The sequence below is a fragment of the Bombina bombina genome, chromosome 2 (assembly GCF_027579735.1).
Source record: "Bombina bombina isolate aBomBom1 chromosome 2, aBomBom1.pri, whole genome shotgun sequence".
Lineage (NCBI taxonomy): Eukaryota > Metazoa > Chordata > Amphibia > Anura > Bombinatoridae > Bombina > Bombina bombina.
Genome location: NC_069500.1, coordinates 1,053,393,143 through 1,053,537,321, shown reverse-complemented (window position 1 = coordinate 1,053,537,321; position 144,179 = coordinate 1,053,393,143).

Genomic DNA, 144,179 nt, shown 5'->3' with positions numbered 1-144,179 from the left:
TATATATATATATATATACAAGAGAATAACAGCGCTAAACAATCCTTATCTCTATTAATAAGTGTGGGATAATAAAATGAATCAATTGATATGTTTGATATTTCAATACAAAATAGTGATTAGATGTAATAACCAATCTTATAATTAATATGGAGAATGTCACAAATAGTCCATTTAGATAATCTTAAGTGAGGTGAATCCCCTTACCAGATTTTACCTCAATCTAATGAGGTAAGTTGCAGCACTGGAAGGGGTACTCAGTTGCTGATGTCGGTAGATCCGGAATGACAGAATGTGCTTTTAAGATCTCATCCACCTCTTGGAGTATGTAGAGAATTCCATCTAGTAGATTCCTCCCAGGATATATAGGTATGCCAGCCACCTCTTGGAGTATGTAGTCTTGATTAACACTTTCTCACAGGCAGATGAACCCAGGAAAAGAGAAATCATATATAGTGTAATACTGGTTTTATTGTATGATTAAAAGAAAAACAAGCAATCATTAGACTCACATGAAGTGTCCTCAAACACTATGAGGTATGTATATGGCATATAAATAACTTTGTCCCGTTACAATGCAGAAGATAGTGTGACCAGTAGTCCCAATTTCCACATTTAGATCATCAGAGTAAGCAGCAGTCTGGTACAAGTACCAAATATAGATACACAATAAATCAATACAGTAATGTAGTACAAATCAATTTCAAATAGAACAATAAAATACCCTAACGCGTTTCAAAAGATTGATATTCCTTCTTCCTATATACATATTTATACATATACAATATATGGATGTATCTCTATGTTAATGCCCTTTGCAGTCCTTTTTTTCTAATACTTGAGACCTCATTTCTTTGAGCCCTTATAACTTTTTAATGCAAATTATGTATAATTTTGTATAATTTTTATTAGTCTTAGTACTTTTAAATTGATTTTTTATGTTTTTTTGTGCAACTTTTTATTCAAGTGTAAGAGTTAACCAGAGCTCTAAAGTCGCATGCATTTAATTAAATTGCACTCAAGAAAACACATACACCTAGATTTAGAGTTTTGCATTAGAAGGGGTGTGTTAGCTACGCGTGTTTTTTTTTCCCCGCACCTTCGAAATAACGCTGGTATTCTCTGAAGGGCTGCGTTAGGCTCCAAAAAGGGAGCGTAGAGCATAATTTATCGCCACTTCAACTCTCAATACCAACGTTGCGTACGGACGCAGCCAGCTTTAAAAACGTGCTCGTGCACGATTCCCCCATAGGAAACAATGGGGCAGTTTAAGCTGAAAAAAAACCTAACACCTGCAAAAAAGCAGCGTTCAGCTCCTAACGCAGCCCCATTGTTTCCTATGGGGAAACACTTCCTAAATCTGCACCTAACACCCTAACATGAACCCCGAGTCTAAACACCCCTAATCTTACACTTATTAACCTCTAATCTGCCGCCCCCGCTGTCGCTGACCCCTGCATTACACTTTTAACCCCTAATCTGCTGCTACCGATACCGCTGCAACCTACATTATCCCTATGTACCCCTAATCTGCTGCCCCTAACATCGCCGACACCTATATTATATTTATTAACCCCTAATCTGCCCCCCCAACGTCGCCGCTACCTACCTACACTTATTAACCCCTAATCTGCTGACCGGACCTTGTTGCCACTAAAATAAATGTATTAACCCCTAAACCGCCTCACTCCCGCCTCTAAAACCCTATAATAAATAGTATTAACCCCTAATCTGCCCTCCCTAACATCTCCGACACCTAACTTCAAGTATTAACCCCTAATCTGCCGACCGGACCTCACCGCTACTATAATAAATGTATTAACCCCTAAAGCTAAGTCTAACCCTAACCCTAACACCCCCCTAAGTTAAATATAATTTAAATCTAACGAAATAAAATAAATCTTATTAAATAAATTATTCCTATTTAAAGCTAAATACTTACCTGTAAAATAAACACTAATATAGCTACAATATAAATAATAATTACATTGTAGCTATTTTAGGATTTATATTTATTTTACAGGCATCTTTGTATTTATTTTAACTAGGTACAATAGCTATTAAATAGTTAATAACTATCTAATAGCTACCTAATTAAAATGATTACAAAATTACCTGTAAAATAAATCCTAACCTAAGTTACAATTAAACCTAACACTACACTATCAATAAATTAATTAAATAAACTACCTACAATTACCTACAATTATCTGCAATTAAATCAACTAAACTAAATTACAAAAAAAACAAACACTAAATTACAAAAAATAAAAAAAGATTACAAGAATTTTAAACTAACTACACCTACTCTAAGCCCCCTAAAAAATAATAAAGCCCCCCAAAATAAAAAAATGCCCTACCCTAATCTAAAATAAAAAGTTTACAGCTCTTTTACCTTACCAGCCCTTAAAAGGGCCTTTTGCGGGGCCTTTTGCCTGTAAAAAAACATACAATACCCCCCCAACATTACAACCCACCACCCACATACCCCTAATGTAACCCAAACCCTCCTTAAAAAACCTAACACTAAGCCCCTGAAGATCTCCCTACCTTATCTTCACCACGCCGGGTATCACCGATCCGTCCAGAAGAGGCTCCGAAGTCTTCATCCTATCCGGCAAGAAGAGGTCCAGAAGAGGCTCTGAAGTCTTCATCCTATCCGGCAAGAAGAGGACATCCGGACCGGCAAACATCTTCATCCAAATGGCATCTTCTATCTTCATCCATCCGACGAGCAGCGGCTCCATCTTCAAGACCTCCGGCGCGGAACATCCTCTTCTCCCGAAGACTAGACGATGAATGAAGGATCCTTTAAGGGACGTCATCCAAGATGGCGTCCCTCGAATTTCCGATTGGCTGATAGGATTCTAATCAGATTGAGCTTGCATTTTATTGGCTGTTCTGATCAGCCAATAGAATGCAAGCTCAATCTGATTGGCTGATTGGATCAGCCAATCGGATTGAACTTGAATCTGATTGGCTGATTCAATCAGCCAATCAGATTTTTCCTACCTTAATTCCGATTGGTTGATTGAATCCTATCAGACAATCGGAATTCAAGGGACGCCATCTTGGATGACGTCCCTTAAAGGAACCTTCATTCGTCGTCTAGTTGTCGGGAGAAGAGGATGTTCCGCGCCGGAGGTCTTGAAGATGGAGCCACTCCTCGTCGGATGGATGAAGATAGAAGATGCCGCTTGGATGAAGATGTTTGCCGGTCCAGATGTCCTCTTCTTGTCGGATAGGATGAAGACTTCGGAGCCTCTTCTGGACCTCTTCTTGCCGGATAGGATGAAGACTTCGGAGCCTCTTCTGGACGGATCGGTGATACACGTCGTGGTGAAGATAAGGTAGGGAGATCTTCAGGGGCTTAGTGTTAGGTCTTTTAACGGGCATTTGGGTTAGATTAGGGGTATGTGGGTGGTGGGTTGTAATGTTGGGGGGTATTGTATGTTTTTTTACAGGCAAAAGAGCTGAATTCTTTGGGGCATGCCCCGCAAAAGGCCCTTTTAAGGGCTGGTAAGGTAAAAGAGCTGTAAACTTTTTATTTTAGATTAAGGTAGAGCATTTTTTTAATTTTGGGGGGCTTTGTTATTTTTTTAGGGGGCTTAGAGTAGGTGTAATTAGTTTAAAATTCTTGTAATCTTTTTTTATTTTTTGTAATTTAGTGTTTGTTTTTTTGTAATTTAGTGGAGGTTTTTTTTTGTAATTTAGTTTAGTTGATTTAACTGTAGATAATTGTAGGTAATTGTAGGTAGTTTATTTAATTAATTTTTTGATAGTGTAGTGTTAGGTTTAATTGTAACTTAGGTTAGGATTTATTTTACAGGTAATTTTGTAATTATTTTAACTAGGTATCTATTAAATAGTTATTAACTATTTAATAGCTATTGTACCTAGTTAAAATAAATACAAAGTTGCCCGTAAAATAAATATAAATCCTAAAATAGCTACAATGTAATTATTATTTATATTGTAGCTATATTAGGGTTTATTTTACAGGTAAGTATTTAGCTTTAAATAGGAATAATTTATTTAATAAGATTTATTTTATTTTGTTAGATTTAAATTATATTTAATTTAGGGGGGTGTTAGGGTTAGACTTAGCTTTAGGGGTTAATACATTTATTATAGTAGCGGCGAGGTCCAGTAGGCAGATTAGGGGTTAATACTTGAAGTTAGGTGTCGGCAATGTTAGGGAGGGCAGATTAGGGGTTAATACTATTTATTATAGGGTTTTTGAGGCGGGAGTGAGGCAGTTTAGGGGTTAATACATTTATTATAGTGGCGACGAGGTCCAGTCGGCAGATTAGGGGTTAATAAGTGTAGGTAGGTATCGGTGACGTTGGGGGGGCAGATTAGGGGGTAATAAGTATAATATAGGGGTCGGCGATGTTAGGGGCAGCAGATTAGGGGTACATAGGGATAATGTAGGTTGCGGCGGTGTACGGTCGGCAGATTAGGGGTTAAAAATTTTTATTAGAGTGGCGGCGATGTGGGGGGACCTCTTTTTAGGGGTACATAGGTAGTTTATGGGTGTTAGTGTACTTTAGAGCACAGTAGTTAAGAGCTCTATGAACCGGCGTTAGCCCAGAAAGCTCTTAACCCCTGGCTTTTTTCTGCGGCTGGAGTTTTGTCGTTAGAGTTCTAACGCTCACTTCAGCCAAGACTCTAAATACCGGCATTAGAAAGATCCCATTGAAAAGATAGGATACGCAATTGACGTAAGGGGATCTGTGGTATGGAAAAGTCGCGGCTGGAAAGTGAGCGTTAGACCCTTTCCTGACTGACTCTAAATACCAGTGGGCAGCCAAAACCAGCGTTAGGACCCCCTAACGCTGGTTTGGACGGCTAATGCAGAACTCTAAATCTAGGCGTTTTACTTTAAACCTATAATATGCATGCAGCTTCCGATGTGCGAAGACACCCGCAATAAATCCCTTTCCCATTTGCTCGCAACAGTTAGTGCACCACTCCTAATCTATCCCTATATAAGGGTTAAAAGTTATGTGGTATATTACAAGGTATTTGACTTGAAAGGGCTATAATGTATATATATATATATATATATATATATATATATATATATATACAGTATATATATACAGTATATATATATATATATATATATACTGTATATATATATATATATATATATATGTATATAAATATATAAATATATATACTGTATATATATGTCTAAATATATATATATATATATATATATAGAGAGAGAGAGAGAGAGAGAGAGAGAGAGAGAGAGTAGTATAGAGAGTGTCATATAAATATTTTGAGCATTAAAATAGGTTGTTTAAAAACTTTAACTAACAACTTTTAATATTTGATCGTCTCTTATCATTTTCGTGAGTACAAAATAATTTGCAAGCAAATTATCAATTGCATGTGACTTGTAATCTGGCACTTAAAACAGTGCTAGATTTAACTAGGCATCTGGACGCCATTGCCACCTCTCAAAAATATGCTTAGCACTTACAATTTGGGGTCTCAGACCCATGCACATTGTAAGATACACTCCGCTTAAATCTTATATCTTAGCACTAAATAGATATACTAGTAGCTTAATTGCAGGCTGCAATTTTTTTGCCAACATTCATCTCTCTCTACTTAATCAGTGTGCTGAGAGTGAATGATGCAAAGCTCACCAGCCATCCCTCTCCTCTCATGCAAGATTTTAGCTGCAAAAAATGAGCGGTAAATGGTGACCTGCTGGTGGAAAGTTTAAGGAAGTTGGCAGTTGCCATATAACAGATGTGTTGCTGAGCCTTAGTGCTCATATTTTCCCCTCTTATTGGCTTAGCCTCTATTCCTCCTGTGCTATCCTTAATCCAGAGCCTTGGGTACTGCCCCACATTTTTAGAACAGCCACTATAAGGAAGTATGTATATCAGCAGATAAAATGAGAGGTAAGTGGCTGCATGTGGGAAGGAGAGCTCTGATAACTGCATGACCTTATGTTGTTGGGCTCTTTTTCCATGGTCTCTGCTATACCTGTGTGCTTGAACTCCCAGTGTTGTTGCATAGCTCTGATTTCCAGTCCTTGCGCTCAAGAATAAAAACTAAAAAAATCTATTCAGCTTCTAAGCAGGAGAAAGCAAATCATCAAACCCCTAGAAAATCATCTGGATAAAGATAAGGAGTGGAAGGTTTACATAAGCTACATTTATTTTTGTGGCTAGCAATGTTACAGTTGCCAAAGTAGAGGTGGATGTACTCAGTACCGGTGAATACCCCAAAATCCTGGTTATGTGAGGCTAAATGGATGCATAGGTCATACTTTCTATTCCCTAAGGGTCCAAATAGGAACTATAATCTCTCCATCTATCTCTCTCTCTCTCTCTCTCTCTCTCTATCTCTCTCTCTCTCTCTCTCTCTCTGCATTCCGAAAGTATGCAGACCTCCTAATCATTTCACATTTTGTAATGTTGCAACCCTAGGCTAAAATGGTTTAAATTATTTTGTTTCACATAAATATACACTCCATACCCCATAATGACAAAGCAAAAACAAAACAAATTGATTTTTGCTAACTTTCCAAATTCATAAAAAAGAAAAACGTTGACATAAGTTTTTAGACCATTTGCTATAACACTTTACATTTAGCTCACGTGCATCTCATTTCTCTGGATCATCTTTGAGTTATTTCTACACTTTGACTGAAGTCCAGCTAGACTGAATTTGCCACAGGTGGACTCCAATCCAAGTGTAGAAATATATCAAAGATAATGTCTCACAGCTGTAAATTATTAAAGTGTCTGAATATTTATGTCACTATGACATTTCAGTTATTTCTTTTTAATACATTTCCAAAGTTATCAAAAATCTAATTTTTGCGTTTTCATTATGGGGTATGGTGTCCATAGATTCATCTGATAATTGTTTTAACAATTGTAGTATTTGGAGGTTTATTTGTTGATTTATCTTTTATGGCATGGGGATATATCTAGTGTCTATAGTTAATAATTTGTTGAAATGTGCAGGTTTAATAAAAGTACATAAATGGAAGGTTTATAAATCTAATTAGGTCATTAGGTTTTAGGGGTAAGATTTTTTTACAATTAAAATGAGTGATTTATTGTTTAAAGTACACTGCCTGAGGTTGCTGAGCTTGTTTTACATCAAGGCGTGCTGTCTTTTTTTGTTAATACTTGCATGCTCTTGCACACTTAAATTTAGCAACTCATTGAATTTATTTTTCATGAATTAAAGCTATATTATATATTTTTAAAAATTTTATTATTTTTTTTATTTATCACTAGCTGTTGACGCGGCTTCGCTCACGTGGATTTTGTGATTTGTAAAAAATAGCGCAAAACGTGACCACTCGCAACGATGTGTGCCACCCACTTAAGTAGATTTTTGGGAAATGGTAAAACACATATTTCTTAATTTTTAAAGGAAATCTAAATACCAATTTTCATGTCTGTAATATCTTGTTTTTTGATATATAGATATCCTCTTCACCTCTCAACTGTTTTTTTAAGGAAATGTTAAAACACGTCTTTCTTTATTTTAAATGAGAATGTAAATACCAATTTTCACGTTTGTGACATCTTTGTTTTTTGAGATATAGATATCCTCATAACTCACTACCCCTTTTGACCCCCTTAAGTGGATTTTTGGGAAATGGTAAAAAAAATATTTCTTTATTTCAAAGGAGAATGCAAATACCAATTTTCACATCTGTAACATCTTTGGTTTTTGAGATATAAGTATCCTCATAAATCACCCCCCCCTTTGACTCCCCTTAAGTACACTTTCAGGAAAAGTTAAAACTTGTTTATTTTTAAAGAAGAATCTATATACCAATAGTGATGTCCCAAACTGTTCGCCCGCGAACGGTTCACAGCGAACATAGCTTGTTCGCGTTCGCGTCTGTGGGCGAACACATGGCGATGTTCGATCCGCCCCTATGTGTCATCATTGAGGAAACTTTGACCCTTTATGTCACAGCCGTCTGACACATTAGAGCCAATCAACATCAGACACTCCCTCACAGACCCTCCCAGCTACTCGGAATCCGCCATTTTAGACTCATAACGACCTTGCTTTCTTAATGAGAGGACGTGTTGTGTTTTGCTCCTGACATTAATAGGAAAAACATAGCTAGGCTAGTGTATTTAGTGTCCACTACAGTCCAGAGGGACTCCACTCATCTCTGCTGCAAGCACAGCACCCCAAAAAGCCCTTTTTAGGGCTATATTTCGTGCCGTTTTTTGTTTTTTTTTCGTTTTTTTTTTATTAGCATTTGCCTGGCTTTCAGGCTGTGTGTTTAAGGCTCACAGCATATGCTGTGATTACTGCCACCACTTATATCTCCCTAACAACATTAGTTTAAATTTAACTAACCAAAAAATTTAATTATTTTGCTAGTGTAATTTTTTTTCATTTTCTATCAGGCCTGTGTCACACAGTATATACTCTGGTTCATTGCTCTGTGCCAGCCACCAGTGTTAATATCCGTTTATAACATTATTTTAAATTTAAAAAAAAAATAAAAAAATATTTTGCTAGTGTAATCTAATTACATTTACTATCAGGCCTGTGTCTGTCAGGCTCACTCAGCATTAATATACCTCTTTTTTTTTCAGTCTTTTGGTTAATTGGTCTGTGCCAGGCAGCCACCCAGCACTCATATCTTCTTCACCTTAATTTAAATATAAACATTTTTTTAAAAAAATTTGTTTGATAGTGTAATCTAATATAATTTTCTATCAGGCCTGTGTGTTTTGCTGACATACAGAGCCTACTGTGTTTACTTGCTGCCCTCCCTAGTCTATGAGCCACGACTCAAATGTTTTTAACCTTTTTTTAATTCCCCCCCCCCAAAAATAATTTAAATCATTTTTCTAGTGTAATCCAATAGTATTTTCTATCAGGCGTGTGTGTATCTGACTAACAGAGCCTACTGTTTTTAATAGCTGCCCTTCCAAGGCTATCAGCCACGACTCATATGTACCTTTTTCTTTAAATTCCCCCAAAAAAGTCTTTAAATCATTAGGCTAGTGTAATCTAATTTTATTTTCTATCAGGCCTGTGTCTAACTGTCTATCTGACTTACACAGCATACTGTTGTTAATTGCTGCCCTACGTAGCAGCCAGCCAGTGCGACCACTCATAGAGTCATATGTGCATTGCACTTCTTAACATAATTTTAATATTAAAATCTAAAATTTTAAAATATTTTGCTAGTGTAATCTAACTTAATTTTCTATCAGGCCTGTGTTTTTGTCACTTACACAGCATACTGTGTTAAATTGCTGCCCTACCTACCATCCACGACTCATATCTGCCAGCCTGTGTGCCAGGCCCAACTAGCCAATTAGTGGCACCAATCATAATTCTTGTAACAGTATATAAAAAAATAAAAATCATAATTTTTTTGGACTGCAAATATTCAGTCTCCTAGTGCCATTGAATTGCATTTACCTCCTGCCTGCCACTGCCAGCCTTTTGTGCCAGGCCATCTAGCCAACTATTTACACCAATCATAATTGTTGTCACAGACAGTATAGTTACTAATTAAAATTAAAAAAATTTTGATTGTTGATCTTAATCCTCAGTTTGCTCGTGCCATAGAATTGCACTTTTCTACTGTCTTCCAAGCCTGTGTGCCAGGCCTACTTGAAAAATATTTACACCAATCTTATTTGTTGTCATAGTATTCTTAATAATTAAAAATTAAAATTTTTGGTAATGGTTGTTGTGAATCCTCAGTTTGCTGGTGCCATTGAATTGCACTTTCCTCCTGCCTTGCAGCCTGCTGTGTGCCAGGCCCACCTAGCCAATTATTGCCAGCAATCATATTTTTTTTAACAGTATTGCAAAAATTGTCAATCATCACTGTTTTGACTGTCAGTATTCAGTCTCCTAGTGTCCTTGAATTGCATTTACCTCCTATCAATATCTATCCTAACTATCAATCTTTGTATATTTATCTATCCTATCTATCAATCTATCTTCTGTCCGGGATGTTTTGAGACAGCCACTTGTGTTTGTGACAAATTTGAAGTAGGAGGACAGAACAATCATCTTCTTCCATCTCCCGGTTCCACAAATGAAGGCTATATAGACCTCATCTGATAGGGAGAGTAACAGGTTGTAGTAAAATGTTAAGAATAGTACTACTTAACACACCACGGGTCACAGACCGCATGTCTTATTGTTATACTCTGTCAGAGAAATTATATATATTTCAAATCCATTTATTTATATATCAAATCGATCGAACTATCAAACGTATCGATCAAATGTAGATTGCATCTATTGATCGATGTAATTCGTATCTATAAAATGTATATTACATATTTTGGTTGATGTCATTCGTATCTATAAAATGTATATTGCATCTTTGATTCGATAACATTCTTATCTATCAAATGTATATTGCATCTATTGATCGATGTAATTCGTATTGATCTAATGTATATTGCATCTATTGAGCTATGTACAGTGTATCGATCATATGTATATTGCATAGATTGAGCTATGTTATCTATGTATCGATCTATCAAATCTATCTCGTGGTTGTGCAAGTGGCCTGTTTGCAGTTGATTGCGGTGCGTAACACTTGGAGTTTGCTCTGTCACTGTGATGCGGCCGTAACCCTTACACTACCTGATAGATACGACATCATAACTGATGTTTTAAAGCACGTTATTGCAAACAATTTGGGAATGTTAGTTGATTTAGGCCCATTATGGCTTAAAAGCAGACTCTGCATAAACTATGTAATTTTCCATGGGAGTTTTGCCAGGGATCCCCCTCCAGCATGCGACAGTCCAGGTGTTAGTACCCTTGAAACAACTTTTCCATCACTATTGTGGCCAGAAAGATTCCTTGTAGGTTTTAAAGGTTGCCTGCCTATTGAATTCAGGTTCGCGAACAATACTGGAAGTTCGAGTCCGCCGTTCGCGAACCGAAAATTTTAGGTTCGCGACATCACTATATACCAATTTTCACATCTGTAGCATCTTTGGTTTTTGAGATATAGGTATCCTCATAAATCAGCACCTCCCCCTTTTGACCCCACTTAAGTGAATTTTCAGTAAATGTTAAAGAATATGTTTCTTTATTTTTAAAGGAGAATCTAAAAAATACTAATTTTCACATTTGTAACAACTTTGGTTTAAGAGATATAGGTATCCTCATAAATCAGAAGGCTTTGTCTGCATATCCGCCTTCTAATAAACGTAAAAGGTTTTTTAAAACTTCTCATAAAGTTGATGAAATTTCAAATGACCGACAACATAATGATTTATCCTCCTCTGATGAGGATCTATCTGATTCAGAAGTTTCTTCCTCAGATATTGACACTGACAAATCTACTTATTTATTTAAAATTGAGTATATTCGTTCTTTGTTAAAAGAAGTGTTAATTACTTAGGATATTGAGGAAGCCAGTCCTCTTGACGTTAAGACTAGTAAACATTTAAATGCTGTTTTTAAACCTCCTGTGGTTACTCCAGAGGTTTTTCCTATTCCATCCTGATGCTATTTCTGATATGATTTCTAAGGAATGGAATAAGCCAGGTACTCCTTTTATTCCATCTTCAAGGTTTAACAAATTGTATCCTTTACCAGCAATTTCTATAGAGTTTTGGGAAAAGATCCCCAAAATTGATGGGGCTATTTCTACTCTTGCTAAACGTACCACTATTCCTATGGAAGATAGTACTTCTTTTAAAGACCCTTTAGATAGGAAACTTGAATCTTATCTAAGGAAAGCCTATTTATATTCATGTCATCTTCTTAGGCCTGCAATTTCTTTGGCAGATGTTGCGGCTGCATCCACCTTTTGGTTGGAGAATTTAATGCAACAAGAATTGGATTCTGACATATCTAGCATTGTTCGCTTACTGCAACATGCTAATCATTTTTTTTGTGATGCCATTTTTGATATTATCAAAATTGATGTTAGATCCATGTCTTTAGCTATTTTAGCTAGAAGAGCTTTGTGGCTTAAATCTTGGAATGCTGATATGACATCTAAGTCTAGATTATTATCTCTTTCTTTCCAAGGTAATAATTTATTTGGTTCTCAGTTGGATTCTATTATTTCAACTGTTACTAGGGGAAAGGGAGTTTTTCTGCCTCAGGATGAAAAACCTAAGGGTAAATCTAAGGCTTCAAACCATTTTTGTTCCTTTCATCAAAATAAGGAACAAAAATCTAATCCTTCCCCCAAATAATCTGTTTCCAATTGGAAGCCTTCCTCAAATTGGAATAAATCCAAGCCTTTTAAAAAACCCAAGTCAGCCCCTAAGTCCGCATGATGGTGCGGCCCTCATTCCAGCTCAGATGGTAGGGGGCAGATTAGGGTTTTTTAAGGATATTTGGATAAATTCTGTCCAAAATCAATGGATTCAGAGCATTGTCTCTCAAGGGTATCGAATAGGATTCAGAATAAGACCTCCTGTGAGAAGATTTTTTCTCTCACGTATCCCAGCAAATCCAGTAAAAGCTCAGGCTTTCCTGAAGTGTGTTTCAGACCTGAAGTCTTCAGGGGTAATCATGCCAGTTCCTTTTCAGAAACAAGGTCTGGGGTTTTATTCAAATCTATTCATTGTCACAAAGAAGGGAAATTCATTCATACCAGTTCTGGATCTGAAAATTTTGAATCGTTATGTAAGAGTACCAACTTTCAAGATGGTGACTATAAGGACTATTCTGCCTTTTGTTCAGCAAGGACATTATATGTCTACAATACACTTGCATGATGCATACCTTCATATTTAGATTCATCCAGAACATTATCAGTTCCTGAGATTCTCTTTTCTAGACAAGCATTACCAATTTGATTCTCTTCCATTTGGCCTAGCAACAGCTCCAAGAATATTTTCAAAGGTTCTAGGTGCCATACTCTCTGTAATCAGAGATTAGGGTATTGCGATGTTTCCTTATTTGGACGATATCTTGGTACTAGTTCAGTCTTTACATTCTGCAGAATCTCACACAAATCAACTAGTGTTGTTTCTTCAAAGACATGGTTGGAGGATCAATTTACCAAAAAGTTTCTTGTTTCCTCAGACAAAGGTCACCTTTTTAGGTTTCCAGATAGATTCAGTGTCCATCACTCTGTCTCTAACAGACAAGAGACGTTTGAAATTGGTTGCAGCCTGTCGGCACCTTCAGTCTCAGTCATTCCCTTCAGTGGCTATGTGCATGAAAATTTTAGGCCTCATGACTGCAGCATCAGACGCGATTCCTTTTGCTCATTTTCACACGAGACCTCTCCAGCTTTGTATGCTGAATCAATGGTGCAGGGATTATACAAATATATCACAATTAATATCCTTAAATCCCAATGTTCGACACTCTCTGACGTGGTGGTTAAATCACCGGCGTTTAGTTCAAGGGGCTTCCTTTGTTCGGCCAACCTGGACTGTGATCACTACAAATTGAAGTCTTTCAGGTTGGGGAGCTGTTTGGGGATCTCTGACAGCGCAAGGGGTTTGGAAATCTCAAGAGGCGAGATTACCCATCAATATTTTGGAACTCCGTGCAATTCTCAAAACTCTTCAGGTTTGGCCTCTGTTGAAGAGAGAACCATTCATTTGCTTTCAGACAGACAATATCACAACTGTGGCATATGTCAATCATCAGGGTGGGACTCACAGTCCCCATGCTATGAAAGAAGTATCTCGGATACTTGCTTGGGAAGAATCCAGCTCTTGTCTAATCTGTGCGGTGCATATCCCAGGTGTAGACAATTGGGAGGCGGATTATCTCAGCCGTCAGACTTTACATTCAGGGGAGTGGCCCCTCCATCCAGATGTGTTTTATCAGATTGTTCAGATGTGGGGTCTTCCAGAGATAGATCTGATGGCCTCTCATCTAAACAAGAAACTTCCCAGATACCTGTCCAGGTCCAGGGATGTTCAGGCAGAAGCAGTGGATGCACTGACACTTCCTTGGTGTTATCATCCTGCTTATATTTTCCCGCCTCTAGTTCTTCTTCCAAGAGTGATCTCCAAAATCATCATGGAACAATCGTTTGTGTTGCTGGTGGCCCCAGCATAGCCACACAGGTTTTGGTATGTGGATCTTGTTCGGATGTCCAGTTGCCAACCTTGGCCACTTCCGTTAAGGCCGGACCTACTGTCTCAAAGTCCGTTTTTTCCATCAGGATCTCAAATCATTAAATTTGAAGGTATGGAAATTGAACGCTTAGTGCTAAGTCATAGAGGTTTCTCTGACTCGGTGATTAATACTATGTTACAAGCTCATAAATCTGTCTCTAGGAAGATTTATTATCAAGTTTGGAAGACCTACATTTCATGGTGTTCTCATAAATTCTCTTTGCATTCTTTTAGAATTCCTAGAATTTTACAGTTTCTTCAGGATGGTTTGGATAAGGGTTTGTCTGCAAGTTCCTTGAAGGGACAAATCTCTGCTCTTTCTGTTTTATTTCACAGAAAGATTGCTAAACTTCCTAATATTCACTGTTTTGTACAGGCTTTAGTTTGTATTAAGCCTGTCATTAAATCAATTTCTCCTCCTTGGAGTCTTACCGCTAGATTTGGAGTTTTGTCGGTAACGACCCGAAAAACTAACGCCGGCTTTTTTCTGGCCGCACCATAAAAATAACTCTGGTATTGAGAGTCCACATAAAGGCTGCGTTAGGCTCCAAAATCGGAGCGTAGAGCATTTTTAACGCAACTTCAACTCTCGATACCTTACGGTTGCTTACGGACGCGGCCAGCCTCAAAAACGTGCTCGTGCACGATTCACCCATAGGAAACAATGGGGCTGTTTGAGCTGAAAAAAAACCTAACACCTGCAAAAAAGCAGCGTTCAGCTCTTAATGCAGCCCCATTGTTTGCTATGCGGTAACCCTTCCTACGTCTGCACTTAACACTCTAACATGTACCCCGAGTCTAAACACCCCTAACCTTACACTTATTAACCCCTATTCTGCTGCCCCCGCTATCGCTGACCCCTGCATATTATTATTAACCCCTAATCTGCCGCTCCGTAAACCACTGCTACTTACATTATCCCTATGTACCCCTAATCTGCTGCCCTAACATCTGCCGACCGGACCTGAGCGCTACTATAATAAAGTTATTAACCCCTAATCTGCCTCACTAACCCTATCATAAATAGTATTAACCCTAATCTGCCCTCCCTAACATCGCCGACACCTAACTTCAAACATTAACCCCTAATCTGCCGACTGGAGCTCACCGCTATTCTAATAAATGTATTAACCCCTAAAGCTAAGTCTAACCCTAACACTAACACCCCCCTAAGTTAAATATAATTTAAATCTAACGAAATTAATTAACTCTTATTAAATAAATTATTCCTATTTAAAGCTAAATACTTACCTGTAAAATAAATCCTAATATAGCTACAATATAAATTATAATTATATTATAGCTATTTTAGGATTTATATTTATTTTACAGGTAACTTTGTATTTATTTTAACCAGGTACAATAGCTATTAAATAGTTAAGAACTATTTAATAGCTAAAATAGTTAAAATAATTACAAATTTACCTGTAAAAGAAATCCTAACCTAAGTTACAAATAAACCTAACACTAGACTATCAATAAATACATTAAATAAACTACCTACAATTACCTACAATTAACCTAACACTACACTATCAATAAATTAATTAAATACAATTGCTACAAATAAATACAATTAAATAAACTAGCTAAAGTACAAAAAATAAAAAAGAACTAAGTTACAAAAAATAAAAAAATATTTACAAACATAAGAAAAATATTACAACAATTTTAAACTAATTACACCTACTCTAAGCCCCCTAATAAAATAACAAAGCACCCCAAAATAAAAAAATGCCCTACCCTATTCTAAATTACTAAAGTTCAAAGCTCTTTTACCTTACCAGCCCTGAACAGGGCCCTTTGCGGGGCATGCCCCAAGAAATACAGCTCTTTTGCCTGTAAAAAAAAACATACAATACCCAAGCCCCCCAACATTACAACCCACCACCCACATACCCCTAATCTAACCCAAACCCCCCTTAAATAAACCTAACACTAAGCCCCTGAAGATCATCCTACCTTGTCTTCACCATACCAGGTTCACCGATCGGTCCAGAAGAGCTCCTCCGATGTCCTGATCCAAGCCCAAGCGGGGGGCTGAAGAGGTCCATGATCCGGCTGAAGTCTTCATCCAAGCGGGGCAGAAGAGGTCTTCCATCCGATTGAAGTCTTCATCCAAGCGGCATCCATCCGGAGCGAAGCGGCAGCATCCTGAAGACCTCCACCGCGGAACATCCATCCTGGCCGACGACTGAACGACGAATGACGGTTCCTTTAAATGACGTCATCCAAGATGGCGTCCCTCGAATTCCGATTGGCTGATAGGATTCTATCAGCCAATCAGAATTAAGGTAGGAATATTCTGATTGGCTGATGGAATCAGCCAATCAGAATCAAATTCAATACGATTGGCTGATCCGATCAGCCAATCAGATTGAGCTCGCATTCTATTGGCTGTTCCGATCAGCCAATAGAATGCAAGCTCAATCTGATTGGCTGATTAGGGGTTAATACTATTTATGATAGGGTTAGTGAGGCGGATTAGGGGTTAATAACTTTATTATAGTAGCGCTCAGGTCCGGTCGGCAGATTAGGGGTTAATAAGTGTAGGCAGGTGGAGGCGACTTTGAGGGGGCAGATTAGGGGTTAATAAATATAATATAGGGGTCGGCGGTGTTAGGGGCAGCAGATTAGGGGTACATAAGTATAACGTAGGTGGCGGTCGGCAGATTAGGGGTTAAAAAATTTTTTTAGAGTGTCGGCGATGTGGGGGGACCTCGGTTTAGGGGTACATAGGTAGTTTATGGGTGTTAGTGTACTTTAGAGTACAGTAGTTAAGAGCTTTATAAACCGGCGTTAGCCCAGAAAGCTCTTAACTACTGACTTTTTTCCTGCGGCTGGAGTTTTGTCGTTAGATGTCTAACGCTCACTTCAGAAACGACTCTAAATACCGGAGTTAGAAAAATCCCATTGAAAAGATAGGATACGCAATTTATGTAAGGGGATCTGCGGTATGGAAAAGTCGCGGCTGAAAAGTGAGCGTTAGACCCTATTTTGAGTGACTCCAAATACCGGCGGTAGCCTAAAACCAGCGTTAGGAGCCTCTAACGCTGGTTTTCACGGCTACCGCCAAACTCTAAATCTAGGCCTTAGTTTGGTTTTGAAGGTGTTACAGGCTCCTCCATTTGAACCTATGCATACTTTGGACATTAAACTTCTTTCTTGGAAAGTGTTGTTCCTTTTGGCTATCTCTTCTGCTAGAAGAGTTTCTGAGCTATCTGCTCTTTCTTGTGAATCACCTTTTCTGATTTTTCATTAGGATAAGGTGGTTTTGCGGACTTCATTTAAATTTTTACCTAAGGTTGTGAATTCTAACAACATTAGTAGAGAAATTGTTGTCCCTTCCTTGTGTCCTAATCCTAAGAATTATTTGGAAAGATCCTTACATTCTTTGGATGTGGTGAGAGCTTTGAAATATTATGTTGAATCTACTAAAGATTTCATGAAGACTTCTAGTCTATTTGTTATATTTTCTGGTCCTAGGAAAGGTCAGAAGGCTTCTGCTATTTCCTTGGCTTCTTGGTTAAAGCTTTTGATTCTTCAAGCTTATTTGGAGTCGGGTCAGACCCCACCTCAGAGAATTACAGCTCATTCTACTAGATCAGTCTCCACTTGGTGGGCTTTTAAGAATGAAGCTTCAGTTGATCAGATTTGCAAAGTGGCAACTTGGTCCTCTTTGCATACATTTACTAACTTCTACCATTTTGATGTATTTGCTTCTTCAGAAGCAGTCTTTGGTAGAAAAGTTCTTCAGGCAGCTGTTTCAGTTTGACTCTTCTGCTGATGTTTTAAGTTTTTCTTGTCATTAAAGAATAAATTTATAATTTGGGTTGTGGATTATTTTTGTGGATTATTTTTTCAGCGGAAAATGGCTGTTTTTTATTTTATCCCTCCCTCTCTAGTGACTCTTGCGTGGAGTTCCACATCTTGGGTATTGATATCCCATACGTCACTAGCTCATGGACTCTTGCCAATTACATGAAAGAAAACATAATTTATGTAAGAATTTACCTGATAAATTAATTTCTTTCATATTGGCAAGAGTCCATGAGGCCCACCCTTTGTTGATGCTTTTTACTCTTTTTCTTTATCACCCCACTACGTGGCTATTCGTTAAACTGAATTGTGGGTGTGGTGAGGGGTGTATTTATAGGCATTTTGAGGTTTGGGAAACTTTGCCCCTCCTGGTAGGATTGTATATCCCATACGTCACTAGCTCATGGACTCTTGCCAATATGAAAGAAATGAATTTATCAGGTAAATTCTTACATAAATTATGTTTTTCACGTCTGTAACATCTTTGGTTTTTGAGATATAGGTATCCTCATAAAGCAGCCTCCCCTTTTGACCCCCTTAAGTGGATTTTGGGGGAAATGGTAAAAAATGTGTTTATTTTTTAAGGAGAATCTAAATACCAATTTTCACGTCTGTAACATCTTTGATTTTTGAGATATAGGTATCCTTATAAATCAGCCCCCACCCCTTTTGATCCCCCTTAAGTGGATTTTGGAGAAATGAAAAAAAATATTTGTTTCTTTATGTATCCTCATAAATCACCTCCCCTTCTTTTGACCCTCCTTAAGTGGATTTTCAGTAAATTTTAAAACACGTATTTCTTTATTTTTAAAGGGGAATCTAAATACCACTTTTCATGTCTGTAACATCTTTGGTTTTTGAGATATAGGTATCCTCATAAATCAGCCCCCCTCAGCCTTAAGTGGATTTCCAGTAAATGTTAAAACAAGTATTTCTTTATTTTTAACAGAGAATCTAAATACCACTTTTCATGTTTGTAACATCTTTAGTTTTTGAGATATAGGTATCCTCATAACTCCCCCCCCCCCTTTTGACCCCCCTAAAGTAGATTTTTGGGGAAATGGTAAAACACGTTTCTTTATTTTTCAACGATAATCTAAACACCAATTTTCACATCTGTAATATCTTTGTTTTTTGAGATATAGGAATCCTCATGAATCAGCCCCCCTCTTTTGACCCCACTTAAGTGGATTGTTGGGAAATGTGAATACACATATTTCTTTATATTTAAAGGAGAATCTAAATACCAATTTTGACATCTGTAACATCTTTGTTTTTTGAGATATAGGTATCCTTATAAATCATCTCCCCTTTTGACACCCATAAAGTAGATTTTCTGGAAATGGTAAAAAATGTGTTTCTTTATTTTTTGAGGGGGTCATAAATCACCCCCCTCAGCCTTAAGTGGATTTTCAGTAAATGTTAAAACACATACGGCTAGATTAGGAGTTTTGCAGTAACAGCGGTGCGTTGATAACGAGCCTTTTTTTTCTAATGCTACATTAAGACAACGCTGGTATTACAGGTTTTTTAAACCTGGCATTAGCCGCAAAAAGTTGAGTGTAGAGCAAAATTTAGCTCCACATCTCACCTCAATACCAGCGCTGCTTACGGTAGCGGTAAGCTGGCAAAACATACTCGTGCATGATTTCCCCATAGGAAACAATGGGGATGAGCTGGCTGAAAAAAAACCTAACACCCTAATTAACAATATAGAGAAACCCATTACTATTAAAGAAACTATAAGATGCACTAATAAAAATATAATCTACGTTCTAAAGTGCTCTTGTAACCTCTTTTATTTTGGGGAAACAAAAAGAATGGTAAGGGATCGGGTAAGAGAACATATTGGGAACATAAAAAATGGCAGAGATGATACTCATCTATACAAACATTTCAAATCAGTCCATAAAGGTAAAACGAAGGTTCTAAAGTATTGGGGTATACAGAAAGTACATAAACATTGGAGAGGTGGGAATATAGAGAAAAAACTATTAATAAAAGAGGCTGAGTTAATCTATAAATATGATACTCTATACCCAAAAGGTCTAAACTCCGAACTAGACCTCTCACCTTTTCTTTTTGATTAATTAGAAATAAGATCAACTCCATAAGGGTAGAGACCATTTACATTTAACTGACAAACTGCTTCATATGTTATGATTTAAACTCTATGGCCATCTAACTAAGAAAAATTCCAAAAAAACTTTTTCTGTAATTTTTAAATGTCTGTTGTATATATTTTTATTACCATACTATCATTACCAATCTTATGAATAGTATAAATTTTAATAATATCACTAATAAATCACAGGAGTGAATATAAGAAGTATTATCCTTTAAGAAAATACCTGAATTAGTATAATAGTAAGACATAAGCCGGAATGAAGAAAGGTATTCCTCTTTTAAGCTGAAAAAGAAAAAATATTCCACCTTAACAAGTCAGAACACATACAGAGAAAACACTGATATGAAGCATCTCTGAAATTCCACCTTAAAAAACATCAATCAAGGAACTTCCAATCAGAACTATCTGATACCTTTATAAGGATACACCTGACCAGTCACCTCTATCTTGAAAAAGCTCCCTGGTGAGCGAAACACGTTGATCTGAGTGGCTGTGTTATTTGCTAAAATACCACTTGAATGAGGACATTTCATTTCTGAAGTTTCTCCAGAGCATTTCATTATAACCCGGGTTATCCACATATCTAACAACCTCTTATACCTTCTTTTTTTCCTGCGTGCATTAAGCACTAAGTGCAGGGAATCATATCTGGCTACAATAGAAGAGGTAACTATCTCTATAACATCTAAAGATTTGAACATCCAGAAAGCCGATAACCAGCATTGAAAGCTGTCAAGTATACCGATGACGTCAGACGCCAAGACACACGCGGCGCACTGATTCGGTTTGGAATTTGGATCCTAACAGACGACATCGGTCTTACACGAGAGGTGAAGTGAGTAAAAAGAACCTTAAAATACTAAGATTAATAAGGTACACTGACTAAATTTACTACTATTAAATAAATTATTTCTATTTAAAACTAAATACTTACCTATAAAATAAACCATAAGCTAGCTACAATATAATTAATTATTACATTAATTAATTTATTAACCCCTAAACCGCTGCACTCCTGCCTCGCAAACACTAGTTAAATTTTATTAACCCCTAATCTGCCGTCCCTAACATCGCCGACACCTACCTACATTTATTAACCCCTAATCCCTAATCTGCCGCCCACAACGTCACCACTACTATATTAAATTCATTAACCCCTAAACCTAAGTCTAATCCTATGTCTAACCCCCCTAACTTAAATATAATTTAAAAAAAACGAAATAAATTTACTACTATTAAATAAATTATTTTTCCTATTATTATTCCTATTTAAAACGAAATACTTACATATAAAATAAACCATAAGATAGCTACAATATAATTATTACATTGCAGCCATTTTAGGATTTATTGTTATTTTACAGGTTTCTATTTATTTTAAGTTACAATTTTTTTATATTTTTTTTACAGGTGAAAGAGCTGATTACTTTTGGTCAATGCCCCGCAAAAATCCCTTTTAAGGGCTATTTGTAATTTAGTATAGGGTATGGAATTTTATTATTTTTTTTTTATTTTTTTTATTAGGGGGATTAGAGTAGGTGTAATTTGTTTAAAATTCTTGTAATTCTTTTTTTATTTTCTGTAATTTAGTGTTTGTTTTTTTGTAATTTAGTTTACTTAATTTAATTGTAATTAATTGTAGGTAGTTTAGGTAATTAGTTTAAGGATAGTGTAGTGTTAGGTATAATTGTAACTTAGGTTAGGGTTTATTTTACAGGTACTTTTGTACGTATTTTAGCTAGGTAGTTATTAAATAGTTACTAACTATTAAATAACTATTGTACCTAGTTAAAATAAATACAAAGTTGCCTGTAAAATAAAAATAAACCCTAAGATGGCTACAATGTAATAATTAATTATATTGTAGCTATCTTATGGTTTATTTTATAGGTAAGTATTTAGTTTAAATAGGAATAATTTATTTAATAGTAGTACATTTATTTAGTTTTATTTAAATTATATTTAACTTAGGGGGTTAGACTTAGGGTTAGACTTAGGTTTAGGGGTTAATAAATTTAATATAGTAGTGGTGACGTTGTGGGCGGCAGATTAGGGGTTAATAAATGTTGGTAGGTGTCGGCAATGTTAGGGACGGCAGATTAGGGGTTAATAAAATTTAACTAGTGTTTGCGAGGTGGAACTGCGGCAGTTTAGGGGTTAATAAATTTATTAAAGTGGTGGCGATGTCCGGTTGGCAGATTAGGGGTTAAATAATTGTATTATAGTGTTTGCGATGTGGGGGGGGGCTCGGTTTAGGGGTTAACAGGTCATTTATGGGTGTTAGTATACTTTTTAGCACTTTAGTTAAGAGCTTTATGTTCCGGCGTTAGCCCATAAAACTCTTAACTACTGACTTTTAAATGCGGTAGGAGTCTTGCCAGGAGAGGGTCTACCGCTCACATTTTCAAGCGATCGTAATACCGGCATTAGGCAAATCCCATTAAAAAAATAGGATACGCAAGTGATGTAATAGTATGCTAAAATCGCGGAAAAAAAGTGAGCGGTAGACCCTTTCCTGCCTGACTCGTAATACCAGCGGGTGTTAAAAAGCAGCATTGGGACCCCTCAACCCTGCTTTTTAAGGCTAACGCAAGACTTGTAATCTAGCCGATATTTCTTTATTTTTAAAGGAGAATCTAAATACCACTTTTCATGTCTGTAACATCTTTAGTTTTTGAGATATACAGGGAGTGCAGAATTATTAGGCAAATGAGTATTTTGACCACATCATCCTCTTTATGCATGTTGTCTTACTCCAAGCTGTATAGGCTCGAAAGCCTACTACCAATTAAGCATATTAGGTGATGTGCATCTCTGTAATGAGAATGGGTGTGGTCTAATGACATCAACACCCTATATCAGGTGTGCATAATTATTAGGCAACTTCCTTTCCTTTGGCAAAATGGGTCAAAGGACTTGACAGGCTCAGAAAAGTAAAAAATAGTGAGATATCTTGCAGAGGGATGCAGCACTCTTAAAATTGCAAAGCTTCTGAAGCGTGATCATTGAACAATCAAGCGTTTCATTCAAAATAGTCAACAGGGTCGCAAGAAGCGTGTGGAAAAACCAAGGCACAAAATAACTGCCCATGAACTGAGAAAAGTCAAGCGTGCAGCTGCCAAGATTCCACTTGCCACCAGTTTGGCCATATTTCAGAGCTGCAACATCACTGGAGTGCCCAAAAGCACAAGGTGTGCAATACTCAGAGACATGGCCAAGGTAAGAAAGGCTGAAAGACGACCACCACTGAACAAGACACACAAGCTGAAACGTCAAGACTGGGCCAAGAAATATCTCAAGACTGATTTTTCTAAGGTTTTATGGACTGATGAAATGAGAGTGAGTCTTGATGGGCCAGATGGATGGGCCCGTGGCTGAATTGGTAAAGGGCAGAGAGCTCCAGTCCGACTCAGATGCCAGCAAGGTGGAGGTGGAGTACTGGTTTGGGCTGGTATCATAAAAGATGAGCTTGTGGGGCCTTTTCGGGTTGAGGATGGAGTCAAGCTCAACTCCCAGTCCTACTGCCAGTTTCTAGAAGACACCTTCATCAAGCAGTGGTACAGGAAGAAGTCTGCATCCTTCAAGAAAAACATGATTTTCATGCAGGACAATGCTCCATCACACGCGTCCAAGTACTCCACAGCGTGGCTGGCAAGAAAGGGTATAAAAGAAGAAAATCTAATGACATGGCCTCCTTGTTCACCTGATCTGAACCCCATTAAGAACCTGTGGTCCATCATCAAATGTGAGATTTACAAGGAAGAAAAACAGTACACCTCTCAGAACAGTGTCTGGGAGGCTGTGGTTGCTGCTGCACGCAATGTTGATGGTGAACAGATCAAAACACTGACAGAATCCATGGATGGCAGGCTTTTGAGTGTCCTTGCAAAGAAAGGTGGCTATATTGGTCACTGATTTGTTTTTGTTTTGTTTTTGAATGTCAGAAATGTATATTTGTGAATGTTGAGATGTTATATTGGTTTCACTGGTAAAAATAAATAATTGAAATGGGTATATATTTGTTTTCTGTTAAGTTGCCTAATAATTATGCACAGTAATAGTCACCTGCATACACAGATATCCCCCTAAAATAGCTATAACTAAAAACAAACTAAAAACTAATGTTTCTTTTTTTCCCAAGGAGAATCTAAATACCGATTTTCATGTCTGTAACATCTTTGGTTTTTGAGATATAGGAATCCTCATAAACCAGCCCCCCTCTTTTGACCCCACGTATTTCTTTATATTTAAAAGAGAATCTAAATACCAATTTTCACATGTGTAACATCTTTGGTTTTTGAGATATATGTATCCTTATAAATCACCTCCCCTTTTGACACCTGTAAAATTTGATTTTCGGTAAATGTTAAAACACGTATTTCTTTAGTTTTACAGGAGAATCTAAATACCAATTTTCATGTCTGTAACATCTTTGGTTTTTGAGATATAGGTATCCTCATAACTCACCCCCCCCCCTTTTGACCCACCATAAAGTAGATTTTTGGGAAATGGTAAAACACGTTTCTTTATTTTTAAAGGAGAATCTAAATACTAATTTTCACGTCTGTAACATCTTTGGTTTTTTAAATATAGGTATCCTCATAAATCAGCCACCCCTTTTGACCCCCCTTAAGTTGATTTTGGGGGAAATGGTAAAAAATGTGTTTATTTTTTAAGGAGAATCTAAATACCAATTTTCACATCTGTAACATCTTTGTTTTTGAGATATAGGTATCCTCATAAATCAGCCCCCCCCTTTTGACCCCCCTTAAGTGGATTTTGGGGAAATGGTAGAACACATGTTTCGTTTTTTCGTTTTTTTTCAAGGAGAATCTATATACCAATTTTCGTTTCTGTAACATCTTTGGTTTTGGAGATATAGGTATCTTTATAAATCAGCCCCTACCCCTTTTGACCCCCCCTTAAGTGGATTTCAGAGAAATGGTAAAATACTTGTTTCTTTATTTTTCAAGGAGACTCTAAATACCAATGTTCACACCTGTAACATCATATATATAGATTAGTGCCTTAGGTGAAGCAAATATGTTTATTTTAGATGCTGCTCTTACTACATAGATGTTGTTCAGTTTTTGCAAATGTAAATTTTGTTTAATTGAACTATATATTTTTAGTAGATTATTACATTATTGTGTAAGTATGAAAATGTACTGTGTTTTATTATTCTATTATAAACTCAGGGCAAAATTACAAGTTGTGGGGTACGGCTATACCGCTAAAAAATTGAACTTTGCGTGCAGAATAGCAGGTCTCCCGTATTACAAGTCACGGCGATAAGGCTATACTGTTAGCATTTTAAGCCTGTACTGCAACTCTCCATTTCACACTCAAAAAATGGCTTTTGAGTGTGGAATTTTCAGCTTACCCGTATTCAGGGGCGGACTGACAAGTCGGGCAAATCGGCCCTTTCCTGATGGCCCTGCATCTTAAAGGGCCTGTAACTACAGGCATGCAGCAGCAGAATCAATTAAGTTTTTTTTTATTATATATATTAAAAACAATTATTTTTATATTTGGCTTGCTTGCTGGAGAGTGAGTAAGGATGTGGCCCTTTCATGTTTGTGCGGTAGAGAGCTGGGACCAGTTACGTGAGCGCTGTGTCGGCTCATGATCTCATCAGTACACAGAGACACTCCGTAGATGCAGGCTGCAGATTTGCGCTGATGTGCATGTGTGTGCTGCTTCTTTGGGCAGTGCGCACCAGCAAGTGTGAATAGGTAGGAGTCAGGAGGGACTGGAGACCGGAGCACAACTAGGCAAAGAGTCTGCTGCTGGGGTAGAGAGGCATAGACTGAGTTTTCACTTGTCCCTCTGTGGGCTGGCTAGTTACCGCTAAACACCGGGCCCGGCCGGCGGCCCCTGACCTACTACTACCAGTACCTGGCTTGAAGGCTTCTTCTCGGTTCCTGTTCCTTTTGCCTGCGTGGTCTTTTCAAGTTCTTACCCTCTATCTCACTAAGAGAGAGAGCTCAGGCCAGGGTGAGTAGGGACCACGCCAGCAGAGGGAGTAGGAAGCTGCAGCAGTTAATAACTGATCATTTTCTAGTTAAAAAAAAATTAGTCAAAGATTCAAGATTCATAGGACTGCTTACAGTTTAGATAAAAATATTATGATGCTTTAAAATAATATTTTATTCAGTGTTTTCGAGCTTTGCTTCCCAGCAGTGTGATGTAGGTGTGTGTCAGATCACTGGATCATTTAATCCTTTGGATTATATTTTACCATACCTTTTTACAGGATGGCTAGTTAGGGAACAGAACAGATGTACAGATGAGAAACAGAATGAGTGATTAGGCAGGCACCCCAATTCAGTTAGTGTTTATTGATAATAATTTGCTTGTGTGATAGTTTAACAACTTATACAACAGCAGATAAGAATAACAATTGTCAGTAGAACTCTAGGTCAACACAGATATTTCTGGCTAGTGACAATAGACCCTGGTATGAAGTTCTGGTAGGCACAATGATTATGTAAATGAGTATATGTTCTGTATCCTGCCATCAGTAAAAGGTCACTTTTTGTTTCCCCCCGTCCTCTCTCTGAATCCCCCCTTCTTTCTCTCTCTGAATCATCATAGATATCTAGATAATTAAGCAAATTAGATAATAGAACATAATGGGGGCATTGATGGATGGTTTAGTAAGGGGCCCAAACATTTTTGGATGACTTTGGTCCATATAATTATGATAACTAGACTCTAGTCAGCTCCACCCACCCAGATGTCGCACTGCATACGTTTTGCACTGCAAAATGCACAGTTACTAAAATCAGAGGCAGCAGCAAGGCAGCAGGGTATAGCAGCATGGACACCTGTGGTGGTAGCGTAGTGAGGCGAGGCGAGGCAAGGGAAGGAGGCAAAGGCACTAGGCAGCCATCATCTGCATCTCCCAGACAACTCCCAAATTACTGGTAAGTACTGCTTGCTTAGTTGCTTGTTGTTCCTCTATTTGTTTATCTATCTATTTTATATATCATCTATCCTCAATAGTTGTATGGTGATAACGAATTGTTGCTCCAGCACATTATGCCATGATACACAATCAGTAACTAGTTTCATAAAATAATTGAATATGCAGGTTGATTACAATTCTACAATTTATTCAGTCAGAGATGTTTTCTTTGATAGCTTTTCATGAAATAAACACTACACCAAAGCACGGCAGATTTAGATGATAGATCATGAGGTTCTAAAAGTTTATTTATAAATGAGTGTGTCAGTATAGTAATGATGCCCATAGCAGCACTGATTGGCTAAAATGCAATTCTGTCAAAAGAACTGAAATAAGGGGTCAGTCTGCAGAGGTTTAGATACAAGGTAATCCCAGAGGTAAAAAGTTTATTAATATAACAGTGTTGCTTATGCAAAACTGAGGAATAGGTAATAGAGGGATTATCTATCTTTTTAAACAACAACAATTCTGGTGTTGACTGTTCCTTTAAGGGAATTGCAAAGTCAGTGCCTGCCTAATACACTGTTGAAAATAGCACAGATGATTGGAGCATCTAAAGCTGTTTATACCTTCAAGCCGGATCTCTCACCTAAGATGGTGAGAGATCTGCCTTTGAGGTATGTGACAGCTTAGAAGCTTCAGCAGGGGTCATCAGTTTTTTTCCAATGTTGGATCATATGAAGTGGGAGGCCTATGAGATGGGAGGGGCACAGGAGATGGGAGGGGCAATAGGGTGGAGGAGGGGCAGAGGAGGTAGGTAGATGGAGCAAAAAGGGGGCGGGGGACCCTGTCACATTTTTTCCTAGGGGCCCTGGTTGGTCTCAGTCCACCCCTGCCCGTATTACAAGCTGTTCGGTCAGGCTATTACGCTAGCGTTATAGCTTATACCGCAACGGTCCATTCTGCGATTAAAGACCAGTAGTTATGGATTTTGCAAAACAAAAAAAATTGTAAGAAAACTCAAACACCCATTAGCTACCTATTAACCACTAAACCACCATCCCCCCACATTGCAAATACTATAATAACACTATTAACCCCTATTCCACCACCCACCCACATCACCAACACTAAATTAAAGTATTAACCGCTAAACTTCAGACCCCCCACATCGCCAACACATAATAACCATATTACCCTTAAACCGCCGGCCCCCTACATCGCAAATACTAAACTAAATATATTAACCCCTAAAATGCCACCCCCCCACATGGCAAACACACTAAATGTAACTATTAAACCCTAAACCTAACACCCCCTAACTTTAAATTAACTTTAAATTAAATGTATAATGTAACTATCTTTAAATAAAAAAAAACTTACCTGTGAAATTAAAAAAAAACTAAGCTTAAACTATAAATGAACCTAATATAACTATTTTAAAAAACAAAAGTAAACGTAAAAAACCTGTTACAAAATAAAAAATCCTAACACTACGAATAAATTAAAAAAAACTAACATTACAAAAAAACACTAAAATTACGAAAAACAAAATTATCCAAAATAATAAAAATTAAACCTAATCTAATTTTAATTTTGTAACTTAGTTTTTTTATTTTTATTTTAGTTTTTTTTTAAATAGTTATATTAGATTTATTTATAGTTTAAGCAAAGTTTTTTTTTAATTTCACAGGTAAGTTTATATTGTAACTTTAATTTAAAGTTAGGTATTGTAACTTTAATTTAAAGTTAGGGGGTGTTAGGTTTAGGGGTTAATAGTTTAATTTAGTGTGGTATGATGTGGGGGCCTGGCGATTTAAGGGTTAATAGGTTTAGTTTAGTATTTGCGATGTGGTGGATGGTGGTTTAGGGGTTAATAGTTTAATTTAGTGTGTTGCAATGTGGGGGAGGCAGTTTAGGGGTTAATAGGTTTAGTTTAGTAATTTCGATGTTGGGGGTTGGTGGTTTAGGGGTTATTATTATTAATATTATCAGGTATATGAAGAGCGCCAACAGGTTCCGCAGTTCTATGAACATAGGTGGTATATAAAAACGATTACAGGGATCAAATGGGGAGCAAGAGGGTCCTTTCGAGAGTTTCACTGTTGTAGTCGGCTCTTATGAAGGTGAGCTACAAACAGCAGAGCTCATAGGCTTACATGCTATGGGGTTGTAGGGGATAGCAGTGGAGATAGGAAAGTTAGTGTATGTTGTAAACGTCCCTGAATAGGTTAATAGGTTTATTGTAGTGTTGGCGATGTGGGGGTCAGCGGTTAAGGGGTTAATAACTTTATTTAGGTGTTAGCGATACAGGTGGATGGCGGATTAGGGTTAATAATTTTAATTAGTGTCAGCTATGTCAGGGGGCGGCGGATTAGGAGTATTTAGACTAGGGGTTTATGTTAGGGTGTTAGGTTTTTACATAACTTTCTTGTCCCAATAGACATCAATCGGGATTGCGTTACAGCGAAATGCCATTCTGCAATCGCAGATGTTAGTTTTTTTCTAGCACTTTTTCTCCATTGATGTCTATGGGGGAAAATGTGCATGAGCACGTCAAGTCAGTCCTTGGGTTTTGTGCGGGGTGGAGTTTAACGCACCATTTCCCACAGCAAAAGAAGGTTTTTCTGTAAGTTGTAATAGCAGCGCTATGGAAAGTGCGATACAGCTAAATATTTAGCGTTATTTGCACACCGGGTTTAGCGCACAACTTGTAATCTTGGTTTAAGTTTTTGTAGGTTTTAGAATTGTTAAGATTATTTCAGTCTGCTCACATTTGAACATAACTGAATAAATAGTGATATTTACTTGTATTGAACAATACTGTTACATCTATTAATGTTTTGTATTGCCATTGAAAGGAAAAATAAAGTATATTGGTTTTCTACATATATGATGAATAAGAAAGGATTTCTTTTTAAAAGGCCCTGAATTGTAGCCATTAGAAGAAACATTCTTTTTTTATTATTATTATTATCAAGAATCAGAATTTTTTATTTTATTTAGCAACCCTTAAGTAGATTTATTATTGTTGATGAATTCTTATTTAGCTTACATATATACTGTATGTATGTATGTATGTATGTATGTATATACATACAGTATATATATATATATATATATATATATATATATATATATATATATATATATATATATATATATATATATATATATATATATATATATATATATATATATACTATATGCATATTTGTATGTATACCATTTTAGATGTAAATCCTATGCCCAATTGCATCTGCATCTTTTTCAAAGCATTACATTATAAATAATTCAGGAATCATAATAATGTAATCACCTGTGACTCAATATTTCCCATTATATAGTTTATTTATATTATTATTTTTTTTTAATTTTTGATCTATCATCATTTTTATCACTTGCATCCTGAATAGTATTTAAAAAAGAATGTGTGTGTGTAAAATTTAAGCTTGCTTTCTTTCTTATTTTTTTTTTGTTTGAACAACCTGCATTCGATAACTTTTCATTCAGAGATTATAGAAACACTTTTGCAGTCTACATTTGTTTCTATACTAATTTATAAAACCAGTACATCTTCGTCAGCAGGTGAATTAGTTTGCTAGGTTAGGTTGAGGAAGAGAGAGGAAAAATATCTCCATTATAATGTCTTCATTAGGGTTCAGAAATTTGGGGCCCTCCTTTGCTTTCAAAGGGAAAGTCTACTTGAATATTTTTATTGTTTAAAAAGATAGATTACCCCTTTATTACCCATTCCACAGTTTTGCATAACCAACACTTTTATATTAATACACTTTTTACCCCTGTGATTACCTTGTATCTAAGTCTCTTTTGACAGAATTGCATTTTAGCCAATCAGTGCTGACTAATAAATGACTCCATGGGAGTAAGCACAATTTTATCTATATGGCACACATGAACTAGCACTGTCTAATTGTTAAAAAAAACCTGTCAAAATGCACTGAGATAAGAGGCAGTTTAATGGCTTAGAAATCAGTTTATGAGCCTACCTAGGTTTAGCTTTCAACAAAGAATACCAAAAAACAACAGATTTGATGATACAAGTAAATTGGAAAGTTGTTTAAAATTGCATGCCCTATCTGAATCATGAAAGTTTCATTTTGACTTGACTCTTCCTTTAAGAAAATTTATAAATAACTAACAAAAGTTTCTATAGGACACATATGGTTAACGTCTTGACATCCCAGAAACCTCTTAAGAAGCTATGGTAGATTGTTTATTGAGCATAATTTCTTATTGCAAGTTTGAATCTCAATAGTTAAGATTCTTGAAGACCCTTTGAGAAATTATAAATTAGAGAATTTATTACATTTTACCATGCTATTTAGGGCTAGATTACAAGCTAATTTATTGTGCACCCACAAATGGACAGATTTTGGGGGCGTTCAATAAAAAAAACAGCCATTACAAGAGCTCATAGTAGCAATTGGCACTCAGAAAAATGTGCCCCATCAAATGCAAATATCGCGCTCACAAAAGCGCAGTTTTGCACTCCACTCGTAATCTTTCCCTTAATAGGTAATGCATATGGTGGATGTGAGTTATAAGTATTTTCATTATTTATCTGCACTTTACTAATTCCATTGACATTTTTTGAATTTTCAGCAGATTTAGGGCCAGATTATAAGTGGAGCGCAAAATGTTGCTTTCACAAAAGCGATATTTGCACTCCACTTTGTAATACCAGCTCTCACAAATCTGTGCTGGAATTATGAGTTAGGTGCAATGCGAACGTGACCTCGTATAAGAGGGTGCTTCCAAAGGCTCCAATGGGAGCCTCGTTCTGATGCCATCATACATGGCACAGAACCTTAACATAGCGAATTGGGTAAGTCGCTCAGCGATGGGCAGCAATTTTAAATAAATATGTATATGCTTATATACATATATATTTATGTGTTAATATATGTTTATACACATATTAACACTCCTGATTTTTAAATAAAGATAGCAAGAGAACGAAGAAAAGGAGTAAAATTAGAAAGTTGCTTAAAATTGCATGCTCAATCTGAATAGGTGAAGAAATAAATTGGGTTTAGTATCCCTTTAACTAGATCTCTGACGTTGATTTCATAATCATTCACTCGTAAATCGCGATTGTGCTCAAGTGATCGCATTTACTTTCAACTTACAATATCAGTGGTAAGCCAGATGACCTTGCGTACAAACGTTTGCGCTCCACTCATAATCTGGCCCAATGTGTTTAACTGTGTTTGTCTTGTAAATATTTGACATTCCAATATTCTTCACTTATAAGAAAACATTATTTTTATTTTTAACTATTTATTTCTATATATATCTGTAATTCTATACCTTTAAATTCATATAGATATAAAAATATTTTTTTTTTGTATACTAGGTTTATGGGTATTGATAGTGGTAGGGGAATCTGGGTGTGGATCATGGTGGGGATTTGATTGCCAGTAGTTTAATTTCTCCCCTGTGTTTTGTACTGGTACCTGGCATGGGGAAAGACTCTTGCATTGTAGAGTGTGCACTTTTAAATGTTTAACCAGCTCGTAGCACCACTGAACATGTAATGATAAATATCAATATATGAATTGCAGATGTCTCAGAAAAAGAGAAAGTTTGACTAAAATAATTTGAAAGATTGCCTTTGCTTCAATATTGTGAATGGTTCAAACTATAAAATAACCAAACAAATGGGATTTGTTAGACATTAAGTTGGATATGTCCAGTAGTGGTACTCCACACTAGAATGTCGTTTTTTTTGTAAATTCAACTATTCTGTCTTTAATAAAGAAAGAAAAAAGTACTAATGGCACTGCTGAAAGTAAGAGATTGGGGTAGCCTATGAATCTCTGGAATTAGAGATAGAATATATATAGATTTGTATCTGTAAACCTGGCTTGATTGCAATGTGGCTGAGGTGCTGTGCACTTGTATACTGAAACACTCAAAATCAATCCTTGGATTGATAAATTGTGCACCTGGATAGCACTCTTTCCCCAATCTAGGGTGGCAAGATTTGGGCACAGACTGAATAACTATGGAGTGGGAGTGCTGGAGGGTATTTAAAATATAACCTTTATTAGGAAATTTAAAATAAAAAAACAAAAACATACACACATAAATCTACATATATACAATGTTAAAAAACACAGGGTTTGGTCGGATTTATTTCAATCCAATGTTTTCTATTTAAATAAAGTAGTGATATCTTGGGTTTTAAATTAATTATTTTTGAGTCGGTTTTTTCAATTAAGGTTAGTGTAGATCTGATTTAGCGTATGTAATACGTGGTATTTATTAACCTTATACCACTGTATTGATGACTCTATTATTCCTTGTCTATTGATCTTAAGTTACAGTCGGTCTTGTCTTCCTAAGTTCTTTGTTGAACATAGATGTAGTAGTGCAATTTTGTAGAAACTAATTTAAAGTGATGTGCAGCAGAATCTAGTTTGTCTTGTTATAGATATTGACGTTTTGGACTTTGCAAATTAAATATCACTGTTGTTGCCAGAATGATTTTTCAAATGTGGAATAAGTGATGTTCTGGATTTAAAGCTTTGCTTGAAGCAGTCAGCTAATTCTTTTACTGACAGCTACTATCTGGATATGTTATAAGTTATGCCTGATATATTCCCAGGCTGTTAGATTGAACTGTGGTAGCTGCTATCTAAGTATGCTAGTAACGGATGCTTGATATGTTATCAGATTATCATACTACGTTCTCAAACGCTTAAAAAAGCATATATATATAAGATCTCTTGAACTCTTACTATTGGTTTTGCTTAATACCGAGTGCTTGTCTAAAGTCTCTCACCATATATTTAGTAAGAATGTTCTTTTATGCTTGAAGGTATATATAGAGAAGTCTGAGTAGATTGCTGAAGCTTAGCTTGATAGGATTGACTATTTATGTCAAACAAAATATTTTTATCTTTCTTGTGATTTTGCTGGTTCACAATAGTAATGTGCTTAGACAAAGTTTTTGTTATTGGTTCATCAATGTGAATAATGTTGTGTGGCAAACTGTTCTTCAACTGCTTGTATAGATGTACTGGTAATATCACTTTAATTGTTCAACACTACATAAATTAACTTTGCTGATACATTGTAATCAACATTGAATTTACTTAAAAATGGATATTCTCAATATCAAATGATCCAGAATGGATCCGGTATTACTGCTGATTTTAGCGTTTTTTCTAATAAATTCTAATATCCCATATATTGGCTGTGATAAATATTTCTCTATTCTCTATATATACCTTCAAGCATAAAAGAACATTCTTACTAAATATATGGTGAGAGACTTTAGACAAGCACTCGGTATTAAGCAAAACCAATAGTAAGAGTTCAAGAGATCTTATATATATATGCTTTTTTAAGCGTTTGAGAATATAGTATGATAATCTGATAACATATCAAGCATCCGTTACTAGCATACTTAGATAGCAGCTACCACAGTTCAATCTAACAGCCTGGGAATATATCAGGCATAACTTATAACATATCCAGATAGTAGCTGTCAGTAAAAGAATTAGCTGACTGCTTCAAGCAAAGCTTTAAATCCAGAACATCACTTATTCCACATTTGAAAAATCATTCTGGCAACAACAGTGATATTTAATTTGCAAAGTCCAAAACGTCAATATCTATAACAAGACAAACTAGATTCTGCTGCACATCACTTTAAATTAGTTTCTACAAAATTGCACTACTACATGTATGTTCAACAAAGAACTTAGGAAGACAAGACCGACTGTAACTTAAGATCAATAGACAAGGAATAATAGAGTCATCAATACAGTGGTATAAGGTTAATAAATACCACGTATTACATACGCTAAATCAGATCTACACTAACCTTAATTGAAAAAACTGACTCAAAAATAATTAATTTAAAACCCAAGATATCACTACTTTATTTAAATAGAAAACATTGGATTGAAATAAATCCGACCAAACCCTGTGTTTTTTAACATTGTATATATGTAGATTTATGTGTGTATGTTTTTGTTTTTTTATTTTAAATTTCCTAATAAAGGTTATATTTTAAATACCCTCCAGCACTCCCACTCCATAGTTATTCAGTCTGTGCCCAAATCTTGCCACCCTAGATTGGGGAAAGAGTGCTATCCAGGTGCACAATTTATCAATCCAAGGATTGATTTTGAGTGTATTCTGTCTTTAATACCTAAGACAGTATCAATAATCAGTGACAAAAGCATCCCTCTTTTGTGAGATTTTACGGTATACTGTTAAGAAAGGTAAAAAGGTAGCCATGTGAGTGAATTGAAAGCGTCAACATATTTCCATACATCCAAGGTCCTTAATGTGAATTGTGAGGGTTTGTAGTTGCCCTCAATATATCAGTTACTGTTGAAAGCATTCACTTAGGGTCTTGGTTGTGGGGTTTTTTTGTTTCTTTTTTCAAGAAAACTACAGATTCTTCTTATACTGGCCACTCTTTATAGTATCTTTCATTAAATACAAACAAATTTGAGTAAAATTGTAGGAAATGGGGACTTCTTCCTATCAATACATAACTATACAAAAGAATTGGGATTTAAAGGGACAGTCCACACCAAAATTGTTATTGTTTAAAAAAGATAATGGCCTCCAGTTATCAAGCCGTCAACCGCAAATACGCTGGAATTCCGCAGCGTATTTGTGGCGAGGCTGATTCGCCTTAGTTATCACCCCTACTGCCCGGCAAAAGTAGAATATAGTGACGTAACCTATGATCCGCCGGACTCAGTCCGACACAGATCGATGGTTACGTCACTACAGATGTTCCAAAAGCAAGTTCGGCACAATCTGACTACTTTTGGTAGTTATCAAACTACTACCAGGTACGCTCGCCACTATTCCGGGCCAGCGTACCTGGATTTCAATCTGCCGCCCTGGAGGCGGCGGATCCCATAGGAATCAACGGGAGTCTGACCATAGCGAAAGCTCATGTTCGCTGCTGCCCGATATCCCATTGATTCCTATGGGAAACGTCTGCACCTTACACCCTAACATGTACCCCGAGTCTAAACACCCCAAATCTGCCCCCCCTACACCGCCGCAACTAAATAAATTTATTACCCCCTAAACCGCCGCTCCCGGACCCCGCTGCAACTATAATAAACATGTTAACCCCTAAACCGCCACTCCCTGACCCCGCCTCCACCTACATTATACATATTAACCCTAATCTGCCGCCCCCTATACCGCCACCACTTACATAAACTTATTAACCCCTATCCTGCAGATCCTGGACCCCGCCGCCACTAAATAAATTGTTTAACCCCTAAACCGCCACTCCCGGGCCTCGCTGCCACCTATATTAAAGTTATTAACCCCTATCCTGCCCCCCTATACCACCGCCACCTATATTAAAATTATTAACCCCTAAACCTAAGTCTAACACTAACCCTAACCCCCTAACTTAAATATTATTTTAATAAATTTAAATAATATTACTCGTATTAACTAAATTAATCCTATTTAAAACTAAATACCTGTAAAATAAACCCTAAGACAGCTACAATATAACTAATAATTATATTGTAGCTATTTTAGGATTTATTTTTATTTTACAGGCAACTTTGTATTTATTTTAACTAGGTACAATAGTTATTAAATAGGTATTAACTATTTAATAACTACCTAGCTAAAATAAGTACAAAATTACCTGTAAAATAAATCCTAACCTAAGTTACAATTAAACCTAACACTACACTATCATTAAATAAATTAAATAAATTAACTACAATTACCTAAAATTAAATTAAATAAACTAAACTATAGTGCAAAAACAAACAAACACTAAATTACAGAAAATAAAAAAGAATTACAAGAAGTTTAAACTAATTACACCTAATCTAAGCCCCCTAATAAAATAATAAAGCCCACCAAAATAAAAAAATGCTCTACCCTATTCTAAATTACCAAGTAACCAGCTCTTTTACCAGTCCTAAAAAGGGCTTTTTGCGGGGCATTGCCCCAAAGTAATCAGCTCTTTTACCTGTAAAAAAAAATACAACCCCCCCAACATTAAAACCCACCACCCACATACCCCTACTCTAACCCACCCAAACCCTCCTTAAAAAAACTTAACTCTAACCCCCTGAAGATCATCCTACCTTGAGCCGTCTTCACCCAACCAGGCCGAAATCTTCATCCAAGTGGCACAGAAGAGGTCCTTCATCCAGCAGAAGTCTTCATCCAGGTGGCGTCTTCAATCTTCATCCATCCGGAGCGGAGCCATCTTCAAAGGAGCCAACGCGGAGCCATCCTCTTCAACCGACGAATGAATGACGAATAAAGGATCCTTTAACCCCTTAAGGACCAGCGACGTACCCTGTATGTCACAGGCATTTTTTTGGGACTTGATTGTTTTATAGCGTGGTCTTGCAACCAGCGTTGTGACTGCTCTATTCCACAAAGCCTGCTGGAGGGAGGGCATTAATAGCGTGTTCTTGCTAGACTTGTGCTATTATGTCCGGAAAAAACCCTTAACGACCAGTAACATACAGGGTACATTGTGGTCATTAAGGGGTTAAGGGACGTCATCCAAGATGGCCTCCCTCGAATTCTGATTGGCTGATAGGAATCTATCAGCCAATTTGGAATTAAGGTAGGAAAAATCTGATTGGCTGATTCAATCAGCCAATCAGATTGAAGTTCAATCCGATTGGCTGATCCAATCAGCCAATCGGATTGAGCTTGCATTCTATTGGCTGTTCACCAAAAATGGGCCGTCATCTAAACTTACATTCTCGCATTTCAAATAAAGATACCAAGAGAATAAAGAAAATTTGATAATAGGAGTAAATTAGAAAGTTGCTTAAAATGTCATGCTCTATCTGAATCTTGAAAGAAAAAAATTGGGTTCAGTGTCCCTTTAAATATGTAATTTTATGGGCTTTTTAAGTTTATCTTGTTTCTTTGTAAGTATACTATGTTTCATTTCAAATTTAATTTAAAAGAAAACACAAACATTTTGGACATTTATTGTTTACTATCAAAATACTATGTATATTTTACTTTAAAAAAAAATACACTGATTCAAAATGAAAAAAATAAATTATTGCAGACATGATTGACTGTCATTTATCAATATTTGGTGCTTCACGAATCAGTGACTCTATTGATTTGAAACAAAAAAGCATATTGCATTTCTGGATAGTTATATGCCAGCTCTGAGTCACACTACATCAAACTGACACTGCTGGCTGAGATTGTACTTGTCAGTAATGTCTTGATTTGGACTGTGATTTATTTCTCCTATTTAATGGTAGAATTATGACTGTGTATCTACACATTACATGGTGTGTAGTGAACAGCATAGTAAGATGGATTCTTTCTAAGATACAGTTTTAAACTATATCACAGAATATGTGAAATAAAATGAAGAAAAGCTAAATATATGCTTATTCTAAAAATATTTGAAATGTTACAACTTAAATGTAAATGTTATAGAAGATATAGAAATTCAGAAAACCAAAATATATAAGGCACATATCTTATATTTGATAGCAGATACAATCACTAATGGCTGCAGTAATACAGCCCCTAAAACAGTGTTTTTTAAACCGCGGTCCTCAAGTACCCTCAACAGGCCAGGTTTTCATTATAGCTGAACCAGAGCACAGGTGATATAATAAGCTGATGGATGAGGGCAGGTTATTAACCATGGTTACTGATTAGCTGATTATTTCACCTGTGCTTTTATTAAGCTATAAAGAAAACCTGGCCTGTTGGGAGTACATGAGGACTGAGGTTGAGAAAAACTGCTCTTACAATAGATCTGGAATTAGGCCATATTTCCCTCTTTTATATAGAGTCAAGATTGCATAAGACATGCCAGCATTTGCTGTGAGTTAAGGTCATATTCAGAGTTAATAGAAGTAGAGGGATCAAGCTAATAGACACTAAGGTTTTCATCAGTAGGGAAATCGGGTCATGAATGGTTAGGGTTATTTGTTTGTCAAATGATTTCTGAATATGGCAGCATTTGGCTTTTTTCAGTGCTGTATATATTATAGTTAAAATGCAACACACAAAGGTCTGGAGAGTGGGACAAGGGCCATTTGTTACTATGATACAGGTGACCTCTTTATACAAACCTATCCCCTCCACATTAATTGAGTTACAGGTGAAAGAGACACCTCATTTGAATTAGGGTCACATGTACCTCTAAAGGAGGTAATTAATGAGCGTTGGCTCTTTTACAGCCCATATGACCTTCTTAATTTCTGAATATTTGGCAGCTGTGCTATTTTGTATTCATTTAGTTTTACTCTGCGAAGAAGTGTTGGGATTAACACAATTCTCCAGAGTGCTATAGGAGACTATGATTAAGCGCCACTAGAGGGCGTAAAACGCATCAGACATTTTCTCTTAGATAGAACCCCATGTCTGTATGTATTTTAACCCCTTAGTGACCAGACCGTTTATAAATGTTCTTACCGTTAAGGACCAGGGCTGTTTTTACATTTCTGTGGTGTTTGTGTTTAGATGTAATTTTCCACTTATTCATTTACTGTACAAACACATATTATATATTGTTTTTCTTGTCATTAAAAGAACTAATGATAAAATATGATAAAAAACATTTTTTTTCTAACTTTGATCCCAAAATCTTACACATCTACAACCACCAAAAACACCCATGCTTAATAGTTTCTAAATTTTGTCCTGAGTTTATAAATACTCAATGTCAAACATGCGAAGGTCACCCCATCCACAAAAGCCCTCCCTCGACCCTAACTCCCCTGCAAACTACTGCCCCATATCACTGCTCCCACTAGCTTCAAAACTCATTGAAAAACTAATTTTCAATTGCCTAACCCACTTCCTGTCCTCCAACTCATTGCTCCTGCAATCTGGCTTCCGTCCCTAACACTCAACTGAGACTGCCCTCACCAAGGTTACTAACGATCTCCTTTCTGCTAAAAATAAAGGCTACTACTCTATACTCATCTTACTTGACCTATCTGCTGCCTTTGACCTTGTTGACCATCCCCTTCTCCTACGGTCTCTCAGTTCTCTTGGTCTCTGTGACACTGCCCTCTCCTGGATTCACACATCTATCTAAAAGATCCTTCTCTGTCTCTTTTGCTGGTGACTCCTCCTCTCTATTGCCCCTGTTTGAGTACCTCAAGGCTCTGTTCTGGGTCCTCTACTCTTCTCTATTTACACTTCTTCACTGGGTAAACTTATCAACAGCTATGGCTTCAGCTATCACCTCTATGATGATGATACCCAGATCTACCTTTCCACCCCTGCACTTTCTCCTTCTGTCAACTCTCACATCAGCGACTGCTTATCTGGCATTTCCTCCTGGATGGCCTCTAACCACCTAAAAATAAATATGTCCAAGACCGAACTACTTCTAATTCCCCCCTCTAGCTCCACTCCAGTCTCTAATTTTTCTATCACTGATGGCGGCACCACTATCTCCCCATCACCCCAAGTCCGCTGCCTCAGAGTCACGCTTGACATAAATCTGTCCTTCATTCCCCACATCCAACTGCTCTCTGCATCCTGCGCAATATCTCCAAAATTCATCCGTTTCTGAGTGCTGAAACTACCAAAAAGCTCATCCAGTCCCTGGTAATTTCCCGACTTGACTACTGTAACAACTTACTAACTGGCCTCCCTCTCTCCCACCTCTCTCCCCTCCAATCCATCCTAAATGCATCTGCCAGGCTAATCCACCTCTCTCTACGCTCTGTTTCTGCAGCACTTCTCTGTGAGTCCCTTCACTGGCTCCCCATTCACAACAGAGTTAAATTCAAAATTGTCACCCTGACCTACAAAGCCCTCACCAATGCTGCCCCACCCTACCTGTCCTCACTCATCAACAAATATACTCCTGCCTGTCCCCTAAGATCCAACAACGACCTGCTTCTTGTGTCCTCTACCATCACCTCCTCTCATTCTAGACTACAGGATTTCTCTTGAGCGGCACCAACCCTCTGGAACGCACTTCCTTGAGATGTCAGACTTGCCCCTAACCTCTCCTCCTTTAAACGTTCCCTAAAGACCTTTCTGTTCAGGGAAGCTTATAACCCGACTTATCAACAAACTAACTTCACTTAACTAACAGTTCCCCTCTATCTCCTTACGGATATCATTCTCACCTCTGCAATACCCATCTCCTGTTTCCCATCCTCCTACCCATCTAGATTGTAAGTTCCCACGGGAATAGGACCCTCAATTCCCCCTATATTTGTCTGTAAAATATTGTGTCTTATCGTATTTTTTCTCTACTGTACTGTTATCCTTGTACCCATGGGCAGCGCTGCGGAATCTGTCTGCACTTTATAAATAAAGAATAATAATAATAAATAATAATGTTTACCCACTTAACAGACCGGGAATTTCATACTAAAACTTCCCGAAAAGACCAGAGTATTTTTAGCATTTTTACTATCACTCCATTTCAACAGAAATAGAGCCTTTTTTATATTTACCTATCAAAACTATATATATATATATATTAGTTAACAACCCAAAGTATTGATCTAGGCCCATTTTTCATATAATAATATATTTCATGCCACCATTTCACAGCCAAATGCAATCAAATATAAGAAAATTGTTAACTTTTTCACAAACTTTAGATTTTTCACTAAAATTATTTACAAACCGCTTGTGCAATCATGGCACAAATGGTTGTGCCATGGTTGGTTGTCTGGGATCCCCTTTGTTAAGAAATAGCAGACATATTTTTGGTAATAAGAAGGCCGCTAATTGTAGCTTCGCACCACATTTGTATTATGCCCAGCAGTGAAGGGGTTAATTAGGTAGCTTGTAGGGTTAATTTTAGCTTTAGTGTATATATTACCCTCCCACCTGACACATCCCACCCCCTGATCCTTCTCAAACAGCTTTCTTACCTCCCCCTAAAGGTCATCCCCATCTTATGTACTGGCAGTGGCAGAAAGTTTGCCAGTATGAAAATAAAAGGCTTTTTTTTAATATATTTTCTACAGTGTAGGATCCCCCTCACCCCCAAGTGAGAGCTGCAGTGTTTACTACATTTAACATTTCTTGTTATTGTTGCAAAAATGTTGCTTTTCCCACACTCCCTAGAGAAGCTTAAAAGTAGATTGATAGATTGATGTAGGGCATTGATGAAAAAATCGGTTCTGCCGAATCTTTCAGGCCAAATATTCTGAATTGGACTTAGTAATATTCGGCAGCCGTGCTAGCCAGTGTTTATTTAGTTTTGCTCTGTGAAGAAGTGTTGGGATTAGCATGACTCTCCAGAGTGCTAAAGGTTTTTTAACCCCTATATTAATTTAAAGGAAACAAATGAATACTGATGAATTGCATAATTATTTGTCCTTTTCAAATTTTGTGGTGCATTTGTTCAGATATTTGTTTAATTAAAACAAAACGAATATCTGTGTTTCGTGAATGAATTGGTATTTGTACCAAAATGAATGCACATGTCTACTAAAAAGCAAATTCTGTAATTAAGGTTTTCTTAACAGTAGTGCAAACTGACAGCTATTTGATTTACACCATTTTTAAGAATTTGCTTTTTGGTGTCTCTTTATTGGCCTGTGTGATAAAAATATGATATGGCAGGCTATATAGAGTGTGATGAATGTGAGCCAGTCTTCTTGGCCTATATGAATCTATATAGACAGAGAAATCTTGAGTTGCTTACATGGCATAAACTTGAAGCTTATATATAACTTGTTTTGATTGAAAAAAATGCTGAACAAAACAATATGTATTCTGAAAGAACAAATGACTCACCCTTGGTTGAGACATTTGTTGGACCGGGATACATCTTGACAGGAACAAGAGACACATAGACAGTTTCATAACCTCTTTTGCAAAAACTAATGTAAGAACTATTATTAAAAGTGTATATAAAGTATCTGGGACTTTCTCTCCCCAGACTTCTCAATCCAAGGGCAAACATGTCATTCGGATATAAACCTGAAACTCACAGATCTTCTATATTGTTCGGGCTGAAGTGGAACATATATGATGCACTATCTGATGATGTAGTGATTCATTTTACTTTTATATAAACAAGTTTTTATTATACATTATTGTTTATGTTTGTTCTTTTCTTTTGTGAATAAACTATTATACCTATTAAGAATAGTAAAGAGTTCAATTAATGCTTTTAGTATATGTATTAAGGTATACATTTTATTAGGCAATACATAATTTGGTGACAAGGATCGGGTATTTAAGTATTTGACTGTTGAAATACTTGTGTTGGTAGCGGGTGTTATGCTATCAAATCATAAATAAATAACAAACTTATTCACAAAATAAATTTTATTTCGTAGTAATGATGTTTAAATAGAGAGTTAACGTTGTCAAGGACGTTACTATTCCCGGGTGGGATGATTCACCTTATAATGATGTGGCACATGAGGTAGCTAAAGGAGAGGGGTGGTGTGAACAATGGGACTTGACTATTAAAGAAGCTAATCCCGTTGATGTAATTAAAACATTAGAGGAAGTGCCTGTTAAGAGAGGAAAAGAACAGCCCACTTTAGCATGGAGGCTATGTATAATGTGTACAGCACACAACATAAGAAAGCAGAAGATTGGCATAAGCGTAATTTAAAATTAGAAAAACACATTGATGAATTAGAGGGTAATATTATGGTAGCACAATGCAACAATAGGTTGCTTTCAGATAAGTTAAGTACTTATCAACATGTAGCAGAAGTAGCTGCAATGAAAGTAGCAGCTAAAAAATATAAAAAATTAAAAGTTAAAGTTAGTAAAGTTAAAATCAGGAAATATATAGCATCAGCAGGAGTAAATTTGTATCCTGATAAATGGAATGAAGATGTATGGGACAGTGACACTTCAGATTATTGGGATAATTGTCCGGGAAGCCCCCGTTGTCTGGATCCAGTCATAGACCCTCCATATCCGAACAAATTAAAACGGGTTAATCCTATATCCAGACGGCAACAAACAACAGAAGAAGGACCGATAGGTCCGTTGTTTGATGACATAATGGAATTGGATGCAAATGGACAGCCCCGTGTAGATGCACAGGGTAATCCTATTTTTTTATTTTTTTTGTAAAACAATTTTTATTGAAGTTGTGAGGAAAGAAACATACAATTTTCGTCCATAAACAATAATTGCATCAAAACAAGTAAAACATTGAAATAAACAAGTATTGATGAAGACACCTGTTATGTTTAATATGGTGTAAAAAGAGGATTTGGACTAACTAAAATGGAACTTCTGTTTTCATTATATCATGTGACTAATGTTCCCCATGTTAAAATAAGGGGTGCTCTTTAAAGGGACACTGAACCCATATTTTTTTCTTTTGTGATTTAGATAGAACATTCAATTTTAAGCAACTTTCTAATTTACTCCTATTATCAAATTTTCTTCATTCTCTTGGTATGTTTATTTGAAAAGCAAGAATGTAAGTTTAGATGCCAGCCCATTTTTGGTGAACAACCTGGGTTGTCCTTGCTGATTGGACAGCACCAATAAACAAGTGCTGTCCATTGGTCTGAACCAAAAATTTGCTGGCTCCTTAGCTTAGATGCCTTCTTTTTCAAATAAAGATAGCAAGAGAATGAAGAAAAATTGATAATAGGAGTAAATTAGAAAATTGCTGAAAATCGCATGCTCTATCTTATATCATGAAAGAAAAAATGTGGGTTCAGTGTCCCTTTAACCTAGTGATGGTAACATTTGGGGAGTTGACTTTTGTCTTGGCCACTCTTGAGCCAGAGCATGTGGGGGGGGAGTTCAGCGGGCAAGAGCTGCTCAGTATAAAGGGGAAGAATGGAGGGGCAGAGGTTTTTAGGATGGCTATAGAAAAAAACGAAGTGTCATGAAACTTTAGGTTTTAAATAAGTTAACAAGATATGGAAGAAGCCTCTGTAATGTAAATGGTTAATGATGAGGCCAAATATGAGCAATTTAAAGAGGAGCATACCAATCATAGGTAGTTTTACTATAAGTGATAGTCATTATTGCAAAGATCCATTAATGAGCGTTGTCTCCTCAGTAAAGCCCCATTTGCAGAGGTGAATAATCACAAGGAAAATTACCTAGTTTACGTTAGGAACTCTATAAAGGCATATGATAGTAGCTTGCCGAGTATGAAATAGGCTTAAGAAGAGTCGTATGATAGAAGGATACTCTCCAAGAGGAGGATATATTGAACATGAACAGACCAGCTCAATAGCAGATATATGGTGTGGAGAGCTATGGAACCTTGTTATCTATTTGCAGTGAGACATATATGTCAATGTCAGTGGGGGGTTCAATAAAACTAAGGGGGGTTATATATACGTGTGTATATATATATATATATATATATATATATATATATATATATATATGTATTAGGGTCCATGATAGACTACTTGGGTAAACTGATCTAATGTGGTAGGTAGAGCAACTAAATATATCTTAAACTTGTAAATACCAGACAATATAACAAACTCATTGGATTTTAAGATGCAAACATGGAAGGGGTGGTTGTGGGAGGACCTGTATATTCCACCATAAAAATAACAGGTGATAGACCAATTACCTAGCAGAATACATTATCCAAATCTATGTCAACCTAGCTGAATCAGGCACCAAGGTCTCCCTAAAACCCAGCTGTATAATAGGAATTTAGCCTGAACAGGATCATTAGCATGGAATTGAGCATTAAGGAGTATTACTCTGCGTTCAGAACATCATATTAGGGCATATCACCAAGCTTAGACTTTAGTATCTAGCTTACTTATACTCAAAATTCAACAGATGGATTTGGTATACAGCGTGAGATATAGCAGTTTTATGGTTAATAGGATATTCCATCAAAGACCTAATATATCAGACATTATAGTCCTCATAAAGTTGTCATATCATGGGCTTCGAGACCTTATTTGGGTGCATAATGATCAGGTGTGCTCTGTGAGATAACTTGTAGAGGTTCTCATATTACATATAGAGGTATGTCATGAGAGGGTATGACAGTACATTAGAAGATTTGCAAGTTGCCTCACCATCTGAGATAAATATTAATATTATGGGCAAGAGCTATGTTTGCCTTTCATACCTGATCCGTCATTGTAAATAACATCATAGAAGCTTATTATCCCACAACATTTAATAAGAAAACGTAAATTGGCTAGATTATGAGTTTTGCATTAGAGGCTATGCGGTGCTAACGAGCAGTTTTGTCTCACCGCTCACTTACCTGCAGCACTGGTATTACAGGTTTTTACAAACCCGTCGTTAAAAGACAAGAAGTGAGCGTTGAGCAAAATTTTGCTCCTCATCGCACTCCAATACCAGCGCTGCTTAAGTCATTGGTTAGCTGGTGTAACGTGCTCGTGCACGATTTCCCCATAGGAATCAACGGGGAGAGCGAGCTGGAAAAAAGTCTAACACCTGCAAAAAAGCAGCGTCAAACTCCTTAACGCAGCCCCATTGATTCCTATGGGGAAATAAAATTTATGTCTACACCTAACACCCTAACATGAACACTGAGTCTAAACACCCCTAATCTTACACTTATTAACCCCTAATCTGCCGCCCCCAACATCGTAGACACCTACATTATATTATTAACCCCTAATCTGCCACTCCGGACACTGCCGCCACCTACATTATATTTATGAACCCCTAATCTGCTGACCCCAACATCGCCGACACATACATTATATTTATTAACCTCTAATCTGCCGCCCCCAATATCGCCACCACCTACCTACACTTATTAACACCTAATTTGCCACCCCCAACGTCGCCGCCACTTTAATAAACATATTAATCCATAAACCGCCGCACTCCCGCATCTCAAACATTAGTTAAATATTATTAACCCCTAATCTGCCTTCCCTAACATCGCCGCCACCTACCTACATTTATTAACCCCTATTCTGCCGCCCCCAATATCTCTGCCACTATATTAAAGTCTAACCCTAAACCTAACACTTACTAACTTAAATATAATTTAAATAAATCTAAATAAATATTCCTATCATTAACTAAATTATTTCTATTTAAAACTAAATACTTACCTATAAAATAAACCCTAAGCTAGCTACAATATAACTAATATAACACTAACCCCCTGAAGATCGACTTACCGGGAGATGAAGACGTCTCCTGGTAAGTCGATCTTCAGGGGGTTAGTGTTAGGTTTTTTTAAGGGTGTATTGGGTGGGTTTCATTTTTTAGATTAGGGTTTGGGCAGCAAAAGAGCTAACTGCCCTTTTAAGTGCAATGCCCATCTAAATGCCCTTTTCAGGGCAATGTGGAGCTTAGGTTTTTTTTAGATAGTATTTTATTTGGGGGGTTGGTTGTCTGGGTGGTGGGTTTTACTGTTGGGGGTTTGTTTGTATTTCTTTTTACAGGTAAAAGAGCTGATTACTTTGGGGCAATGCCCTGCAAAAGGCCCTTTTAAGGGCTATTGGTAGTTTAGTTTAGGCTAGGGTTTTTTTTTATTTTGGGGGGGCTTTTTTATTTTAATAGGGCTATTAGATTAGGTGTAATTAGTTTACATTTCTGTAATTTGTTTATTATTTTCGGTAATTTAGTGTTTGTTTTTTTGTACTTTAGCTAATTTAATTTAATTTAATTTAGGTAATTGTATGTAATTTAGTTTATATATTTAATTTTAGTGCAGTGTTAGGTGTTGGTATAACTTAGATTATGTTTTATTTTACAGGTAATTTTGTATTTATTTTAGCTAGGTAATTATTAAATAGTTAATAACTATTTAATAACTATTCTACCTAGTTAAAATAAATACAAACTTGCCTGTAAAATAAAAATAAACCCTAACGGCTAGATTTAGAGTTCTGCGGCCAAAGGGGTGCGTTAGCTACGCATGCTTTTTTCCCCCCGCACCTTTTAAATATCGCTGGTATTTAGAGTTCACAGAATGGCTGCATTTTCAGTGCGTTAGGCTCCAAAAAGGGAGCGAAGAAAATAATTTAACGCCACTGCAACTCTAAATTCCAGCGGTGCTTACGGACGCGGCCAGCTTCAAAAACGTGCTGAAAATCAGGAGTCTGAAAATCAGAACAATGTTATTTAAAAATAAGCAAAACTCTACATTTATTTAAAAAAACAACTTTATGGGCTATATAAATAGATCATCTACAAAACATTTATGCAAAGAAAAAATGAGTGTATAATGTCCCTTTAAATAAACCTAACACTAAGCCCCTGAAGATCTCCCTACCTTGTCTTCACCTCACCGGGTTCAGCGATCGGTCCAGAAGAGGGTCCGAAGTCTTGATCCAAGCGGCGGCTGAAGAACTCCATCATAGGGCTGAAGTCGGAAATCCATCATCAGGATGAAGTCTTCTATCAAGCGGCATCTTCAATCTTCTTTCTTCTGGAGCGGAGCGGAGCCATCTTCTTCCCAACCGACGCGGATCCATCCTCTTCAACCGACGCCTACTAGCCGAATGACGGTTCCTTTAAATGATGTCATCCAAGATGGCGTCCCTCGAATTCCGATTGGCTGATAGGATTCTATCAGCCAATCAGAATTAAGGTAGGAAAATTATTCTATTGGCTGTTCCGATCAGCCCAGAAAGCTCTTAACTACTGACTTTTTTCTGCGGCTGGAGTTTTGTCGTTAGATTTCTAACGCTCACTTCAGCCACGACTCTAAATACCAGCGTTAGAAAGATCCCATTGAAAAGATAGGATACACAAATGGCGTAGGGGGATCTGCGGTATGGAAAAGTCACGGCTGAAAAGTGAGCGTTAGACCCTTTCCTGACTGACTCCAAATACCAGAGGGCGGTAAAAACCAGCGTTAGGAGCCTCTAACGCTGGTTTTCACGGCTACCGCCCAACTCTAAATCTAGCCGTAAGATAGCTACAATGTAACTATTAGTTATATTGTAGCTAGATTAGGGTTTATTTTATAGGCAAGTATTTAGTTTTAAATAGGAATAATTTAGTTAATTATAGGAATATTAATTTAGATTTATTTAAATTATATTTAAGTTAGTGGGTGTTAGGTTTAGGGTTAGACTTAGGTTTAGGGGTTAATAACTTTAATATAGTGGCGGAGAAGTTGGGGGCCGCAGATTAGGGGTTAATAAATGTAGATAGGTGGCGGCAATGTTAGGGACGGCAGATTAGGGGTTAATAATATTTAACTAATGTTTGCGAGGCGGGAGTGCAGCGGTTTAGGGGTTAATATGTTTATTATAGTGGCGGCGATGTTGGGGCGGCAGATGAGGGGTTAATAAGTATAGGTAGGTGGCAGCGACATTGGGGACGGCAGATTAGGAGTTAATAAATATAATGTAGGTATCGGCGATGTTGGGGTCAGCAGATTAGGGTTTCATATATATAATGTAGGTGGCGGTGGTGTCCGGAGCGGCAGATTAGGGGTTAATAATTTTATTATAGTATTTGCGATGCGGGAGGGCCTCAGTTTAGGGGTTAATAGGTAGTTTATGGGTGTTAGTGTACTTTTTAGTACTTTAGTTATGAGTTTTATGTTACGGCATTGTACCATAAAACTCATAACTACTGACTTTTAAATGCGTTAGGACTCTTGACAGGGTAGGGTGTACAGCTCACTTTTTGGCCTCCCAGGAGAGATTCGTAATATCAGCGCTATGGAAGTCCCATAGAAAAAAGACTTTATGAAGTTTATGTAAGTCGTTTTACGGTAAGGCCAAAGAAGTGTGCGGTGACCCTAAACCTGCAAGACTCGTAGAAGCAGCGGGCGTGAAAAAGCAGCATTAGGACCTCTTAACGCTGCTTTTTTACCCTAATGCACAACTCATAATCTAGCTGAATGTGTGACCTGGTGTTAGTAGGTACTAAAAGAGGAGGCGCTACATATATACAAATTGTGGAAGTCAAAATAACCAGATGTTCTAGTCAGAGGTACAATGGGTTAAAGTGGGATATATAGTGGGTTAACAAGGTTATACAGACATGAGAGCATTATAAAACAAGCTAACTTATTTCTCAAAAGTATTGGGGGAAAATACAAAGAAACAAAAACAAAGAGTATACATGGAGAGAGGACTGAGTTGCAATGTATAAACCCCTAAGCTATTACACGTTGTGTAAACTGTATTGAACAAATCTGTAATAGTCAGTGTGGGGAACTAAGTACAAGAGAATATGGTTAGGAAATTATTAAAACCAGCAAATAGTGCTTTGCATATATCATAGATCCTTTGGACGTAGATTAACAGACTACTTATGTTACAGAGTAAGAGTAGATAATAAGTTGCACAAATGCCTAGGCTATAATTATAATAATGCGGTCTCTGATACGATACAGTGAGCAAAAATCTAACATTAATCGTCTGACTCCAGATAGGGGGCGCTAAACTGTCAAGTGCGGTATGAGACTATACCAATATACCTAAGTGGGAATATGACAACAATATATCTATATCGACATACCAGTGTATGTGTACCAACTTATGGTTTATAACTACATATATTATTCCTGTACAAACATAGAGAAAATTAAAAAAATGATGAATGCAAATACAGAGATAAAAGGTGAACAAGATAGTCTCTTGGTATAGTTAGCAGATGTGTCCCAAAGTCCACCTGATGAGACTCAGATGAAACTAATATTTGATAGAAGGCTACTCTCACCTCACAAAAATATGTCAGGAATATCTAGATGGATATAAAGAACAAGAGAGGCGCATGTGTGTACCAATAACACTAATGGCAAGAACCAGATATAACCCTAATCAGGGTACTCACTCAGACAGTGCTATTGGATACAGGCTGGATATTTTGCAGCAACACAGCTCACTGTTCAGCCTTGGATAACCAGAAGAAGGGGTCGCAAGAAGTCTAGATAGGCAATAAAACAGAAGGGCCGTCTGTTTGTGCCTGTAGTGTAATATGTTAGTATATAGATAAAATCCCTTATACAGGGTACTCACATTTGAGAGGAGCACTCAGACAGTGCTATTAGGAACAGGCTGGGTAGTTGGCAGCAACCCAGCTTACTTGTCACATCGATAGGCCAAAGCTCTGGAACTCAGGAACAGCAAAACCCTGGTACTGAACTGCAACAATCCAGAAAAAGCAGTCTCTGCAGCTGTAAGCTCCCAGTGGGAGTGATTAGTATAAGGGGCTATATTAAAGGTTCCGAAAAATGTATGATAATGATAAAAACAGGTTTATTAAAAAGGAAATAATAAAATACAATGGAATCCTAATGTGGGATATGCTAGCAGCCCACCTTAGCTTAATGCAACGCATTTCTCAGTGTATCAAAACACTGTTTCATCAGGCATCAAATAGTCTAGTCGTACTCAAATAAATAAAAAAATTATGTCTTATAAACTTAAATAATATGGCATTACATATGCAAAAAGTAGGCAACATTATAACCATAATATATTTAACACAGGCAGGAACTAAAGCCCTATATCATAACCTTATTTATAGTCGGTTTGTCATCTCAACTATATAAGTAGGCTCCGAAGGCAAATTTTACTCATCCAACACCAGATGCTACAAGCAGGGTCTCTGTATTAAATATGTAGGAGACCTCCACTGGGTGATCATTCGGCTAGCATGATCACAACTCCACAGGCCCAGTGAAATAAATGTCTCATGACCTTTAGTCCATTGTGGGCCAAAGTATGGATTGCCATGTTGGGGACCTCGATGTTCTCTCAGTAAAAGTGGTAACTGGCTGTCTACACTCCCGATGTTAATATCATCACCACCATGAATCAGGGGGCCGCCGCATCATCCTGAGTTTCGGGAAGGTAGAGACCAATGCTAGGACTAGATCGTTGCGTGGTAATTCTGTCACTGCTGGCATTGTGGATGTTACTTAGTTCCAACTTAGGTAGAGCCGGTTTCAGTTCCTCTCTGCTTTTCGTAGGCAGTATCTAATAGCACTAATATTCAGTAGCTGTGTGAAAAGCGGTATCTGCAGTGGTTTATGGAGTCTATATCTGCTAAGGATCGTCTCTCCTTTCAGCTATCTTGAATGCAGTGTCGTCATCTAGAGCTGATAATAAGCGTGAGTTCAAGAAAATTATCTCGCATCTGCAGATCAATCCTGGAGAGAAGCGCTCAAATCTCCTTCATGTTCAGTGTAGACAACCCACTATTATTTGCTCTGTCCTATGTAAAAGCAAGCCAACTGCAGTGGAGGCAGGACTAGGTATCTCACCCCCCCAGTGCAAATGTTCCCTCTGTGATAAGTAGAGCTAGCCCCAATGTTCGGCTTGGATAGAGTGCCCTGTAGTTTGGAGCTAGTTGTTGGTAATCAGTATTCTAAATTAGCTTGCTACTTTGCTGCAAATATATATTTTATTTGGCCATAATCCAGGAGCTCGGGAGATATGCATCTGACTGTCTCGGCTGTTGGCTCCACTCCCAAGCGTAATCCTATTTTTAATCAAGCACCACGTCTGGGACTGGATGGGGTACAGGAAATGGGTCCATGCCCACCCGTAATAAGATCTAGGGTTAGGATCGAAGATTTTTCTCAAGCAGAAATAACAGATCTAATTCAAAGATTCCAACAATGTCAAGGGGAATCTGATGCTGCATGGATGGTTAGACTATTTGACCAAGGGGCAGGAGGAGTTATGTTAGATAAAGGGAATGCTTTTAAATTCTCTGTATTATCCAGGGATTCAAATATACAAACTGTGTTTCGTTCCTACTTTGATAATGAAAAGCAAAATGTGCAGTCTACTTTACTGAATTTAGCTGCTAGGGGAATGTATATGAAATATCATGGGAAAGCAGAGTGGACCCCCAATGAGAGACCTTGGTATACTATTAGAGACACCATTCAAGGAGTTAAGGAAGAAGCTATGACATCAGCTGTGTTTAGTAATGAGCAGACTGATTTAATGATACAACCTTTAACATTAGAACTGCCCCACCAGCATATAAAGGGGTGATGATGACATCATTGTTAGCAATGGAAGATGAGCCAATTCAGAATGTTATAGAAAGGTTACAGAATTACAGGATATGGGTGATTGGGATAAAAGTAAAATTACAGAAAGGAGTGAATATAGAGGGCCACAGAATTCTCAGCAGAAAAAATGGATGGGAGGAAAGAATCGAGTATCTAGACGAGAAATGTTCACAGCGTTATTGAAGGCAGGGGTGGCTAAGGATCAGATAGATGGAAAGGAGACTAGTGAATTGTGGAAAGTATATAGGAAACATGTACAAGCCAAACCTGTTATTGCACATATAGCAAAGACTCCTAGTTCTCCTCCTCTTGAAAAAAAGCTGTAAGACCCTGATTGGGGAGATTTAAGAAATTGTATCCTTGGGAAGATATAGCCACAATGGTAGCCAAGATAAATGTAAAAACACAACAACGAGAAGAACCAAAATCACTTCTCGATGTAAGTGATAGTGAGTGGGTAGATAGCCAAACCCCAGTAGACATAAGATATGATAACCGCCCCTATGTAAATTTGCAGATACATTGGAAAGGAGGTAATGTACAACAAGTTCCCACTTTAGTGGATACTGGAACGGAGGCTACTTTAATTTATTGCAATCCCAAAAGATTTAAAGGGGCAAAAGTTAGCATAATTGGACTAGGAGGGAAAGTGGCATCAGCAGTACAAACTCAAGTAGCGTTAAAGATTGGTCAACTTTCAATTTGAAAATATTCTGTCTTGATAGTTCCAATTCCTGAATATATTATACCCCAAGAAGAATCCCTGGTAAGGTGGGGAAAGGTTATAGTGATTTAACTGATGATGAGAAAACACATACATGGTTTACAGATGGATCAGCTAAGTATGTGAGTAAGAAAACGTAAGTGGAGAGCTGTAGCTTTCAATCCCAAAACACTACAGTTAATGGAAATAGAAGGTGAAGGAAAAAGTAGTCAATATGCAGAATTATATGCGGTATATATGGCCATCAGAAAGGAAAATAATGCTCAGTGTCATCTGTACAATATTTCATGGTCTATGGCTAATGGCTTAGCGACCTGGATGATGCAGTGGAAAGGTAGAGAGTTGAAAATTCACTCCAAAGAAGTTTGGGGTAAAGAATTATTGCAGGACATTGTAGATATGGTGATAAATACTAATGTAACAGTATATCATGTAGATGCTCATGTTCCATTGGACTCATTGGAACATTTGTATAATTCCCAAACAGATGCTGCAGCAGCAATAAGAAAATCAGAACAAAAAGAAGATAATGAAGTGGTGAAAGAATGGCTCAAATGTACAGCTCTTTGGGCACACCAAAAAAGTGGACATCTTGGAGAGAAAGCCACTTACAGGTGGGCACAAGAAAGGTGCCTACCCTTAACCATGGATGAAATAAAAACTGTAATTTTACAGTGCCCAATTTGCCAACATGTACAAGGGCAAATAGTACCTCATACAGTAATGGGGCATATAGGGCGGAGTAAACTTACAGGTCAGATTTTATAGAACCCCTTCCAGAAAGTCAAGGTTGTAGATATCTATGTACAGCAGTAGACACCTTTAGTGGATACATGTTAGCACACCCTAGTAAATTTGCTAATCAATGGAGTACTATTAGAACTTTAGATTTAATTTTACAGGACAAAAGATAAAAACGTATGCAGCAGATAAAAATATTGAGTGGGTATATCACATTTCATATTATCCGCAAGCAGCAGGTTTGGTAGAGTGCATGAATAGTTTATTAAAACAGCATTTGAAAAAAAAAAAATAAGGGAGAATATGGACGATGGAGAGATAATCTCTTACAAGCTTTATAGATTATTAATAATCGCCCTATTAGTGATTCTACCACTCCCTTAATGAGAATGTTAACTTCTAATTTACAAATTATGAGTTTGTCAAAAACACAACTAAAATATTCGAAAATGGATCCAAAAGCTACGGAGCCGTATAGGGCTTCACCAGAATCAGCAGGAATAGATATTCACGTTTTTACTAGCAATAAATTGGAACCAGGAGAGGTAGAATTAATTAAAACTGGAATAGGATGCCAGAGACCTCCTGAACACTATGGACAATTAGCCTCAATACCTAGCTTAGCTATGAGGGGTATATCAGTACTACGGGGAGTTATAGATACTGATTTTTAAGGAGAAATTAAAGTAATTTTAGTGAACAATGGAAAACAAATATTACATATTCAAGAAGGGGACAGAATAGCTCAGTTGTTGATAATTCCATTATTCATGGCAACTATGAAAGAGGGTGAACCCCCAACTACATTAACAGTAAGAGGGGATAAGGGCTTTGGTTCATCAAATATTAAAAATGTAGGTGCTAAAATATGGATTCAAAATCTTCAAGGAACGCCAGATGTGGCTGAAGTAATTACTGTAGGCAATGATAACATTTATTAGTATTGAGACCAGGTAAAGAACAATGGGAATATATACTTGAGGAAAAATGCTATCTTCGAGAATAAAATTGTGTTTTACCTTTTACAGATATGGTTTAAATTCAGTATATGGATTCTTATTTTTGGCCTCCATTGAAAACTTTTTGGGGCACAAGACATAACACCAGGAGAAGAGATTGTACAGAAAGAAAGTCAAACTGTTAGGTGGGGATGGGTGAATCAAACACAAATTTAAAAACATGATAATTACACATGTGATGGAAACACCTTTTGTAATATAGCCAATGTGACTATTAATCTAGGATATCTTTGGACACCCCCTTCAGTACAAAAGTATTGACCAAATTACTGTTTATATGATGATACCAGAACTATACATATCCAAAATCGGACTTCAATACACTGTGCTGGAGTCGATTTGGGGCATATATGGACAACTGTTCAAGAAAGAATACAAACTATGCAAACATTAGCACAAGATAGTTCCACATATCTACATTATACGTATACCAAGGGAATACTTGTATATAATATGTCAAACTTGAATGTATTTGTGTGTTATAATGCTTTCAAAATTAGTCATCAAAATTTATGGGCACAATATATTATTTTAATTAATAAGAATAGTACAGTTATTTAACCAGGAAAAATTAAAAGGAAACTTTCAACTTGTAAAAAAGATTGGATTAAATGTACAAAAGATCTTTGTAGTTGTAGAAGTTCAATTTCCACTAACAACAGAGTGTAAAATACGAACCCGAAGGGCATGTTATGATACTTTGTTAGGATCATACAGTACAATTGCAGGAACACTGAATGGATTTGATATAGAAACTTTAGCAAATAGAGTACATAATGTTGGACAAGGCATGAACAAGGCTTTAAGATATCAAGATAGATGGATGCCTAATACTTTTAAGACACAACAAAAACAATTAAATATTAGTTTTGATGTATTGGATTTAGTTAATGCCATAACTTATTGGGGGGAGGATTTATCTCATAATTTATCTTCCTTTATTCATTGGACAGTGTGTAGTATTAAAACATTTAATCAAATCCAACAACAAAATGCTGCTCAAACTAGATTAATGACTGGTAATTAGTGATATCGCAAACCTAAAAATTTCAGTTCGCAAACGGCGGACTCGAACTTCCGCTACTGTTTGCGAACCGGGTGAACCGCCATTGACTTCAATAGGCAGGCGAACTTTAAAACCCACAGGGACTCTTTCTGGCCACAATAGTGATGGAAAAGTTGTTTCAAGGGGACTAACACCTGGACTGTGGCATGCCAGAGGGGGATCCATGGCAAAACTCCCACGGTAAATTACATAGTTGATGCAGAGTCTGGTTTTAAGCCATAAAGGGACTAAATCACCTAACATTCCTAAATTGTTTGGAATAATGTGCTTTAAAACATCAGGTATGATGTTGTATAGATCAGGTAGTGTAAGGGTTACGCCCGCTTCACAGTGACAGACGAAACTCCCCATGTAATGCACCGCAAACAACCGCAAACAGTCCATTTGCACAACCACGAGATAGATTTGATAGATAGATACATAGATTGCATAGATCATTAGATGCAATATACATATGATAGATACAAATTACATAGATCAATAGATGCAATATACATTTGATAGATACGAATTACATAGATCAATAGATGCAATATACATTTGATAGATACGAATTACATAGATCAATAGATGCAATATACATTTGATAGATACGAATTACATAGATCAATAGATGCAATATATATTTGATAGATACGAATTACATAGATCAATAGATGCAATATACATTTGATAGATATGAATTACATAGATCAATAGATGCAATATACATTTGATAGATACGAATTACATAGATCAATAGATGCAATATACATTTGATAGATACGATTTACATAGATCAATAGATGCAATATACATTTGATAGATACGAATTACATAGATCAATAGATGCAATATATATTTGATAGATACGATTGATAGTTAGATAGATTCGATAGATAAACAGATAGATTTGATAGATATATAATTTCCCTGACAGAGAATTACAATAAGACATGCAGTCTGAGACCCATGGTAAGGTTCCCAGAGGCAGTTGCGCCGCCAGGGGATGTGTATATGGCATGGATTTTCGGAACCGGGAGATGGAAAAAGATGCTTGGTCGGTCCTCCTGCTTCAAATTTGGGGCACTGCTCGTGCAATCTATTGTGCCACCAGATATGAGTGGTGTGTTAAGTAGTACTATTCTTAGCAGTTTAATACCTGTTACTCCCCCTATGGGGGGAGGTGTATATGGCATGGAGTTTAGGAACTGGGAGATGGAAAAAGATGCTTGGTCGGTCCTCCTACTTCAAATTTGGCCGAAACACAAGTGGCTGTCACAAAACAGTCCGGCCACGAGATAGATAGATTTGATAGATAGATACATAGATTACATAGATCAATAGATGCAATATACATTGGATAGATACAAATTACATAGATCAATAGATGCAATATACATTTGATAGATACAAATTACATAGATCAATAGATGCAATATACATTTGATAGATACGAATTACATAGATCAAAAGATGCAATATACTATTGATAGATACGAATTACATAGATCGATAGATGCAATATACATTTGATAGATATGAATTACATAGATCAATAGATGCAATATACATTTGATAGATATGAATTACATAGATCAATAGATGCAATATACATTTGATAGATACAAATTACATAGATCAATAGATGCAATATACATTTGATAGATACAATTGATAGATAGATAGATAGATAGATAGATTTGATAGATAAATAGATAGATTTGATAGATATATAATTTCCCAGACAGAGAATTACAAAGATGTGCAGTCTGTGACCCATGGTAAGGTTACTTCCTTTTGCACAAACGAGTACAGGTTGGGGTCCGGGATTGCCTTTTGTGCAAAGAAATTGTGGCCGGGTACCTTCCTCTGCGGTGTCCCCTATCAGGGGACGTGTATATGGCATGGATTTATGGAACCGGGAGATAGAAAAAGATGCTTGGACACCCAGTACAGGTCGTTCTCCTTCAGCCTTTATATACGAGGGTCCCCGACCCTCAACATGCACGACAGCATGAAAGACCCCATATGCCATGACTTCCTTTTGCACAATCGAGTACAGGTATGGCATCGATTTTAGGAACCCGGAGATATTTTTTAGGAACCGGGAGATGGAAAAAGATGCTTGGACACCCAGTACAGGTCGTTCTCCTTCAGCCTTTTTATAAGAGGGTCCCCGACCTTCAAGAGGCACGACAGCATGAAAGAACCCATATGCCATGACTTCCTTTTGCACAATCGAGTACAGGTATGGCATCGATTTTAGGAACCCGGAGATATTTTTTAGGAACCGGGAGATAGAAAAAGATGCTTGGACAACCAGTACAGGTCGTTCTCCTTCAGCCTTTTTATAAGAGGGTCCCCGACCTTCAAGAGGCACGACAGCATGAAAGAACCCATATGCCATGACTTCCTTTTGCACAATCGAGTACAGGTATGGCATCGATTTTAGGAACCCGGAGATATTTTTTAGGAACCGGGAGATGGAAAAAGATGCTTGGACACCCAGTACAGGTCGTTCTCCTTCAGCCTTTTTATAAGAGGGTCCCCAACCTTCAACAGGCACGACAGCATGAAAGACCCCATATGCCTTGACTTCCTTTTGACCAATCGAGTACAGGTATGGTATCGATTTTAGGAACCCGGAGATATTTTTTAGGAACCGGGAGATGGAAAAAAATGCTTGGACACCCAGTACAGGTCGTTCTCCTTCAGCCTTTTTATATGAGGGTCCCCGACCCTTAACATGCACGACAGCATGAAAGACCCCATATGCCATGACTTCCTTTTGCACAATCGAGTACAGGTATGGCATCGATTTTAGGAACCCAGAGATAATTTTTAGGAACCGGGAGATGGAAAAAGATGCTTGGACACCCAGTACAGATCGTTCTCCTTCAGCCTTTTTATAAGAGAGTCCCTGACCTTCAACAGGCATGACAGCATGAAAGACCCCATATGCCATGACTTCCTTTTGCACAATCGAGTACAGGTATGGCATCGCTTTTAGGAACCCGGAGATATTTTTTAGGAACCGTGAGATGGAAAAAGATGCTTGGACACCCAGTACAGGTCGTTCTCCTTCAGCCTTTTTATACGAGGGTCCCCGACCCTCAACAGGCACAACAGCATGAAAGACCTCATATGCCATGACTTCCTTTTGCACAATCAAGTACAGGTATGGCATCGCTTTTAGGAACCCGGAGATAATTTTTAGGAACCCGGAGATGGAAAAAGATGCTTGGTCGTTCCTCCTACTTCAAATTTGGGGCACTGCGCGTGCAATCTGCTGTGCCACCAGATATGAGTGGTGTGTTAAGTAGTACTATTCTTAGCCGTTTAATCCCTGTTATGTGCCTTTTTTTTGGTTTGGGTTTTGAAGCCACAGTGCAGCACCAGAGGCCAGAAAAATTAGGTATGTACAATTGTACACATGTCTGAAAAATTAGGTATTGTTTCAGCCGCTGCTGTAGCAGCGGCCAGAAAAATTGATGTTTGTTTGACAGTTGGAAAGTGCCCTAAAATATTGCGGCTTGAACCCTAGTTGTTGGCGGATAAATCACGCAAGTCATCCGGCATTCAAAGATAAAATACAGCAGCGTGTGTACCATTTTTAGCCCAAGGCAGCTCATTTCATCTGGCCTTTTTTACTCTAATGTATCGCCCAATGTCAGTCCCTTCGGGATCCATTGCTCATTCATTTTAATAAAGGTGAGATAATCAAGACTTTTTTTTTTTTTTTTATTGAGGGGAAAAAAAAATAAACACTTAGGCCTAGATTTGGAGTTCGGCGGTAAAAGGGCTGTTAACGCTCCGCGGGTTTTTTTCTGGCCGCACCATAAATTTAACTCTGGTATCGAGAGTTCAAACAAATGCTGCGTTAGGCTCCAAAAAAGGAGCGTAGAGCATTTTTACCGCAAATGCAACTCTCGATACCAGAGCTGCTTACGGACGCGGCCGGCATCAAAAACGTGCTCGTGCACGATTCTCCCATAGGAAACAATGGGGCTGTTTGAGCTGAAAAAAAACCTAACACCTGCAAAAAAGCAGCGTTCAGCTCCTAACGCAGCCCCATTGTTTCCTATGGGGAAACACTTCCTACGTCTGCACCTAACACTCTAACATGTACCCCGAGTCTAAACACCCCTAGCCTTACACTTATTAACCCCTAATCTGCCGCCCCCGCTATCGCTGACCCCTGCATATTTTTTTAAACCCCTAATCTGCCGCTCCGTAAACCGCCGCAACCTACGTTATCCCTATGTACCCCTAATCTGCTGCCCTAACATCGCCGACCCCTATATTATATTTATTAACCCCTAATCTGCCGCTCCCAACATCGCCGCCACCTACCTACACTTATTAACTCCTAATCTGCCGAGCGGACCTGAGCGCTACTATAATAAAGTTATTAACCCCTAATCCGCCTCACTAACCCTATCATAAATAGTATTAACCCCTAATCTGCCCTCCCTAACATCGCCGACACCTAACTTCAATTATTAACCCCTAATCTGCCGAGCGGAGCTCACCGCTATTCTAATAAATGGATTAACCCCTAAAGCTAAGTCTAACCCTAACACTAACACCCCCCTAAGTTAAATATAATTTTTATCTAATGAAATAAATTAACTCTTATTAAATAAATTATTCCTATTTAAAGCTAAATACTTACCTGTAAAATAAATCCTAATATAGCTACAATATAAATTATAATTATATTATAGCTATTTTAGGATTAATATTTATTTTACAGGTAACTTTGTAATTATTTTAACCAGGTACAATAGCTATTAAATAGTTAAGAACTATTTAATAGTTACCTAGTTAAAATAATAACAAATTTACCTGTAAAATAAATCCTAACCTAAGATATAATTAAACCTAACACTACCCTATCAATAAAATAATTAAATAAACTACCTACAATTACCTACAATTAACCTAACACTACACTATCAATAAATTAATTAAATACAATTCCTACAAATAAATACAATTAAATAAACTAGCTAAAGTACAAAAAATAAAAAAGAACTAAGTTACAGAAAATAAAAAAATATTTACAAACATAAGAAAAATATTACAACAATTTTAAACTAATTACACCTACTCTAAGCCCCCTAATAAAATAACAAAGCCCCCCAAAATAAAAAATTCCCTACCCTATTCTAAATTTAAAAAGTTACAAGCTCTTTTACCTTACCAGCCCTGAACAGGGCCCTTTGCGGGGCATGCCCCAAGAAGTTCAGCTCTTTTGCCTGTAAAAAAAAACATACAATACCCCCCCCCCAACATTACAACCCACCACCCACATACCCCTAATCTAACCCAAACCCCCCTTAAATAAACCTAACACTAATCCCCTGAAGATCTTCCTACCTTGTCTTCACCATCCAGGTATCACCGATCCGTCCTGGCTCCAAGATCTTCATCCAACCCAAGCGGGGGTTGGCGATCCATAATCCGGTGCTCCAAAGTCTTCCTCCTATCCGGCAAGAAGAGGACATCCGGACCGGCAAACATCTTCTCCAAGCGGCATCTTCGATCTTCTTCCATCCGGTGCGGAGCGGGTCCATCTTGAAGCAGGCGACGCGGATCCATCCTCTTCTTCCGATGTCTCCCGACTAATGACGGTTCCTTTAAGGGACGTCATCCAAGATGGCATCCCTCGAATTCCGATTGGCTGATAGGATTCTATCAGCCAATCGGAATTAAGGTAGGAATTTTCTGATTGGCTGATGGAATCAGCCAATCAGAATCTAGTTCAATCCGATTGGCTGATCCAATCAGCCAATCAGATTGAGCTCGCATTCTATTGGCTGATCGGAACAGCCAATAGAATGCGAGCTCAATCTGATTGGCTGATTGGATCAGCCAATCGGATTGAACTAGATTCTGATTGGCTGATTCCATCAGCCAATCAGAAAATTCCTACCTTAATTCCGATTGGCTGATAGAATCCTATCAGCCAATCGGAATTCGAGGGACGCCATCTTGGATGACGTCCCTTAAAGGAACCGTCATTAGTCGGGAGACATCGGAAGAAGAGGATGGATCCGCGTCGCCTGCTTCAAGATGGACCCGCTCCGCACCGGATGGAAGAAGATCGAAGATGCCGCTTGGAGAAGATGTTTGCCGGTCCGGATGTCCTCTTCTTGCCGGATAGGAGGAAGACTTTGGAGCACCGGATTATGGATCGCCAACCCCCGCTTGGGTTGGATGAAGATCTTGGAGCCAGGACGGATCGGTGATACCTGGATGGTGAAGACAAGGTAGGAAGATCTTCAGGGGATTAGTGTTAGGTTTATTTAAGGGGGGTTTGGGTAAGATTAGGGGTATGTGGGTTGTGGGTTGTAATGTTGGGGGGGGGTATTGTATGTTTTTTTTTACAGGCAAAAGAGCTGAACTTCTTGGGGCATGCCCCGCAAAGGGCCCTGTTCAGGGCTGGTAAGGTAAAAGAGCTTGTAACTTTTTTAATTTAGAATAGGGTAGGGAATTTTTTATTTTGGGGGGCTTTGTTATTTTATTAGGGGGCTTAGAGTAGGTGTAATTAGTTTAAAATTGTTGTAATATTTTTCTCATGTTTGTAAATATTTTTTTATTTTCTGTAACTTAGTTCTTTTTTATTTTTTGTACTTTAGCTAGTTTATTTAATTGTATTTATTTGTAGGAATTGTATTTAATTAATTTATTGATAGTGTAGTGTTAGGTTAATTGTAGGTAATTGTAGGTAGTTTATTTAATTATTTTATTGATAGGGTAGTGTTAGGTTTAATTATATCTTAGGTTAGGATTTATTTTACAGGTAAATTTGTTATTATTTTAACTAGGTAACTATTAAATAGTTCTTAACTATTTAATAGCTATTGTACCTGGTTAAAATAATTACAAAGTTACCTGTAAAATAAATATTAATCCTAAAATAGCTATAATATAATTATAATTTATATTGTAGCTATATTAGGATTTATTTTACAGGTAAGTATTTAGCTTTAAATAGGAATCATTTATTTAATAAGAGTTAATTTATTTCGTTAGATAAAAATTATATTTAACTTAGGGGGGTGTTAGTGTTAGGGTTAGACTTAGCTTTAGGGGTTAATACATTTATTAGAATAGCGGTGAGCTCCGGTCAGCAGATTAGGGGTTAATAATTGAAGTTAGGTGTCGGCGATGTTAGGGAGGGCAGATTAGGGGTTAATACTATTTATGATAGGGTTAGTGAGGCGGATTAGGGGTTAATAACTTTATTATAGTAGCGCTCAGGTCCGCTCGGCAGATTAGGGGTTAATAAGTGTAGGCAGGTGTCGGCGACGTTGAGGGGGGCAGATTAGGGGTTAATAAATATAATATAGGGGTCGGCGGTGTTAGGGGTAGCAGATTAGGGGTACATAGGGATAACGTAGGTGGCGGCGATTTGCGGTCGGAAGATTAGGGGTTAATTATTTTAAGTAGCTTGCGGCGACGTTGTGGGGGGCAAGTTAGGGGTTAAGAAATATAATATAGGGGTCGGCGGGGTTAGGGGCAGCAGATTAGGGGTACATAAGTATAACGTAGGTGGCGGTCAGCAGATTAGGGGTTAAAAATTTTAATCGAGTGGCGGCGATGTGGGGGGAGCTCGGTTTAGGGGTACATAGGTAGTTTATGGGTGTTAGTGTACTTTAGGGTACAGTAGTTAAGAGCTTTATAAACCGGCGTTAGCCAGAAAGCTCTTAACTCCTGCTATTTTCAGGCGGCTGGAGTTTTGTCGTTAGAGCTCTAACGCTCACTGCAGAAACGACTCTAAATACCAGCGTTAGAAAGATCCCATTGAAAATATAGGCTACGCAAATGGCGTAGGGGGATCTGCGGTATGGAAAAGTCGCGGCTGAAAAGTGAGCGTTAGACCCTTTAATCACTGACTCCAAATACCAGCGGGCGCCCAAAACCAGCGTTAGGAGCCTCTAACGCTGGTTTTGACGGCTACCGCCGAACTCTAAATCTAGGCCATATTTTGCTCGCATTACATATAACAGGTTCATTGGCTAGTTACAGATTGCAAGGTACAATACTAGGGGAGCAAGCCTAAAACTTCCCTCATTTTTATCCCAGTCTTCAAGCAAAACAGTAGAGGCCACTTTTAGGCCTTAATGGAGCCAACTAAGCTGGGGGTTTTAAGCAAAGATAGGCTACTTATGGACCTATACTACTCACTCACCCTCCTATGCCACGGGTGGGTCCAAGAATAAAATAAAAAGGCAAAAGGGTAAAGGGAACGCACAAAGATATAAAAATTCAGCATTCACTGTGGTGGGGCTCAGAGAGCAAACTAAAGTTCTCCGAACAGGGCAGAGACTACTTAACTCTGCCAAATAAACAGAGGTTAGTAAAGGGTAAAGAAGCATAAGATATTATATAAAGGGGTAACTGTGCCTCTATGTTCCCATGTGAGACAAGGTTTTATACAAATATTATTGCTAGGTGTTTATAAGCCCAGGAAATTTGTTAGATTGCTATAGTCGCTCCAGGGCTTTTAATGATAAGAATAACATTGTAAGAAGGATTTACCTAGAACTTACACCTCTATCTTCAGAAGTTTAACTATGAAAAGCTATCTACTACAGTCTTCAGGAAATCCATGCTATTCTCCTTACCACTATAAATAAATCTCAATAGTACTGTATAGGTTTGGCAAGCCCGCATGTCACTATGTGCAGTTACATATCCCCTAAACATTGAAACAGGCTAGTATGCAAATATAAGTACTTACATTCTACTAGGGTATGCACAATAATATACAGGGATGAGCTGTTTTACATGAATCAATTGAATAACCCATGATCCAACCCCCCCGCACAAGGAAGTTTTTAGAATATAATAATAAGGAGACTGTAGGAATTGGTTAGAGTATCAATAATTTGAATTATAAGCATGTCTTCAGAGAAAGCACATATAGAATACAACATCAGACAGCAAAGTCATCATTAAACTGGATGAAAGATAAGGGACACTATGTTATGTCCAACTATACATTAGTGTAACAAATTAAAAAAAAAGGAACACTGAGAACTAAGCTGCTGCACAATAAATCAGTGTAATCAAGTCCACATTGAAGCACCGCACACAGCCCCTCACGAAACTCTCAGAGCTAACCCACTCCTGTTTTTTCTATGACTGCAGCACATGTGATGTTCAAGCTAACTTTTGTGAGTAGGGCCGTTGTACAGTTTTGCACTACAAGCAGTTCAGTGAGGGTGGACCGGGGCAACAAATCCAGCAGCCATACAAACTCATAGGTAGATGTTCCCTGAAATTTTCTCTTTCTTACAGGTATCTGAGACTTCCCTTGAACAAGTCTCTTTGTGGTCCCATGATAGTCCGGTTGCTGAGCGGACCTTTTTGTAGCTACGGCTCCAGTTACCCTGCATAAGAGAAAGATCACCTTTGTGTGTGCTCTCCTACTGCATGTCTCGGTCAGATCAATCTGCCGCTCCGCTGCAACTGTTATGTTAGGCAAGTCATTCGTTGTAAGGAGGGAGGTTGATTGCATTGCCTCTGGATAATTGCGGCTTGTAATGAATGATTCAATACGCTGCTCTAATCGGCTGTAGTGATCCCGCAAAAGTTTTTCTAGAGTCCCCCACATCAGATTCTGGTCACGATCCATAGTTATTAGGCAGGGTAAGAAAACGGTCTATGGCAGAGTGTTATCAGATGATGTGGTAGGAGCTTCCCTTAAGACTCTGTATGCGGCCCCTTAACCCAGGTGGCCAGGGGGGGGAGACGCCAAGTTCATGTGGGTAGGCTGCAGCCCTTCGAGTGTAAAAATATAGAGACCTTTAATATGGCTGAAAATAGGTTCCTGCAGCTCGCCCTGAGCTCATATTTCCATTTACAGGATTCCCTGATGTAGATTCTGTCCTCAGAAAGCAAAATTCGGCAGGTTAGGTAAATTTTCTGATGAGCTGCAGATAATGCGTCCTTCCATGTTAACTGCTTGGCCACGCCCCCCAATCAAGACTTTTTTGACCTTAGCAACTTCTCTTCTCAGTGACAATACCTGCTGCTGCACTGAAGGTCCTTTCTGACAGGACACTTGAAGCGGGGCAGGCCAGAAGTTCGATTGCAAATTGGGATAGCTCAGGCCACAGGTAAAGCCTGCACACCCAGTAGTCAAGGGGTCCATCGCTCCTCAGAGTGTCGAGATCCACAGTTAATGCAAGGTAGTCTGCTACCTGTCGGTTGAGTCTTTCTCTGAGGATGGATCCCGAAGGGCTGTGGCGATACATAGGAGTTAAAAAGGTCTGCATGTCCTCCATCAACAACACGTCTGGAAAGCACCCTGTCCTTGCCGCCGTGGTCGTGGGAGGAGGAGTATTACTTTCATCTCTTCCCCTGTTAGATTCCCGTTGTGCTGTGAGATCACCCTTATATGCTGTGTAAAGCATACTTTTTAATTTATTTTTGAACTGCTCCATCCTTTACGACTTGCAGGAATTCGGTAACATTTCAGTCACTTTATGCTTATACCGGGGGTCTAGTAGCATGGACACCCAGCACAGTTCGTTCTCCTTCAGTTTTTTTATACGAGTGTCCCTCAACAGGCACGACAGCATGAAAGACACCATTTGCACAACTTTGGATGCCGAGCTACTCATGTCCCGTTCCTCATCCTCACTGATCTCACTGAAGGTATCTTCTTCCCCCTAGCCACGTACAACACCACGGGTACCAGATAGGTGACAACAATGAGCACTTTGGGATGCCTGTTGTGCTTGGTCTTCCTCCACCTCCTCAAAGCCACATTCCTCCTCTGACTCCTCTTCCTCACAATCCTCTTCCTGCGTTGCCACTGGTCCAGCAAGCGATGCTGATAAGGCTGTTTCTGGTGGTGATGGAGACCACAACTCTTCCTCTTCCTCTTCACGCTCATCTACGGCCTGATCCATCATTCTTCGCAGAGCACGCTCCAGGAAGAAAACAAATGGTATGATGTCGCTGATGGTGCCTTCAGTGCGACTGACTAGGTTTGTCACCTCCTCAAAAGGATGCATGAGCCTACAGGCATTGCGCATGAGCGTCCAGTAACGTGGCAAAAAAATCCCCAGCTCCCCAGAGGCTGTTCTAGCACCCAGGTCATACAAATACTCGTTAACAGCTTTTTCTTGTTGTAGCAGGCAGTCGAACATTAGGAGTGTTGAATTCCAACGTGTCGGGCTGTCGCAAATCAAGCGCCTCACTGGCAGGTTGTTTCGCCGCTGGATATCTGACAAGTGCGCCATGGCCGTGTAGGAATGCCTGAAATGGCCACACACCTTCCTGGCCTGCTTCAGGACGTCCTGTAAGCCTGGGTACTTATGCACAAAGCGTTGTACAATCAGATTACACACATGTGTCAACTTGCCCAATTTCAATGCCGCCACCAAATTTCTTCCATTATCAGAAACAACTTTGCCAATCTCCAGTTGGTGCGGAGTCAGCCACTGATCCACCTGTGCGTTCAGGGCGGACAGGAGTGCTGGTGCGGTGTGACTCTCTGCTTTCAGGCAAGTTAACCCCAAGACGGCGTGACACTGCCGTATCCGGGATGTTGAATAGTACCTGGGGAGCTGGGGGGGTGTCATTGATGTGGAGCAAGATGCAGCAGCAGAAGAGGACTCAGCCGAGGAAGAGGTTATGGAAGAGGATGGAGTAGGAGGAGTAGAGGAGGTAGCAGCAGGCCTGTCTGCAAGTCGTGGCAGTGTCACCAACTCCTCTGCAGAGCCATGCATTCCATGCTTGTCAGCCATCAGCAGGTTTACCCAATGCGCAGTGTAGGTGATATACCTGCCCTGACCATGCTTTGCAGACCAGCTATCAGTGGTCAGATGGACCCTTGCCCCAACGCTGTGTGCCAGACATGCCATTACTTCCTTTTGCACAATCGAGTACAGGTTGGGGATTGCCTTTTGTGAAAAGAAATTTCGGCCGGGTACCTTCCACTGCGGTGTCCCAATAGATACAAATTTTTTGAACGCATCAGACTCCACCAGCTTGTATGGTAAAAGCTGGTGGGCTAAGAGTTCAGACAAGCCAGCTGTCAGACACCGGGCAAGGGGGTGACTTTGGGAAATTGGCTTCTTACACTCAAACATTTCCTTGACAGACACCTGACTGTGGGCAGATGACCAGGAACTGCTACCTAAGAGAGACTGAGTGGCGGATGGTTGAGAGGGGGCAAGGAGTACAACAGTGGTTGACATGGCTTGAAGATGCTGGACCAGGAGGAGGATGGCGGCTTTGAGTTTGTGTGCTGCTTCTACTCATGTGTTCATCCTATCGGCGTTTGTGATGTGAGACCATGTGCCTTCGCAAAGCAGTTGTACCTAGGTGGGTTTTGGACTTCCCACGACTCAGTTTCTTTTGGCACAGGTTGCAAATGGCATCGCTGTTGTCAGAGGCAGACACACAAAAAAATGCCACACTGCTGAGCTCTGCGATGACGGCATTCTGGTGGTGGCAACAGCATGCGTTGATTGGCGTGCTGTCTGGCTGACCCCGTGTGCCGATGCATGCTGTCTGACTGTGCCACTAGCTCCTTGCGACGACCTCCCCCTGCTTCCAACTCGTATCCTCCTCCTCCTCTCTGTCTCCCCATCTGAACTTTCCCCCTCTTCTTCTTCTTCTCTTCTAGTGGACACCCACATGACATCCACGGACGCATCATCATCAACCGCTTCACTTGTATCTGACAAATCAACAAAGGAAGCAGCAGCAGGTACAACATCACCATCATCATCACACCATACGTCCATGTCTGTAATGCTGCCTGACTGAGACATATCACTGTTATCTACATCCTCTGTCAATGATGGTTGCGCATCACTCATCCAACTGATGTGTCAATAACTCCTCTGACAGATCAAGTGAAGCAGCTGTGGTGCTAGTGTTGGTGGTGGCGGCAGGCTGTCGAGTGGCACTGGTCACTTCAGAGGTGCCCGAAGCTCAGCTGGAGGTGGATGGTGCTTCAAGTTTCTGAGCAGAAGCTGTAGAAGATTGGGTGTCCTTTGTTAGCCGGTCAACTAAGTCCTCCTCAGAACTTTTCGCGTTCATGGCACGTGTCCTCTGAACACTGTGCATTATTGTAGGGTCAAAGGGAATCACAGCACCACGACCACGACGGCACCTGCGGGGTGGCCTGCCTCTGCCTGTCATTTTTTTTAAATGTAGACTTAAACTACTATTAAATATGATATGAGTGGCACCACTGGGCAAGTGGGCACAGTATACGCTGTGAGCCTGACACAAAAAAGCAGACTGATGTTTCACAGTCAAAAATGTTTATTTTTTAAATATTTAAACTACTGTTACAACAAATATGAGTGGTGCCACTAACTTGGCAAGTGGGCCTGGCACACACGCTGGCAGGCAAGCAACTGCAATAAGATTACACTAGCAGACTGATGTTTCACAGTGAAACAAGTTTTTTTTTTAAATATTTACACTACTGTTACAACAAATATGAGTGGTGCCACTAACTTGGCAAGTGGGCCTGGCACACACGCTGGCCAGGCAGGCAACTTCAATTAGATTACACTAGCAGACTGATGTTTCACAGTCAAAAAAGTTTTTTTTTAAATATTTACACCTCTGTAACAACAAATATGAGTGGTGGCACTAACTTGGCAAGTGGGCCTGGCACACACGCTTGCAGGCAGGCAACTGCAATTAGATTGCACTAGCAGACTGATGTTTCACAGTCAAAAACATTTTTTTTCAAATATTTATGATACTGTTATAACAAATATGATTGCTGGCACTAGTTGGCAAGTGGGCCTGGCACACACGCTGGCAGGCAGGCAACTGCAATAAGATTACACTAGCAGACTGATGTTTCACAGTGAAACAAGTTTTTTTTTAAATATTTACACTACTGTTACAACAAATATGAGTGGTGCCACTAACTTGGCAAGTGGGCCTGGCACACACGCTGGCCAGACAGGCAACTTCAATTAGATTACCCTAGCAGACTGATGTTTCACAGTGAAACAAGTTTTTTTTAAATATTTACACTACTGTTACAACAAATATGAGTGGTGCCACTAACTTGGCAAGTGGGCCTGGCACACACGCTGGCAGGCAAGCAACTGCAATAAGATTACACTAGCAGACTGATGTTTCACAGTGAAACAAGTTTTTTTTTTTAAATATTTACACTACTGTTACAACAAATATGAGTGGTGCCACTAACTTGGCAAGTGGGCCTGGCACACACGCTGGCCAGGCAGGCAACTTCAATTAGATTACACTAGCAGACTGATGTTTCACAGTCAAAAAAGTTTTTTTTTAAATATTTACACCTCTGTAACAACAAATATGAGTGGTGGCACTAACTTGGCAAGTGGGCCTGGCACACATGCTGGCAGGCAGGCAACTGCAATTAGATTGCACTAGCAGACTGATGTTTCACAGTCAAAAAAGTTTTTTTTCAAATATTTATGATACTGTTATAACAAATATGATTGCTGGCACTAGTTGGCAAGTGGGCCTGGCACACACGCTGGCAGGCAGGCAACTGCAATAAGATTACACTAGCAGACTGATGTTTCACAGTGAAACAAGTTTTTTTTTAAATATTTACACTACTGTTACAACAAATATGAGTGGTGCCACTAACTTGGCAAGTGGGCCTGGCACACACGCTGGCCAGGCAGGCAACTTCAATTAGATTACACTAGCAGACTGATGTTTCACAGTGAAACAAGTTTTTTTTTAAATATTTACACTACTGTTACAACAAATATGAGTGGTGCCACTAACTTGGCAAGTGGGCCTGGCACACACGCTGGCAGGCAAGCAACTGCAATAAGATTACACTAGCAGACTGATGTTTCACAGTGAAACAAGTTTTTTTTTAAAATATTTACACTACTGTTACAACAAATATGAGTGGTGCCACTAACTTGGCAAGTGGGCCTGGCACACACGCTGGCCAGGCAGGCAACTTCAATTAGATTACACTAGCAGACTGATGTTTCACAGTCAAAAAAGTTTTTTTTTAAATATTTACACCTCTGTAACAACAAATATGAGTGGTGGCACTAACTTGGCAAGTGGGCCTGGCACACACGCTGGCCAGGCAGGCAACTTCAATTAGATTACACTAGCAGACTGATGTTTCACAGTCAAAAAAGTTTTTTTTTAAATATTTACACCTCTGTAACAACAAATATGAGTGGTGGCACTAACTTGGCAAGTGGGCCTGGCACACACGCTGGCAGGCAGGCAACTGCAATTAGATTGCACTAGCAGACTGATGTTTCACAGTCAAAAAAGTTTTTTTTCAAATATTTATGATACTGTTATAACAAATATGATTGCTGGCACTAGTTGGCAAGTGGGCCTGGCACACACGCTGGCAGGCAGGCAACTGCAATTAGATTCCACTTGCAGTCTGATGTTTCACAGTCAAAAAAGTTTTTTAAAAAAAAAATATTTACACTACTGTTACAACAAATATGAGTGGTGCCACTAACTTGGCAAGTGGGCCTCGCACACACGCTGGCAGGCAGGCAACTGCAATTAGATTACACTAGCAGACTGATGTTTCACAGTCAAAAAAGTTGTTTTTTTAAATATTTACACTACTGTTATAACAAATATGATTGGTGGCACTAGTTGGCAAGTGGGCCTGGCACACACGCTGGCAGGCAGGCAGCTGCAATTAGATTACACTAGCAGACTGATGTTTTACAGTCAAAAAAGTTTTTTTTTAAAATATTTACACTACTGTTACAACAAATATGAGTGGTGCCACTAACTTGGCAAGTGGGCCTGGCACACAAGCTGGCAGGCAGGCAACTTCAATTAGATTGCACTAGCAGACTGATGTTTCACAGTCAAAAAAGTTTTTTTTCAAATATTTACACTACTGTTACAACAAATATGAGTGGTGCCACTAACTTGGCAAGTGGGCCTGGCACACACGCTGGCAGGCAGTCAGGCAACTGCAATTAGATTGCACTAGCAGACTGATATTTCACAGTCAAAAAAGTTTTTTTAAAATATTTACACTACTGTTACAACAAATATGAGTGGTGGCACTAGTTGGCAAGTGGGCCTGGCACACACGCTGGCAAGCAGGCAACTGCAATTAGATTGCACTAGCAGACTGATGTTTCACAGTCAAAAAAGTTTTTTTTTTAAATATTTACACTACTGTTACAACAAATATGATTGGTGGCACTAGTTGGCAAGTGGGCCTGGCACACACGCTGGCAGGCAGGCAACTGCAACTAGATTGCACTAGCAGACTGATGTTTCACAGTCAAATAATTTGTTTTAAAAAAATATTTACACTACTGTTACAACAAATATGAGTGGTGCCACTAACTTGGCAAGTGGGCCTGGCACACACGCTGGCAGGCTGGCAGGCAACTGCAATTAGATTGCACTAGCTGACTGATGTTTCACAGTCAAAAAAGTTTTTTTTTTAAATATTTACAATACTGTTATAACAAATATGATTGGTGGCACTAGTTGGCAAGTGGGCCTGGCACACACGCTGGCAGGCAGGCAACTGCAACTAGATTGCACTAGCAGACTGATGTTTCACAGTCAAAAATATTTATTTTTTTTAAATATTTACACTACTGTTACAACAAATATGAGTGGTGCCACTAACTTGGCAAGTGGGCCTGGCACACATGCTGGCAGGCAGGCAACTGCAATTAGATTGCACTAGCAGACTGATGTTTCCCAGTCAATTTTTTTTTTAAATATTTACACTACTGTTATAACAAATATGATTGGTGGCACGAGTTGGCAAATGGGACTGGCACACACGCTGGCAGGCAGGCAACTGAAATTAGATTACACTAGCTGACTGATGTTTCACAGTCAAAAAAGTTTTTTTTTAAATATTTACACTACTGTTCCAACAAATATGAGTGGTGCCACTAACTTGGCAAGTGGGCCTGGCACACAAGCTGGCAGGCAGGCAACTTCAATTAGATTGCACTAGCAGACTGATGTTTCACAGTCAAAAAAGTTTTTTTTCAAATATTTACACTACTGTTACAACAAATATGAGTGGTGCCACTAACTTGGCAAGTGGGCCTGGCACACACGCTGGCAGGCAAGCAGGCAACTGCAATTAGATTGCACTAGCAGACTGATATTTCACAGTCAAAAAAGTTTTTTTTAAATATTTACACTACTGTTACAACAAATATGAGTGGTGCCACTAACTTGGCAAGTGGGCCTGGCACACACGCTGGCCAGGCAGGCAACTTCAATTAGATTACCCTAGCAGACTGATGTTTCACAGTGAAACAAGTTTTTTTTTTAAATATTTACACTACTGTTACAACAAATATGAGTGGTGCCACTAACTTGGCAAGTGGGCCTGGCACACACGCTGGCAGGCAAGCAACTGCAATAAGATTACACTAGCAGACTGATGTTTCACAGTGAAACAAGTTTTTTTTTTAAATATTTACACTACTGTTACAACAAATATGAGTGGTGCCACTAACTTGGCAAGTGGGCCTGGCACACACGCTGGCCAGGCAGGCAACTTCAATTAGATTACACTAGCAGACTGATGTTTCACAGTCAAAAAAGTTTTTTTTTAAATATTTACACCTCTGTAACAACAAATATGAGTGGTGGCACTAACTTGGCAAGTGGGCCTGGCACACACGCTGGCAGGCAGGCAACTGCAATTAGATTGCACTAGCAGACTGATGTTTCACAGTCAAAAAAGTTTTTTTTCAAATATTTATGATACTGTTATAACAAATATGATTGCTGGCACTAGTTGGCAAGTGGGCCTGGCACACACGCTGGCAGGCAGGCAACTGCAATTAGATTCCACTTGCAGTCTGATGTTTCACAGTCAAAAAAGTTTTTTTAAAAAAAAATATTTACACTACTGTTACAACAAATATGAGTGGTGCCACTAACTTGGCAAGTGGGCCTCGCACACACGCTGGCAGGCAGGCAACTGCAATTAGATTACACTAGCAGACTGATGTTTCACAGTCAAAAAAGTTGTTTTTTAAAATATTTACACTACTGTTATAACAAATATGATTGGTGGCACTAGTTGGCAAGTGGGCCTGGCACACACGCTGGCAGGCAGGCAGCTGCAATTAGATTACACTAGCAGACTGATGTTTTACAGTCAAAAAAGTTTTTTTTTTAAATATTTACACTACTGTTACAACAAATATGAGTGGTGCCACTAACTTGGCAAGTGGGCCTGGCACACAAGCTGGCAGGCAGGCAACTTCAATTAGATTGCACTAGCAGACTGATGTTTCACAGTCAAAAAAGTTTTTTTTCAAATATTTACACTACTGTTACAACAAATATGAGTGGTGCCACTAACTTGGCAAGTGGGCCTGGCACACACGCTGGCAGGCAGTCAGGCAACTGCAATTAGATTGCACTAGCAGACTGATATTTCACAGTCAAAAAAGTTTTTTTAAAATATTTACACTACTGTTACAACAAATATGAGTGGTGGCACTAGTTGGCAAGTGGGCCTGGCACACACGCTGGCAAGCAGGCAACTGCAATTAGATTGCACTAGCAGACTGATGTTTCACAGTCAAAAAAGTTTTTTTTTTAAATATTTACACTACTGTTACAACAAATATGATTGGTGGCACTAGTTAGCAAGTGGGCCTGGCACACACGCTGGCAGGCAGGCAACTGCAACTAGATTGCACTAGCAGACTGATGTTTCACAGTCAAATAATTTGTTTTAAAAAAATATTTACACTACTGTTACAACAAATATGAGTGGTGCCACTAACTTGGCAAGTGGGCCTGGCACACACGCTGGCAGGCTGGCAGGCAACTGCAATTAGATTGCACTAGCTGACTGATGTTTCACAATCAAAAAAGTTTTTTTTTTTAAATATTTACAATACTGTTATAACAAATATGATTGGTGGCACTAGTTGGCAAGTGGGCCTGGCACACACGCTGGCAGGCAGGCAACTGCAACTAGATTGCACTAGCAGACTGATGTTTCACAGTCAAAAATATTTATTTTTTTTAAATATTTACACTACTGTTACAACAAATATGAGTGGTGCCACTAACTTGGCAAGTGGGCCTGGCACACATGCTGGCAGGCAGGCAACTGCAATTAGATTGCACTAGCAGACTGATGTTTCCCAGTCAATTTTTTTTTTAAATATTTACACTACTGTTATAACAAATATGATTGGTGGCACGAGTTGGCAAATGGGACTGGCACACACGCTGGCAGGCAGGCAACTGAAATTAGATTACACTAGCTGACTGATGTTTCACAGTCAAAAAAGTTTTTTTTTAAATATTTACACTACTGTTCCAACAAATATGAGTGGTGCCACTAACTTGGCAAGTGGGCCTGGCACACAAGCTGGCAGGCAGGCAACTTCAATTAGATTGCACTAGCAGACTGATGTTTCACAGTCAAAAAAGTTTTTTTTCAAATATTTACACTACTGTTACAACAAATATGAGTGGTGCCACTAACTTGGCAAGTGGGCCTGGCACACACGCTGGCAGGCAAGCAGGCAACTGCAATTAGATTGCACTAGCAGACTGATATTTCACAGTCAAAAAAGTTTTTTTTAAATATTTACACTACTGTTACAACAAATATGAGTGGTGCCACTAACTTGGCAAGTGGGCCTGGCACACACGCTGGCAGGCAGGAAACTTCAATTAGATTACACTAGCAGACTGATGTTTCACAGTCAAATATTTTTTTAAAAAAATATTTACACTACTGTTACAACAAATATGAGTGGTGCCACTAACTTGGCAAGTGGGCCTGGCACACACGCTGGCAGGCAGGCAACTTCAATTAGATTACAATAGCAGACTAATGTTTCACAGTCAAATTTTTTTTTAAATATTTACACTACTGTTATAACAAATATGATGTGTGGCACTAGTTGGCAAGTGGGCCTGGCACACACGCTGGCAGGCAACTGCAATTAGATTACACTAGCTGACTGATGTTTCACAGTCAAAAAAGTATTTTTTTAAAATATTTACAATACTGTTATAACAAATATGATTGGTGGCACTAGTTGGCAAGTGGGCCTGGCACACACGCTGGCAGGCAGGCAACTGCAATTCGATTGCACTAGAAGCATGCTGTTTCACAGTCAAAAAAGTTTTTTTTTTAAATATTTACACTACTGTTACAACAAATATGAGTGGTGGCACTAGTTGGCAAGTGGGCCTGGCACACACACTGGCAGGCAGGCAACTGCAATTAGATTACACTAGCAGACTGATGTTTCACAGTAAAAAAGTTTTTTTTTAAATATTTACACTACTGTTATAACAAATATGAGTGGTGGCACTAGTTGGCAAGTGGGCCTGGCACACACGCTGGCAGGCAGGCAACTGCAATTAGATTACACTAGCAGACTGATGTTTCACAGTCAAGAAAGTTTTTTTTTTAAATATTTACAATACTGTTATAACAAATATGATTGGTTGCACTAGTTGGCAAGTGGGCCTGACACACACGCTTGCAGGCAGGCAACTGCAATTAGATTGCACTAACAGACTGATGTTTCACAGTCAAAAAAGTTTTTTTTTAAATATTTACACTACTGTTACAACAAATATGAATGGTGCCACTAACTTGGCAAGTGGGCCTGGCACACACGCTGGCAGGCAGGCAACTTCAATTAGATTACAATAGCAGACTGATGTTTCACAGTCAATTTTTTTAAAAAAATATTTACACTACTGTTATAACAAATATGATGTGTGGCACTAGTTGGCAAGTGGGCCTGGCACACACGCTGGCAGGCAACTGTAATTAGATTACACTAGCTGACTGATGTTTCACAGTCAAAAAAGTTTTTTAAAAAAATATTTACACTACTGTTATAATAAATATGATGTGTGGCACTAGTTGGCAAGTGGGCCTGGCACACACGCTGGCAGGCAACTGCAATTTAGATTACACTAGCTGACTGATGTTTCACAGTCAAAAAAATTTTTTGAAATATTTACACTACTTTTATAACAAATATGATTGGTGGCACGAGTTGGCAAGTGGGCTTGGCACACACGCTGGCAGGCAGGCAACTGCAATTAAATAACACTAGCAGACTGATGTAAAAGTTTTTTTTAAAAAAAAGTTACACTAATGTTACAACAGGTATGAGTGGTGGCACTGAGGATGGAAGTAGGCACATTATATGCTGTGAGCCTGACACACAGGCTGGCACTAGTGGCAGGCTGGCCTGGCAACTAAAATTAAATAACACTAGCAGACTGATGTAAAAGTTTTTTTAAAAAAAAATTACACTAATGTTACAACAGATATGAGTGGTGGCAATGAGGATGGAAGTAGGCACAGTATATGCTGTGAGACTGACACACAGGCTGGCACTAGTGGCAGGCTGGCCTGGCAACTAAAATTAAATAACACCAGCAGACTGATATAAAAGTTTTTTTAAAAAACATTTACACTAATGTTACAACAGATATGAGTGGTGGCACTGAGGATGGAAGTAGGCACAGTATATGATGTGAGCCTGACACACAGGCTGGCACTAGTGGCAGGCTGGCCTGGCAACTAAAATTAAATAACACTAGCAGACTGATGTAAATTATTTTTTTTTAAAAAAAGTTACACTACTGTTACAACAGATATGAGTGGTGGCATTGAGGAAGTAGGCACAGTATATGCTGTGAGCCTGACACACAGGCTGGCACTAGTTGCAGGCTGGCCTAGCAACTAAAATTAAATAACACTAGCAGACTGATGTAAAAGTTTTTTTTTTTTTTTAAATTTACACTAATGTTACACCAGATATGAGTGGTGGCACTGAGGCTGGCAGTGGCAGGCTAGCCTGGCAACTGAAATTAGATTACACTAGCAGACTGATGTAAAAGTTTTTTTTTAAAAAAATTACACAAATTTTACACCAGATATGAGTGGTGGCACAGAGCAATTAGGCACAGTATATGCTGTGAGCCTGATACACAGGCTTGCTGGCAACTAAAATTAGATTGCACTAGCAGACTGATGTTTCCCAGTCAATTTTTTAAAAAAAATATTTACACTACTGTTATAACAAATATGATTGGTGGCACGAGTTGGCAAATGGGGCTGGCACACACGCTGATAGGCAGGCAACTGAAATTAGATTACACTAGCTGACTGATGTTTCACAGTCAAAAAAGGTTTTTTTAAAATATTTACACTACTGTTACAACAAATATGAGTGGTGCCACTAACTTGGCAAGTGGGCCTGGCACACAAGCTGGCAGGCAGGCAACTTCAATTAGATTGCACTAGCAGACTGATGTTTCACAGTCAAAAAAGTTTTTTTTCAAATATTTACACTACTGTTACAACAAATATGAGTGGTGCCACTAACTTGGCAAGTGGGCCTGGCACACACGCTGGCAGGCAGGCAGGCAACTGCAATTAGATTGCACTAGCAGACTGATATTTCCCAGTCAAAAAAGTTTATTTTTAAATATTTACACTACTGTTATAACAAATATGAGTGGTGCCACTAACTTGGCAAGTGGGCCTGGCACACACGCTGGCAGGCAGGCAACTGCAATTAGATTGCACTAGCAGACTGATGTTTCACAGTCAAAAAAGTTTTTTTTTAAAATATTTACACTACTGTTACAACAAATATGAGTGGTGCCACTAACTTGGCAAGTGGGCCTGGCACACACGCTGGCAGGCAGGAAACTTCAATTAGATTACAGTAGCAGACTGATGTTTCACAGTCAAATAATTTTTTTTTTAAATATTTACACTACAGTTACAACAAATATGAGTGGTGCCACTAACTTGGCAAGTGGGCCTGGCACACACGCTGGCAGGCAGGCAACTGCAATTAGATTACACTAACAGACTGATGTTTCACAGTCAAATTTTTTTTTAAATATTTACACTACTTTTATAACAAATATGATTGGTGGCATGAGTTGGCAAGTGGGCTTGGCACACACGCTGGCAGGCAGGCAACTGCAATTAAATAACACTAGCAGACTGATGTAAAAGTTTTTTGTTTTTTTTTAAATTTACACTAATGTTACAACAGGTATGAGTGGTGGCACTGAGGATGGAAGTAGGCACAGTATATGCTGTGAGCCTGACACACAGGCTGGCACTAGTGGCAGGCTGGCCTGGCAACTAAAATTAAATAACACTAGCAGACTGATGTATAAGTTTTTTTTTAAAAAAAATTACACTAATGTTACAACAGATATGAGTGGTGGCAATGAGGATGGAAGTAGGCACAGTATATGCTGTGAGCCTGACACACAGGCTGGCACTAGTGGCAGGCTGGCCTGGCAACTAAAATTAAATAACACCAGCAGACTGATGTAAAAGTTTTTTAAAAAAACATTTACACTAATGTTACAACAGATATGAGTGGTGGCACTGAGGATGGAAGTAGGCACAGTATATGATGTGAGCCTGACACACAGGCTGGCACTAGTGGCAGGCTGGCCTGGCAACTAAAATTAAATAACACTAGCAGACTGATGTAAATGATTTTTTTTAAAAAAGTTACACTACTGTTACAACAGATATGAGTGGTGGCACTGAGGAAGTAAGCACAGTATATGCTGTGAGCCTGACACACAGGCTGGCACTAGTGGCAGGCTGGCCTGGCAACTAAAATTAAATAACACTAGCAGACTGATGTAAACTTTTTTTTTTTTAAAAAAAAATTACACTAATGTTAGAGTGGTGGCACTGAGGATGGAAGAAGGCACAGTATATGTTGTTAGCCTGACACACAGGCTGACACTAGTGGCAGGCTGGCCTGGCAACTACAATTAAATAACACTAGCAGACTGATGTAAAAGTTTTTTTTTTTTTTAAATTTACACTAATGTTACACCAGATATGAGTGGTGGCACTGAGGCTGGCAGTGGCAGGCTAGCCTGGCAACTGAAATTAGATTACACTAGCAGACTGATGTAAAAGTTTTTTTTTTAAAAAATTACACTAATGTTACACCAGATATGTGTGGTGGCACAGAGCAATTAGGCACAGTATATGATGTGAGCCTGATACACAGGCTTGCTGGCAACTGAAATTAGAATACACTAGCAAACTGATGTAAAAGTTGTTTTTTTTTTAAATTTACACTAATGTTACACCAGATATGAGTGGTGGCAGTGAGCAAGTAGGCACAGTATATGCTGTGAGCCTCACACACAGGCTGAGAGGCAGGCAAATGCAATTAGAATACAAAAAAAAAAAAAAAAGACTGAAGTTCTAGCCCTAAAAAGGGCTTTTTGGGGTGCTGTCCTTAAAGCAGAGATCAGATCAGTCCTTCAGGACTGTAGTGGACACTTAATACACTATCCTAGCTATCAATTTCCCTAAAAAATCATCATCAGCAGCACTATCACTCCTCTCACTAAGAATGCAGGATCAGAATGAATCTAAAATGGCTGCTGCCCAGGAGCTGGGAGGGTCTGGGAGGGAGTGTCTGCTACTGATTGGCTGTAATGTGTCTGCAGACTGTGAGATACAGGGTCAAAGTTTACTCAATGATGACGAATAGGAGGCGGATCGAACATTGCATATGCGAACGCGAACAAGCTAAGATCGCCGGTCACTGTTCTCCGGCGAACTGTTCGCGACATCACTACTGGTAATTTATGATTATGGAAACAATTATTGAACATAAAAAATTCCAACATGTGGATAAAGTTGAAAAGTGCTTTATTTAATTGTAATGATACAGTTTGTAAAGGAAATGTACAATTATATAATATTACCAACATAGATGTTATGTGCAAATTTATAGCTTTACCTATGATTTTAGGAGGTGCATTTTGGATGCCTCAGTTTAAAGGTACCCATATTGATACTAATAATTTAACACATGATTTAAATTTATGTGAAGAGATAATAGAAGGAGTGGTATGTACTGCTCATTCCAGACTATATGAACCATGTTTATTGCAAAATACTGTTAACGTCTGTGATTGGACAATCCTACCTATACAATGGAAAATGTTGATTGAAATAGCTTCAAAAACACTATGTATAGTTACTAATGATACCTCATATGCAATTACCTTTTGCTGGATGTATATCTAATCTTACTACTTTTAAATGGGAAAATAGGACCTATATATTACATCCAGAACTTCATATAAATGTGAGTTCCCTGTGGCTACCAAATATAATGAGGATTCACAATTGGAATTTATCTTTTTCAGAATTACATTACATCATGAGTAGATCAGAATTGGTAAATTATTATTATTATTGGTTATTTGTAGAGCGCCAACAGATTCCGCAGACACATATAACATTGTTGAATCAGACTTTGCAACACCAAGTTATATACACAACTATAATTGGACAGGATTTAGTTAAAATAGGCTCAAATATTAAAAAAGCAATGCAACATCATTGGTATGATATTTTTATGGGACATTCGCCATCAGCTACTCAGATGCTAAATTGGATAATTCAACCAGTATTGGTGATAGCAATCCTAATTTGTATATTGACGTTATGGAATTGCTATTTGACTTATCAAATGTTCTTCAGACCTTTGAAAGTCATGGCTTATTGATATGGTCAATAAGATTGGTTCAAGGACCGAATGTAATACAAATGTGACATGCAGGCCATATAGAGTGTGATGAATGTGAACCAGTCTTCTTGGCCTATATGAATCTATATAGACAGAGAAATCCTGAGTTGCTGACATGGCATAGACTTGAAGCTTATATATAACTTGTTTTGATTTAAAAAATACTAAACAAAACAATATGTATTCTGAAACAACAAATGACATATCCTTGGTTGAGACATTTGTTGGACCGTTCTTTTCTGTTGTGAATAAACTATTATACCTATTAAGATTAGCAAATAGTTCAATTATTGCTTTTAGCATATGTATTAAGGTATACATTTTATTAGGCAATACAGCCTGATTCTCTTAAGCTCACTGGTATGACGCTACTCTATAAGATGCCTTGTCAGTATTGCAAGGCCCTTCATGAATTGTTTTATAGGCAAAAAAAATTCTTGGAAACTTTGTGTCTCATTAAGGGGATTATTCTAATATTTATGTTAAGGAGAGGCATTTACTTTACTATATAATGCTCAGTAAAATAAGCTGAAGACATCTCTTTATGCCGGGGAGTTTTTGAGAATAGGCCCTAAGTTCACCAGATTAGGGACTGAAGACCTAGTGTAAAGTGTAAGGGTTAAAAAAAAATATTCACCAAAACAACATGAGTACATTAAAATATACTATTACACACACACATATATATATATATATATATATATATATATATATATATATATATATATATATATATATATATGATAAAAATATTATGTATAAATAATAATCATTTTTTTTATTTATAAGGGATATATGGTATAGGACAATGTATTTAACTAGAAAGGGCTATAATGTATATTCAGTATTTATGTCTAAATATGTGTATGTGTGAATAAATATGTCTCTCTCTCTCTCTCTCTCTCTATCTATCTATCTATCTATCTATCTATCTATCTATCTATCTATATATATAAATGTATATATACAATGACTTATAAAAACATACACATGCACATTTTAATAAAATATGAATTAATTTTACACTAATGATATATTTTCAACATCAAATACAAGTTTAATTCTTCACTGACTATACAGTAAAAATAAAAATAAAATTTGTTATAATAACACAAAAAAAATCTGCATTTGAGGAATAAAATATTTTTATAATAGAAAGCCAACCTGATAAAAATACAGTATTTGAAGTAGATTAAACTGACTTTTAATGTGTAATTGAAATGACTCATGCTATTCTGTAGTTAAATTAAAGTTTATTGTTCATTGGAAAAACTGAAATTTCACTCAATTAAAGGGTTGTTATATTATAGCGTAAGTAAGTACATTTAAAGCAGTATATTCTAATTATAGTGAGCCCTTGAACTTTATGTTTTAAATATCTTTCAAAGATGAGATTACATATTCTGTTCTAAAGTAAGTTTTCCAAATTTCTGATATTTCTGATACCTATTAAACCTCATGGCTGAAATAGTTTAATGGCATTTTCATTTACAGAATTGTAATTTATATTATAATTTATACAACATATTATATGAATTATGGAAACAACTAAACTCAAAGCCACATACAGGTATAATGTAAGCAGAACCACAGCACAGGAAACAAGTTGCATATTAGGTTCATACATGGGACACACACATTTATATGAAACCAATACAAGGAAATTACATAATATTTTATAATCATTAAAATAAACAATGAAGTATATACTGGATAGGCCAAATCTGTATAATAATCTATTAATTTTCTGTTCAACATCTAGTTTAGTAACTCTCTTTCTTGTGCGTATATTTGGCCCATATAGGGACTGGAAAGATAAAATTAAACTTTCATGATTTAGAAAGACCATGCAATTTTAAGACACTTTAAAATTATTACCATCATTATTATTATTATTATTATTATTATTATTACAGTAACTTAATTCTCTTAATTCTAATCTGCCACCTACATACATTTAATAACCTCTAATCTGCCGCCCCCAACGTCGCCACCACCTACATAAATTTATTAACTCATAACCTGCTGCCCCAACGTCGCAACCGCCACTATACTAAAGTTATTAACCTTTAAACCTCTGGCCTCCCACATCACTAACACTAAATAAATATATTAACCCCTAAACCTAACCCTAACCCTAAGTCTAACCCTAACCCTAACACCCCTAACTTTAATATAATTAAAATAAATCTAAATAAAAATTACTATCATTAACTAAATAATTCCTATTTAAAACGAAATACTTACCTATAAAATAAACCCTAAGCTTGCTACAATATAACTTATAGTTATATTGTATCTAGCTTAGGTTTTATTTTTATGTCACAGCTAAGTTTGTATTTATTTTAACTAGGTAGGCTGGTTAGTAATTAGTTATTAACTATTTGCTAACTATCTAGTTAAAATAAATACAAATTTACCTGTAAAATAAAACCTAACCTGCCTCACACTAACACCTAACATTACACTAAAATTAAATAAATTACATTAATTAAATACAATTAACAAAATTACAAAAAAATAAACACTAAATTACACAAAATAAAAAAGAAATTATCAAATATTTAAACTAATTACACCTAATCTAATAGCCCTATCCAAATAAAAAAAAAAAAGAAATCTGCTTTTTTACCTGTAATAAAAAAATACAAACAACCCCCAACAGTAAAACCCACCACAAACACAAACAAACCCCCCAAATAAAATCCTATCTAAAAACCTAAGCTCCCCATTGCCCTGAAAATGGCATTTGGTTGGGCATTGCCCTTAAAAGGGCATTTAGTTCTTTTTTTGTGCCAAAACCCTAATTTTAAAAATAAAACCCACCCAATAAACCCTTAATAAAACCTAACACTAACCCCCGAAGATTCACTTACAGTTTTTGAAGACCGGACATCCATCCTCATCAAGCCAGGAGAAGTCTTCATCCAAGCGGCAAGAAGTCCTCAACGAAACAGGGAGTCTGGCGGGCAGAAGTCTTCATCCAGATGGCATCTTCTATCTTCATAGAAGCGGCTCCATCTTCAAGACATCTGGTGCGGAGCATCCTCTTCTTTCGATTCCTCTTGAAGAATGAAGGTTCCTTTAAATAACGTCATCCAAGATGGGTCCCTTGAATTCCGATTGGCTGATAGAATTCTATCAGCCAATCAGAATTAAAGGATAAAAAATCTTATTGGCTGATGCAATCAGCCAATAGAATTGAGCTTCAATCCTATTGGCTGATCCAATCAGCCAATAGGATTGAGCTTGCATTCTATTGGCTGATTGGAACAACCAATAGAATGCAAGCTCAATTCTATTGGCTGATTGCATCAGCCAATAGAATTTTTTACCCTTTAATTCCGATTGGCTTATAGAATTCATTTAAAGGACCAGTCAATACAGCAGATTTGCTAAATCAACAAATGCATGATAAAAAGACAATGCAATAGCACTTAGTCTGAACTTCAAATAAGTATTGGATTTTTTTCTAACAAATTTTAAAGTTATGTACATTTCCACTCCCCCTGTACCATGTGACAACAATAAGCCAGTCACAAATGCGTATACATATATTCTGAGAATTCTTGTACATGCTCAGTAGGAGCTGGAGACTCAAAAAGTATAAATATTAAAAGACTGTACATTTTTTTTAATGGATGTAAATTGGAAAGTTGTTTATAATTCCTTGCTCTATCTGTATCATTAAAGTTTAATTTGACCTGAGTGTCCCTTTAAAGGAACCTTCTTTCTTCAAGAGGAATCAAAAGAAGAGGATGCTCCGTGCCGTATGTCTTGAAGATGGAGCCGCTCCTCGTCGGAAGGATGAAGATAGAAGATGCCGTCTGGATAAAGACTTCTGCTCGCCCGGAGGATGACTTCTTGATGCTTAGATGAAGACTTCTCCCGGCTTCGTTGAGGACTTCTTGCCGCTTGGATGAAGACTTTCCCCGGCTTCGTTGAGGATGGATGGCCGGTCTATAAAAACTGTAAGTGGATCTTCGGGGGTTAGTGTTAGGTTTTTTTAATGTTTTATTGAGTGGGTTTTAATTTTAGATTAGGGACTTTGAGCAATGTAAAAGAGCTAAATACTATTTTCAGTTCCATGGGGAGCTTAGGTTTTTTAGGTAGGTTTTTTGGGGGGTTGGTTGTGTGGGTGTGTGGGTGGTGGGTTTTACTGTTGGGGGTTGTTTGTATTTTTTATTACAGGTAAAAGAGCTGATTTCTTTGGGGCCCGCAAAAGGCCCTTTTTTTTTTTTTTTAAATAATCTAAAAAACAGGAGCACTTCAATCCATCAAAGTCTACAAAGACGCTATCTTAAAAAATACCCACCATTGCATCTCCTGCTTTTGTTAGCATATGGATGACAAATCTGGCTTCCTCCAATCATTGCATGCCCTATGAGCTGCACACCCAAGGGGGCACGCAACTGTTGGAGGAGATCATCGATCTCCTAAAGAAAGAAGAAGATGTGGGCGGAGGATCGATGTTATGTTTACCATAATGCAAAGGTAGGTACCCTAAAAAAATAAGCATCCTTGCAAACCTCAACGAACCAAAGTGCCCCGTTTTTTGTTTTTTTTTTAAATCAAATTTTTTTATTAAGGTATTGAGCACAATCATGTTCATACATAAACACAATAACAGGTTATTTCAAACTGAACATATCTATTAACAGCAGTAAATCATGATAGACATTATACAAGACATGAATATCCTGCTGTATGACTAGCATACCTCAGGTAAATATATTGCGAGATCTACATTGATACCTTATCATTTTATTCTTTTATAAGATGATATTATAAAGCCCTTTATCATGGAGTTCTATCTATTAGTATGATATTACTAGCAGGCATATGTAGAATCATTAATTTAATACACTTTACTTAGAAACCTCTGTATCATGAAATAATGCCTGATAGAATGATATTTTAATATAAAGTGCAATTTAAAGTAGCAACTGCCTTAACTGATAGGTTCCAACATGTAAAAAATAAGGACACCAATTTCCTCTTGTGACATAGAGAGTAACTCTGATATCTGAAAAGGCGTATAATATGAACCAGGTAAATTGGTGTCATGAAGCGGGTTAATACTGCTGAAGGATTCACCAGGGTGGGTGAATATTTACAATACTATTACCCCTCAGGTATTCTCATTAACCTGAAGGGGGGGGGAGGTGGTACAAATATAAATTGTGCAGGACAATTACTAATATTTCTCTAGAGTGACATTAGATATAAGTATTTTATACATTTCAGAAGGTCTATTAAGCCCTATGACCTTTAGGATAGACATATGTAAGTGGACTCAGGTGGAGTATGTTAAAAATAATCTAATGATGGACTTCTTCTAGGGTTTTAACTATCAGTAACAGGTACACACCTGTATGATGCAATACTCTAGTAAAGGAGTCGCCTCTAAAACTAAAGTTAGGAGTCTAGCTAGAGTTATCAATGTATATGATAGAGTAGAATAGAAGATCTACTGTTAGCATCTCTCTATATGGTATCAAAAACTGAATATAGAAGGGAAAGAGTTTGGGCTCATCCACCTTATTTAGACAAGACTGCAAGGATTATCTATAAATAATCTTAATCAAAAAGTGTTAATATGCATTTAGTTGGTTAAATAAAAGAATGTTAGGTCCCAAAGGCTTATCCATACACTACCCCGAAGAATACTAAAGGAGAGTAAGCGTGTCACCTCAGCCGCTGGCGACATAGCAATACCATAGATAACAGGGGATGGGGTGCATTACACATGGTTACTTCAAGTAGAATTAAGCAATAGGACCTCATATAACAAACTAGGGGTACTCTCGTTATAGATAGGTGCAAGTTTATGTAGACAGGTGAAATAAAAACAATACATTGAAAATGTAAACTCCCTATTCCTTTACTAACATGGAAAGAAAATTAAGCTATGCCTTCTGTGAGGACTCTGTATATGGCAACCTGCAAAGGACCAAATTATTTAAATGATAATTATCTATCAATGTGTCCCTAGAGGATTTGTGTAGGTAGAACAAATTAGCTATATAGTAAAATTAATATAAACACATTTCCCTGAACCTTAGTACTTTTACAAAAAGAGCCTTTATACATATTTAGGCATTGCAAAATGAAATGTAATTTTCAACTTATATTATATACAACAAGCAAAACATGAGTATCAGTTAGGCCCGTGGAATGGATCAATGTTCTCTAGTTCTCAGAGTAATTACTCGTCATTTGAGGAGCTAACTGTTAAAATATGAGGTACCAATGAAGTCCAGCAGTGGAGGCCATTCACTGGTAAGAGATAGAACAACAAATAAGCCATACATAAAGGCCTTATCACAGCAGGATACATCCTGCACTTTCACCAGAAAGAGAGCTCCATGAGCTGATATAGTAGGTATAGAAGTGGCCCCTAACATATGAGCTAAGGCAGAGCTACAAGACAAAGAGCATATTTAAGCATAAAAAGATTAATTCTAAAACAGTGAGCACTGGGCCATTTCCATACATTGCAAACAATAACAACTGGGTGCTTAATTAGTCTTATAAGTGCATAGTATATATCAGGTCTGATATTACCAAAAAAGAACACAAAAGCGGAGAGTACAGCTAAGATATTGATTCCAAATTTGAGTTTTAGTATTGGAAGCCCCTTAGTGTTGATATATGTAGTTGTGCATAAACAGTCTCAATATCAATTCATATTAATGAAAATGTCCAGGAAATATCAACAGTGGACAAGTCTTTTATTACTTAAAGAAATATAAATTCCCAGGAAGCGTCACCCAATGCTCAAGTGTCGTCTGATGAGAGACCAGAGATATGAGGCAACAACAGGATCCGGGAAAAACAGATGTTCATGACTCTCTTAAGGTAATAGTTACTATTTCAGTTTACATCTTGGGAATCAGAGGGGATCATGCTGCGTGTCGATAGACTATGTGGTCAGTATGTCCCCATGGGTGGCCAGACAATCAACCCACGCCAAATCTGTGTGAGACTGACAAGGATAGAAGGGCCCTCTCAACTATCAATATATCCGCCTGTAGCGGAGTCTGTGTAACGCCTTGCCTGCTCTATATTTTTACAAGGTGTGGTAGGTAACATCTCGCTGAGAATATACATTGTGCTGTCTGTACTGACAACCTCACCCGGTCGGGTGTAATGCATCACGGCTCTCGGAGCAAAGAGCGGCACTCCTGCAAGAAGATAGGAGGCGCTCCCGTTATCCAATGTGAATAACTCTGCCTCAATGGGTAAACTACTGGTTCCATCAAGCTGCATGGTATCCAGAAACCCACCGGGGCCGGGGACCAAGTTCTCTAGTAATAGGCACAAGCTGCCTGCCCGCAGCGGGATAGTAGTGGGCCGTGACATTCCGATCCCAGCTCTTAGCTCCTCTCCGACCGGCTCAAGTGAAATTGGTCTCCTCTCACCTGCTAGGCTCCCCTTTGCACCCAGATGTGAGACCTGTGCAGAAGATTCCATGCATGTTCGGGGCAGCCCTAGCCCAGAACTTAGATCTCTGTTGTTCACCTGTGAGGTCTGATCACTCTTGTCGGAATCACCAGGGGCCGCCATTTTAGATGTAGAGTTAGTCCCCGTGCCAAGCTGCTCTCTAAGTGCGAGCACTAGACTTTGGAAGTTAGAGTCAAGTTGCTGGGTCAGTTTCTTTAGCGTTACACTCACCAGCTCAGTAAAGTCTGCCATGTCTGGTAACGCAGCCTAGGATCCAATATTAAATACGGTATAGCTCTGTGTCACCGCTGCCACATGGATCTATCTTATAGATTTTCGCTGCTCAGGAGTCAAAGTAGGCACTTAAAAACGTATTTAATATAGTTGCATAGAGGTTGCTTTCCTCCTTATGATGTAAGGATTCTAGAGAAAGGTGTAAGAACAAAAATTAATCGATTTATATGCTATATATTTAAAAATGTTGTAGGAGCTTGAGATGTAGACGTCCTATCTCCTCTGCAGTTGGCTCCGCCCCCCCGCAAAAGGCCCTTTTAAGGGCCATTGGAAGTTTAGTGTAGGCTAGGGTTTTTATTTTATTTTGGGGGGGGCTTTTTTATTTTTATAGGGCTATTAGATTAGGTGTAATTAGTTTAAATATTTGATAATTTCTTTTTTATTTTGTGTAATTTAGTGTTTATAATTTTTTGTAATTTAGATAACTGTATTTTGTTAATTTAATTTATTTAATTTTAGTGTAATGTTAGGTGTTAGTGTAACTCAGGTTAGGTTTTATTTTACAGGTAAATTTGTATTTATTTTAATAGGTAGTTAGTAAAATAAATACAAACTTGCCAGTGAAATAAAACTAAAACCTAACGGCTAGATTTAGAGTTGGGCGGTAGATGGGGTGCGTTAGCTACGCCTGGTTTATTTCTAATGCACAGAGTTTTTTAACGCGGGTATTTAGAGTTTATAAAAAACCTTCTAACGATACTCCTAACGCGTGTATTTCACACGCGGAATCCCGCCCGCGTTAGACAGTCTCCCATAGAGATCAATGGAAAAGCAAACAAACACGTTTTTTTCACCTAACACTCGATCTCGCGAGAAATACACACATCTCGGTCATATGACGTATACCACATAATGCACAACAATAACACACCGCAAATGTCACAACAACAATCACAAAACAAAGCACATAAGCATTACACATTCAGAAGCGGGGGAAAATTAATAAAATAAAATACAGGGAATACGCATATACTTTAAGATGCGGAAATACGGAAAATAACAACAAGGAAAAATAAATGCGCAATCATACACTAGCAAAATACTCGCATTCAATATTACTATATATTAGGACAAACATACATATACAACACTTCACTAATACGACACCATCACAAATTAACATTTACATATAATACGATGGGACAATGTTATAGAAAACGAGCACTATGACATCATCGCATTCTACACATTCCACAAATATGGTATGGTATTGTGAGTTAGTGGTAGTGTGAGTTAGTGAGCGACAGTTGGTTTGGGTGAGTGTGCGAGTGCTTTTTCTGCATATTTAACACATTTACACGCAAACACATTCAATACATACATACACTTATCAATAACACTACATACACTCCAAACCCCATACCCTCTCATACTACACTCCATACCCCATTCCCTGTAGTCCCATTCCCTTTCATCCCATTTACTCTTATCCCATCCCCCATCCCCATCCCACCCCCTAGTTACATTTAGTTTACATATCCTCCTTTTAGTCTTCTTATACATTTTGTTTATTTAAATACTCCTTACCCTCTTTTATTTATATCCCTTTCACACTTTCAGCACTTTTTTGGTCTTTTTAGTTCTTTATTTTGACCCCCTTTCATTTGATCACACTCACTTTTTGTTTGCTTAGTTGGGGTTTAGTTTAGGGAAGAGATGGAGGAGGAGGAGGGCAGGCAGGAGATTAGTCAGGGGAGAGGTAGAGGGGGGAGGAGGGGAAGGAGAGGGAGGGGGAGAGGAACAGGGCAGGAAGGGGGGCAGGAAGGAGGGCAGGAAGTGGGGGTGGAAGCGGTGTGTGGACCCAGCCACTTGGTTCAAGATGAACAAGTGGCTGGGCCCAGTGGCGGACAGAGTAGGGCTTCACAGTCCGGGAAACAGAGGGCATCGTCACAGGGGAAGGCCAAGGCGACTAGGGAGGCGAGGTTTTCTATGGAGGAGAAGGAGGCCCTCGTAGAAGCCTATATGGGCAGGTATAGGAGGCTGCAGCATCAGAAGACCACCCCGAGTGAGAAGAGAAAGCTCTGGCAGGAGATAAGGGATTTAGTCAATGCAGTGGGTGGATGGAATAGAGATATGGACTCTATTAAACATCGCTACCGGGACTGCAAGATGGATCTTAAGAAAAAGTTAACCCGGGAGTCCCAACATGCAGCAGGAACCGTTGGCGGCCCTGCACTGATAGTTGAGTACTGCTGATGGGAGGAAATGTTGCGTCCCAGCATCTCCGAGGTGGATATAGTCGGTGTCGGAGGAATCGATACCGGGAACCTGCCACTCTCATCTGACGGTAAGCTCATTTAACAATAAATTAACATCCGAATGTATTTCAAGGGACACTATACGCAAACATTTTCTTTCATGATTAAGGTAGAGAATACAATTTTAAACAACATTCCAATTTACTTATATTACCTAATTTGCTTCATTCTTTAGATATACTTTAATGAAGAAATAGCCATGCACACGGTGAACCAATCACAGGAGGCAGCTATGTGCAGCTACCAATCAGCAGCTACTAAGCATATCTAGATATGCTTTTCAGCAAAGAATATCAAGAGAATGAAGCAAATTAGATAATAGAAGTAAATTAGAAAGTTGATTATAATTGTATGCTCTTTCTAAATCAGGAAAGAAAAAACATTGGGTTTCATGTCCCTTTAAGGATAAGATTAATGCTATTACGCTGTTTAACACATTATTACGTAAACGCGTTCACAATTACTTTGCGGTTACATTAGTATCTAGGCTATAGGTTAGGTGTGCATTTAAACAGACTGAAAACAAATGCTAAAACATTCAGATTGACCAGAGATATCACAAACACGGTTTTGAAAATGCGGAAATCGTATTGATTGTTAGATTTCAAAGTGGATTAATGAGGCTGCATTTGTAATTGTATCGTAAGCTAAATAATTTAAAGCTTTATTTGGAAATATGCTAATATATATACATTTCTTTCTTTTTCAAATATACAGAGTCTGGGGAGGAGGCAGCACAGCAACTACAGGCTCCTCCTTTTCCCCGGTATGAGAGTGGTGGGGATGAATCTCCACCTCGGAGAGAAGAGGCCCCCCTTGAGGAATAGGCCCCCCTTGAGGAAGAGGCCCCCCCTTGACGAAGAGGCACCGGAAGCAGAGGAAGAGGCCCCTCAAGCACCAGCAGGCCGCTGTGTACCAGCAGGCCGCCGTGCATGGGCACCCCGCCGTGCACAACAAGAGGAAATAGCTGAGGTGCGGGTTCTACTAGACTACATTGACCAGATGCGTACCTCCCGGATCCAAAATATAGAAGGCAGAAGTAGAATTATTGAAGAGCTCAGTGGCATTCGAGAAGGCCAAACTCAAATCATACACCTCCTTACTCGAATAGAAGAAGGCCAAAACAGAAGTTTTCTACTCCAACAAGAGATGTTTAATTTCTTCTGGGAGGCGCATGCTGGTCTGCCTCCTGCTGGTCTGCCTCCTGTTGGTCTGCCTCCTGCTGGGCCACCTGCTGGGCCTCCTGCTCCTGGGCCGCCATCTGCTGGGCCTCCTGCTCCTGGGCCTCCATCTGCTGGGCCTCCTGCCGGTCCATCTGCTCCTGCCGGGCCATCTGCTCCTGCCGGGCCATCTGCTCCTACCGGGCCATCTCCTCCTGCCGGGCCATCTCCTCCTGCCGGGCCATCTCCTCCTGCCGGGCCATCTCCTCCTCCTCACCTTGGTCATCCCAGTACTCTTCCTTCCACTCTTCCCACAACATCTCCAATGAGAACTCGTCGGAAGGCGGCAGTTGCCCCTCCCAGAGCCTCAGCCTCGTGGGAAGAGGGGAAGGAAGAGGAAGTAAGTATTTTTTATCATGTTTATTTCATTTTTATTAAATGTTTAATGGATAGGTATGTGATGATGTGGTTTTCATACACTTGTGGACCACACTCTGTATATAATCTACTTCTATGGGACCGGGTCCATGGAGGCAGATTGTTTGCAGAGTGTGGGTTATAAGTGTGTGGACACCACATCATCACATACCTATCCTTGTTCATGATATTGATTGGTTTCTGTGATGTGATGTCCAAACTGTTTCCCTAATCTCAAACAAAATTACCATTACAATTATCCATGATGGCATATTACTGTTTGAATGCCAATAACACAGCTTAAAGGGACAGTCAGAACATTATTGATTACAAAGAAAACACTGTATTACGCATTATCAAGTTTGAAACAAAAAAACATGGAGAAATACGTGTGACTTATGTGCTTACCCTTGTATCTATGCCTATGAAAAATTACCACTTATTTGTTGTTCTGAGATAACAACATTTTAGACAATCAATGAACAATACATGGTAAATATGCTGTATGAGCTCAAAGTTTTATATATACAAATGCTCTCAAAATGCCCTCTAGTGGTCAAATTGCATTCTGATTACATGCACTCTTCAAGCTCTAAGAAATGAGTACACAAATCTCATAGGTTTAGCTAGCAAATAAAAATAACCACAGAAAAATGATTAATTGGTGAGAAACCTTTGATATCATTGATATTACAAAATTTGCTTTTTTAATAGTGCAAAACATTATTTGTTTTCTAGACTGTCCCTTTAAAAAAATTACATATGCTAACATATAATATTTGGTGATTGTTGGTATATCTACATGTACTTGTTCAAACAAGAAATATTGCAAAAAGATTTCTATTGACGTGTTAAATAAAGTCTATTTTCTTAAAGAGACATTATTGTGTTTGTTTTTAGAAAGACATTTGTTCTAACAATGAATATGGTTTAAAGTCCTTTTAGTAGTGACCAAAAAAAATATGCTAACAATAATATATTTGGAGATTAACCAATGTGGAACTCATACATGATACAAAAATCAACATTTGCATTAAAGGGACAGTATACAATCTTTTTAACAGAACTGCATGTAATAGACACTACTAGAAACAACAAGATTAACATATACTGATATCAATATTAAAAAGCTTTAAACACTTTCAAGGAAAATCGGGTTATCTCTATTGAAAATATAGATGGAAACCCCATTACAACCGTAAAACAAGACAATACACCATCATTAACATATGAAAAGACCCTTTACACAAACAGGAGAAAGCTGGAGATGGTACTCACATGAAACTTTGAGGCTTGGCGAGGAGTCTGAAAATTACTTAAATTTTATTTGAACATAAGCAAAAGAAGACATGTATTTGGTAAACAATGGACTATATAACTAGAGACAAAATAAAATATTTTGGTTTTTAATGTGTCTAATGAACCTTTAATAAAATATATGACGAAATAACATTTAGAAGAAGTCGGCATCATATATTTAGCATATGATAAAGATAAATGCATATTGATTACTTTATTATAATACAATAGCGCATATTTATGAATTTGATATCTTTAAAATTAAACACAACACAGTAATTTTTCATAAAAAGGAACATAATGTTGACAAACATATTAAACAAGATGGACTATATTTAGAGATTTGAACTTGCCTCGAAATATCTTATGCATGAAAACATTTTGCTTTCATTCGTTTATTCAACCAGACAGCCAGCAAAAGAGAATGTTGTGTTCTTTATCAGCTATGGATCAACAATGTTACATGATGCACACAATCCATATTCGCTATGGTTTTAAACTTGTCTTCTCATTCACAAACGTGTGTAACGTGCCCAAACAAATATTGCGGGACTACGTAATACAATCAGACGTTTTTTTACACCTTTGCATGTGACGTCTTAATTAACATGGTGCATCCTTGATCACGTAAGAACGCAATCCAATAAAAGGCGCATCCTTGATCACGCAAAAATGCAATCCAATAAAAGGCGCATCCTTGATCGCGTAAAAACGCCATCCAATAAAAGGCGCATCCTTGATCGCGTAAAAACGTCAGCCAATACAAGGAATCATTGGACAGCCTGGCAGGTGACGTCTTAAGCAACATGGCGCATCCGAGATCGCTGAAAAACCGCAGCCAATACAAGGACTCTGTTGATAGCTTGGCATATCAATAAGAAACGCATTTATATTTTAGTAACTAGTATGTGTCTATATTGCTATCTAGGAATGTCACGATAGATAACGAAATACTGTGATCTATAAAATAGAATACATTATCGAAAATAAGGAGATATTTCATTAGAAGCAGAGGATTTATAACTAAACTATTTAGAAAGCAGCATGTTTTAAATACAAATTAAATCAATATTGGTTACACGATTATGTACGACATTGCAATTTGAAATATATTGTTTCAATAAATGAAAATCTTTTGATTATTGTGTTTCCTGTCCCTTTAAAATAAAATTAATGCTAGGAGATGCATTAGTAAAATAGGGATGTGTTAGATATTATATGTTAAAGGGACAGTCAACCCCAGAAATTGAATTTTCAAAAATATAGCTAATTCCTTTATTACACATTACTCGTTTTTGAACAACAAACACAGTTATATATTAATATACATTTTACTTTTCTTGTATCTAAGCTTCTGCTGACTGCCCCATTATTTAGGTTCTTTTGACAGACATGTAGTTTAGCCAATCAATAGTCACTCCTAGGTCACTTTACGTGCATGATCTCAATGTTATCTATATGAAACATGTGAACTAATGCCTTATAGTAGTCAATATTTTTAAAACATTAGAGGCAGTCTTCAAGGTCGAAGAACTTAGCATATGAACCTCCTCTGTTTACCTTTCAAATAACAATAACAAGAGAACAAAGCTAAATGTTGAATAAAAGCTAATTAGGAAGTTGGTTAAACTTGCATGCCCTATTTAAATCATGAATCATCTTTTTGGACTTGACTGTCCCTTTAACTATAGCTATGGTGTATATCTTTAACATTTAAAAGATACACATGAGAAATACATATGCCATTGATGTTTTAAGATATGTTTAGATTGTTTTGGAATAACAATAATGACACATGTATTGATCAAACGTGTCACTTATTCAAGTTGAAATATGGTCAGCCTACTTCTAGCCATATATGGGAGGAGAAGTATTTTGTAAAAATATTTAGATAAAGATATTTCTCATCTAAAATATGCGCATTACACACAGAGATTGATTTGGTTACACTACTACAATAAGATAGAATTGAAATTTAAATACATGTGCTGTCAACATTACAATAAGATTGTTTATTAATAAGATTATATGTCCTTGTTCATGTAAAAAGGACAAAAACGCTTTAGAAATGGAAATCCATTCATTAACAATTGTGGTCAGCATCACTTAAAGGGACATGAAATAAAAAAAATAAAATAAAGAGGATACACAGAGAGAATACTATTTCAATAAAATTAACACTTTACAGGGATTATCTCATTGTATCAATCCTGGGATCATTTGTTAAAGGTGCATCAATTCACGCAGAGTTTATAAAGAAACACATGGATGTGAAATTTGCAATATACATATATATACAAAAATAACAATCTATATATACATATCTAAAAAAATTACTATGCTAATCATAATCATGCAATGATAAAGCTTTAAGAAAAATATATAAAGACAAATAAGAAAATTAAATTGGAGATGTAAATCTTAAAGTCATTTACAATTGTATTACATTGTAACACCATTATTTTTGGTAAGGTCCCTTTAAGGATTAACCAGATAAACTACAGATTTCAATCAATGAAATGAATAAAGAGGACAAAGAATCGTGGAATGACATGTCTTTTATTAGTATGTCAGAAAACATCAACAACGTTTATAAATAATCTTTTAAAGATCCTGAAAATTGGAGCCATTTGACAAGGTCAAAGAGTGCATCACAGTCCATGAAGAGAGTTGCCAAGGGCCAGCATAGCCCCATTGGAGCCATTTGACAAGGTCAAAGAGTGCATCACAGTCCATGAAGAGAGATGCCAAGGGCCAGCATAGCCCCATTGGAGCCATTTGACAAGGTAAAAGAGTGCATCACAGTCCATGAAGAGAGTTGCCAAGGGCCAGCATAGCCCCATTGGAGCCATATGACAAGGTCAAAGAGTGCATCACAGTCTATGAAGAGAGTTGCCAAGGGCCAGCATAGCCCCATTGGAGCCATATGACAAGGTCAAAGAGTGCATCACAGTCCATGAAGAGAGTTGCCAAGGGCCAGCATAGCCCCATTGGAGCCATATGACAAGGTCAAAGAGTGCATCACAGTCCATGAAGAGAGTTGCCAAGGGCCAGCATAGCCCCATTGGAGCCATATGACAAGGTCAAAGAGTGCATTACAGTCCATGAAGAGAGTTGCCAAGGGCCAGCATAGCCCCATAGGAGCCATTTGACAAGGTAAAAGAGTGCATCACAGTCCATGAAGAGAGTTGCCAAGGGCCAGCATAGCCCCATTGGAGCCATTTGACAAGGTAAAAGAGTGCATCACAGTCCATGAAGAGAGTTGCCAAGGGCCAGCATAGCACTATTGGAGACATATGACAAGGTCAAAGAGTGCATCACAGTCCATGAAGAGAGTTGCCAAGGGCCAGCATAGCCCCATTGGAGCCATTTGACAAGGTAAAAGAGTGCATCACAGTCCATGAAGAGAGTTGCCAAGGGCAAGCATAGCCCCATTGGAGCCATTTAACAAGGTAAAAGAGTGCATCACAGTCCATGAAGAGAGTTGCCAAGGGCCAGCATAGCCCCATTGGAGACATATGACAAGGTCAAAGAGTGCATCACAGTCCATGACGAGAGTTGCCAAGGGCCAGCATAGCCCCATTGGAGCCATATGACAAGGTAAAAGACTGCAACAGGCACAACAATAATAATAAAAAGGCCAAATGGCAACCATAAAAAACAGAAAATCAACATGTGGACGGAAGATTCTTATCAGCGCCCTTGGAGCATCTCCAGATCCTCCACTTATTGGTCATCCCCTTCATCGTCCTGTGCCTGTCCAGCTAGAGATTCAAGCGTTGAATTGAAACGCATCATCTGACGTAGAGTCAAATGCTGAACCTGTAGCTGGGCATGCATGGTGTCGTTCATCCCTCTCAGGACAGCTGCGTTCCTCAACACAGCCTGCTCTACGCATGCTAGACCTTCTAGCGTGAGCCATGTTGAGTCACAGCCTAAAATAAAGAATAAATAAAATATTAATGATAATTATACAACAGAATAAAAAATAAGCAAAGATACATTGTCATCATAAAGACAAATCATTCTTTAAATGAATTTGTTGAAATTGATTATTTACACATTAAATATGTTATTCAGACAGACCTAAACCATTAAAGGGACAGTTTACTCAAATATGTTGTCCCCTTTAATTGGTTTTCGATGATCCACTTTTACAGCTTGAGTGTATAAAATCTTGTAAAAGGATTTACATTGTACTTACATTAGCAATTTAAATATTTTAGTTATACTGTGGTAAGCACACCTATCCTTAAACATTTTGGCGTTGAGGCCAAGCTGTGTAAACATAGCAACCAGAAGAAATTACATTCCCACTGGGTTATACAAGAGATAATGTATGAACATTTGTACATAAATTGTTGGATCCAAGTAGTGGTGATTGGTATATGTAGTGATATCAAATTAAAGGGACACTAAACCAAAATATTTTATTTACTGATTCAGATAGAGGATGACATTTAAAACAAATTTTTAATTTACTCCTATTCTTGAAATGTTAGAATTCTATAGCTATATTTTAAATGCAGGAATGTAAGTTTATAGGGCAGGCCATTTTTGGTTATCAACCTTGGTTGTCCCTGCTGATTGATGGATACATTCATCCAACAATAAAGAAATGATGTCCAGACTTTTTTTTATTTTCAAAATAATTATAGGCATTTCTTTGTTTCAATAAAGATAGCAAGAGAATGAAGAATAATTGATAAGAGTAGTAAATTATAAATTTGATTAACATTGCATGCTCTATTTGAATCACAATAGAAACAATTTGCCTTCAGTGTACCTTTAAGTATCTTATAATGTTGATTTTGAATGATACTTACAGCTGTGCCTGGGAAGGACAATCCGACACCCAGGACAATGAAGGTTGAGACAGGGGGGAGGGATGGGATTGGGTTGGGGAGGGATGGGATTGGCTTGGGGAGGGATGAGCTGCTGCTCCGGGGTAGGCCATACAGCTGGGGAGTGGTGAGTTGGGGTCTGGGCAGCTGTACGGGCCATAATACGGGGAGAGCGGCGAAGGGGGGTAAAGGGGCGTGTTTTGGGAGGGACAGGGAAGGGGCGTTTTTTGGGAGGGACAGGAAATGACAAATGGGAAGGGCCGGCAGGGGTCTGGGCCTGGGCAGGGGTCTGGGCCTGGGCAGGAGTCTGTGCCTGGGCAGGGGTCTGGGCCTGGGCAGTGGTTGGGGTCTGGGCCTGGGCAGGGGTCTGGGCCTGGGCAGTGGTCGGGGTCTGGGCCTGAGCAGGGGTCTGTGACTGGGCAGGGGACTGGGCAGGGGCGGAAACCAGATGACCAGAGGTGGAGGATCCATCTGAAAAAAATAATCCAAATATATTAACATCTCATACATCATGAAATCAAATCAACGCATTTCAAATTGATTATGTTTTCAATATACTTAGAAGTGTGTTTGAATTTCTAAACAATTATGAAATGAGGATATGGTATGCATATAGGCACTCAGATGAATATCAATGACTGTCTGTACAATTATAACATTATTATTGTGTTTTGGCCTGGAAAATGCATGTGACATAATGATGGCATGAATTATAAATTAAAAAAAAAAAAACATCAAAGCAGATTTTCATGCTGCCTGATATAGAAAGGGGGCAGTAGTGTATTTGAACAGACAAATAATATTCCTTTTTAAAGTACAAAAGCTGTAGACTTTGAATGTCTTCAATAAAATGATTTCCAATAAAGCAACATGTTGGAAACATGATAGATATATTTCACATACCATCAGATTCCAAGGCAGCCTCTTCCTCCTCCGTCACACATGTTAAATCAATCTCTGTAAAACATAACATGTTGTGTAAACGTTAAGATCAGATATTATAACATATGTTACTGTTGATCAAAGACACACATCAATGTTGCATTACAGATATACACACCCAAAGTTATGATTTACATCATTTTGATGGAGCATACAAATGACATTAGATTTGTTATTCTCAATGATTCAGATTTTCTATGTATTGTTTGTATTAATTTTAAAATCAGAAAAGCATAGTACATAGAACATTTAAGATTTCTCATGTGTGTATCACTTGATTACTGTTGTCAAAAATGAACATGGAAACAAACATATGCTATACATCTTCTGAATAACAAAGGTGTAGACTAAGAAAGTTTTAATTATTAATCTTTCAATATTCCAAGAAAATTAATATATAATCAGAGGAGTAAATTATATGTTTGTTTCAAATGTTATGCTTCATCAGAATCATGCTCATAATATTGATTACCAATACACCTTCAATGACATATAAATGAGTCAATGGACTTACCAGGAGACCACAAAGGCGGCTCTGTGTCAGTGCTGGATTCCTCGGGGCTCCCCACACCAACTCTCTCTATGAATGATATAGATATATATTAGTGAACACATTTGGGATAGCACTAAATCACATCTGTAGCGATTTTTAAGAATAATCAACTTGAAAATGTGAAGAATAGAGCAGTCATTATCCTAAAAAATGCTTGATTGAATCAAGGGGATTCTGTTAAAAATGATGTATTGAACATATGTTTAATTTCTGACTATATTAGACATCAAACTCATCTCATACGATGCTGTTGCATATCTAAATATACCCATTGATCAATGTTCTTAAAAGAATACACACAAACCACATTTTGAATAACAGCTGTTGACAAATATAAACAAAGACATGTGGCACATCGAGCTATTTGTGCAATGTACAGTAATCTTGTTTAGGACACAACACATATATATCACAATACAAAACCAAATTGATTAGTACAAATATGTAATCATGGTGCTGTTAGAGTATGCTGATATCTATAAAGTAACTCCAACAGTGAATATGTGAATTATATATCAATATTGTCTAATCCAAAGAATGTAAAGATGAATGAATCTATTGTTTATTAAAGGGACACTGACATGATTTATTTCAATCATTGATTTCACTGTTCAAACTGTTCCAAATGATTTAACATTGACTCCTATTATAATTGGAATGTTGATACATTTTAATCTTAAAGGCAGATAAGCAATATTGGATTCAATAAATATTGTTTGTTGAAGGTATCCACCAATCATCAATCAAAACCCAGGTTGGTCAACCAAAATTGAGCTGCAGATAAATGTACATTCTTGATTTTAAAATACATTTAGCAATACAATATTTCACATATGATTATAGTATTATATTTAAATGTTGATTAATATTGCATGCTCTATCTGAATGACAACATTAATAATTTTAGCTCAGTATCCCTTTAATATAAAATTATATTGATTTGACAATGTTGGTGTTAATGAATTCTCGACTCCATATGTTGATGTAATGAATGGGATTGAGCATGCAATTCAAATCTAATATGTTATTTAAGGATATCCTAAGAATTATTTAATTTTCATCTATTAAAGGGACATGAAGCTCTAAATGTGTAATTGTATACTTTTTTAAACTATGTACTACTGTTATCTGAACACATGATTTTAACTTTTGGAAATATGCCAATTTATGCATAGAAAAACAGCAGGATAATACCAGTAATGCATTGTTTAACCTAAACCAAAATCCATTAATTTTTTTAAGAACTAAAACAATAGACTGAACCAATGTAGCTCATAAAATGTTTAAACAAAACAATAAAATCACGTTTAAAATTAATTCTATGTAAAATTTAGTTGGCATGTCCCTTAAATGACGTGATCAATTTAAAAAATGGAATCTATATTTTTAAAATCTAAACATATGCAAAATTGTGTGTATTTTTTAAAAATGTATACAAATAAGATTAAGCAATATACACAAGGGAAAAATATAAATTGGACATTCAAAGAATCTTACATTAAAATTAAGACATCCAGAATAGATGGGATATCTTAAATTCCAAACAAAATCAGAGTAGTCTTACAATGTACTCCTATTTTTTGGTTTTATTTATTCTTATTTGCAAAAAGTTTTAAAATCCATTTTGAAGATACATATAAATATTGAACAATGTGGATTTAGTATGTAATGTTCTGTCCATGTTTCTAAGACAAATGTCAATTAAAATGAGACATACCATACTGTGACAAGCCCTGCCTTGAGGATCCAGCACCAACATCCAGATCTGTAATATATTAAATGAGGATTGGATATCATTAATACAAATCATGCCATGTTTAAAATCTTTACATTATTAGCAAATCAATTAAAAACTATTAATCCTTTGGTAGTCCCATGAGTTAATTGTTTCCTCAATTCAATTCATGATAAATATATCCTGTACTCTTATTTTCAATCAGTTGTGTTGTTTACTGTAGCTTAAATTATTTTTTTGTGTTATTTCATTCTCATCAATTGATGGGCATATGTTATAATTTATTTGGATTCTTCTTTTTTTATTATGTATAATATTGAAAATAAGAATACTGTATCCTTCACATATATAATAATTCACATTTCCTTTTGACCAGCATGTGTAAAGCAATGCCACTTACAGCAAATCTATGTTAACGTGTATGCGCAATTCCATTTTCGCGATCATTGCGCAATGATTCCAAGCGGAATTACGCATCCGTCATTTGACCAACATGTATAAAGCAATGCCACTTACAGCAAACCCATGTTAACGTGTATGCGCAATTCCATTTTCGCGATCATTGCGCAATGATTCCAAGCGGAATTACGCATCCGTCATTTGACCAACATGTATAAAGCAATGCCACTTACAGCAAACCCATGTTAACGTGTATGCGCAATTCTATTTTCGCGATCATTGCGCAATGATTCCAAGCAGAATTACGCATCCGTCATTTGACCAACATGTATAAAGCAATGCCACTTACAGCTAACCCATGTTAACGTGTATGCGCAATTCCATTTTCGCGATCATTGCGCAATGATTCCAAGCGGGATTACGCATCCGTCATTTGACCAACATGTATAAAGCAATGCCACTTACAGCTAACCCATGTTAACGTGTATGCGCAATTCCATTTTCGCGATCATTGCGCAATGATTACAAGCGGAATTACGCATCCGTCATTTGACCAACATGTATAAAGCAATGCCACTTACAGCTAACCCATGTTAACGTGTATGCGCAATTCCATTTTTACGATCATTGCGCAATGATTCCAAGCGGAATTACGCATCCATCATTTGACCAACATGTATAAAGCAATGCCACTTACAGCTAACCCATGTTAACGTGTATGCGCAATTCCATTTTCGCTCTGTGACGCATATTCTGTAGAGCGCAAGAAACATCATTCCTATTTCATGTGTCACTAATCTAAAATCAGATATTCAAACATCATATGTAGTGTATGTTGTGAGATCTGTATAGGTTTAGTATCTGACTATATACACATTTTTTAAAAATAAATCAAATATTAAGATATTATATGAAGTTGGATAGTTACCTGGTTCAGATTCTCCATCATCTCCTCCCAGGCCACCGGACGGAGAAGCAGCTGCCCTGGCCCCCGCGTCAAGACTTTCAGATCCCGCAGCTGGGAGGGAAGAAGAGGAGGCTGAGGATGGCGAGGATCTAAATCTTTTGGGGACCCGGAGATTGAGGAGCTCGCATAAAGTCACCTCATAAGGGAGTAGGTATAGTTTCCGCGGGGCCTTTCTTTGGCCCCCTCTTTTACGGGCTTGTACCAGTCCCTTATGAGGTTGACTTTTTTTGTTAAGCGCAACCTCATATCTCCGAATCTCCTCATGATTTGATCCTGGCTCCTCTGGACGTCACACACCAATTTAACCGCATTGGTGATAGACTCCCAGAGTGCCTTCTTAACAGGCGCATCTGTCAACCTCCTCTTGTTCCCAAACAGCTGGGGATAAAAGTCCTTGACGGCGTGGACCAGTGCAGCGCTCTCCTGCTTGGTGAACCTGGGAGGTTTCATGCCTGCTGGGTTGTAGAATATATAATATATAATAATAATATATACTGCCTGCAGGCATTAGAGAACTGACAAAGATGGCAACGTGTAATGGACTTTTATATGGTGAAGTAAACATGAGATGCACCATGGGACAAGTTATCTGTACATCTGATTGGATAAAAGTTTGAAATATTGTTAGAATGTCTGTGAGACCATCCTGACTCAAGTTGTGTTTGTGTGATGAACTCTGATTGGCCGTTCCTTAATGTTTCATATCTTAGCAACTTCCATACACATACCTCCTGGTGGTGCTGTAACTTCATTTTTCATGTAGACTTATTTGTAACTCATGGGCCTGTCATGCGGATATGTGTGACACAGATTTAATATCCGTGATCCGTTAAATATTAATGATTAAATTCTCTTTAAAATCTAATACTGTCACATTAGTAAATGTTGTAGACATTTCTCGGTTTAATAACGGTCTGTTTCTTTAATACAAATACACATTTAATATTGTATGTCTTTATTGTTCATAAAATCCATTTCTTGACTTATTGTGAAGTATTGATATTGCTCTATTAAATGTATTTATAATGCACATTGATTGTGTGCTATTGCGTGACATTAGACTCTAATGTTTAAAGATGCTAATCTGGTGTTTCAAGCTGCGTTTCCCACGCAATATTTCTGAATGTTCAAATTCAGGTTATAATGTCAGTAACTTGGATAATCTGTTTATAAATGTTAAACTACAGGTTTGTTTGTTATTAGTAAATAAACCTCGAGCTTGTATTTGTCTGAAGTGCTCATATATGTTATTGTGCAATGGCGTCTTTATTTTTAAATAGACATTACAAACAAACAATTGTATCAAATGATCTGTAGAGATAGAAAATTGTTTAGACTTTAAATTGTAACTCAATTTATCTTAGTATTTAGATATCCTCAACAGAGGAAATTTAAATGCACATGGTTGAGCCAATCACATAAGGCATCTCTGTGCATCCACCAATCTTCATCTACTGAGCCTATCTCGATATGCTTTTCAAGCAAAGTATGTCAAGATAAGAAGAGAAGTAAATACACTCTTTAAATCTCTTAAAGGGACACTGTCCAAACAAATTTAGCGTTCGTGATTCAGATTGAGCATGAAATGTTAAACAACTTTATAATTTAATCCGATTATCAAATGTTAAGAATTATCTTATTATCTTTCTTTGCAAATCAATAATGATATTTTAGATTACGGACAATTGTTTCCAAAAACCTGGGTTGTCCTTGATGATTGTTGGATAAATTAATCCAACCAAAAAAAAACAAGTTCTGTCCAGAGTACTGAAGCAAATAAATTATCTATTTAATGCCTTATTTTTAAAGTAATGATAGCAACATCACAAGGAGCATTCATAATATGAGACAATTTTTAAAGTTGCTTAAAATAGAATACTCATTCAGAATGTATAAATCATTAATTTTTTAACTGTCTCCCTTTAAGTATATTTTGAGTTCATGTCCCTTTAAAGAAACATTTCACAATAATGCTTTAAAAATCAGAAACCTAAGCACCTTCCTTTTGCTAAATTAGTATAACATATGAGTAAAGCAAATTTAGATTAACTTCTGGATTGTTTTACACACTGACTGAAATATATATTGTAAAGGAGGTATTTCGGAGTCTTCAGCTTAGAGGGACATTAAGCTATATGTTATGTATGCATTTTGGATAAGATTATAATATTTGAACAACTTAATATGTTTTGGTATTCAATCATTAGAGTGTAATTATATATTCTTGGATTAAATACATATCTACATAGGCTATTTTGATGCTGATTGTTTGTTGCACATAGATGCCTTATGTAATTGACTAAGATATGTGCATTAATGTATCTTTTTCAAATTATATTTAAAGACTGAATGTAATTCTATAGTACTTTCTAAATATGTTTAAATTCTTTTATGAATTATTGAAAAATCAATACACAATATACTTTTTGAATGTCCCTTTAAGGACCAAAACATTTGGAATTTTGATTTTACATTGTCAAAATAAACTAAAGGGGAATGAAAATTATATATAGATATGTGATGTCTAACCCAAGAGGTAAGATTTTAAAAAATACATAATATTAATAACTATAGTTAAATGACTCCACTAGAAAATTAAATCGATTAACCTGGCATCCAATAACTAGCCTGTGAAAAATATCAAGTTAAATGACCTAACATTTATAAATGTAAAAATTAAAAGAATTTAGAAAAAAATGTTTTGAGATACCTAAGGAAGATACAAGATCTTATAAAATTAATTTTACATTCAACAACACTGTCACTTTAATGTAATTGAACCACTTCCCCTTCTTAAAAGTGAAAAGAAATAATTTTTGTCAAATTTTGACTACATATCCGAAATTATTTTAACATCTAAGAATTTCCAAAGAAAAGCATCGATGGATCTCACTCCCCAATTAATTTAAAAAAAGATAGTTTAATGTAATATTCTCTGAATCAGTGGATTTTCTAAAATTAATGCATTATTTGATCTTATGCATGTGCTTGTCAAATAGCCAACTACCAGTCATGGGATTCAAATTGTTTTTTATTGACAGATTATCTGGATATTTATTATAATCTGTTCAAAAGAGTGTATTTAATACTAAAATGTTTATTATTACCATTTAAAAAATTAAAAGTTTCTGAAACAAAAACAAAAAAATATTCCTGGAAGTCATCAGATGACAATCTGAAATAAAAAAAATTTTTTTTTAACAAAGTTAATACACACGTTGTCAAATATTCATAAAATACATTTACAATCATCTTGTGTCTATGCTCTAACTTTGTTCAACATTTTATCAAGATATTTATTAATTAAATTAAAAAAAAACAAACAAACACCATTCTATTGTGTAATAAAAAATAAATTTAAATATCTGAATTTCTAATTCTACATAATAATGTATATCACATTTCAATAATATATATGTATGCTGAACATAAATGTAATATTTAATGTCCATTCAAATACCTCTATATCAACTATAATATGTATTCCTTTTTCTGATTGTGATCCCTAAATATCTAATTATGAAATAAGTATGACTAATGTATGTAAGCTACCAATATTCAACATTCTTCCTGTGATTCTTAACTAGCATGCATTGGTACACCAACCTGGATAATGCATGGTCTTTGAAAGTCAATTCAGGGGTAAACAGTTGATCTTCAATAGGTGTCTTATTCATCAGTTCATAAAATAGAGGACTGTGAAATACCATCTAAAAAAGTAAAATCATCTAAGTGTCTGATTGTGATCCATAAATATCTAATTATGAACTAAATATGACTAATGTATGTAAGCTACTAATATTCAACATTCTTCCTGTGATTCTTAACTAGCATGCATTGGTACACCAACCTGGATAATGCATGGTCTTTGAAAGTCAATTCAGGGGTAAACAGTTGATCTTCAATAGGTGTGTTATTCATCATTTCAAAAATAGAGGACTGTGAAATACCATCTAAAAATTAGAAATTAATCTAAGTGTCTCCAATAGGATGCCTCCACAGCCTTATTCTATCAAATAGTTGGCACTTACCATGTGAACATGTCTTTGTATGGTTTTCAAGGTCAGCAGATTGGAAAGATAATGCCAGACATGATCCCATTGGTATACTTCAATTTCAATCTTGGCTTTTCCACTGTCAGTCTGGGCAATCTTCACTGTCAGGCTTCTAATTCTTCCCTTTCAGTCTTTAGATTAAGTTATCTCCCTAATGGCAGAAAAAGTTTAATAAAAATTACTAAAAGTGTGTGAATCAGTTCTGTACCCCTCTCCCACCCCCCATTTCAGAATAAATTTCTGTCACTAGCTTACTAAGCGTGTGTAGCATCTTGTGTTATGTTCTATCAAGTGTGAAGATGAGTCATATTGAGCAGGACGAACCTCTAATGTGTGACATTGAACCATAGTCATGCTAGAGGATAGTTATGCTACAGGATCCCTTTGAGTATTTACATTTTAAGTAATGTGTAAACTAAATACTAGTTTAGAAAATGTATGCCATATGATGTATTTGTGTACAATTCATGCCAGCAACAGTCCATACATTTAGACTTACCATCTGATGTCCTCTTTAAAAACCAGGTGGCAAAGACTCGCTACAGGACCCAATGCCCAGAGCATCACCTATATTAATAAATGAAACACATTTTTAGCATTTGATGAACAATCCTAACATGTTTGCACAATTCTCTACTTGTCATTTCCCTAGAGTTCACATCTATTGACAATACTTCAGTCTAACTTCAATTATTTACCGTCTAAAGTGGCGGTTGATGATGTCTGCTCTGACATTGAGCCCCTCGTCCCGGAATGGCCCCTCTAGAACAGGATCATCCTCCTCATCTCTGAGGAGGTTTCGGTGTGCCGGGACGCCCTGCAGCATCCCAGCCCGCTGTGCAATATTATGCAGGACGCTACAGGCTACAACGATCTTAGCCACCTTCTTTGGGTTGTACTGGAGGGCTCCTCACGACCTGTCCAGGCACCTGAACCTCATCTTCAGGAGCCCGAACATCCGTTCAACCACCGCCCTGGTTCTCTTATGAGCCCTATTGTAGCGCTCCTCAGACACATCAGTCGGGCTACGCAAGGGGGTAATGAGCCAAGGCCGGCTCATGTACCCAGAATCACCTATAAATTATGAACAGAACATAATTCAAACAGAATCCTCAAAATAGTATTTGGAGTCCAAAAAAAAGTTTTGTACACGATAATCCACTAACAAATGTTTTGTTTTAAAAAAAAAATCTAGTTCAATATTATTCTCTATCTTCCCATTTCATCTAAGACATGCTACATATGCGTATTTCTCCTAAATCAAACCTTTTGTAAAATGCAAACTACATGGTTACATTGCATTCTCTATCTGAGCATTTAAGGTAAGACATGCTACAAATCTGCATTGAACTAAAAGTAGACATTAGCGGAAAGAGACAATGACATGGTTAAATTGCATTAGCTAATATCTTGCCATTTCAAATAAGACATGCTACATATGCGTATTTCTCCTAAACCAAACCTTGTTTAAAATGCAAACTACATGGTTACATTGCATTCTCTATCTGAGCATTTAAGGTAAGACATGCTACATATCTGCATTGAACTAAAAGTAGACATTAGCGGAAAGAGACAATGACATGGTTAAATTGCATTAGCTAATATCTTGCCATTTCAACTAAGACATGCTGCATATGCATATTTCTCCTAAACCAAACCTTGTTTAAAATGCAAACTACATGGTTACATTGCATTCTCTATCTGAGCATTTAAGGTAAGACATGCTACATATCTGCATTGAACTAAAAGACATTAGCGGAAAGAGACAATGACATGGTTAAATTGCATTCGCTAATATCTTCCCATTTCAGCTAAGACATGCTACATATGCATATTTCTCCTAAACCAAACCTTGTGTAAAATGCAAACTACATGGTTACATTGCATTCTCTATCAGAGCATTTAAGGTAAGACATGCTACATATCTGCATTGAACTAAAAGACATTAGCGGAAAGAGACAATGACATGGTTAAATTGCATTCGCTAATATCTTCCCATTTCAGCTAAGACATGCTACATATGCATATTTCTCCTAAACCAAACCTTGTGTAAAATGCAAACTACATGGTTACATTGCATTCTCTATCTGAGCATTTAAGGTAAGACATGCTACATATCTGCATTGAACTCAAACTAGACATTTGCGTAAAGAGACAATGACATGGTTAAATTGAGTTTGCTATCTTCCCATTTCAGCTAAGACATGCTACATCTGCGTATTTGGCATAAACCAGACCTTGTGTAAAATACCAACTAAAAGGTTAAATTGCATTTTCGATCTGAGCATTTAAGGTAAGACATGCTACATATCTGCATTGAACTAAAACTAGACATTTGCGGAAAGAGACAATGACATGGTTAAATTGAGTTTGCTACCTTCCCATTTCAGCTAAGACATGCTACATCTGCGTATTTGGCATAAACCAGACCTTGTGTAAAATACCAACTAAAAGGTTAAATTGCATTTTCGATCTGAGCATTTAAGGTAAGACATGCTACATATCTGCATTGAACTAAAACTAGACATTTGCGGAAAGAGACAATGACATGGTTAAATTGCATCCTATAGCTGCACATTACACTAACAGTTTAAGACTACAATGGCAATTGTCTAACTAATTAACCATGTTGTGCACAAATACTCACCAACGAGATACCCAGGGGGCATTTCTCTTTCCTCAAACTTCCGCCACCGTGTGGACAGAGAGAGGATGCGGGCATCATGACAAGCAACCCCAAAATTTGCACACACCTGCATAATCCTCATCCGTGCATCACAAACATACTGCACTTTGAGGCTATGAAAATGTTTGCGATTTCTGAAGAGCAAGTCATCAATTGGAGCATGCAGCGCAATGTGGGTACAATCAATGGCTCCCAAGACATTGGGCAATTGAGCAATAGCAAAGAATTCCGGCTTCAGGCGCCTCCAATCACCATCATTCTGTGGGAATCCTATGTAGTGCTTACTGATACGTACCATAGCGTCCAGAAAGTTATCAAACACCCCAGAGAATGTACCTTGAGACAGGCCATGCATGTACATCTCTCCTGATTGAAAACTCCCGGAGGCCAGGACGTATAGACAACATAGCATCTTAGTCATGCCGGGGACAGCAGTCCTTATTGTTATACGTGGCTCCAAATGAGGTTTAAGAACATCGTAAAGGCCAATGAGCTGTTCGCGATTGAGCCGATACTTATCATAAACCTCAAAATCACTCATGTTTTCTAAGGTGGGTCTTACCCTGTAGACACGAGGACCTCTAACCAGACGACCCCTTTGTCTCAGTCTGAGCCGCCGAGGCTGCCTGATTCTATCAACCGCTAGTTGGCCAATAGCACCACCAGCAGCGTCTACCATATCATCGTCATCCATATTTGCCAAGCTTAGCAGCACGAACCCAAACAGCAGAGCAAACACAGCGCAAGGAGTAACAGGGTATGCAAAAACACAGAAGCGAATTGATACGATGTTGATCACCATGGACGCTTTGGCCATGTTGTTTGGGGGATTTATAGTGCAATTAGTCCAATAGTAGTGAGTTTGTAATGATTGCTAATTGTATTCACTTGTTTGTATGTGAGCGGTGCGAATGCTTTCAAAGTGGGCGTTTTTTAAGGTGTTTGGTGAAATGTTGTTTTCCACCAATGAATCTCAATGTGAAAGTGTAAAATATCACACATACAGTGCATGTTTGTAATGTTTGTTCATATGCGTAATAAATATTTATTAAACGCGATCTTATAGTAAAAAGCACATGTCCACGCTAACATGAAGGAAAGTGCATAGTTGTGTATAATGTGTGCATAGAATGTGATCGATCAATGTTGCTGCAATATTGTTTGTAAACGATAAAGTAACAGCTGACATCTGTAGTATTGTATATATAAGTGATTGCCGAGATGTCAATATTGTACATGTCCCATTAAAATCGCACTAATACTGAATAACTTCCGGCTGTCATCTGTAGTATTGTATATATAAGTGATTGCCGAGATGTCAATATTGTACGCGTCCCATTAAAATTGCACTGATACTGAATAACTTCCGGCTGTCATCTGTAGTATTGTATATATAAGTGATTAGCGAGATGTAAATATTGTACGCGTCCCATTAAAATGGCACTAATACTGAAGAACTTCCGGCTGCCATTTGTAGTATTGTATATATAAGTGATTGGCGAGATGTCAATATTGTATGCGTCCCATTAAAATCGCACTAATACTGAAGAACTTCCGGCTGTCATCTGTAGTATTGTATATATAAGTGATTGCCGAGATGTAAATATTGTATGCGTCCCTTTCAAATCGCACTAATACTGAAGAACTTCCGGCTGTCATCTGTAGTATTGTATATATAAGTGATTCGCGAGATGTCAATATTGTATGCGTTCCATTAAAATCGCACTAATACTGAAGAACTTCCGGCTGTCATCTGTAGTATTGTATATATAAGTGATTGCCGAGATGTCAATATTGTATGCGTCCCATTAAAATCGCAATAATAATGCTGTTCAAAACTGTTGTTTACGTATATGTTGTATTGTAGTATTGAGTGGTAAAGTTCTGAAAGGGGCGGTACAGTCGTAAATCTGTAATGTGTATGGTTGAATCTTCTAATGACGTCATGATATTATTAACCTGTCTGTGTAGTTATGAAATCCTCATTGTGTTGTTGTATTTGACTACATTGTTATTGTGTGCTGAATAAAATATAAATGTGTGCTTTGTGGTTGCGTGATGCGTGTTATGTACATATACGTATATATTGTGATTGTGTCCCACATATGCTGACTTCTATATAGCGGTCTGGAATTGTTGTTCCTTCCCATAAAGTGACAGCTGTAATCTGTTGTAATGATGTTCTTATTGTACGTAATTCCTAATGGTTTATTGTGATCGAATCATGATGTTAAAAGTACAGTAAAATCCCTATTTTCATTTTTGTGATTCCTAGAGAGAATGTAATGTGTTTTTCCACCATCATTTGAATGCACATGTATGAGTGAATGATAAAAGTAATGTATGTGCATCCATGACTGATCATGTGTTAAGCCTATGTAGCTATGCTGTTGCTGCAAGCATATGAATTGAATAAATGAAATGCAATAATAAAGCTAAATGAGAGGTGTTTCCCATTGTCTACTGTTTGTGAATCCTGAAATGTTTCAATTATTTTTGTGTCCATTTAAATGTGATGTAATTGTTGTAAATGTTTGTTACTAGTGATGTTGATTTGTAGTTGATGTAATGTAAAAGTATGAAACAATTTAATGTTGTTGTGAATTTGCCATAAGTAAACTCCATAAGTCCACCATAGGGAAATAGCCATTTCTTGATCTATTTGTCATAGCTGGGTCTAACGCAGAAAAGCATGAGTTATTTTCTGATTTCTAGTGCTGGTATTTAGAGTTTTTTTGTCTACGCTTTTTGCGTGCGTTAGGGAAATCTGTCTGTCGCGTGCATGAGCACGTCTTCCCCATAGAAGTCAATGGAGGCTCAAAATTTGTGTGTAAATAAATTCCAAGACTGGTTTTAAGCGTAAAGTGAGTGACGTTATGGTCTTGTGTTAAAAAGTAGCTAAATCTTGTTCATTTTGTAATAAATAACTTGTTTGTGTATGTAATGTGGTATATATTGTTTGTATGCATCGATGAGTGTATGTTTGTGATAATATTATTAGTTAGATGTAGCTATATGAGGGTCTTTTCCCGTCTGTCAATGTAAGTCAATGGCAAAATGGATTTGTGTTGTTTTTTTTTCTAACACCCGAGATCTCGCAACTTTGATCCTTTCTATTTTGATGTTAAAAAAAAAAAAAATATATATATATATATATATATATATATAGTGTAGTGTTTGTATGAGTGTAAGTGTACTTTGTGTAATATTTTTTTTTTTATTCGTGGATGTTTATTTTGTCGGTAGATGTTAACTACTGGGTCTGAGTTGTCGGTAGAGATTTGTGCGTTGGGAGATTTTTGAGTGTCGGTAAGTGAACTCTAAATACCCGAGGGCGGTAAAAACCAGTGTTAGAAGCCCTATAGGCTGGTTTTGATGGCTACCGCCCAACTCTAAATCTAGCCGTAAGATAGCTACAATGTAACTATTAGTTATATTGTAGCTAGCTTAGGGTTTATTTTACAGGTAAGTATTTAGTCTTAAATAGGAATTATTTAGTTATTAATAGTAGGTTTTATTTAGATTTATTTTAATTATATTAAAGTTAGGGGTGTTAGGGTTAGGGTTAGACTTAGGGTTAAGTTTAGGGGTTAACATATTTATTTAGTGTAAGTGATGTGGGAGGCCAGAGGTTTAGGGGTTAATAACTTGTAATGTATACTATAAAGGGACATTCAGTTTCCCCTATTCGCTATATTCTAATTGATCACATACCCCCATTGGATCGGGGGGGTGACCGGAACAAGCAACTTCTGAAGTGCGAGGCCCAGTGGATGTTCAGATTGGGCACCATACAACCAGGCGGCCTGAACACCATGCCGGACTTTAAGAGCCTTTTGTGATCAATAATTAAGGTGCCAGACACTTGGGGTATGTCAGGTGGACATTGTGGCTCCGTTTTTGTTACACACTTCGTCTCCCCCTTATTCAGGGGGAGTGGATGAGTAACTAGCGGCACGGTGTAGGGGTGACTTCTGTCTCCCTCTACTCCGTGGAAGCCTGGTCTGTCCTGTGCAATTACCCATAGTTCAAACATGCACCATTAGTCTCATTACAGACATGATCACTACGATACCCACTTGGAGAGATTTCTAATATTAGGACAATGCATATAGATATATGTCCTTATTAGTATCATTTTGTCTATCTTGCCATATTGGCGAATTGCTTGCTCTTTCTGAGGTCATAAACATAATATATGGCATCTGATCTTGTATATCTTCTCAGCCACTATATCCTTACATGCATACTTATTTGGGCTTATGTATGTCATAACAGGCTGATGGTTACATCTACCATATACGAATATGATGTGATGCCCTATATGTGCAGCCTATAATTCATTCAGCCTTATAACATCCCATAGATTCCTTGTATTATATACACCTATTTGCATATCCATTAAATTAACACCCATTATAACTGGCTGTTGGTTTAAGTTATCCTCACATAACATTGAAGTTATCCTCTGTAACTGCATTTTATGATCTATCCAGATCTGCAGCATCCCATATGTTCCTTATAAGGAAAATCCAACTCCATGCACTGATACATAGTCCAATTGTTATTTTAATTACGAGCATATTCAGCATGAAATAATGCTGTTGTGTACACCAAGAAAATCTTCTTTCCATCATGTTGATATTGATGCATTTTGTTTTAAACTTAATATAAGTAATGATGCCTACGGGAAGTCACTGTTGTATACAATCACCTTGGTTACTGTCACTATGACAACCAAACGCACACACACGTTAACATATTTATTTGACATAATTTCGGATATCTGTGGCAATGTTCCACACACTTGTGTGCTTGTCTTGTTTGATTATTTCTAAATACTTATGCCACATTAAGGATGTTATATATATAGATTGAATAATTTACGATTATACACTGTAACCGAAAACCGGAAGTGATGTATGGGAACTTCCGGTTTCGGATAGCACTGTGGAACGCAAGATGCGTTCCAATCTCGAAGTATTGGCGCATTTTTTTGGAGAGGCACTAAGGTTGGTGTGATTTAATTTGTATGAAACACTATAAATGAGTTGAATTTTGACTATGTTGCATGCTGATGAAGGGGTTGTGAACCCCGAAAACGTTCCATTAAATTGTTTTTTTTTTAAAAAGTCCTGAGAGTGCATTCTATTGTTTTTTATTATATATATATATATATATATATATATATATATATATATATATATATATATATATATATATATATATATATATATATATATATATATATATATAATGATGAGTAGCTAGCTGCTGATTGGTGACTGCACATATAAACCTCTTATCATTGGCTTACCAGTGTGTTCAGATAGATCCAAGTATTGCATTGTTGCTCCTTTAATAAAGTATACTAAGAGAATGAAGCAAAATGTATAATGGAAGTAAATTGGAAAGTTGTTCATTATTATATGTTCTATCTGAATCAATAAACAAATAAAAAATAGGTTTCATGTCCCTATAAATAATACCCTTAACTATCAAATATTAGTTGACACAAATGTATTTATTAATCATTACAAGCAATTGTAACAATTAACATGATAACTCAAGTTCTGATCTTATACATCTGATACTTATCCCCTTAAGGACCGGGCATTTCAGACAAAAACTTCTGCAAAAGACCAGAGCATTATTAGCATTTTTGCCATCACTACATTTAAACAGAAATAGAGCCTTTTTTATATTTACCTATCAAAACTATATATATTTTTTAGTAGACAACCCAAGATATTGATCTAGGCCCATTTTGGTATATTTCATGCCACCATTTCACCGCCAAATGCGATCAAATTAAAAAAAAAACGTTAACTTTTTCACAATTTTAGGTTCCTCACTGTAAACAGCTTGTGCAATCATGGCACACATGGTTGAAAATGCTTCTCTGGAATCTCCTTTGTTCAGAAACAGCAGACATATGTGGCTTTGGCATTGCTTTTTGTTAATTAGAAGGCCGCTAAATGGCGCTGCGCACCACACTTGTATTATGCCCAGCAGTGAAGTGGTTAATTATGTAGCTTGTAGGGTTAATATTAGCTTTAGTGCAGAGATCAGCCTCCCACCTGACACATCCCACCCCCTGATTCCTCCCTGACCTCCCTCAAACATTTATTTTCCCTCCTCCACATGCATCACAATTGTCACTGCCATCTTAAGTACTGGCAGAAAGTCTGCTAGTATGAAAATAAAAGGCATTTTTAAAAAATATTTGCTGCAGTGTAGGTTCCCCCCTAATCTCCCAAACTCCCTGACCCCCCAAAAAAAGCTCTCTAACCCTCCCCCCCTACCTATTTGCTGCCATATTAGATACTGGCAGCTGTCTGCCAGTACCAAGTTTGCTGCAAATTTGGCTTTATACCTATTTTTCTGTAGTGTAGCTGCCCCCCTCAATACTCTGCCCCCTCCCAGATCCCTTTCCGTTACTTGATCCCACATGGGATCCCTCTCATTGCCCCTACACCCTCCTTCCCCCTCAATGACGCAGTTTTTTTTATTCCCTGTAGCGTAGCCGAGTGGTCCCGCCCACTCCCACCCTCCTCCCGCCTTCTCCAGCAATGGGCCGCCCATCCGCCTCCCTCCTTGACCTCCCACCCATCAACTATCTGCACCACCACTGTGCGATACAGAGTGGCCCTCTCTGCATCGGTAACTCTGCAAATCTATTCCTGCAGTGCCCCACTCGTGGGGCATGCAGAAATAGCGCAATCTTGCTATTTTGAGCGAGATTGCGGCAAAGAGAAGCCCAGTGTCGTACAGGGTATGGTGTTGGTTGTTAAAGGACCAGTCAACATTGTAGATTCGAAATAATTAACAATGCATGATAAGAAGACAATGCAATAGCACTTAGTGTGAACTTCAGATAAGTGGTAGATTTTTGTTAAATAAATTGCAAAGTTATGTCTATTTCCACTCCCCCTGTACCATGTGACAGCCATCAGCCAATCACAAATGCATATACATATATGCTGTGAATTCTTGCACATGTTCAGTAGGAGTTGGTGACTCAAAAAGTGTAAATATAAAAAAACTGTGCACATTTTGTTAATGGGAGTAAATTGGAAAGTTGTTTAAAATTGCATGTTCTATCTGCATCATGAAAGTTTAATGTTGACTTGAGTGCCCCTTTAAGGGGTTATCTTAGACCAAACAGCTTCTATGCCATACATGCAAATAGCTAAATCTATACTTAAGTGTCCTCATAATGTTTTCACCAGTTTTCATAACATATAGATACTTCTATTTTAATTCTACTCATGCATAGTTCAATGGCATGACTACTACAATTATTTTGCCTATGTATAATAATTAGGGCTTCAAACACTAATTGGTAAGATTGATCATAAAAATAGTGTCAACAAATCTCATTATTGATTTGATGGTCTGCGATTAGTTGGTCTGTTGCACAGCAACAGATGCTTCAACTCCTGCACATAGTGCTGTGCAAAAAATTGAAATTATATATTTTTTTCTATCCGATTAATCAGCTGATTATTATCTGATAAATCGGACAAAAAAAATTATATTTTTTTTGAACAATACCATGTGCAGGAGTTATTGGAGTTCACTCTGCAGCTGGTGCCATGTAACTAACCAACTAATCGCAGAACACGTAATCGATAATGAGATTTGTTGACAACTATTTTTATGATCAATCTTACTGATAAGTTGTTGTAGCCCTTATATTAATATCCTTGAAAGAGACTTAAGGCTAGATTAGGAGTTTTGCGGTAGAGCTATACCGCTGAAAAATTGTCAATTGCGCGTGGAATGGCCGGAAAGGCATATTACGAGTTGCGCGGTATAGCTATACTGTAAGCATTTTAGCCTATAACACAACGTCCATTCCACACTCAAAACAATGATGCTTGAGTGTGGGATTTCCATAGCACCGGTATTACAGGTTCTGCATTTAGGTTAAATGCTTGCATTACAGCCTATACAGACACAATCCTTATGGATGTTTCCCAAAACTCATAACTAAACTGTTACAAAGTACACTAACACCCATAAACTACCTATTAACCCCTAAACCGCCGCTCTCCCACATCGCAAACACTATATAAAACTTATTAACCCCTAATCTGCCGCCCACCCACATCGCGACTATTAAATAAAGTTATTAACCCCTAATCTGCTGCCCACATCACCAACACTATTTCAATATATTAAGCCCTAAATCACCACTTCCAAACATCGCCGCCACTAAATAAACCTAATAACCCATAAACCTCCGGCCCCCACATCACCGCCACTAAATAAACCTATTAACCCCTAAACCACCAGACCCCCACATCGTAACTACTAAACTAAACTTATTAACCCCTAAACTGCCGCCCCCCACATCACAAAACACTCAATTAAACTATTAACCCCTAAACCTTACACGCCCCTAACTTTAAATTAAAATTACAATATAACTATCTTAAAATAAATAAAAACTTACCTGTGAATAAAAAAACTAAGTATAAACTATAAATTAATCTAAATTACGAAAAATACAAAACACTAAGATTACAAAAAATAATAAACAAAATTATGAAAAATAAAAACAATTACACCTAATCTAATAGCCTTATAAAATAAAAAAACACCCCCAAAATAAAAACACCCCCTATCCTACAATAAACTACCAATAGCCCTTTAAAGAGCCTTTTGTAGGGCAATGCCATAAATTAAAACGTAAAACCCACCACCCAACCAACCCACCAAATTAAAAAACCTAACTACCCATTGCCCCTAAAGGAGCATTTGTATGGGCATTGCCCTTAAAAGGACATTCAGCTCTTTTTCACTACCCTTAAAAGGGTACACTTTGCCCAAAGCCCTAATCTGTTCAAATCAGCCAATAGGATTTCAGTAGCTCTCATCCTATTTTCTGCTTTGAACAGCCAATAGGATTTCAGAAGCTCTCATCCTATTGGCTGATTTTAATTTGAAGAATCAAATCAGCCAATAGGTATGCAAGGTACGCCATTTTGAAATGGGTACCTTGCATTCAACTTCAGTGTACGGCGGTGAACGTATGAAGAGGACACCACGCAGGATATCTTTGCTGTCAAGGATGACTCTGCTCCGCGCCACCGGGAAGAATATAGAAGACACCCCCATGATGGATGAAGATGTCATCTCCTGGATGAAGACTTCTTGCCACCTGGATGAAGATTTCTTGCTGCCTGGATGGAGATGGATGTCTGGACTTCAGGAACTGTGAGTAGATATTCTGGGGTTAGTGTTAGGTATTTTTTTTTATTTTTTAGGTGGGTTTTTTTCAGATTAGGGCTTTAGGCAGAGTGTGAAAGAGCTCAATGCCCATTTAAGGGCAGTGAAAAATGGCTGAATGTCCTTTTAAGGACAATGCACATACAAATGCCCCGTTGGGGGCAATGGGTAGATTTTTTCCTTTTTTTTACAGTTAGATTTTTTTATTTTGGGGGGTTGGTTGGGTGATGGGTTTTACTGTTGGGGGCTTTATATTTTTATTACAGGCAAAATAGTTTTTTCACTTAGGGCACTGCTCTACAAAAGGCCCTTTTAAAGGCTATTGGTAGTTTATTGTAGGTTAGGGGTCTTTTTATTTTGGGTGGCTTTTTATTTTTATAGGGCTATTAGATTAGGTGTAATTGTTTTTATTATTCATAATTTTGTTTATTATTTTTTGTAATCTTAATGTTTTTTATTTTTCATAATTTAGTGTTTATTATTTTTTGTAATTTTAGATTTTTTAAATTTTTAAGTAGTGTTAGGTTTTTTAAATTTGTAATTTAGATTTTTTAATTGGTAGTTTTTTTAATTTTATTAGAATAGTTATTTTTGGTTAATTTTTTTTTATTTCACAGGTAAGTTTTTATTTATTTTAAGATAGTTATATTGTAATTTTATTTTTAATTTAGGGGGGAGTTAAGTTGTCGGGGAGCAGTGAATTAGAGGTTAATAACTTTATTTAGTGGCAGCGATGTCGGGAGCAAAGGATTATGGGTTAATAGATTTTATTATTGTCAGCGATGTTGAGGACTGGTGGATTAGGAGTTAATAACTTGTATTAGTTGCAGCGATGTCGGGGAGCGGAGGATTAGGGTATAATAGCTTTTATTAGTGTTGGCAATATCATGGAGCAGCGGATTAGGGGTTAAAAGCTTTTATTTAGTTTTAGCGATGTCAGGGAGCAGAAGATTTGGGGTTAATAACTTTTATTAGTGTTTGCGATGTTCGGGATCATCGGATTAGGGGTGTTTAGACTAGAGGTTTATGTTAGGGTGTTAGGTTTAAATATAGTTTTCTTTTCACCATAGACATCAATGGGGTTGCGTTACGGCGATCTCCATTCCGCACTTCAGGGGTTAGTTATTTTTCTAACACTTTCTCCCAATTGATGTCTATGGGGGAAAGCGTGCACAAGCAGGTAAACTCAGCCCTTGGCTTTTGTGCGGTAGGGAGCTTAACGCACCATACTGCACAGCACAAGGAGGCTTTTCAGTAACTCATAATGGCAGCACTATGGAGAGCGAAATAATGCAATTTTGGCATTATTTTTGCACCCTGCTTAGTGCAAAACTTGTAATCTAGGGGTTAACTCATTATTAAAGGGACAGTCTACACCAGAATTGTTATTGTTTTAAAAGATAGATAATCCCTTTATTACCCTTTCCCCAGTTTTGCATAACCAACACAGTTATATTAATATACTTTTAACCTCTGTGATTATTTTGTATCTAAGCCTCTGCAAACTGCCCCTTTATTTCAGTTGTTTTGACAGACTTGCAGTTTAGCCAATCAGTGCCTGCTCACAGATAACTTCACGTGCACGAGCACAGTGTTATCTATATGAAATACGTGAACTAACACCCTCTAGTGGTTAAAAACTGTTCAAATGCATTCTGAAAAGAGGTGGCCTTCAAGGTCTAAGAAATTAGGATATGAACCTCCTAGGTTAAGCTTTCAACTAAGAATACCAAGAGAACAAAGCAAAATTGGTGATAAAAGTAAATTGGAAAATTGTTTAAAATTACATGCTCTATCTGAATCATGAAAGTTTATTTTGTCCTAGACTGTCCCTTTAACTTATTACTGTCTAAATCTTAACTAACTAATTCTATCCTAAAGCTAAATTTATATACAGTATATATATATATATATATATATATATATATATATATATATATATATATATATATATATATATATTATATTATATATACTATAACTTCACAGGCATTACATTGCTTATGGTGCTGCTATAAACTAGTGGGTGCTAGTTTATAGGAAAAATGTTGATTTTTTCCTATTCATATTTAATATATCCATATTTAACATTTAGAGGCATTCAATTCAAGGTTAAAATCATTACATTATCCACAGCTCTGAAACTCATCTTTTCTCTAAAGGATTGTGAAAGTACATTTTGTGCCATGTTGACCTGACCTGACAGTGCATAAAAAGCCTACTTTCCTTTACAGTTTTCTCTAGAGGAAATATTTTCTTTTATTAGATTTTCCCACTGTTAGTTTGATAGAGAAAAGATTACTTTCAAGTAAACCAATGACTTTCAAAATGGTTTGTATTAAAAATAAATGAGATCATTGATTATTTTAATACATCGATTGTCATTGGTTATTACTGCATTCTTTTCAAGTCAGTTAAATATTGTCAACAATTTCAGTTAGCAAACTACAATGAATGAAGAATTCTCTAAAGTATTCTGAACATGAACATATTTAATAAACCCTGCTGCGGTGGCACATAATATATACTTTATTCAATCTTCTTCATTTATGACCTATGCAGTATCACTGATTTACAATAGTACTTTAAAAAATGCTTTGTGTAACAAAGTATCATTTAATGAAGAGCTTAAGAATTCTTGCAGTTTCTAATTTATAACATAGTACTACGCCTGTCAAAATTTGCAATGAATAAATAATACAGATCACCAATTTTCAGATTTCTACTTTAATGATAAATGTTTGGCTATTAACAAGAGTTGACATTAAAACTAATTATTAATAACAAAATGACACAACTGCATAAATCATTTATTCGAAACACATTACAATTGCTGGGTAATAAATAAAAATGACCATATTACATTGTAAAAACAGATTGAGGAATAAAAAGTGATGATAGCTTCAACCACTCTAGTTAATAATTTATGACATTTTTCTTTACCATAGGAAGCTTGAAAAAGCAAAAAGGGCACCAATCTTCTGCTACGTAGCTCAACATGATGTAAATACTATGTAAAAAACATGGTAATGCCTAGACTTTTTGAAGATATTCATTATATTATAATTATAATAAATACATTTTAAAAATGACAGAAAACATATAATTATTTTCCGTATTTATGTGTAGTCAGGTTTTCGGTAAATAAAAGTTTCATGAAATTGTTTAAAGTTGGCAGATAATTGAGATGGAGATAAACGATAACAGAAGACCTAGATTGCAATCCAATTTTTTTTTCTTTCTATTGGGTTAATGGACAAATTTCATACATAGTTTCATTCTTATTAATATATATATATATATATATATATATATATATATATATAGAGAGAGAGAGAGAGAGAGACAGAGAGAGAAAGAGAGATAGAGAGATAATGAGAGACAGAAGAGAGAGAGGGGGAGGGAGAGAGAGAGAGGTAATATATATATATATATATATATATATATATATATATATATATATATATATATATATATATATATATATATATATATATATATATATACTTTGATCGATTAACTTTCTAGTATAAGTGGGACTTAATACACATTTTTTTGACAGAAGAGCAACTCCCAAACAAAAGGTTAGGATCTCAAGTTGAAGGATATAAGGTTCATAGTTGATTCATGGACTAAACTCCCATTAGATGTGGTCATGATAAACAATGTGGGGGACTTTAAGAAAGCCTTGGGTAAGTATAAGGCTATCCTATGAACTAATTAAGCTTAAAGGGCCAGTCTACTCCAGAATTTTTCATGTTTAAAAAAGATAGATAATCCCTTTTCTTTCATGTAATTGGCAAGAGTCCATGAGCTAGTGACATATGGGATATACAATCCTACCAGGAGGGGCAAAGTTTCCCAAACCTCAAAATGCCTATAAATACACCCCTCACCACACCCACAATTCAGTTTTACAAACTTTGCCTCCTATGGAGGTGGTGGAGTAAGTTTGTGCTTGTTTTTTTTATTCTATGATAAGCGCTTCTAAGAATTCTGAAGCCTAATTCCTTTTCAGATCGACGATATACTCTTATATACCTTTACCTCTGCTGATAGTTTTCAGTACTGGTTTGGCTATCTGCTATATGTGGATGGGTGTCTTTCGGTAAGTATATTTTCATTACTTAAGACACTCTCAGCTATGGTTTGGCACTTTATGTATTAATATAAAGTTTTAAATATATGTATTTTACTTATATTTGCCATGAGTCAGGTCTATGTGTAATTTCCCCTTGCAGTCTAAACAGTTTCAGTATAGGATTCATGTTTGGGAAGTTTATTTAAACTTTTTTCTTACCTGGGGTTCAGTCTTTTTCTAATTTTACTTTCATTTTTTCACGAGCAAATCTAGGCTTGCGAGGGCACAATATTTTTTGGCGTGAGGTTGCGCCTTTGATGGCGCAAATTTCGTAATTTCCTGCGTCTTTGTTGACGCTAGTTATTTTAGCACAAAATTGCCTTTGTTATGACACAAGTTGTGTCATTTCCTGGTGTTAGTTTTGAGCCAAAAAATGTTAACTTCTTTTTGCGTAATGCGTCATTCTTGGCGCCAAATTTTAGCTATTTTACCCGTGTCCCTCTATTGCTCGCTGTTTTCATGAACTTTGAAAGTTATTACGTCTGCTTTTTGTTTTTCTCTACTGAAACTGTTACATTGTGGAAAATGAATGTTTTGCCTAAAGTTATTTTTCTTTTTCTGTTACATTTTGCGAGATGTCTCATTCTGATCCTGACTCTGTTACTCTAGAAACTATGATCCCCTGGAACACAATTATTCAAAGCTAAGTGTGTTCTTTTCATTTTTAAGCTGTTGTTATTTCTTCAGCTCAATTATGTGGGATTTATATATCATGTTTTATGCTAGCAATGTTTCTACATGTACAATGACATTTACTGTTTTTTACATATTCAGTTCAAGTACTTGATTTCATCTGCAAACATCATATGTTGTTGCTTATATCATAAAAGGTTATGACTGCTATTATGCCTTTAAGTAAACTTACAAGGTCTTTTCAAAATTGTTAAGATTTAATTAATTTTGTTCTGACCGACAGCATACTTAATTTTATTCTACTGATGAAGGTTACAGGGGCTCAAAGTATCCTGAATCAGAGAGTTTTTTGTTCTTTGTGAAGGAAATTTTGTTATTTATAGCTTTTAGGAGTCTAGTCCTCCTATTAACTATCAGATAGATTACGAATTTTGAGCACTATAGGGAAATTAACGACCACAACATTTTAGGCGTTATTTCACCTCCCTATAGCGCTGCTATTACAGGTTTTAAAAAAGCAGGCTTGCGCGGGCGATATGGTTGTGTTGAGCTCCATACTGCACCGAAATCAAGCGCTGCTTTGACCTGCTCGTGCACGATTTCCCCATAGACATTAAAGGGGAGAGCCGTCAAAAAAAGCCTAACACCTGCGATTGCGGAAACAAAAGTTCCGTAATGCAGCCCCATTGATGTCTATGTGGAAAGAAAAAGTTACGTTTAAACCTAACACCCTAACATGTTGGTTGGCTAAAAAAACAGGATAAAGAATTAAAGTATAGGTTGAAAAGACACCATGGGGCCGATTTATCATAAGTCTGGCGGACATGATCCACTGTAGCGATCATGTCTGCCAGACATCGATAAATTCCAATGATTTCTAAAAAAAAGAAAATAGTGGTAACATGGGTTATAGAGGTACAAACATAAGGAGATTCCATGAAATCATGTTTATTGGGCAAAGTGATAGACTGATAGCTTTTGAGGAGATGTTGGAAGAAACAAGGGTAAAAACAACATGAACAGATGAGGGAGCATCATATTAAGTCTAACCACAGTTCAAAGGCAAAAAAAAAAAAAACACTTGACAACACTCAAGCATCAGAATGTATCCCTAGGGTCACACTTGATACCGAATTATTTAAAATTTGCTGGATGAGACATGAAACATATTGCTGACACTCATGGGGACTCCTCATTCATTTCTCAAAAAAAGGGTCTGTCTCTGCAAGTTTAAGTTCACCTTTAATAGAAAGTAATGAAATTAAGTGCAAAGAGCAACTTTTCTTGGGAGAGCAGTTAGCAGTGTACACAATCGAAAAATTAATCGCTGCAGCAAGTACAAATACGGGGCTAGGTTACATATACGGCGCAGGCTTCAGTGCAAGCGCTGCAACCCAAGCCGCCCGTAATTTCATTTCACACATCGGGGTATCCAATAAACCCCGCCGGCAGTTCATAAAGTGCTGTAAGTATGAAAAATTAGCGATGTCCAGAAATGAGTAAATACAAATTTCTGTAATCACTAGTGACTTATGGCACTTAAAAAACTGCCGGTGCCTAACAAAAATAAAAAAATATCAAATATCCCGTAAAAGTCTCACACGCCTCTCAAAAATAAGCCTGAGACGTTAAAGCCCCTATATCCGCCATCAAACCCACATCGGAACTAATAAAAGTATTAACCCCTAAACCGACAACCCCCCACAATGCAATATGCCTAATTAAATTATTAACCCCCTATATCCGCCATAAAACCCACACCGCAATAAACCTATTAAAGTATTAACCCCTAAATACGCCATTAACCCACAATGCCATAAACCTATTAATGTAATAATCCCTAAATCCGCCAACCCAACATCGCAAACCTAATAAAACTATTAACCCCTAATCCACCATTAACCCACAATGCAAACTACTTATTAAAGTATAAACCCCTAAAGCTCCAAAGCCCACAATGCAAATAAATAATTAACGCCTAGATTACGAGTTTTGTAGGAAAAAACTTGCGGGGCTAACGCTCCTTTTTTTTCCAGCGCTTACTTTAAACAATGCTGGTAATACACATTTTCTGAATGGCTGCATTAGCCTCAGAAAAGTGAGCGTTGAGCATAATTTAGCTCTACTTCTACCTGTAATACCAGCGTTGCTTACGGTAGTGGTAAGCTGGAAAAACGTGCTCATGCACGATTTCCCCATAGGATACAATGAGGCTGAGCTGGCAAACACATGCAAAAAAGCAGCGTTCAGCTCCTAATGCAGCCCCATTGTTTCCTATGGGGAAACACTTTCTAAGTTTACACCTAACACCCTAACATGAACCCCGAGTCTAAACACCCCTAACCTTACACTTATTAACCTCTAATCTGCCGCCCCCAAAATCGTTGCCACCTGCATTATATTATTAACACTTAATAAGCCGCTCCGGACACCGCCGCCACCTACATTATACCTATGAACCCCAAATCTGCTGCCCCTAACATCGCCGACACCTATATTATATTTATTAACCCCTAATCTGCCTCCCCCAACGTCGCCGCCACCTACCTACACTTATTAACCCCTACATCGCCGCCACTATAATAAATGTATTAACCCCTAAAACACTGCACTCCTGCCTCGCAAACACTATAATAAATTGTATTAACCCCTAATCTGCCGTCCCTAACATCGCCGCCACCTACCTACAATTATTAACCCCTAATCTTCCACCCCCAATGTCGCTGCTACTATAATAAAGTTATTAACCCCTAAACCTAAGTCTATCCCCAACCCTAACACCCCCTAACTTAAATCTATTTTTAATAAATCTAAATAAAATTACTATAATTAAATAAATTATTCCTATTTAAAACTAAATACTTACCTATAAAATAAACCCTAATATAGTTACAATATAACTAATATTTACATTCTAGCTATTTTATGATTTATATTTATTTTACAGGCAACTTTGTATTTATTTTAACTAGGTACAATAGCTATTAAATAGTTCATAACTATTTAATAGTTACCTAGTTAAAATAATTACAAAATTACCTGTAAAATAAATCCTAACCTAAGTTACAAATACACCTAACACTACACTATCAATGAATTAATTAAATAAATTAACTACAATTATCTAAACTAAAATACAATTATATAAACTAAACTATAGTACAAAAAAACCCACTAAACTACAAAAAATAAAAAAATATTACAAGAATTTTAATCTAATTACACCTAATCTAAGCCCCCTAATAAAAAAAAATTAAAAAAATTTCCCTACCCTATACTAAATTACAAAAGTAATCAGCTCTTTTACCAGCCCTTAAAAGGGCTTTTTGCGGGGCATTGCCTAAAAGTAATCAGCTCTTTTACCTGTAAAAAAAAATACAAGACCGCCCCAACATTAAAACCCACCACCCAGACACCCCTACTCCAAAACCCACTCGATCCCTCCTTAAAAAAGCCTAACACTAACCCCCTGAAGATCACCCTACCTTGAGCCGTGTTCACCCAGCCGGGCCGAATTCTTCGTCTAATCCAGATGATGTGGTCCTCCATCCAGTAAAAGTCTTCATCCATCCGCGGGGCAGAAGAGGTCCTCCATCCGGCAGAAGTCTTCATCCATCCGCGGCTCCATCTTTAAGACCTCCAACGCGGAACATCCTCCTCGGCCGACGGACTAACGACGAATGAAGGTTCCTTTAAATGACATCATCCAAGATGGCGTACCTCGAATTCCGATTGGCTGATAGGATTCTATCAGCCAATCGGAATTAAAGTAGGAAAAATCTGATTGGTTGATTTAATCAGCCAATCGGATTAAACTTCAATCTGATTGGCTGATTAAATTAACCAATCAGATTTTTCCTACCTTAATTCTGATTGGCTGATAGAATCCTATCAGCCAATCAGAATTTGAGGGACACCATCTTGGATAATGTCATTTAAAGGAACCTTCATTCATCGTTAGTCCGTCGGCCGAGGAGGATGTTCCACGTTGGAGGTCTTGAAGATGGAGCCGTGGATGGATGAAAACTTCTGCCGGATGGAGGACCTCTTCTGCCCCGCTTGGATGAAGACTTCTGCTGGATGGAGGACCTCTTCTGCCCCGCGGATGGATGAAGACTTCTGCCGGATGGAGGACCACATCGCCCGGATTGGATGAAGAATTCGGCCCGGCTGGGTGAACATGGCTCAAGGTAGGATGATCTTCAGGGGGTTAGTGTTAGGTTTTTTTAAGGGGGATTCGGGTGGGTTTTAGAGTAGGGATGTGTGGGTGGTGGGTTTTAATGTTTTGTCTTGTATTTTTTTTTACAGGTAAAAGAGCTGATTACTTTGGGGCAATGCCCCGCAAAAAGCCCTTTTAAGGGCTGGTAAAAGAGCTGATTACTTTTGTAATTTAGTATAGGGTAGGGACTTTTATTATATTGGGGGGCATTTTTATTTTATTAGGGTGCTTAGATTAGGTGTAATTAGATTAAAATTCTTGTAATATTTTTTTATTTTTTGTAATTTAGTGTTTGTTTTTTTTGTACTATAGTTTAGTTTATTTAATTGTATTTTAGTTAAGATAATTGTAGTTATTTTATTTAATTAATTTATTGATAGTGTAGTGTTAGGTGTATTTGTAGCTTAGGTTAGGATTTATTTTACAGGTAATTTTGTAATTATTTTAACTAGGTAGCTATTAAATAGTTATTAACTATTTAATAGCTATTGTACCTAGTTAAAATAAATACAAAGTTGCCTGTAAAATAAATATAAATCATAAAATAGCTAGAATGTAAATATTAGTTATATTGTAGCTATATTAGGGTTTTTTTTTATAGGTAAGTATTTAGTTTTAACTAGGAATAATTTATTTAATTATAGTAATTTTATTTAGATTTATTAAAAATAGATTTAAGTTAGGGGGTGTTAGGGTTAGGGTTAGACTTAGGTTTAGGGGTTAATAACTTTATTATAGTAGCGGCGACATTGGGGTCGGAATATTAGGGGTTAATAATTGTAGGTAGGTGGCAGCAATGTTAGGGACGGCAGATTAGGGGTTAATACAATTTATTATAGTGTTTGTGAGGTGGGAGTGCGGTGGTTTAGGGGTTAATACACTTATTATAGTGGCGGCGATGTCCTGTCGTGTAAACCCCCCACCCATCAAACCCCCCAAAATAAAAGAACCAAACACTAAAAAAACCTAAACTACCCATTGCCCTGAAAAAGGGCATTTGTTTGGGCATTGTCCTTAAAAGGGCATTTAGCTCTTTTACAAAGTGCCCACCCTAATCTAAAAAAAACAAAAAAACTAAGTCTAACCCCCAGGTTGATACTCACAATTCCTGAAGTCCGGCGGAGAAGGTCCTGTGCCATGCGTTGAAGTCTTCTTCCAAGCGGCGACCTCTTCTTTCTTCTTCCAGGAACAATCTGACGTGGAGCGGAGGGTGGAGCTGAAGACCGGCAACCCTGGAACAGAAGACTGGCGCGCTTGGATCTGAAAACCGGTGACCGCAGAGCCATGGAGCGTAGAGGATCTTCTTCATACAATCGCCGCTGTACACTGGATAGTGAATTCAAGGAATGCTATTAAAATTCCTATTGGCTGATTTGATTCTTCAAATTCAAATCAGCCAAAAGGATAAGAGCTACTCAAATCCTATTGGCTGTTCAAATCAGCCAATAGGATGCGGCAATGCCGCATATGTTATGGGGCCCCAGATTATCAATAGCATTTAAAATTGCACAAGCTACTACTTAAAACTGTTGCTACATAACTAACATTTCAGACTCGCTCACATAAGCCTAAAGCACCAGGGCTCCAAAGCTGCTATCACAGTTTGATAAATGGAGTCAATAATTTCACTGCATCTCCAGTGCTTCTTTTTTACAATTTCTACTTTTTGCATTTAAAAGTTTTTTCCGTAAAAACAATTAAAATTTTATTTTTTCCGTAGCATAGAATTGTTGAAGAACAGTTTCATCATGATTTTAATGTGATTTAACAAAACATTTTTTGACTGTGTTTATTTTAATACTTAATGTCTGTGTGGAATACATTTCTTTATTTACAATGTTTATACTTAATGAGACTTATTAAAGGGACATGTAAACCAATTTTTTTCTTTCATGATTTAGAAAGAGCATACAATTATAAACAACTTTCTAATTTACTTCTATTATCTATTTTGCTTCATTCTCTTGATATTCTTTGCTGTAAAGCATATCTAGATATGCTTAGTAGCTGCTGATTGGTAGCTGCACATAGATGCCTCCTGTGATTGGTTCACTGTCTGCATTGCTATTTCTTAATTAAAGTATATCTAAAGAATAAAGCAAATTAGGTAATAGAAGTAAATTGGAATGTTGTTTAAAATTATATTCTCTACCTTAATCATGAAAGAAAATGTTTGGGTATAGTGTCCCTTTAACTATATGCTACATGACTTAAAAGAACAATAAAGTCAACATTAATTTAATAATTTAGATATACCAGGCAATTTTAAACAACTTTCCAATTTACTGATATTTCCAAACATGCTTTGTTCTCTTTCTATATTTTGGAGGCTGATAGGAGCTTAGGGTAATGCACATCTTTTTAGCATACTATCACCTAGATTAGGAGTTTTGTGTAATGGCTGTGTGCAAATAGCGCATGCATAATGTTTATCGCACACTCTTTGTAACATATGTATTACAAGTCTTAAAAGAATGTTGTAATGCACCGCGTTATCATGAATACTGTGTTTATTTCACTTGTGTAATCACGGCCACATAATGGATTCCCCATAGAGATCAATAGAAACAGAAAAATAAACTGATTTTTCATCTAACACTCTATATCGCGAGAACTCTACATTGTTCTGTCACATTACACATACAACTTAATGGACACAAATAATAATCATCTCAAATGTACAAAGAACAATCGCTCACACAACATAGCAGATTCAAATTCAACATTCACAATTATTTACAACAAATACTACATAACATTTACACAAAACATGGTTTCAGAAAATATGTTTGGTTCTGCATCACGGAACAAAAGAACCAGAAAAACTAATTACACACTTATACACAAACCAAACATTTGCATTGGCAATTAGGAAAGATTTTTTAAAATAGAGATTTAGAACAGTTAACACATGTGATACAATCAAAAATCATAATTTTGATTTTGCAATACTAAATTATGATAATGTTATGCAAACTATCACTATAACATCATCGGAATATACACATTCCCTAAAAACATATGTGGATTTAGAAACTCAATCTGAGCATGCACAAATTCAAACAACTACTCCACATTGCACACATACAAAGCTTCACAAAAGCACACCTAGACCTCTCTTACTTTGCAAACTGGTACATCATTAAGCATTTACATAGGGTATAAAAGCACGCTCTGAACATGGCTACCTTGACTGTATTGCTTTTTCAAGACAGGTACAGGTCTAGGTGTTGGAGGTTAGAGATAGTCAGAGATAGTCAGAGATAGAGAGACAGATAGTGAGAGATAGTGAGAGAGAGATAGGGAGAGATAGATAGTGAGAGAGATAGAGACAGTGAGAGAGAGATAGTGATAGATATAGTGAGAGAGAGAGATAGTGAGAGATAGAGTGTGAGAGAGTTTGTGTATGAATCTGTCCGGGTGAGTGTGAGAGTGCTGCTTTGTTTTTCATTCCTTACACATAGTTAAACATATTTACTTTCATTTACATGCAAACACATTCAATACATACATATACATAGCAGTAACACTACATACACACACATACACTCCATATCCTTTTCCCTTTAAACCTATACCCATCCCATAGTTTATATTGTTAATTTTAGACCAATTTATTGTTTACACGCCCTCATTTAGTCCTTTTATATACGTTTGTCTGTTTATTACTACCCCTTACCCTATTTTCTAAAACCCATTCACACTTTGAGTACTTTTTACTTTTGTTTCATTATTTTGACTCCCTTTCATTTGTGCACTTTCACCTTCTGAAAAAGTATGGCGGGAAGGAGGAGTAGGGAAGAGATTAGTGACGAGATTAGGGAGGAGATTAGGCAGCAGATTAGGGATGAGATAAAGCAGGAGTTTAAGGAGGAGATTTGGGAGGAGAGTGGGAGAGGAAGGGGGTGAGGAAGGGGAGAGGTCAGGGTGGATGGGCCAAGCCACATTGTTGAAGATGAGAGGTCAGGGTGGCTGGGCCCAGTGGGACAAGGCAGGAGCGCAGAGAGGGCACAATACAGTCCTGAGAACAGAGGCTCACGTCACAGAGGAAGCCCAGGCAGAGGGAGGAGAGGTATACCAGGGAGGAGGAGGCCCTCAAGTTGCCACTTTCATTATCTGGAAAAGTAAATTTGTTTAAAATGATAGCCCTGCCAAAAAAAATTATATATTATTGAAAATATACCTTTTTTATAAATAAAAAAAAAAGATCTACAGGACTTACAGACAACCAAAACAAAAAATATGGGCTATGAAAAAAACAAGGATAGCAAGTAAAAGATTAAGTTTACCTAAACAATTTGGAGGCATGGGTCTTCCTAGTTTGGAACTTTATAATTTAGTTCACTTAGCAAGGATAGTTGTTGAATGGTTCAGGGATATTTCTTACTATTCATTCCTGGAATTAGAAAAATAACTAATAAAACCCTTTCTTTTACATACAGCTGCACATTAAATATACTAACCTGCCCTCAGAAATAAAAAAATAAAAAAATTAAAACCTATTTCTACTCCCATCTGCGCCTGGCAAAAAATATGCCCAAAGTTAGAAGAGAAGTCTGACAATAGAAGGTAATCCTGATTTTCCAGAAGTATTTAAAAAAAATGGAAAGAGAAAGGTCTCGTAGTAACATAACAAATTAGTCAGGACCAACATGAGATTAAAACTTTATCTACAAATCAGACACTACAAGTATGGTTTGCTTAGAACTTTTGGCAGAGAGTGGAAATGGAGTAAGTTAGATCAATGGATTGGATTAGTAAGAGCTGATATTTGTACTATATCTCCTTGGTACGATTATTCATTGCCTCGAAAGGAGAGGTAAATTTGTCATATATAGCTAGTAAGTGGACTGGAAATCTGGACCTTCTAGAAATTAATGCTGACATAGTTTAAAAAATTGATAGAAAGAGCTGAGAGAAATACACTTTCAGCCACATGGAGAGAAGCTCATCTAAAACTCCTCTATCAAGCTTATTATACACCTAAAAAAGGTTATGTATGGAAAAATAATCAATTTAATAGATGTTGTAAATGTTATTTAATAGCGGCAGCTTTAATTCATTTAATTTGGCAAAAATATCCAAAAATAAACCAATTTTGGAGGAAAATAGAGTTTTGGCTTAATATACATATAGATAGACGGGTTAAACTGGGTTTAGAACAGATATTATTTTTGGTAGATAAAGACACTCCAGGCAGGGAGTATAAGTTACTGAATGTGGCAATTTTGGCGGCTAGGAACTTAATTATGAAAAAAGGGAAAGAGAAACATGAGTCAAAGCTGTCTGAATGGTTAGACTTTAAGAAAAAACAAGGAAATTACCATATTAAGAAGAGAATAGGGAAAAGTATGTTCTTTCTACACATAAAGTATATATTTTTCCACTAAAAATTTGACTTTTACTAATTGTAGTTAAAAAGGCAGCAGAAATAGAAGGGGCTTCATGTTTATTTTAACTGCACTCTGTTAATTTCAGACTATCTACTAACTGATATTTTTATTTGATGTTGTAACATTTGGGGCATATTGTGGGAAGGATGGGGAAGGGATATATAGCATATTTAGTTTAAAAAAGTGGCTTATCTACACTAATATAGGGCAATACATGACACAGTTCCTAAATAGAGGCTCTTACAATTACCTAATATCGTTGATTTTTCCCCTCCTCCACATATGTGAAAGACAACCTAAAATCAGCAACATTGAAGTACTTTATACAAGTCACAGTTACAGAGTTGTGTTTTTAGCTATTTTTCTGGCATGCTAGATACAACTTCTATTTCTGCTGCCTTTTTAAACTATAATTAGTAAAAGTTAAATTTTAAGTAGAAAAATATATATTTTATGTGTAAAAAGAGCATACTTTTCCCTATTCTCTTAATAGGGGTTTTTCTTTGATTTAAATGTTGTAATATGCTCTAAGCACACTCCAGTCCAGTTACCTCCTTCTATAATATAGACAACAAGGTCAGCTGGGAGATAATAGAATTTTTGCCTTTTCCAGCAAATCTGGTATCACTTCCCTTTGTTTTGTTTTAAGAAAAAACAGTTGATTATAGAACAATTTGAAACTCCAATGCATGAAGAAAGGCAAGTACCGAAGTTTTTTCAAAAATGGTCTCTTCTTATTAGAGCCCAGCCAGAAAGCGAAAAAAATCAACTTATTTTTTCATTCAGAAACACAGAGACAGTACTCCTTGGTGTATGGTAGGAAGTAGGAGTCTGACATGACTGGATGGAGGGGTGAGAGAGGTTGATTCTAAATTCCTTTTTTTTTTTTTGCTATGTCTTTGGTTTAGGGGTTGAAGGGGTGGGGTAAGTGGTTTAAATATAAAAAAGATGCATAAAGGTATTAAATTGAATATTTAAGCAAGGAAAAAAGAAAATTGTAACCTACTGATTATAGAGATTTCTTGTATTTCTTTATTATTATTTTTATACTACTATGCAGAAAAAATATGTCTGTAATATTATTTTTCTTTGTATGCTTCAACGAATAAAAATTATATATAAAAGGGAGGAGAAGGAGGCCCTTATAATGGCCTATAAGGAGAGGGCTAGGAGGCTGCAGGCACTAAAGGTCACCCCTTCAGTGAAGAAAGCATTGTGGCTGGAGATCAGGGATGCTGTGAACGCAGTGGGGGAGTTCAGGAGGGACGTAAAATCTATACAGCACCGCTACTGGAACTGCAAAAGCGAGCTCAAGAATAAAAAGTGTAGGGAGAGACAAGCCAATACCGGGATCAGTGGCGGGCCGGAGCAGACATTTGTCTACAGTCACTGGGAGGAAATGCTACATCCCAACATCTCCAAGGTGGCCCTTGTCAGGATTGATACCGGGAACCTGCACTTCTCATCTGCTGGTAAGCACAATTACTAATCTCTTTTAATCCACCTCATAACTCATTTACACTCAAAATAAATTAGGGATATGACTAACGCAATTACGCTTTTTTAAACATTATTCCGAAAACGCATTCAGAATTACCTTGAGAAAGATGGATTTGAAGAAAAACTATCACATTAGTATCTAGTATCCAGATTATGTGTGCATTTAAACATATTTAAGACACACACAAAAATACATTAATATTAACCATCTAGATATCCGAAAGACGGGTTTTCAAATACGTAAATCGTATTGATTTCGTTTGGATAAAATTGAATTACTAAAGCAGACTCATTAATACACTTTCAAATATAACATCTTTATTTGGAACAGTGCTAATATCTCTTATTTCTTTAAATTTAAAATATAAAGAGTCTGAGGCCGGTGAGGAGGAAACACAGCAGGAACATGCTCCTCCTTTACCCAGGCATGAGAGTGGTGCAGAAGGTGACACGCTACCTTGGTGAGAACAGGAGGATACCCCTGCAGAAGATACCCCTGCAGAAGATACCCGTGCATCAGCCCCCCATGCAGCAGCCCCCCCCGTGCAGCAGCTCGCCGTGCAGCATCTCACCGTGCAGCTGCTCCCCATGCAGCAGCCATGCAGCAGCTCTCCCTGACGAGGACATCCTCCCCACAATGCCACAATAGTGATGGAAAAGTTGTTTCAAGGGGACTAACACCTGGACTGTGGCATGCCGGAGGGGGATCCATGGCAAAACTCCCATGGAAAATTACATAGTTGATGCAGAGTCTGGTTTTAAGCCATAAAGGGCATAAATCCCCTAACATTCCTAAATTGTTTGGAATAACGTGCTTTAAAATATCAGGTATGATGTTGTATCGATCAGGTAGTGTAAGGGTTACACCCGCTTCACAGTGACAGACCAAACTCCGCATGTAACGCACCACAAACAACCGCAAACAGTCCATTTGCACAACCCCAAACTCCCCATTTGCACAAGGTTGGATACCAAGCTAGCCATGTCCCGTTCCTTGTCCTCACTGATGTCATTGAAGGTCTCTTCCTCCACCCAGCCACGTACAACACCAAGGGTCCCCGAAAGGTGACAACAAGCCCCCTGAGATGCCTGCTGTGTTTGGTCTTCCATCTCCTCAAAGCCACCTTCCTCCTTCCTCCTCTTCCTCCTCTGACTCGGTCTTCCAACTCCTCTGCAGAGCCACGCATTCCATGCTTGGCAGCCATCAGCAGGTTTACCCAATGCGCAGTGTAGGTGATATACCTGCCCTGACCATGCTTTGCAGACCAGGTATCAGTGGTCAGATGGACCCTTGCCCCAACACTGTGTGCCAGACATTCCATTACTTCCTTTTGCACAATCGAGTACAGGTTGGGGATTGCCTTTTGTGCAAAGAAATTTCGGCCGGGTACCTTCCACTGCGGTGTCCCAATAGCTACAAATTTTTGGAACGCCTCAGACTCCACCAGCTTGTATGGTAAAAGCTGGCGGGCTAAGAGTTCAGACAAGCCAGCTGTCAGATGCCGGGCCAGGGGGTGACTTTGTGACATTGGCTTCTTACGCTCAAACATGTCCTTGACAGACACCTGACTGTGGGCAGATGAGCAGGAACTGCTACGGAAGAGAGACGGAGTGGCGGATGGTTGAGAGGGGGCAAAGAGGACAGCAGTGGTTGACGTGGTTGAAGATGCTGGACCAGGAAGAGGATGGCGGCTTTGAGTTTGTGTGCTGATTGTACTCATGTGTTGATCCCATAGGCGTTTGTGATGTGCGATCATGTGCCTTTGCAAAGCAGTTGTACCTAGGTGGGTGTTGGACTTCCCACGACTCAGTTTCTTTTGGAACAGGTTGCAAATGGCATCGCTGTTGTCAGAGGCAGACACACAAAAAAATGCCACACTGCTGAGCTCTGCAATGATGGCATTCTGGTGGTGGCAACAGTATGCGTTGATTGGCATGCTGTCTGGCTGACCCCGGGTGCAGATGCATGCTGTCTGACTGTGCCACTAGTTCCTTGCGACGACCTCCCCAGGCTTCCAACTCGTCTCCTCCTCCTCTCTGTCTCCCCATCTGAACTTTCCCCCTGTTCTTCTTCTCTTCTAGCGGGCACCCACGTGACATCCATGGACGCATCGTCATCATCAACCGCTTCACTTGTATCTGACAACTCAGCAAAGGAAGCAGCAGCGGGTACAACATCATCATCATCACACCGTACGTCCATGTGTGTAATGCTGCCTGACTGAGACATATCCCTGTTATCTACATCCTCTGGCAATAATGGTTGTGCATCACTCATTTCTTCCAACTGATGTGTAAATAACTCCTCTGACAGACCAAGTGAAGTGGCTGTGGTGCTAGTGTTGGTGGTGGCGGCAGGCGGGCGAGTGTTAACTTGAGAGGTGCCCGAAGCTAAGCTGGAGGAGGATGGTGCATCAAGGTTCTGAGCGGAAGCTGTACAAGATTGAGTGTCCTGTGTTAGCCAGTCAACTATGTCCTCAGAACTTTTCGAGTTCAGGGTACGTGGCCTCTGAACACTGGGCATTATTCTAGGGCCAAAGGGAATCACAGCACCACGACCACGACGGCCCCTGCGGGGTAGCCTGCCTCTGCCTATCATTTTTTTTCCGATTAGTGGTACTATGCGTGCAAGCTACTGTGACAACAGATATGAGTGGCACTGTGCACTGTCAGAATTTGGCAGAGTAGGCACTGTAGGCCTGACACACGCTTGCAGACAACTAACTGCTATTCAATCTATTACAGTCAAAATTGTATTTTTTTTTTAATTGTACACTACTGTTACACCAGATATGAGTTGCACTGGTGTGACACTGTGCCCTGGCAGGCCCTGAAATGCACACGTGTGAAGGAAACTGACTGCTATTATTTCACAGTCAAATTTCTAGTTTTTTTTAACCCCTTAATGACCGAGGACATTCGCCATATGTCCTCAGAAAAAATACAGTTAACACCTGAGGACGTATAGCGTACGCCCTCGGTTTGGAAAGCAGCTGGAAGCGATCCTGATCGCTTCCAGCTGCTTTCCGGTTATTGCAGGATGCCTTGATATCGAGGCATCCTGCAATAACAAATTTTACCCCTCCGGTGCAGAGAGAGCCACTCTGTGGCCCTTTCTGCACCGGGCATCGATGGCCGCATTCGTTGGTGGGTGGGAGCTGAAGTGGGAGGCGGGTGGGCGGCCATCGATGCGGTCCTTGTCATAGAGGGGGCGGGATCGGGGGCGGGATCGCCGGGGGCGCGCGCTTGCACGGGGAAGGAGCGGGTGGGAACCGCTACACTATAGAAATTTTTTTTTTTATAAGTGGGAGAAAGGGGTGCAAAATATTTAGTACTTGGAAATCTAAGTGATCTGGGAGCGGGTGGGGGTTGGTCTTGGGGGGGGGAGCTACACTACAGAATGAAATAAAAATAAAAAAAAAACAATTTTATTTGCAAACTGGGTACTGGCAGCTGTCAGTACCCCAACTCTCCCCCCAATAAGGCAGAGGGGGAGGGTTAGGAAGCTGTTTTGGGGGGGATAAGGGAGGTTGGGTGCTAAGGGGGGGATCCTACACAACAGTATATGTAAATATGCTAAAATATATATATATATATAAAAAAGATACCTTTTATTTTAGCACTGGCAGACTTTCTGCCAGTACTTAAGATGGTGGGCACAATTGTGGGGTGGGGGAGGGAAGAGAGCTCTTTGGGAGGTATCAGGGGGTCTGATGTGTCAGGTGGGAAGCTGATCTCTACACTAAAGCTAAAATTAACCCTGCAAACTCCCTAAAAGCTACCTAATTAACCCCTTAACTGCTGGGCATAATTCATGTGTTGTGCGCAGTTGCATGTAGTGGCCTTCTAACTACCAAAAAGCAATGCCAAAGCCATATATGTCTGCTATTTCTGAACAAAGGGGATCCCAGAGAAGCATTTACAACCATTTTTGCCATAATTGCACAAGCTGTTTGTAAATAATTTCAGTGAGAAACCTAAAGTTTGTGAAAAAGTTGACTATTTTTTTTTTAATTTGATCGCATTTAGCGGTGAAATGGTGGCATGAAATATACCAAAATGGGCCTAGATCAATACTTGGGGTTGTCTACTACACTACACTAATGCTAAAATTAACCCTACAAGCTCCCTAATTAACCCCTGCACTGCTGAGCATAATACACGTGTGGTGCGCAGCGGCATTTAGCGGCCTTCTAATTACCAAAAAGCAATGCCAAAGCCATACATGTCTGCTATTTCTGAAAAAAAGGGGATTCCAGAGAAGCATTTACAACCATTTGTGCCATAATTGCACAAAATGTTTGTAAATGATTTCAGTGAGAAACCTAAAATTTGGAAAAATGTAACGTTTTTTTTTTATTTGATCGCATTTGGCAGTGAAATGGTGGCATGAAATATACCAAGATGGGCCTAGATCAATACTTTGGGTTATCTACTACACTACACTAAAGCTAAAATTACCCCAAAAAGCTCCCTACATGCTCCCTAATTAACCCCTTCACTGCTGGACATAATACACGTGTGGTGCGCAGTGGCATTTAGCGGCCTTCTAATTATAAAAAAGCAACGTCAAAGCCATATATGTCTGCTATTTCTGAACAAAGGGGATCCCAGAGAAAAATGTACAACCATTTATGCCATAATTGCATAAGCTATTTGTAAATAATTTCAGTGAGAAATTTGTGAAAAAGTGAACAATTTTTTTTATTTGATCGCATTTGGTGGTGAAATGGTGGCATGAAATATAACAAAATGGGCCTACATCAATACTTTGGGATGTCTTCTAAAAATATATATACACATGTCAATGGCTATTTAGGGATTCCTGACAAATATCAGTGTTCCAATGTAACTAGCGCCAATTTTGAAAAAAAATGGTTTGGAAATAGCAAAGTGCTACTTGTATTTATGGCCCTATAACTTGCAAAAAAGCAAAGAACATGTAAACATTGGGTATTTCTAAACTCAGGACAAAATTTAGAAACTATTTAGCATGGGTGTTTTTTGGTGGTTGTAGATGAGTAACAGATTTTGTGGGTCAAAGTTAGAAAAAGTGTGTTTTTTTCCATTTTTTACTCATATTTTATAATTTTTTTATAGTAAATTATAGGATATGATGAAAATAATGGTATCTTTAGAAAGTCCATTTAATGGCAAGAAAAATGGTATATAATATGTGTGGGTACAGTAAACGAGTAAGAGGAAAATTACAGCTAAACACAAACACTGCAGAAATGTAAAAATAGCCCTGGTCCCAAACGGACAGAAAATGGAAAAGTGCTGTGGTCATTAAGGGGTTAACTGACAGCTATTATTTCACAGTCAAAAAAGTTTTTTTTTTTTTAAAATGTACACTACTGTTACACCAGATATTAGATGCACTGGTGTGACACTGTGCCCTGGCAGGCCCTGAAACGCACATGTGTGAAGGAAACTGACTGCTATTATTTCACAGTCAAAAAAGTGTTTTTTTTTAAAAAATGTACACTACTGTTACACCAGATATGAGTTGCACTGGTGTGACACTGTGCCCTGGCAGGCACTGAAACGCACACGTGTGAAGGAAACTGACTGCTATTATTTCACAGTCAAAAAAGTGTTGTTTTTTTTAAATGTACACTACTGTTACACCAGATATGAGTTGCACTGGTGTGACACTGTGCCCTGGCAGGCACTGAAACACACACATGTGAAGGAAACTGACTGCTGTTATTTCACAGTCAAAAAAGTGTTGTTTTTTTAAATGTACACTACTGTTACACCAGATATGAGTTGCACTGTTGTGACACTGTGCCCTGGCAGGCACTGAAACTCACACGTGTGAAGGAAACTGACTGCTATTATTTCACAGTCAAAAAAGTGTTTGTTTTTTTAAATGTACACTACTGTTACACCAGATATGAGTTGCACTGTTGTGACACTGTGCCCTGGCAGGCAATGAAACACACACGTGTGAAGGAAACTGACTGCTATTATTTCACAGTCAAAAAAGTGTTTTTTTTTAAATGTACACTACTGTTACACCAGATATGAGTTGCACTGGTTTGACACTGTGCCCTTGGAGGCACTTAAACACACACGTGTGAAGGAAACTGACTGCTATTATTTCACAGTCAAAAAAATGTTGTTTTTTTTTAAATGTACACTACTGTTACAGCAGATATGAGTGGTGACACTGGGCAAGTGGGCACAGTATACCTTGTAAGCCTGACACACACGCTGGCAGGTAGGCAACTGCAATTAGATTACACAGGAAAAATAAAAAAAGCAGACTGATGTTCTAGCCCTGAAAAGGGCTTTTTGGGGTGCTGTCCTTACAGCAGAGATCAGATGAGTCCTTCAGGACTGTAGTGGACACTGAATACACTAGCCTAGCTATCGATTTCCCTATTAAATCAGCAGCAGCTACACTGTCCCTCCTCTCACTAAGAATGCAGCTTCCAAATGAATCTAAAATGAATGCTGTCCAGGAGGTGGGAGGGTCTGGGAGGGAGGGTCTGCTGCTGATTGGCTGGAATGTGTCTGCTGACTGTGAGGTACAGGGTCAAAGTTTACTCAATGATGACGAATAGGGGGCGGACCGAACATCGCATATGTTCGCCCGCCGCGGCGAACGCGAACAAGCTATGTTCGCCGGGAACTATTCACCGGCGAACTATTCGCGACATCACTACATCTGCATATTCATAGCATATGGCAATTGCTGGTTTGATTTCAGGGCTGCATTTTCATCCTGAAATATTTCAGGGTCCCCCTTTAACCTGCTCCAGAGGCAAGAGTTAATCAAATCTATTTGTATGGCATATCTATGTAAGATATCATTGCCAATGTATATTTGATTATGGGGAGTATTTAAAACTAAAAACAGGTGCTTCACTGACTTATTACCTATAGAGACAGAGAATAAGCACTTAGCTGTGATGTTATAGCTTTCAAACCTGTCATCCAGGCTGTTGACCCAGTGGTCTTGGGGAGAAAGATATTTAATCACTTTAGGTTCAGCTATCTGCGCTAATAAGCCTACCAAGGTCATGCACTTGTATATGGATAAATAGATCCTCTTTAATTCTCTCAATCCCTGTGAGGTATTGAGCATGCCCCCCCCCCCCTTAAGGAAATATTCGCTATCTTTCCAGGTGAAATTTTAAAAGTATTACCATCAGAGCCACTTAAAGGAGTCTGAACATCAATTTGTAAAATAGTGATTTCAGGTACAGAGTTATTCCTGAAATGAATCTCCACAGCATCTGGTTTCTCTTCCACCATGTGACATTTATGGCAGGGGCGAGATATACCAGATTTCTCATAATTGATAGGCCTTCTAACTTGTGACCAAATTACATTATTTATGCAATCAATTATGGTGCTTAATCACTTCAGGAGATCTCTACCAATAATTAAACGATCAGTTGGCAGATCCACTATAATGACAGGGTGTCTTATGACCCTGTTCCCCAATTTAAATTTTAACCAGGCAGTACCGTAAACTTTTAGGGAGTCACCCCCAACTCCTATTAGAGAACCATCAAATTCTTTAATTTTAGGTTTGTGGGGTGTTAGCTCGTTTAGCAGTGTGTATTTGCCTGTGGGATAAAATAGTTGCCTGAGATCCAGTATCAATTAATCCTATGATAGGGTTGGAGACTGAATCTTGCAGCTCAGCTAATACATAGTATCTCCCTGCAGTTGCTACCATTTCACACATAAAATTGGCGTTATCATACATCTGTGGGCTTCGCCACGTGTTACCTGAATTCGCCATGTTTTCCAATGCAGAAGAAACTTCATACCTACCAGTCTCCTTTATGACAGGGTCGGCCGGATTCTTGTGTACTGCATTTGTGGAAATAAGGTAAAGAGAACACTGCAAAGGGAAAGATTGGTTAATGCTTTCAGGCCAAGGTTGCTCGTCATCACAGCTAAATCCTCCGTTTCCGGTCTGTGGGGAGAGAACATGATTAGTATCATTGACATTTATCATTACTTTTTGTATATCTCTCCCCTCC